This window comes from Macaca nemestrina, chromosome 10 (genome assembly GCF_043159975.1).
Source record: "Macaca nemestrina isolate mMacNem1 chromosome 10, mMacNem.hap1, whole genome shotgun sequence".
Classification (NCBI taxonomy): Eukaryota; Metazoa; Chordata; class Mammalia; order Primates; family Cercopithecidae; genus Macaca; species Macaca nemestrina.
This window is the reverse complement of record NC_092134.1, coordinates 108,155,471-108,299,649: the sequence shown is the minus strand read 5'-3', so window position 1 is coordinate 108,299,649 and position 144,179 is coordinate 108,155,471. Positions and strand designations below refer to the sequence as shown.

General features: G+C 36.5%; 1 long non-coding RNA gene and 1 pseudogene across 1 annotated transcript; both read left to right on the top strand.

Annotated features, from left to right (window-relative positions):
* Positions 1-70,373: 70,373 nt before the first annotated feature.
* LOC105496894 (uncharacterized) lies at positions 70,374-81,605 on the top strand. The gene is made up of 3 exons (XR_011608581.1): positions 70,374-70,573; positions 81,116-81,224; positions 81,491-81,605. It is a non-coding gene; the product is annotated as an uncharacterized lncRNA (long non-coding RNA).
* Positions 81,606-104,845: 23,240 nt separating this feature from the next.
* On the top strand, positions 104,846-105,868 carry LOC105496896 (ribonuclease H1 pseudogene; annotated as a pseudogene).
* The last annotated feature ends 38,311 nt before the right edge of the window (positions 105,869-144,179 follow it).

Below are 144,179 nucleotides of genomic sequence, written 5' to 3'. Positions count from 1 at the left end.
AATAAGATGAATCTTGAATGAGTCTTTTAGAACTTCTCTACAATTCTGGAAACAAGGTTTATATATAAACTCCATATATTCTAGAGATTACTTTTTATTTTATTTTACCTTATTTAGATTGAAAGAGTATATTCTAGAGATTTCAAAAGAAGAAATTGAAATTGTGAGAGATGAAATATAACTTATGTAATTTTTACTGACTATAGAGATCATACCTTAACCAATATGATGTTGGGTCTCCAGCCATAGAAATTTGTCTAACAGAGTGAGCTACTCTCATTAGGAGGAAAAGGGCCTAGACAGAGCAGTTGTAGGTACAGGGTAAGGCTGTATTTCAGATCATGCTAATATAGCCCTTGTGGGGATCCATGGGATCAGAGAATCAGAGAGCCACTGTTTACAATCAATCAGAAAGAACGAAAAAATAATTTCAACATACCAACATACATAAAAAATACTTTACTTAAACTCTCCTCTGTTTTCTGTATTAGCAATTCTCTATAACTTGAGCAGTAAAACTGAAATACTTGAGTTAGCAATGAGTATTGCTTTCTGCCATCTAGGGAGGAATACCTCTTCCATTATTAAACAAACAAACAAAAATCAGGTTGTGGAAGGTGTAGCATTACTGCCTTGAGTGATCAGTGATGGAGGGCCAATACAAATAGAAATAAACCAATGTAATAGCATGGGGAATATCTACACAGATGGGCAAGAAAGTAGTGGGCAGAAAGACAGAGGAATACATAGCATGGAGGGTATCTACACAGATAAGCGAGAAATAGTTGACAGATGCAAATAAAAAGCAAAAACAACATCTAGAATATCTGAATGGCGGAACTGGGAATGCATGTATAATCAGGAGAGAAGCCAAAATTGTCCCACTAAGATACAGAACAAAAGTTCTTTATTTTTTTTTTTTCAAATTGTTGTCTGGTAAAGTCAGAGTTGAAGAGATTTTTGGTAGTTTCGCCCATAGACAATGAAGAGAAAGTCCTATTTACCAATATTCCTATGAAGCATGTAAGTACATAATTTCCAGTCCACACCTACCTGTTACTACTTATACTATATTTAGATATTCAGCCATTGAGATTTTAGAGTTTTAAAAAGTACTTAGACAAGGCCGGGTGCAGTGGTTCACACCTGTTATCCCAGCACTTTGAAAGGCCGAGGAGGGTGGATCACAACGTCAGGAGATTGAGACCATTCTGGTCCATGGTGAAACCCCATCTCTACTAAAAATACAAAAATTAGCTTAGCATGGTGGCACGTGCCTGTAATCCCAGCTACTTGGAAGGCTGAGGCAGAAGAATCACTTGAACCAGGGATTTGAAGATTGCAGTGAGCAGAGATTGCACCACTGCACTCCAGCCTGGCGACAGCGAGACTCTGTCTCAAAAAAAAAAAAAAAAAAAAAAAGTACTTACACATTAATTGAGTCGTGTTTAAAAAAATTCGAGAAGTTTCATTTGTTTGGTTTAAGGTAAAAGAGCATGCCAGAAACTAAAAATTACAAGGAAAGCATAAAGCTTTGATATTGAGATGTTCTTGTCTAGGAGATCTCCCTCTTTTAAACAAGGCCACATCTTATTTATCCTACTAATATACTGGTCCACTTCCAAAAAAAAATTTCTCACATTACTATAATTACTAAAGTATTCATAATTGATTACTGCACTAGTAATTTAGCCTATGCTCTAGCTTTTTAAAATTTTCATTTTTACATCTAGACAACAATATTTATGGAATTGGCCACATATCTCATTTTTTAATTTTCCAGATACAGAAACCTAAACACAGGAGACACATTTATTGCTTCCTGCAATATTTCATAATGAGTATTTGAGCACAGTTTAGCAAATATTTAATAAATGTTTTTAACTGATGCACTCAGGATGAAGGTAGGAGGTAAAGATGCATACTTTCTCAGTAACTATTGTTATCAGCCAGATATTTTTTCAGGTTATAGAGGGAACTAAGGGAAAAAGAGAAAAACACAATTAAGTGGATAGGTAATGAATGAAAATCAAGCAAATTCAAATTCATAGAATATGTTATACCTAAGTGATTGAGGGCATCTGATAGCCACTCATTAGTTTAGCTATTTTTCACAAACTTGCAATTAAGAGTTAGGGATATTTGCTCACTCTTTACATTTAGACAAAGAGTAGCTAAATATTTCAAGATGATCACTCATTCAGTTAATAGATTTTATATATCTCATGTAATTTTAGGATAAAACCCAAAACTTTGGTCATTTGGATTTATGTGAACAGACCTAAGCCACCCTGCTTTTCAACAAATGTCTAGTATTTGTAAGTACAATTGGCCTCAACCATATGTTAGGTGGGGGCCATGCTGTCTTCTTTCAAGAGTTAACAAAGGGTGTGTCTATGGAAGTTAGCCTTAGAACAAACTTTGTCAAACATACAGTTATTTACCAGCAGAGAGGCACTGAATGGGGGTCATATCAGTTACTCTTATTGTTAGAAGATGTTCCCTTCTGTTCTCAGGCACTTTAACTAGAAATCTCAATGAAAGGTTTGCTCTGAGCTATCTTAACATGTTACAGCAGGAAGAAGAGCCAGTCATGAAACGAGTTTGAGTGAAAGAGCCTTCTGTAAATTGGAGGGACACATGACCAGCAAGCTCCATACCTTGTATGCTGTCCCTCAGGATTAGGCTGCCATATTTACTCAATATCCTATATCTTGCTTACACAAGGGAGGTAGAGCCTATTTAGTGTTTATACCCAATGACCTGTGTTTAATACTCATTCTACTAGTAAAAAATTTATCTCTACCATGTCTTATAATACTTAAGTACTTAAATATAGATTTATATGACTATATTAGGAAAATAAACTTCTTTCTCTGGAATACAGTACATATCAAAATGCTAGCAAACATTTCCTTAAGTTGAGATCGCAATTAACTTACACACGCATAAGTCATCCTACTCACATTGAAGCCTTTTAAAGGTAAATTAGCACAGAGGCAATAAAACTTATATCAAATAGGCCAGTCTTTGTGGCCAAAGTAATCATATACAAAACTCAGTCACTATGACTGACTCCTTAAAGCTCCAACCAACTGAAAAATCAGAGAGTGGTTTGATTCCACATTCCAGCATGCCATTCAAACAAGATCATCTATTATGTTTCCTAAGTAATGTTTGAACATCTAAGATCAATTGCACAGAATGTATTTCATCTGTAATATACTGATATTTCTAAAGTTAAATGTTTCTTTTTAAGTGTTGTCAAATGATAATACTGACAGTGACTTTAACACGTCTTTGAAAGAACCCAGGAAATTGGACCCAGTATTTTTACCTTTCTCTGCCTTCCAAAGAACTTGCATTCCTGTCAGTATTATTTCCTAAAATAAATAAGCCCACAACAAATACCTTATTAACTGTCTTTCACTTCCAATGCCTTCAGGCAGCAAAGATTTAACTGTCTCCCTCTGTATCTTTCAAGAGAGTAAATGAATGTTTCCAGAAATATCAAGGAAGAAGGAAAAAATTGTCCTAAAAATTTTAAGTGATATTATCTGTGGTGTACAAGCTAACATAATAGTATCAAATAGGTATAAAATGAAATAAGGGATTTAATTGAATAAATGTTTGTACTTTAAAAAGTAACAAAATAACTTCCAAAAGTTTTAATGTCTGCATTTGTTTCATTACATAAAAATTTGCAACAAAACTCTTACTAAACAACAAAAGTCTATGTCTGATATTCATATTTTATTAAATATGAAATTATACATAATGTATAGTAACTATATATTATATATAATACATACATATTAAATATATAATTATAATATAAAGAACCATCACCACTCAATAATAAGAAAATAAAATACCAATTAAAAATGGGCAAAGGATCTGAAGAGACACTTCACTAAAGAAAATACATGAATGACAAGCCCATGAAAAGATACTCAGTGTCATTAGTCATCATGAAACTGCGGAGACATTTAATCACAAAGTTGTCCCCAGAATGTAGAGGTGATACCCCAGCCCGACTTTCCATTTTATCCAGTACACTCAATAATGCAGAAGGAGGACATGAAGCAAAGGAAATGAAGGAACAGCTATATCTGTTTGGCTCTAGATGTGTGTGCTGGGATCTCCTCTATGGGCTTTAGCCACAGAAATGTTAAATAAATTATCCACAGCGTTGTGGATAGAGGCAGTAACTTGTCCCCACTTCCCATTTGGCCTCTGGCAGAGGAGGAGCCCACTGTGTAGGAGACATCACAATACTAGGCTGCTCAGCCCAGCTAGTGTGGTCAGAAGAAGAGAGTCAAATTGACACTCCTAAACCTTCCTCCTAAAAAGAACACTAAAATTTAGTTAACAGTCTTCCAAGAAGGTCAGAGTGGTAAGATAAAATGGAAAGAGGTGAACCCCATGCAGAGGACTATCTGGTCACAGGGCTGAGCTAAAGCCATGGCAGATACTGAAGAGTCAGATAGCAGTGAGATGTGTAGGGATGTGAGTCAGAAGGAGAAATATGACCCATGTACTCCAGCACTATTGGCTTAGCTGACAGACTGCTCCCTGATCCTGTCAACTGAGAATGATAGCATTACATGCTAGCAGAGAAGTTCTCTATGAGGCAGATAAAGAAAACACTGTCTTAGAAAATAGAAGATGCTACTTAAGGACCAGCAATGGACCAGAGGCCTCCATGACCTCAGCCAGAACTTTGAGTAGCCCTTACGTCCCTATTGTGTACTGGGATGTCATTTTAGTGTAAGAAACAGAGCAAAAAAGACAATTTCAGTGTTATTTATATTTCCTCTTGGTCAGTATGCTGAAGGTTACAAAAAAGACAAAATAGCATCATAACAAAGGAGCTGTATATTAGCATCAAATTAAATTTATCTGCATAACTAAATTGTGCTGGTACCAAAATGTATAGCTCTGCTATGCATCAAATGGGATGTACAGCACAAAAGGAGTAGTATGGATGAGATTACAATGCATGAGGCTATAAAGTGAGAAGTATAAAGACCAAAAAGGAAAGACTTTGCAATCCCAGTTTATAAAGTATAAGCATGCAAAGAAAACTGGGAGTCAGAGAGTAAAAGGGAAAATGAAGAAGAAATGGCTCTAATTCAGGTAGAATTTTCAGGAAGTAGATGAGGTCCTACAGAGTCAAATGCTGTAGAGAAATAAGCTGGCCTTCTGATTTAACAAATGGAAAGTCACAAGTAAGTTTAGCAAGATTTTCAGAAGAATTGGAGACTAATGAAAAAAGGCAGTTTTGCAGATGGCCAAATAGCAGATAGGCAATTGAGAAAAACTGTTTAGAAAAATTGATAATGAAGAAAATGGACAGTAGCTTTTGGGAGAAGGGGAAAGAAAATGCATCAGAGAATGCAAACATGATGGAATGGAAAGAATGTTGAGTCATCAAGGTTCCAATGGCACAAGAAAGACCTAGGGTCAAAATAGTTCTGGGTATGTAGAATAAAAAACAAAACAAGAGTGCATACTATCTGAGGCCATTTGAATAAAATTAAAAAGCACACAGGTAAAGTCTGTACTATTAGAAGCCAAGATAATGATTACCCTTGGCAGAGGGGTAGTAACTGGAACAGAGCAAGAGGATATCTGAAGTATTGGTAAGGTTATGCTTCTTACTCTTTGTGCTTGTTACATAGGGGTGTTTATTTTGTGAAAACCTTTTGAGCTGTACAGGTATAAGATTTCCAACCTTTTCTGTGTATATGTTACATTTCAATTAAAAGAAGACTCTGTGGATATTAAGAATTAGTACCATAATTAAATAGATTGGGCAAACATATAGAGAAAGTCAAAGGTAAATTGGATACGACCTTGAGAGAGATTTTGTTTATGGCTTTCATTTGCAGACAAGGAGCAGAGGAGGCAAGCCATCTGTTAAGCCTTAGAAGGCAGATGGAAAGATGAACACCAGAGTTGAGAAGGGGAGAACTGCTGAGTGGATGAATGAAAGTTAATGGGTTATCTGGCAGCAATGAGAGCTCAACTACATTTAATGAATTAATAAATTGATCTTACCTCTTTCCACATAAGATTTTGTACACAAAATAAATTCTGTGTATGGAAATTAGAAAACCAAGATCACAAAACGTCTTATATAATTGCAGTATTTTATTTGAGAATTTGGCTATGAGCTCCTGATGACCTAAATGAAAAGCTTTAAAATGGTCATTTCCATGTTCTTATTGTTCACGAAGAGAAAACATACAAGTTTCTCATGGGAAGCTATTCAAGCTATTCATGGTAGCTCATTCTAACAGATATTTCTCAGTTAAGAATTTATATAGGTATGCAAAAGTGAAATAATAAATATAGCCTCAAATGTATCCTTAAAACATATATTATTGTAGGATTCATAAGGTTGTTTTTAAAAGCATTTACCCATGAGAACAGAGGATATTTTGCCAAAGCTCAATAAAAATAGGGAATAAAATTTATATAACATGATCTATTTGTAAATACTCAGATTTCTATTGGTCCATCTGACTCTAGGGATAGAAATTTGAATATCTAGAACAATGTGTGGACTCATGTTCTACAGACCTCCGGAACTTTATAAATCAAGAAGCAATACATTTAAGATTTGAAGTATAGAAAGTCTTTATTTTAATTTACAATTCATCTGTGTATTTGAAGGCCAGCAAACAGATGACAATATTCTCAAATATTTTCAGAAGTGTCAAATAATCTAAAATACTCTACTTAAATAATGACTACTTTTTCCCCATCTTAGTTATAGGGCTCAGAATACTTACAGGGCAAACCAGGATTCAAAAATAAATCTGGATCTTATCTAGCCCTACCTGATTTTGAATAACAAATTTTTAATAGACCTAGTTGGAAGTATGATGCTTTATTTTCCCTAAAAAAACCCTCATCATCTGGAAAGTCTAGCTGAAAGGAAACATCCAAACTTACTTGGTGTGGAAAAAGCTGGATACGTATTAGAGTCATGAAAATGAAAGAACATGGAAGTGTCGGTATGAATGTAGCTGAAATGATCAACTATGTGGGCCAGCTTAAATAGAGATGGGTGTAAAAGCTGAAGAGACTGAGAGCCCTGAAGAGCCCTGAATAGAGAGGAAATTGATAGGCTCACTGGTGGCACATCAATGGAAGGAAGCAGACTAAGCATTCAAGCACAAACTGCGATGTGTAGATCTTTTGGTACATCTACAAAGATGCCTTGCAGTATAGATAAGAGGCCACAGCATGTTAATTTAACAATTTATTTAATGTTCATTATTTTCAAAATATGATACAGAATCAGGAAATCAAAGTGGCTTGCTTTAGACAAAGTTTAAACATCTGAATTGGAATTTTCTGTGGAGAGTTATGTGAAGGCTATTTTGACTACAAAACAGAAGCTTGGTCCCTAAGTTATAGAGCCAACCACTGCAGAGACACTGTAGAGACTGTTCCTCATCAAGAGGAACGTTTCTTCTTTTATTTTTTTATTTATAAATATGTGACCTCATGGTTTTCTACTGTATGCAGTGAGTTATAATCTATTACTATCATTACATATTTTGATGCTAAAATTAACCTTGGTTTGAGTAGAGCTAGTCCATTCAATCTCTGTCCTTCTGCTGTAGTGTCATAATTCTTTTAGCATTTTCTTGCTGTCTGACATAACAAGATATTTTTGGCTCATCTTGTACTTTCCCTGCCTTGGTCCTGGAATTGGCCATGTCTTTGAGAATTCTTGCTTCCTTTTAGTGAAGAATGCTATACAGAACCAAGCTCTAGGTGCTAGGTGTGCTCATTGATACTGGATGTTGTCACTTCCAGGCCCTTCAAGTAGATAAAGCTAGGAAATATGTGTATGTACATATATGAATATATGTATGCATACACACATTTACATCTATATTGGTTTTTATAGTCATTCATATTTGTGAAACCATGACTTTACATTGATTCTTCCAATTACAATCCACCACTACAGGGTTCATTCTGTTTCTCTCCCTTTTTGTATTTGAATTCTCTTGTCTGACAGTGAGAATCCTGGTTTATATTTATGATATCTACTAATATTGTTTTAACTATCATATTTACTAATTTTATCAGTTCCTTTGTAAGGAACAAATCTTCTATCTTCATTACCACCTATTCCTTCATATAAATGCCCTCCTCAGTCCTACACACATGTCAGAATTCCCTTGTGTAGACCCATTCCTCACTACATGTGGAGTCTGACCTTTTGTATTTGGCTACCCCGATGCAAGAATACTTACTTCATCCTATTTAGCCTTTACCACCCCACTGCATGATGCACAGATATCAAATGCACCATTTAAAGCCTCTGACACCATATGAAAACTACCTCTTCAAGGAGATGCCCTTATGAACCCACACAGACTTTAACACTTCATAGGAAACTATGTCTCTGCATGGATTTCCTTCTCACTCTAAGTTCTGACACCTCATGCTGAGCCATCCCAACCTATGAAAGCCCTCCTATTTCCCCTTGGGCTCTGCCACACCACCCAAAGCCAGCCCTGTCACAGTGACACCACTCTCATACCACTGGGGAGTCTCATTGTTTTTCCCTTTTTAATCTGCTTGTGCTCTCACACCACAAGTGAGGTCACTCCCATTTGTGAACATCTTCCTCAATACTTTGATCTCGGAAACCTCACATTGGGTAGTCCTCCTATGCAAACATTTTGTTCACCTTACTTGGGCTTTGCTTGCCTCTTTCAGCCTCTGACAGCCTCTGATAGGGAGCATTCCTAAGTAGTGTCCACCATGCTTGGGCTCAGACATTCTGCTCTGGGTCGACCTCTGTTCCTGTTTCTCTCCTCTACCCATGTAGATTTCTACCTTGCTCTATCTTCCGTGATGCCTTTAGGAATGAAATATTAGGGAAGGGAAGAGAAAATAAAAATAAAGAGAAACGAAGCAAGAAAATATAAAGAGAAAGAGGTAGAAGAAAGAGAACTCCAATGCATTTTAAAGTATTCATAAATACCTTCCCATTCTAGAATATTTTACAGTATTGTTACTATTTACCAAACCATGGGTTAAAACAATGGTGAGTTATAACTAGATTTTTAAATATATATATATAGAATAATAACTGAATGAACAGAAAATATTAAATAGCTAATTATGGTTTCATGAAAAAAAAATATAGGTAAATCTATCTATCCATCCATCCATGTGTTTATAACATGGGTCACAGGGTATTTTCAGTAGAACATGGTTCCAAAGGGCATAAAATACTGAAAAATAAAATGTATGCACTATTGCATAATATAATTTCCTGATTACTTTGTATAATGTGTTCCATATGAAGGAAACTGATAGGTATTATTAATTAAATTTTAAGGAGCTTATGAGACATATGAGAAATAAGAACACATAATCATTAGAAATCATAATGGGTTTTAGGAGCTTTGAGATATGATAAGGAGACAGAGAAATATCTGAATCCTGTCCTTGAAGAAGTATAAAAACGAGAAACATGTTTAAAAAAATAAAAAAAAGTAACACTGTTGTTAACTAGGATTGTGCCAAGTCCAAAGCAGAGAATTGTGGTAAGGTGATAGGTCAGCCATACAGGCAGACTGCTCAGATATCCCTTTCAGAAAGAACTTGATAATTAGCTGCAAGGGATGCAGTTGGTTCACAGCTTCCAGCCGCAGTGCCTCAGGGTCTGCCACACCACTGGAACCAAGGCCACTCTTCCCCTAGGAAGTGTGCAACAAACGACAAAGTACAGTTATGGTACTCTGGCATGGCCATTTTTGCCCATTTGCAAGATTCTTCTATGGACGGTCTTTGTGCCAGATCCCACCACGCTGGCTGATCCTTTCCCGGAACTGTTATATGGGCTGAGATTTTTCCAACTGATTCTCTTTTCTTCCCCTTCTCCTTTCAACATCCAAATACAAATGCTTTTCTTGTTAGTACTGTTCCTTTTCTTCTTTATCTGTTACTGAAACTACCCCCAATAAATCTTATGCACTTTTTACTTTTGTTCTCAGAGGATTCAATCAATATACCTAGTCTAGATTATGCTGCCAATTATAGACTCAAGCAGCCTCTTTCCTCCCTTCTAAATTTAGCATTTTTTCTTGGCATCATGCCATTCTCCATGGACAGAAGAGAGAGAATATTCTCTGTCTTTTATCGAGGAACAGGCCCTAAGCAGCTAGCCACTCCTACACCAAGGTGGAAGAGAAAGAGCAAGAAAGTTGCATCCTGGTTTTCTTCATGCAATAAGAGGCTCTGGCCACTTTCCTGCTCTGGCCATCTAAAAACAAGAAGCAAAAACCAGAGAGCCAGGTCCAATATATAGCCACTGAGGGCAAAATAACTTTGATCATTCTAAAGGACCTGGAATTTGACTAAACAATTTATTTATTTCTCTTTCAGGGCTCTCATGTCACAAAAAGTTTTACCTCCTCTAAGAAACTAAAAGAGGAAAACAAACGGCAGAACTTGAAGAGACTCCAGAGGCTCTTAGTTCTAAGAGTCAGATTCTTCCATGCCATCTTGATGAACAAGTAATTATATTCTGCATGTAACAGAAATAATATGATTAGGATTTACTACAATATACTTTAATAAAGGCGAGCATGTCGTCTAAACTGCCTGAACATACCTCTGTGAGAAAAGTTGAGGAAAGACAATATAAATCATTTTTCTTATCAAATTGTAAAAGTGCTTCTAAATGCACTTTAGTAACTATATTAGGGGGAATTTTATTCCTAAAATTATTAATTATCTCTCTTAAAATGAATTTGCCTTTAAAGGGTAAATATACTTGTTTTCAACACCAAACTTTAGTGCATTGAATTATATGGTTGCTTGCCTTTATAATAGACTGGAGTCCAGAAGGATGAAAAGAAATACAATTACTTTTTGAACAGTTGTAACTTTATGAATGGAAAATGACAATGACTGTCTTAAAGATACATTTAATATACATGTTTGTAAGTAATCATCATCTGCTCGTTTGTAGTTTATGCAAACCTGGATGTTAAGTTATTTGATTCAGTAAAGTAAGGTATTTGCATTGTCATGAAATGTCATAAGTTTGACTTCCTTTTGCAGATTCAATTCCAGTCATTCAAAGCAAGCCAGAGACAGACTGAAGTAAGCCATAGCATTAATCATCATGTGCCGCTGTGAACAATGCTGCTGGATAACTTCAAGTGTTTTTAAGTTCTTCAAAATTATTTCTTGGTCAAATGAGAACCTCTACTCACAGATAAATGCATAGCACCTCCTCTGTCTTACTTGAGCAAATATGACATTTGAAAATCATCTCCCAAATCATACGACTACAAGATTATGACTATATATTGATATTAATTGTTAACAATGGAGAAATGCAATAACAGATTTTTATTAAAGTCACATGCCACACATCTTCCTCTCTCTTCAAAGCAGGTCAGAAAAACGTTAATCCTGAGATTAAGTTATACTTAATCAAAGAAAGATTTTCTTCTTCCTCTGGTTGTAGTTCGTGCATTTATTGAGAGGAAGAACATTCATCTTCTGCATATATAAAGTAGGCAAGATATAAAGTAGGTGCTGAATCATAAATGAATACTTTGATTGGAGAACAAATAATTTAGGAAGTATATTCTTTGGATTGTCTTTATACTTTAATTGGAATGTTGACTATAGACTGAGGTTTTGTTATTGTCCGATGCTTTAATGTGTTTCAAATTTAATGGCTATGGTTGAGCATGTTACAATTAGGTCCAAAGATTGATCACTAGATCAATAATATGGTTGCAGGATGTACTACATTCCAGCACCAATATCACATTCAGACTCTTCAGGATAATACAGCCTGCTTTATGTAGATACATAAATGCAGTGCAGTGGAAGTAGAACAGAAGAAATTTCTCAGATGTCTCAGAGAAATGAGACAGAGAGTCATGCTACCCAGCACTAAAACCAGCTATATGAGGTGGGTCATCCTGCAATTACTCAACTAAAAATGAAAATAAAATGCACAAGGTACAACGCAATGCCCTCTCATACCTTCTTGTTTCTGTGCATCTTATTTTCTCTTCAAAAAAATAGGTAGTTTCCATCTTGACTTCATTGTTAACCCAAAAATAATTCAAGGGCAGATTATATAATTTTCATGTATTTGTATACTATTGAGGGTTGCTTTTGGAGTTGATTTCCAGTTTTGTTCCACTGTGGTCTGCGATACTTGATATAATTTTGATTTTCTTAAATTTATTGAGACTGATTTTGTGGCCTATTATATGATCTATGTTGGAGTATGTTCCATGTGTGAACATCTATTAAGTCCAGTTGTTGTAGGGTATAGTTCAAGTCCATTGTTTCTTTGTTGACTTTTTGTTTTGATGATCTGTCTAGTGCTGTCAGTGGAGTATTATTGTGGAGTACTATTATTGTGTTGCTGTCTACCTCATCTCTTAGGTGTAGTAGTAATCATTTTATAAATCTGGGAGCTCCAGTATTAGATGTATATAAATTTAGGATTGTAATATCTTCTTGTTGGACTAATCCTTTTATCATTATATAATGTCTTTCTTTGTCTTTTTTTAAACTGCTGTTGCTTTAAAGTCTGTTTTGTCCTAGAATAGTTACTTCTGCTTGCTTTTGGTTTCCATTTGCATGGAATGTAGTTACACAACTTATCAAAACCTCTGGGATACAGAAAAAGTAGTGCTAAGAGGAAAGTTCATAGCATTAAATGCCTACATCAAAAAGTATGAAAGAGCACAAATTGACAACCTAATGTCACACTTCAAGAAAATAAAAAAGGAAAAACAAACTAAACCCAAAACCCAACAGAAGAAAATAAATAACAAAGATCAGAGCAGAACTAAGTAAAATTGAAACAAAAAATACAAAAGATTAATGAAACAAAAAGCTAGTTCTTTGGAAAAGATAAACAAAATTTATAGACCATTCATGAGATTAACCAAGAAAAGAAGACAGAAGATCCAAATAAGCTCTATTAGAAACAAAACTGGAGATGTTACAACTGACACCACAGAAATACAAAAGATCATTTGAGGCTACTAGTAACACCTTTACATGAACAAACTAAAACATGTAGAGGAAATAGATATATTCCTGGAAACATACAACTCTCCTAGATTAAAACAGGAAGAAATGTAATCCCTGAACAGAGTAATAACAAACAGCAAGATTGAATCAGTAATAATAATAAAAACAAGTCAACAAAAAAATCTTAGGACCAGATGTCACAGCTGAATTCTACCAGGCATTCAAGAAGAATTGGTTCCAGTCACACTGATACTATTCCAAAATATAAAGAAAGAGAGAATCCTTCCTAAATAATTCTATGAAGCCAGTATCACCTTAATAACAAAACCAGGAAAGGACATATGATAAAGGAAAACTACAGACCAATACCCCTGATGAACATAGACGCAAAAATCCTCAACAAAATGCGAACTGAATCCAATAACACATCAAAAAGATAATACATTATGATCAAGTTGGTTTTATCCCAGGAATGCATGGATGGTTCAACATAAGCAGGTCAATAAATATCACACATCACATAAACAGAATGAAAAACAAAAGTCATATGATCATTTCAGTAGATACAGAAAAAGTATTTGATGAAATCTAGCATCTCTCAACAAAATAGGCATAGAAGGAACTTACCTCAAGATAATAAAAGCCACATATGGTGAACCCACAGCCAACCTCAGACTGAATGCAGAAAAGTTGAAAACATTCCCCCTGAGAACTGGTACAAGACAAGGATGCCCATTTTCACCCCTTCTAATCAACATAGTTTTGGAAGTCCTAGTGAGAGCAATTAGATAAGAGAAAAAAAAAGTATCCACATAAAAAGGAATGAGATCATGTCCTTTGCAGGGACATGGATGAAGCTGGAAGCCATCATCCTCAGCAAACTAACATAAGAATAGAAAGCCAAACACAGTGTGTTCTCACTCATAAGTGGGAGTTGAACAGTGAGAACACAGGGACACAGGGAGGTATACAACACACACCTGGGCCAGTCAGGGGGTGAGGGGTGAGGGAGGGAGAACATTAGGACAAACAGCTAATGCATTCAGGGCTTAAAACCTAGATGACAGGTTGACAGGTGCAGTAAAGCACTGTGGCACATGTATACCTATGTAACAAAACCACACATTCTGCACTGTATCCTGAAACTTAAAGTAAAATTTAAAAAAAAGAAGAAAGAAAGAAAGAAAGAAAGAAAGAAAGAAAGAAAGAAAGAAAGAAAGAAAGAGCAATCAAATTGGAAAAGAGGAAGTCAAACTGTCACTGTTTGCCAATGATGATTGTACACCTAGAAAACTCTAAAGACTCATCCTAAAAGCTCCTTTTTGTGATAAACTAATTCAGTAATGTTTCAGGTTATTAGATCAATGTACACAAAATGCTAGCATTGCTATACACCAACATTGACCAAACTGAGAATCAAATGGAGAACTCAATCCCTTTTCCAACAGCTGCAAAATGAAGTAAAATAAAATACCTAGGACTATATACCTAACCAATGAAGGGAAGGATCTCTACAAAGAGAACTGTAAAACATTGCTGAAAGAAACCATGGATGACACAAACAAATGGAAACACATCTCATGCTCATTAATGGGAAGAATCAGTATTGTGAAAATGAGCATATTGCCAAAAGCAATCCATAAATTCAATGCAATTCCCATCAAAATGCCACCATCATTCTTCATGGAACTAGAAAAAAAATTCTAAAATTCATGTGGAACCAAAAAAGAACCTACATAGCTAAAGCAATACTAACCCAAAATAATAAATCTGTAGGCATCACATTTCCCAACTTCAACTTATACTACAAGGCTATAATTACCAAAACAACATGGTACTGGCATAAAAATGGGCATGTAGACCAATGGAACAGAATAGAGAGCCAAATACAGCCAACAGATATTCGACAAAGCACACAAAGACATAAATTGGGAAAAGGATACCCTATTCAACAAATGGTGCTGGGAAGACAGGCAAGCCAGATGTAGAAGAATGAAACTGGATCCCTATCTCTCACCTTATACAAAAATCAACTCAATATGGATCAAAGATTTCAATAAAAGACTTGACACTATACAAATTCTAGAAGATAACATGGGAAAAACTCTTCAGGACATTGGCTTAGTCAAAGAATTCATCAATATTACCCAAAAAGTAAATGCAACAAAAACAAATGTAAACTAGTAGGACCTAATTAAACTAAAAAGCTAAAGAAATAATCAGCAGAGTAAACAGACAACCCATAAAGTGGGATAAAATATTCATAAGGTATGCATCCAATAAAGGACTAATATCCAGAATCTACAAGGAACTCAAAGAAATCCACAAGCAAGAAAGAAATAATCCCATCAAAATTAGGCAAAGGATATGAATAGACATTTCTCAAAAGAAGATATGCAAACAACCAACAAACATATGAAAAAATGCTCAACATCATGAATCATCAGGGAAATGCAAATTAAAACCATGATGAGATAACACCTTACTCCTGCAGGAATGGCCATTATTAAAAAGTCAAAAAACAATAGATGTTGGTGTGGATGTAGTGAAAAGGGAACACTTTTATACCGTTGTTGGGAATGTAAATTAACAACTACTATGGAAAACAGCATAGAGATTTTTTAAAGAGCTGAAAGTAGAACTACCACTTGATTCAGCAATCTCAATACTGGGTATCTACCCAAAGGAAAATAAATCATTATATGAAAAAGACACATGTATATGCATGTCTATAGCAGCACAGTTCACAATTGCAAAGATATGGACCAACATAAGTGCCCATCAACCAACGAGTGGCTAGAGAAAATGTGGTATATATACCCCATGGAATACTACTCAGCTATTAAAAAGGAATGAAATAATGTCTTTTGCAACAAATTGAATGGAGCCTTAGAGGCCATTATTCTAAGTGAAGTAACTCAGGAGTGAAAATGCAAATATTGTATATTCTCATTTATAAGCAGGAGTTCAGCTATGAGGATGCAAAAGCACAAGAATGATACAATGGGCTTTGGGGACTCAGGCAGGAAGGTTGGGAGTGGGGTGAGAATAAGACACTACGTATTGGATACAGTGTACACTGCTCACGTGGCAGGTGCACTAAAATCTCCTAAATCACCACTAAAGAGCTGATCCATGTAACCAAAAATGACCTGTACCCCCACAACTATTGAAATAAAAAACACTTGCATTATAAAAAATATTGCCTTATTTAAGGGATGTTGTGATGAATTAGTAAGAAAATATATGTTAAATTATTATTTAAGGAATCTGGCCATAGTAAGTATTCAATAAAAGAGAGTCCCCAGCCACTTTTCTTCCCTTCACTCTCTTTTCCATAAATTAACCATAGATAAAAGTGTCAGAATTAGACTTCAATCCTGCAATAGTGCACCTGACATGCTTTCTCACATTTCATATTTATCTTTCAGATTGCTTGTTGTACCCACATTTTCTGTTGGTACAAATTGGAGGGACTATCATGACCTTCATTTGAACAGGCAGAACACAGTGATGAATGTCTCAATTCAGGCAGGAATTCAATGTTGCCTGTAGCATAGCCTGGCTCTGCCACCTGCATTGATGATACATCATCTGTGGAAATCAACCCATCTTCAACTATTTGATGACTTCTTTTGATAGTCATCAAAATGGAAACAGGTGCTTGTTCATCGAAAATCACCGTCAAATGGGGAGGATGAAGGTCTCGCACAGTATATGGTGCATCCACATTTATAAGCATGCTAAATTTGCACTATTCTAATTCTGCCACTTGGAAAATGTTTTAAGATATTATATTGTATGAATGGGTTTGTGTATGTATTATTTGTTTATTGAATAAGAGCTGAACAGAAGCTAATAGCTTTAATTAAATATAATGATTACCAAAAAAAGCAGTGTGTGTGTGTGTGTGTATACCTGGGTGTATATATACATGCATATGCACGTATACACACACACACACACACACACACACAACTTTTATTCTTTTCATGACAACCTTAGTGTGCTAGGCAGATTCCTTTTAGTGATAAAATATGTAAACTAGAATAAATGAGGCTTGTGTGTGTTGGGGAGGGAGCTCTCATCTCTTATAACAAGTAAGATACTAAGTGACTCCAGAGACTCCATAAACTCAAATAATACCATCAGGTGTTTCTATCTCTTTCTTCTGCCTTCCATTTCTCCTTCTCTTTCTTAAATTCTTAGACATATTTCCTTCTAAGTGTTCTCTTTATGCTTTAACACAAACATATGGGCTTCCTTCATGTAGTTTTGTTGAAGACAAATGGAGGTACAGATAGCAGAAGACATGCGACAGTCAAGTTTAGCAGTCCCAGAGAACAGATAACATTTCCCTCTCAGCACCTACATAGACAATTCCACAGAAGGCTTCTGTTTGACTTGATATGATTCACAGGACTATTCCTGGTTCAGTCACTGGGAGCAGAAGAGAAGAATCTTTAATTACACAAATGATCCCCTGTCATGAAGGAGGCAAAGCCTGCAGTGAGGAAGGACAGTTTCTCCAAATAAAGGTGTAGGCTAGTACCAAAAGAAAGGAGGAAGATAAAAGCAAGCATCTATAATTACATCCCTCCCATTAGTTTTCCACTCTTCTTTCAATTCACAGAATTCCACAAATGACCTTTCCTTAGATTAGAAAAAATACACACACACACACACACACACACACACACACACACAAAATCAATCCACTCTCCTCTCCTCTATAGCCACCACAGCATACCTAGGACATCTTGGAGGTAGAGTTTTCGTTATTTAAGATCCAGATAGTCAGTATACTACGATGAATTTATCCAATTCTGATAGCTGCAGCAATTTGTGGTGAAAAAAGTACAGAATATTTTCAATAAATTGCTTGCTGTGCTATTGGACAAGCATATAAGGAAACAATTGCATTAATGCCAGTCTTCCTAGAGGTCATAGGTTTTGCCTCCTAGTAGGTTCTACCTTATCCATTGTCCTTTGTGTTTGGCACTAAAAGGAATGTTGGAGGAGATTCCTCTGCTGAGGTCTGTCCAGTCTTAGCATGCAGTGCATGTTTGAGTGAATTCTAGAGCCTAAAGATTGACCTAGAATTAAAGCGTGAAAGGCTTCTAATTGCCAGAATGGATTTATCTGACTTGCTTTGGCCAACTCAAACTAAGTGGATATGACACATGTCACTTATGAATGACAGGGCATAATTCCTCATTATTACCTCCTACTGCCTTTTGAGATGAAGTCTTCATTGCTGTGCACTATTGTTGGGAGCACAGCTTTCTGGTGTTTCATATTCTACTTGTATTGTCATCAACAAATGAGCTTTTATTTAATCAACCTCTGATATGTGGTAGATTTCTTATGACATAACATACGATAGTCTAACTGATACAAAACTGCAGCACTCAGAAAAGAAGGGGGCAGTGTTCAGATAACAAACTAAAACATAGCTATAAAAAATAATTGATAAATTGGACTTCATTGAAGATTAAAAACTTCTGCTCTTTGGTAGACATTGTTAGGAAAATTAAAAGACAAGTCACAGACAAGAAGAAAATATTTGCAATTCATGTATTTGATAAAGGGCTTGTATCCAAAATATATAGACAACACTTAAAACTCAATTATGAGAACATAATCAACAAAGGGCTAGTTATTTGAACTTATATTTGATGAAGAAAGATATATCAATAGCAAATAAGCACATAAAATGATACTCAGTATTTTATCCATTAGGAAAAATTCAAATTTCACTTATGAGTATGTATAACCAAGAGAAATAAAAGCAAATGTCCATTAAAAGACTTATACATGAATGTTCACAGCAGTTCTATAAATATTTTTTCATCAGTAAGTGAATACATTAACAAATTGTAATATGACTATGCAATGGAATATCACTCAGCAATTAGAAGGAAAGACTATTAATAACTACAATAAAATGCATGAATCTCAAAATAATTATGCTGAGTGAAAGGTACCATACAAAGAAATAGTACATACTGTGTGATTCCATTTATACAAAATTCTAAAAAGTAAGTATTATAATGACGTAAAATAGTGTGGTGGATGCTTGAGGATTGGAGTGGGGACAAGAATAGATAAGAGAATGAGATTACAAAAAGGCATGAGGAGACAGTTGAATAACATGTATGTTCATTATCTTGATTGTGGTGATGTTTTGATGGATGTACACATCCATCAAAACATCAAATTTTCTACTTTAAACATGTGCTACTTTCTGTCAATTACAATTCCATAAAGCTGTTAAAATTTTCATGCAACTCTATACATTTTTGAATGACTTTTACTGAATGTAAATTATACATCTAAAAAGTAGAACACAAACCCTTTTACAATAGCTGTAAAAAATAAAATAAAATACTTAAGAATATACCTAACCAAGGAGATGAAAGACCTCTGTAAGGAAAACAGCAAAACATTGCTGAAAGTAACCACAGATGATACAGACAAGTGGAAACATGGCCCAAGCTCACAGAGGGGTAGAGTCAATACTATGAAAATGACCCTACTGCCGAAAGCAATCTATAAACTCAATGCAATTGCCATCAAAATACTACCATTACTCCTCATAGAACTAGAAAAGCAATCCGAAAATTCATATGGAACCAAAATAGAGCCAGCATAGCCAAATCAAGACTAAGCAAATAGAACAAATATGAAGGCATCACATTACCTGACCTCAAGATAACTATAATGCCATAATCACCCAAACAGCATGGTACTGGTATAAAAATAGGCACATAGACCAATGGAGCAGAATAGAAAACCCAGAAATAAAGCCAAATACTAAGGGTCAGCTGATTTTTGCCAAAGTAAACAAAAACATAAAATTGGGAGGCGACACCCTATTCAACAAATGGTTCTGGGATAATTGTCAAGCCATGTGTAGGAGAATGAAACTGGATGCTCATCTCTCACTTTATACAAAAAACAACTGAAGATGCGTCAAAGTCTTAAGTCTAAGACCTGAATTCTAAAAGTTCTAAAATTCTGAATTCTAAAAATTCTAGAAGATAACATCGGAAAAACCCTTCTAGACATTGGCTTAGGCAAAGACTTTATGACCAGGAACCCAAAAGCAAAGGCAACAAAAACAAATAGATGGGACTTAAAATAAAAAGCTTCTGCACAGCAAAAGAAACAATCCGCAGAGTAAACAGACAATCCAGAGTGGGAGAAAATCTTCATATCTCTACCTCAGACAAAGACTAATATCTGGAATCTACAAGGAACTCAAACAAATTGATAAGAAAAAAAATCCCATCAAAAAGTGGCCTAAAGACATGAATAGACAATTCTTAAAAGAAGATATACAAATGGCCAAAAAACATATGCAAATGTGCTCAATATTGCTAATGATTGGGAATTGAAAATGAAAGTCACAATGTGATACCACCTCACTCCTACAAGAATGACCATAATCAAAAAATAATAGATGTTGGCAGGGATGTGGTGAAAAGGGAACACTGTTACACTGCTAGTGGGAATGCAAGCTACTGCAACCATTACGGAAAACAGGGTATAGATTCCTTAGAGAACTAAAAGTAGAACTACCGTTTGATCCAGCAATCCCACTACTGAGTATCAACCCAGAGGAAAAGAAGTCATTATTTGAAAGATACTTGCACATGCATGTTCATAGTGCACAATTCTTAATTGAAAAAATATGCAAACAGCTCAAATGCTCATCAATCAAGGAGTGGAAAAATATGTGTGTGTGTGTGTGTAATGGAATACTACTCAGCCATAAAAGGAAACAAAATAATGGCATCTGCAGCAACCTGGATGAAATTGTAGACCGTTGTTCTAAGTGAAGTAATGCAGGAATGGAAAACCAAACACTGTATTTCTCACTCATAAATGGAAGCTAAGCTATGAGGATACAAAGGCATAATAATGATACAATGGACTTTGGGGACTCAGGGGAAAGTACAGGATGGGGATGAGGGATAAAAGACTACAAACTGGGTACACTGTATATCTGTATATTGCTCAGGTGATTGGTGCACCAAAATCTCAGAAATCACCACTAAAGAATTTATTCATGTAACAAAACACCACCTGTTTCCCAAATACCTATGGAAATAAGAAAAAATACACATGTACCTGCCATCCACACTTAAATAAAAGTACATTATTGAAATTATAAAAAACAATTATTTATAACTAATAAAATATACTTTAAAATAGCAACAGAGAAAAAGGTGAGGTGGATGTCTTTTGCACTAATCTAAACACTATATCCGTCTTCTTTTCTTTTGCTATTTTAAACTTAATTGTTCAGTGACTACTTCCCATGACTTGACAGTTGGGCACTGAACCGATTGCTACTACTGGATTCAGTGAGCCATGTCGTTAGTCACACTAGATTTCTGCTAATAAAAATCCCTTCACCTATTCCTTAGAAACAAACATTGTCTCTTAATTCTTAAAAAAAAAAAAAAAAAAATTTTCTCTTAATTCTGCGTGCATTGAAACACACATACACACAAACATTTTTTATCCATGTTAAAGTAGATATGCAGGTATCAAAAGTGATCAGTGGTGAGAAAAATCACTTTTGTGTATGCTTCTGTTTGCATAATTTGTAGAGGAGGAAAAGGGAAAAACTGCTTTTTTTCTTCCTTCTCTAACTATTAAGATTTGAGTTTTAACTCAAAGTGAAATTTATCATTATTGTGATGATTCTACTTGCCAAGGACTGCATCTGGTTGGTGGTTTAAATGTTTATGCATCATTTGGGGTGTGTGTGTGTGTGTGTGTGTGTGTGTGTGTATATGTAAAATAGTTTTGGGATTTTTCTAACTAAAGGTAGTGAAATTGGCATGAAGAAGCATGAATGTTATAATGTGTTTGGAAATTCACCAGAGCTTTGCCCTTCAGGTCACAGTATAAGCCATAACTCTTCAATCAAATTTCCTCAGTTGCTATGGAAATAGGAATTAGACCAATTCTGAGTTTCTAATTTTTTATAGGTGTCTGTGTATTCAGGGAATAATCTAGTTTGAGCTGAATCAAAATTAATTAGATTAATGGTCAAAGAAGTTATGGATTTATTTCCTACCCAAAACAAAATGCATTATTATTAACAATAATAATCACAATGTATCCAACTCCAATATGAAGCTGTTCCAACGCGGAAAAGAGAATAAGCCATTTACCACATTAACACTACAACCATCTGATCTTTGACAAACCTGACACAAACGAAAAATGGGGAAAGGATTCCCTATTTAATAAATGGTGCTGGGAAAACTGGCTAGCCATATGTAGAAAGCTGAAACTGAATCCCGTCCATACACCTTATATAAAAATTAATTCAAGAAGGATTAAAGACTTACATGTTAGACCTAAAACCATAAAAACCCTAGAAGAAAACCTAGGCAATATCATTCAGGACATAGGCATGGGCAAGGACTTCATGACTAAAACACCAAAAGCAATGGCAACAAAAGCCAAATTGACAAATGAGATCTAATTAAACTAAAGAACTGCTGCACAGCAAAAGAAACTACCATCAGAGTGAACAGGCAACCTACAGAATGGGAGAAAAGTTTTGCAATCTACTCATCTGACAAAGGGCTAATATCCAGAATCTACAAAGAACTCAAACAAATTTATAAGAAAATAAGCAAACAACCCCATCAAAAAGTAGAGGAAGGATATGAACAGACACTTCTCAAAAGAAGACATTTATGCAGCCAATAGACACTGAAAAAATGCTTATCATCACTGGTCATCAGAGAAATGCAAATCAAAACCACAATGAGATACCATCGCACGCCAGTTAGAATGGTGATCATCAAAAAGTCAGGAAATAACAAGTGCTGGAGAGGATGTGGAGAAATAGGAACACTTTTCCACTGTTGGTGGCACTGTAAACTAGTTCAACCATTGTAGAAGACAGTGTGGCGATTCCTCAAGGATATAGAAGTAGAAATACAATTTGACCCAACCATCCCATTACTGGGTATATACCCAAAGGATTACAAATCATGCTGCTATAAAGACACATGCACACGTATGTTTATTGCGGCACTATTCACAATAGCAAAGACTTGGAACCAACCCAAATGTCCATCAATGATAGACTGGATTAAGAAAATGTGGCCCATATACACCATGGAATACTATGCAGCCATAAAAAAGAATGAGTTCATGTCCTCTGTAGGGACATGGATGCAGCTGGAAACCATCATTCTCAGCAAACTATCACAAGAACAGAAAACCAAACACCGCATGTTCTCACTCATAGGTGGGAACTGAACAATGATATCACTTGGACTCTGGAAGGGGAACATCACACACCAGGGCCTGTTATGGGGTGGAGGGAGGGGGGAGGGATAGCATTAGGAGGTATACCCAATGTAAATGACGAGTCAATGGGTGCAGCACACCAACATGGCACATGTATACATATGTAACAAATCTGCACATTGTGTACATATACCCTATAACTTAAAATAAAAAAAAGACAATAGATTATATATAAGGAAAGCTGCTGAAGCTTAGTACTAGCAAGGAGGGAGGAAAGTGGAGCCAACAAAATACCCCTTTTTCCTGGGTTGATGAAAAGATTTTGATATGGCCATGACAATTAGCTTGAAAAAATTTATATTCTAATTTTTAAATTCCTGTGAATACAGGATTATTAATTTTATGATCTTTAATAGTGTTGTTATTATGCAAATTATAATACATGTAATATAATTTTTATTTGTGGTTAGTTATACTTACTATTTTGTAAACTGCATTTCAAAAATAAGAAGCTGAATGCTCACTCACTCTGAACTATGCCTTCATCAGAATTCTTAAAAGGATTGTTTCAGAGTCAATGTAGGAAAAAACAAAATCACAGTGAGGCAGTTGGAAAGACTCCATAAAAGGACATCATATCGTGTGCTTTAACCCCAATTAATACTCTTCACTCTCTTCTACCATGTGTAATTATGAAACTATTTCCTGACTTTCCCTGACTCTACAACGGTTTCAGTCCATGGACTTCACTGAATCTCTCCTTAACTGTAAAAAGTCAATATCTGAGGTTTGTCTTAGTGTATTTTCAAAAGTGAAGATTGTGGTCAATTGAGAATATATTTTCTTTATAAATTACTCCTGTAGAGGGAGTAGGAGAAGCTTGAAAACTTGCTTCCATTATTGTTCTAACTGCGTAGTATTACAGTATGTTTTAATTTTCCTGGGGAGTGATTTTAGAATCATATTTTTTTCGAATGAGCAAACAAAAAACCCTTACACCAACAAACAACAGTCTTCATTGTTCAGTGGAGCCTCTAATCTCAGTAAACGTTATATCTAGCTAGAGCTCTATTGAACAAACCCAGGGAATTTATCTCTGAAAAATTTGGGATAAACAAACATCTCTTTTTGCATTTCTAATGACATAAGGATAGAATCCAAAGGAGACATTTTTAGTAGCAATATCAAAAAGTAGGTGAAAACTTCTGGATGCCTTCTTATATATTTTTTTTTTTTTGAGACAGAGTCTCGCTCTGTCGCCCAGGTTGGAGTGCAGTGGCGCGATCTCGGCTCACTGAAAACTCCGATTCCCAGGTTCATGCCATTCTCCTGCCTCAGCCTCCCAAGTAGCTGGGACTACAGGCACCCGCCACCACGCCCGGCTAATTTTTTGTATTTTTTTTTAAGTATAGATGGGGTTTCACTGTGTCAGCCAGGATGGTCTTGATCTCCTGACCTCGTGATCTTCCTGCCTCTGCCTCCCAAAGTGCTGGGATTATAGGCATGAGCCACCGTGCCCGGCCATGTCTTCTTGTCCTTAAGTTTCCTAAAGCTACAGCAGAACTATACCCCAGAATCTTTAGGGTGTTTATTGTATGCTGCAAATAGGCCTGACATCTGGAAAAATTCAGTGCCACAGAAGTCCTTTCACCCATTTCACATCAAAATTTATATCACATAGTTAAGGATGATGATTATTTTGTTCTTACTGAGAATACTAGGAGTCAAATAACACTCCATAAGTCTACACAGGGTTGATTTTATTTTCTCAGTACTTGTTTTATGCTGAAAAATAAAACAAACCCATGTGTTAATGCATCCTTGGGCAACATATTTGCACTTTTTCATTTTAACAGGAATCTCATCAAAATAAGTCCTAACTGAATGGCATCTTAATTGTTAACTTTTTAGAGGCAGTGTCTTATTTATACTTGCATGTAAAACACTAACTTAAATTAAGCTGTAAATGATCTTGATACTTACTGAATTTCCTTCCCCCAAAGGAAGGAATCTCTAGTCATAGAATGATCCAACTGATTCCACTAAGGTTGAGTCTCTCATTTGGTATTTGAACTTCCCAGCACATCCAAACCAACAGTAGAAAGGAAACAGAATCTGTTAAGGACCGATAAGCTTTCTCTATGGAAGTGCCTAATCACCTCACAAAAGGAACCACTTGGGCACCATTTAAATCCCACAGGCACTTTTGTCTGGGAAGAAGCCTGAGAGCAGAAGCCTCAGAAATGGAGCCTCAAGTATCCAAAGAACGATGGTTGCTGCTTCAAAGCCAAGGAATATTGGAGTTAAATACTCCAAAGTATCAAAGGAGGAGGAAAAAAAAAATCCAAGCTTTGGCTCCCTCTACTTATCTCTCTTCCATACTTAACTTATTTTTTCTCTTTTCTGCAGAAATGACTTTTGCTATGTGAGCAAGGAAAGAGTGGGTAAATTTAAAGGACAGTCAGTACTCTGTGTACTATCATAACTGGTGGCCCTCAGGACTTATTTCTCATGGCTTCTCATCAAAAGTGGTGGTTTCCCAAGAAGAGTGTATTGTATCAAGAGAGCAACAGCTCTAAGATAAGAAGTAACTTTTTCGTCATAGTCTTTTTTTTTTTTTTTTTTTTTTTTTTTTTTTTTTTTTTGAGAAGGAGTCTCGCTGTGTCGCTCAGGTTGGAGCGCAGTGGGGTGACCTTGGCTCTCTGCAAGCTCCGCCTCCCGGGTTCACGCCATTCTCCTGCCTCAGCCTCCCAAGTTGCTGGGACTACAGGTGCCTGCCACCATGCCCGGCTAATTTTTTTGTATATATATATATATTTTTTAGTAGAGACAGGGCTTTACCGTGATTAGCCAGGATGGTCTCGATCTCCTGACCTAGTGATCCACCCGCGTTGCCCTCCCAAAGTACTGAGATTACAGGAGTGAGCCACCACACCCGACCTTTGTTATATGGTCTTTTAAGACAAGTAGACCAGGTACTGAATCTAACAGACACCCCTTACACAGCTAGATGTTCCACATACATCTGCACTTTGCTCAAAGTGTAAAATTATGTCTTTTATTTTATTTCTTTTATAAAATAGTTTGCTTGCAAAAACTGCCATGCACCTTTCCCATCTCCAAACTACCACCATTTGATTTGCTAGACCGGAAGTGTAACCGAGTACCCACATTTTTCTGAGACAGTTTAATTATTTTTTCTCTCTCTTTTCTCTTTCCTCCTTTTCCCGACTTCCCACTTAGCTCTTCAGAAATGCGATTATAGCATTTTACTTCTTCAGCAGATACTCCCTACAGGGCAAGTTCATCAATGTGCTTAGAAGTTCCAGAGTGGAACTTTCACCAACATGAAAACAGTTGATTTACAACCCAAATTCCCACTATGAAGATGTCTTCCACCTGCCAAGTTTTCGGTCACCTTGACAACCTATTGCTGCTCATTAAGACACCAACTCAGCTGCCCAGTAGGTAACGCACCAAGATGGCAAGTGGACTCCCCTATGGGCTCACTTCCTTCCATGTTTTTTAGAAGTGCCCCCTTTCTGCTCCAAAAGCAAAGCAAAACCCTTAAGGCAGGAAGCCAGTATTTCTTCCCCTAAACTAGCTTTGGAATAAAAATCACTTTCTTTTTACCAGATTTCAGTCTTGTTAATTGGATTCTGCAAGCAGTGAGCAACTGAATCTGCATTTCTGTTACAGAAGTACACAAGGCTTTAGAAAGTGGGTTTTTTTTTTTTTTTTTTAAGATAACCAGAAAATCAAGACAACAGGCGTTTACTGACTTTTAACCCTAAGGATAACATGGTAAAAAAATTTTGGAAAAATGTGCAGAGTCCCATCTCTATTTAGATGACATTATCTGAGGTGCAAAGGAAAAGATTGAAAATGAGACAAGAAACTGAGGATATTGGTAGGATCTAGGAATCTCTGTGTCCCATCCCTGATAGTGGCATAATGGTAGCATCTCTAGAAATGTGTGCACATCTGCAAATACTGAGCACTTTTGTTCACCTTTTTGTCTGAAACCCTGGGGGTATGAGCCTTGCAGAAGTTCCCATGCATTTAGGGACGGCTGCATTGGGAGCAAAGGGCAGCCTCACCAATTCCTTCACATTCTTGAAGTGATATGGGAGAGCAACATAATTTTTCTATGTTGGTGAAAATGGTGAAAAAGTTTGGTGAATATATTTGTGGATTCTGAAACGATTTCAAAATGATAGAGAAAAGCTACTACAATATGGACCATATGGTCAGAGACTAGTTCGGAACACAGACATCCCAGTGGATGTCAAAAAAAAAAGAGAGAGAGAGAGAGAGAGAAAACCTTGCCAATGACCGGATGGGACTGTCAACCTCAAGGAATACCAAAATAAAATCAAGGGACTGCCATGAAAGTTACCATACCCATAGCTACCCCCTCAGGAAATTCTTAGAACTTAGATAACACCTTAGAGATAAGCGGAAGAACGGTGCAAGTCATTAATGAATTAACTTTAAAATTTTTAAATTACTAGTCTTTAACTTCTAACACTATAATAGATCATTTTCTGTGATTGGTTCTCCTGGCTTATATACAAACACACATATTTTTTTTTTTCATCGAATTGGTGGGCACATAGGAACTGAGGAAATTTCCAAGTGCCCCTCTTCACTCACTGGTATAAATTAAGAAGTTTGATATTTTGTCATGAAGAGAATATGACTCAAGAAGAATTCACGTAAAACAACTCTGTGAGAATAAGTTTTAGAAATGCTTTGGAAAACAATTGGCAATAGCAAGTAAAGTTGGACATGTGTGGATCCTATAACTTAGTACACAGTCAAGTCTACACCTTCAGAGGAACACTTACAAGAAAGTCATATGAACTTTGTTCTTTATAACCCCAAACTCATAAAAACCAAAATATTGATCATCAAAGATACTTAATTTACTATTTCCCACATAACAGAATATTATGATGGTATATTTTATTCAGTGAAAATAAAGGGTATACAACTAATATAAATTTTGATAACTTTTCAAATGAAATATAACATATTTATAGAAAAGTGCACAAAACATATACTCCAATGAATGATAAAGTGAACTACTGTGTGGTTGCCTAGGTGAAGGAATAAAATCCTTTCAGTGCCCCAGCACTCCCTTATCCATCTTCCAAGCACTGCACCCAAAATACTATTCTTTAACAGCATATAACAGTTTTGAACTGTTCTATTCAGTTAGACCATTAGCTTAGATTCACTACATGTAAATTTCTAAAAGTCCAATTGCTGGCTCAGAGGTAAATCCACAGCAGTTTTGTCACATCATGCCAAATTGCCCTCTTTAAGGGTTGTAACCAAATTGCATTCCCATCAACAGCGTATGAGAATATGCCTGTTACCACAGTCTTGTGGTACAGAGTGTATTACCTGCTGGTTTTTGAGATTCCAATAGTTGAAAAAAGGATCTCAGTGTAGTTTACTTTGCCCTGAATTAATATGAGTAAACTTCAACATCATCTCATATGTTTGATGCCATTTTTATATCATTTTATATATTTTTCACGAATTGTTTGATTTTGTTTTGCTTTTTACCCATTTCTTGATTTGGTCTCTAGTCTTCTTACCCTGAATTTTTAAGAGCTTTATCATCTTAGTTCTAGCAGCCCTGTACCCATTTTATATGTTGCAATTATTTACTCCCAGTCTGTCATTTGCTTTTTTACTTTTCTTATGGTGGTATTTTTGCTATGCAAAAGTCATTGTAAACGTAATTATATTTCACAAACTTTTCTTAATATTATGAAATCTAATTAAACAGCCTCTTTTACACTCATATTTTCTTCGCTAATTGTTATATGTTTTATATATGTATTATATATGTCATTATATGTTTTATATATGTGGTGTGAGGTATGAAGTTAAGTTTTCATTATTCAAATGGACAAATCTGAGATGCATGCATTTAAAAGTTCACTTTTACTGTAGTGAGTTCAGATGCTACTTTTACCATACACTCAGTTGCCATATTCTGAACTATCTTATTCCATTTAACTGTTCATCTATTCATGTATTAATATCAAACATTTTTAATTAAAGAGGCTTTATAGTCTTTTTTAAATTATTATTATTATACTTTAAGTTCTAGGGTACATGTGCATAACGTGCAGGTTTGTTACATATGTATACTTGTGCCATGTTGCTGTGCTGCACCCATAATTCATCAGCACCAATCAACTCGTCATTTACATCAGGTATAACTCCCAATGCAATCGCTCCCCTCTCCCCCCTCCCCATGAGAGGCCCAGTATGTGATGTTCCCCTTCCCGAGTCCAAGTGATCTCATTGTTCAGTTCCCACCTATGAGTGAGAACATGCGGTGTTTGGTTTTCTGTTCTTGTGATAGTTTGCTGAGAATGATGGTTTCCAGCTGCATCCATGTCCCTACAAAGGACACAAACTCATCCTTTTTTATGGCTGCATAGTATTCCATGGTGTATATGTGCCACATTTTCTTAATCCAGTCTGTTGCTGATGGACATTTGGGTTGATTCCAAGTCTTTGCTATTGTGAATAGTGCCGCAATAAACATACGTGTGCATGTGTCTTTAGAGCAGCATGACTTATAATCCTTTGGGTATATACCCAGTAATGGGATGGCTGGGTCATATGGTACATCTAGTTCTAGATCCTTGAGGAATCGCCATACTGTTTTCCATAATGGGTGAACTAGTTTACAATCCCACCAACAGTGTAAAAGTGTTCCTATTTCTCCACATCCTCTCCAGCACCTCTTGTTTCCTGACTTTTTAAAGATTGCCATTCTAACTGGTGTGAGATGGTATCTCATTGTGGTTTTGATTTGCATTTCTCTGATGGCCAGTGATGATGAGCATTTTTTCATGTGTCTGTTGGCTGTATGAATGTCTTCTTTTGAGAAATGTCTGTTCATATCCTTTGCCCACTTTTTGATGGAGTTGTTTGTTTTTTTCTTGTAAATTTGTTTGAGTTCTTTGTAGGTTCTGGATATTAGCCCTTTGTCAGATGAGTAGATTGCAAAAATTTTCTCCCATTCTGTAGGCTGCCTGTTCACTCTGATGGTAGTTTCTTTTGCTGTGCAGAACCTCTTTAGTTGAATTAGATCCCATTTGTCAATTTTGGCTTTTGCTGCTGTTGCTTTTGGTGTTTTAGACATGAAGTCTTTGACCATGCCTATGTCCTGAATGGTACTACCTAGGTTTTCCTCTAGGGTTTTTATGGTATTAGGTCTAACATTTAACTCTGACCCATCTTGAATTAATTTTCGTGTAAGGAGTAAGGGCGAGTTTCAGCTTTCTACTTATGGCTAGCCAATTTTCCCAGCACCATTTATTAAATAGGGAATTCTTTCCCCATTTCTAGATTTTGTCAGGTTTGTCAAAGATCAGATGGCTGTAGATGTGTGGCATTATTTCTGAGGACTCGGTTCTGTTCCATTGGTCTATATCTCTGTTTTGGTACCAGTACCATGCTGTTTTGGTTACTGTAGCCTTGTAGTATAGTTTGAAGTCAGGTAGCGTGATGCCTCCAGCTTTGTTCTTTTGACTTAGGATTGTCTTGGAGATGCGGGCTCTTTTTTGGTTCCATTTGAACTTTAAAGCAGTTTTTTCCAATTCTGCGAAGAAACTCATTGGTAGCTTGATGGGGATGGCATTGAATCTATAAATAACCGTGGGCAGTATGGCCATTTTCATGATATTGATTCTTCCTATCTATGAGCATGTTATGTTCTTCCATTTGTTTGTGTCCTCTTTGATTTCACTGAGCAGTGGTTTGTAGTTCTCCTTGAAGAGGTCCTATACATCCCTTGTAAGTTGGATTCCTAGGTATTTTATTCTCTTTGAAGCAATTGTGAACAGAAGTTCATTCATGATTTGGCTCTCTATTTGTCTGTTACTGGTGTATAAGAATGCTTGTGATTTTTGCACATTAATTTTGTATCCTGAGACTTTGCTGAACTTGCTTATCAGCTTAAGGAGATTTTGGGCTGAGACAACGGGGTTTTCTAAATATACAATCATCTCATCTGCAAAGAGGGACAATTTGACTTCTTCTTTTCCTAACTGAATACCCTTGATTTCTTTCTCTTGCCTGATTGCCCTAGCCAGAACTTCCAACACTATGTTGAATAGGAGTGGTGAGAGAGGGCATCCCTGTCTTGTGCCAGTTTTCAAAGGGAATGCTTCCAGTTTTTGCCCATTCAGTATGATATTGTCTGTGGGTCTGTCATAAATAGCTCGTATTATTTTGAGGTACGTTCCGTCAATACCGAATTTATTGAGAGTTTTTAGCCTGAAGGGCTGTTGAATTTTGTCAAAAGCCTTTTCTGCGTCTATTGAGATAATCATGTGGTTCTTGTCTTTGGTTCTGTTTATATGCTGGATTATGTTTATTGATTTGCGAATGTTGAACCAGCCTTGCATCCCAGGGATGAAGCCCACTTGATCATGGTGGATAAGCTTTTTGATGTGCTGCTGAATCCGGTTTGCCAGTATTTTATTGAGGATTTTTGCATCGATGTTCATCAGGGATATTGGTCTAAAATTCTCTTTTTTTGTTGTGTCTCTGCCAGGCTTTGGTATCAGGATGATGTTGGCCTCATAAAATGAGTTAGGGAGGATTCCCCCTTTTTCTATTGATTGGAATAGTTTCAGAAGGAATGGTACCAGCTCCTCCTTGTACCTCTGGTAGAATTCAGCTGTGAATCCATCTGGTCCTGGACTTTTTTTGGTTGGTAGGCTATTAATTATTGCCTCAATTTCAGAGCCTGCTATTGGTCTATTTAGGGATTCAACTTCTTCCTGGTTTAGTCTTGGAAGAGTGTAAGTGTCCAGGAAATTATCCATTTCTTCTAGATTTTCTAGTTTATTTGCGTAGAGGTGTTTATAGTATTCTCTGATGGTAGTTTGTATTTCTGTGGGGTTGGTGGTGATATCCCCTTTATCATTTTTGATTGCGTCAATTTGATTCTTCTCTCTTTTCTTCTTTATTAGTCTGGCTAGTGGTCTGTCAATTTTGTTGATCTTTTCAAAAAATCAACTCCTGGATTCATTGATTTTTTGGAGGGTTTTTTGTGTCTCTATCTCCTTCAGTTCTGCTCTGATCTTAGTTATTTCTTGCCTTCTGCTAGCTTTCGAATGTGTTTGCTCTTGCTTCTCTAGTTCTTTTAATTGTGATGTTAGAGTGTCAATTTTAGATCTTTCCTGCTTTCTCTTGTGGGCATTTAGTGCTATAAATTTCCCTCTACACACTGCTTTAAATGTGTCCCAGAGATTCTGGTATGTTGTATCATTGTTCTCATTGGTTTCAAAGAACATCTTTATTTCTGCCTTCATTTCGTTATGTACCCAGTAGTCATTCAGGAGCAGGTTGTTCAGTTTCCATGTAGTTGAGTGGTTTTGATTGAGTTTCTTAGTCCTGAGTTCTAGTTTGATTGCACTGTGGTCTGAGAGACAGTTTGTTATAATTTCTGTTCTTGTACATTTGCTGAGGAGTGCTTTACTTCCAATTATGTGGTCAATTTTGGAATAAGTGTGATGTGGTGCTGAGTAGAATGTATATTCTGTTGATTTGGGGTGGAGAGTTCTGTAGATGTCTATTAGGTCTGCTTGCTGCAGAGATGAGTTCAATTCCTGGATATCCTTGTTAACTTTCTGTCTCGTTGATCTGTCTAATGTTGACAATGGGGTGTTGAAGTCTCCCATTAGTATTGTATGGGAGTCTAAGTCTCTTTGTAAGTCTCTAAGGACTTGCTTTATGAATCTGGGTGCTCCTGTATTGGGTGCATATATATTTAGGATAGTTAGCTCTTCCTGTTGAATTGATCCCTTTACCATTATGTAATGACCTTCTTTGTCTCTTTTGATCTTTGATGGTATAAAGTCTGTTTTATCAGAGACTAGGATTGCAACCCCTGCTTTCTTTTGTTCTCCATTTGCTTGGTAGATCTTCCTCCATCCCTTTATTTTGAGCCTATGTATGTCTCTGCATGTGAGATGTGTCTCTTGAATACAGCAGACTGATGGGTCTTGACTCTTTATCCAGTTTGCCAATCTGTGTCTTTTAATTGGAGCATTTAGTCCATTTACATTTAAGGTTAATATTTTATGTGTGAACTTGATCCTGCCATTATGATATTAACTGGTTATTTTGCTCGTTAGTTGATGCAGTTTCTTCCTAGCCTCGATGGTCTTTACATTTTGGCATGTTTTTGCAATGGCTGGTACTGGTTGTTCCTTTCCATGCTTAGTGCTTCCTTCAGGGTCTCTTGTAAGGCAGGCCTGGTGGTGACAAAATCTCTAAGCATTTGCTTATCTGTAAAGGATTTTATTTCTTCTTCATTTATGAAACTTAGTTTGTCTGGATATGAAATTCTGGGTTGAAAATTCTTTTCTTTAAGAATGTTGAATATTGGCCCCCACTCTCTTCTGGCTTGGAGACTTTCTGCCGAGAGATCTGCTGTTAGTCTGATGGGCTTCCCTTTGTGGGTAACCCGACCTTTCTCTCTGGCTGCCCTTAAGATATTTTCCTTCATTTCTACTTTGGTGAATACGGCAATTATGTGTCTTGGAGTTGCTCTTCTCGAGGAGTTTCTTTGTGACATTCTCTGTATTTCCTAATTTGAATGTTGGCCTGCCCTTCTAGGTTGGGGAATTTCTCCTGGATGATATCCTGAAGAGTGTTTTCCAACTTGGTTCCATTTTCCCCCTCACTTTCAGGCACCCCAATCAGACGTAGGTTTGTTCTTTTTACATAATCCCATACTTCTTGCAGGCTTTGTTCATTTTTTTTTTCTGTTTTCTTTAGATTTCTCTTCTCACTTCATTTCATTTATTTGATCCTCAATTGCTGATACTCTTTCTTCCAGTTGGTCGAGTCGGTTACTGAAGCTTGTGCATTTGTCACATATTTCTCGTGTCATGGTTTTCATCTCTGTCACTTCGTTTATGGCCTTCTCTGCATTAATTATTCTAGTTATCAATTCTTCCACTCTTTTTTCAAGATTTTTAGTTTCTTTGCACTGGGTACATAATTCCTCCTTTGGCTCTGAGAAGTTTGATGGACTGGAGGCTTCTTTTCTCATCTCGTCAAAGTCATTCTCCGTCCAGCTTTGATCCGTTGCTGGCGATGAGCTGCGTTCCTTTGCAGGGGGAGATGCACTCTTATTTTTTGAATTTCCAGCTTTTCTGCCCTGCTTTTCCCCCATCTTTGTGGTTTTATCTGCCTCTGGTCTTTGATGATGGTGACGTACTGATGGGGTTTTGGTGTGGGTGTCCTTCCTGTTTGATAGTTTTCCTTCTAACAGTCAGGACCCTCAGCTGTAGGTCTGTTGGAGATTGCTTGAGGTCCACTCCAGACCCTGTTTGCCTGGGTGTCAGCCGCAGAGGTTGCAGAAGACAGAATATTGCTGAACAGCGAGTGTACCTGTCTGATTCTTGCTTTGGAAGCTTCCTCTCAGGGGTGTACTCCACTGTGTGAAGTGTGGGGTGTAGGTCTGCCCCTAGTGGGGGATGTCTCCCAGTTAGGCTACCCACTTGAGCAGGCAGTCTGTCCGTTCTCAGATCTCAACCTCCGTGTTGGGAGACCCACTGCTCTCTTCAAAGCTGTCAGACAGAGTCGTTTGCGTCTGCAGAGGTTTCAGCTGCTTTTCTGTTGTTCCATACGGAGTCTTTTCACTGCCCTAAAATACCTCCGTGGTCCATCTATTCATCCCCCTCTTCCCAAAATTCCTGGAAAGCACTGATTTTTTTTTAGTGTTTCTCCAGGTTTGCCTCTTCCAGGACATCATATAGTTAGAATCATACAGTATGTAGCCTTTTCAGATTGGCTAATTTCATTAGCAATATATACTTAATGTTCCTCCACATCTTTTCATGAGTCATTTCTTTTTAGTTTTGAATAATAACCCATTATACGGAAGTACCACAGTTTATCCATTCACCTACTGAAGGACATCTGGGTTGCTTCCAAGTTTTGGCAATTATGAATAAAGCTTCCAAGCTTGGCAATTATTAATAAATTATAAATAACTATGTGCAGGTTTTTGTGTGGACATAAGTTTTCAAGTTCATTGAGTAAATACCCAGCAGCATGATTGCTGGATCATACGGTAAGAGTATGTTTAGTTTGGTAAGAAACCACTAAACCGTATTTCAAAGAGGTTGGTACATTTTGCATTCCCAGCAGTAATAAATGAGAAGTCGTTGCTTCACATTCTTACCACCATTTGATATTACCAGTGTTTCAGATTTTGGCCATTTTAATTGATGTGTATTAATATCTCATTGTTATTTTAATTTGGATTTCCCTGTTGAAATACGATGTGGAGTATCTTTTCATATGCTTATTTGCCCTCTTTAGGTCTTTGGTGAGGTGTCTATAGCTCATATATGTTAAAGATTGTTTAATTGTTAGCTTTATAACCTACGTATGTGTTGTGCATATTCTTTGGTCTATAGATTACATATTACATAATAAACAGTTATTATCTAATATTACACATATTACAAATGTACAAATATTTTATAATAGTTAAGAATAAGGATGTATTAATAAAAAATATTTATCTCATCTTAAGTTACTGAAAATTCCTTAAAAAAAAAAAACACTAAAATTGATAGTGGGAGGAAGCAGGCAAACACCTAGGCAGATAGGGCCAGGCACCCAGTGAAACCTTACCTCTAAGCTGAAGACAGTTTAAAGCCTGAAAGCCAAGCTACAAGTTAAATCCATAGACCTGAATGAGAACTTGTCTTCTTGTTTGGCATGCTTTCCTCTGATTGATTCTCACCCTTCACATATTTTACATATACCTATCCATTCCTAATTGGTTTTCTACACTGTCATGCCCACCTTTGAGTGATGTCTTTGCTTTAACTTCCTCTGCATACTCACGAGTCAATAGCACATAGTCCCCATCCTGTGCCTGTAAAGACTCCAGATGCAGTCAGTAGAGGAGGAGATGATCTGACTTCAAGAAAGAGACAACCTGACTTCAGGGAAGATGACCTGCCCTTCTTATCCCCTCTCCAGCTACCCTTTCTGCTGAGAACTCGCATGTTCCCTCCCACAAGGGGTTGAGTGTGACTGGCCAAGTAGAGAGGGACCCCCTGCTATGAGTCTGGCAAAAGGGCCAGAAAAAATCCTCCATCAGAATTATTGATTTTTTTTTTTCAAAAATTGTTGATGTTAAGGATTCTGGTCAAATGAAATAAAACCTCCAGGTGAATTTTCTGTTCAGAAAATAAAGCACATTACATTTTTATACCATAGAGTTGTCTGTGATTTTCATATCTCTTACAATTGTATAATAGGTGTTTAGTAAATATTTGTTTAATCAATAAAGTAGTTAAGTCCTGATGTGCAGCACATTAGGTGAAAACCATGGGCTTAAATAGTGGTTCCAACCTCTGACCTGCATTAAAAGGTGTTTTAATTAACAAAAGAGAAATGTGAATACTTTTGCTAGAGGAACAGAAATTCATTTTATACAAGTCTATGAAAGCTTTGAAATGCCCTTGCAATAAGCAAAGTAAGGTCTTCCAAATATCCAGGGAGAGGAACTCATCTGACAGAGAAAATTAGAATAATTCTAGCAAAGCATCTCTTCTAGTGACTTATTAAGCATTTTTCTCTTGATTTAAAAGATCAGCCAAATGCTAAAGTGCCTAATGGAACTTGGCCCAGCTTCCTAAAATTGGAAATGATGGATAGCCACCAGCAAAATAACAATATAGATACAACAGCATTAAAATGAAGGCTGAAATATGGTATCTTCCCTAAAAGAGTTGAGATAAATGGCAAATATTTTCAGAGATATTATTCACATAATTATCTCTGAAGTTAAATGAAAAATTGTTTTATTAACTTATTGTGAAGGTAAAGTAATGGTATAAATAAGCAAAATATGCAAGATCTTGGGTAACTCACCAGGAGATCAACTGTGGAAACAAACAGCTAATGGCATGTGTGAACCAAAGAATATATTCTTGTGGTGCTGGTCTTCACAGATATGGGTCCTTAGGAAAAAGTTACAAGTAATTAAGATGAACAACTTTTATGGTTTCATCCCTCCATTTTGGAAATCAAAGAACATAAGTTACGGAACGAGAGCTTTTAGTAAGTCTAGGCTGGGTGTGGTGGCCATGTCTACTAGCAACTCCTCTACTTACTACAGTGAGTGTCTTTGAGAAAATCTAATTACTTATTTGACTGCAATTTATAATTATCTGTAGAATAGCAGTGCAATTCTGGTCTTCTGAGAGTTGCAATGATCAAATGGAACACACACATACACACACACACACAAAATCTAGACAATTATAAAGATCAGATAGAATATATCATATAATTCATATTATAAATATTATACAAGTAAACTACAATATAATTTTACATATATAGTTATATCACTACTACTCTATAATAATACTGTAGAGAAGATAGTATTATTAATACTATAATAATCATGTGGAAGGGCCATATATTACATATTAAATAGAATATCAAGAATGATTATTCATTAAATTTTCTGATAAGCTGTTACTGAGTCATGTTTGTCTATGGAATATCAAGAATGATTACTCATTAAAATTTCTGATAAGCTGTTATTGAGTCATGTTTGCCTAGTATCGTACTTTGCCTTAGGAGAACATAAAATATTGTGGGCAAATAATATAGTGTAGTTTAGGAATACTCAACTTTGATAGGCACATCTTCAGACAGAGACTTTAGACAGTTAATGTAAGTGCAAGCATTGTATTCCTTTGACTCCTTTTGCTTTTTTCTTGCTAACTTCTGGAAAGTAGAATCATGAAAAGGATCCAACTATTCTTATCAAGTAGAAGCTGGTTATTATTTATTACTTTAATTTGTATACTAATGCTCTTTTATAAAATATATAGAACAAGTCCATATATTAGTTTTATAGTCCACATACTATAGAGAATTTTTCTGTTCAGAAACATTATCTAGACAGTGTAGCAGAACTAATTAGCTACCTATATGATTTTGACAACATGAGGCCCATCAGTCAAACCTTTGAGTTCTATTTATCTCAAACCTAGTGAAGATTTGGTTAAGGAGGGCAATACTGGCCCATGTTTCTACCTTGGCCCATAGAAATTGAAGCACTGTGTGAGGTGTACATACTCTTTCACTTTTTTTTCATTTGTGGTAAGATGAAAGTGAGATTCGTCCATTAGAGGCAAACAAGTCACTCTCAACCATGTGGCTGACTGGGTAAGTCGATTCAGGACAAAGTTTATAGACTTGACCACACTACATTTATGTATAAAACAGAAAGTCTCATTTAGGCTTTAAAACTAAGTTTTATACCTTAGAACAGTCTTTATCTAAGCTCTTCATTAGGATTATAGGATGCTTTACTAGCTACTATGTACTTAGTAAATTGTTTTCCTTTTACTCTTGGGGTATATGCATGTGTTTGTATGTGTGATGTTGTGTGTGTGTCTGTGTTTCTTAGCTGAGAAGCTCAAAGAGAAAAACAGGTGTTTGACAGGACATAGACTTCAAAGCTAAAAACCCGAAATCCTATCAAATTTAAATTTTTTATATAAAATCAACACAGTTCCAAAGAACGAGCATTTTTATTCGGGAGTCAATTATCCAAGGTCTTTTTTTCAAAATACCATGTTCCCATATTTCTACATGTAGTTTTTGATGTAATATTCTGTTTAGCTTAAAAGATAAAATTGTATGTTTTTTGTTTGTTTTTTGGGTTTTTTTTTTTTTTTTTTTGAGACGGAGTCTCACTCTGTTGCCCAGGCTGGAGTGTGATAGCACAATCTCAGCTCACTGCAACATCTGCCTCCCAAGTTCAAGTGATTCTCCTGCCTCAGTCTCCCGGGTAACTGGGACTACAGTTAGGTGCCACCATGCCCAACTAATTTTTTGTATTTTTAGTAGAAATGGGGCTTCACCGTGTTAGCCAGGATGGTCTCAATCTTCTGACCTCATGATCCATCCGCCTCGGCTTCCCAAAGTGCTGGGATTACAAGCATGACCCATTGCGCCGGCCAAAGGTTATATATTAAAGGACCATGTTTATATATTCAAGTTTATATATTCAAGGACCATGTTTTGACTGTTATATATCTTGATAATTGAGTAAGACATAATCTTTGAGAGAGTCATCATATCAATGTAATACTGAGGTAATATTCGGCATCTGGTCTTGACTCTGGTGCCCAGTTTAGTTACTTATTCACGTTCTTCTTTATTGAAAAAAAAAAGATGTCCACTTTATTTGATTAAAGATATTTGATAAGACTTTAGGGTTAAACAGGTTAAGTTTAAATTATTTCTTTGCCACGCACATATCTGGGTTAGCTACTCAATCTAATAACTTTGGTCTCAATTTTCTTTCTATAAAAGGGAGAGTCTTCACACAACACAATCCCCTTGAAATTTTAATATTAAATTTTCTGTAGAATAGAAGCATTTTGTAATATGGTTATTAGAAAATGAACTTATGTGAATGTATTTGTTGATAAAATCGAACCTCAACTGATATGAGACTATTTATAATTTTTACCTGTGCCACTTGGTGTTAATATGTAGACATTTCACTGCAGAATTAGTAATGTATTTTGTTAGGTGGTTGTGCTCCACATCCTGTTCATACATAGCAGGAGATTACATAGTATACATAGCATTACACAGTATGTGACATAGGCTCTTGCATTACTTTTCTAAGATCCCTCAAACTCTCAATCCCAAGATACAGCTGGCCCCAAATTTTAGATATCGTGTATCTACAGTGCATTCCCTATCACTATTAATATAAGAATTATACATTAACAGAGTTAAATGTTTAGCAAACTGTCAGGATATTCTGAAACAGGCTATCATTGAGGCCGTAGGGAGAAAGGGTTCAGAACTCCAGGTTCCTGGTTGCTGGCAGAGCACACCAGAAATCCTGGCTGCTTACCTTCCACCTACATGTTCTACTCACATCTACTCCCAGTTTTGTTTTTTTTTTTTAATGAATTCTCCACACTGCAGGTAAAATTATCCTTTGAAAGACAAGTTTAATATTCCCTCTCCTGTTTACAATCCTTCAAAGGCTTCCCACTGATATTATAGTAAACATTAAAACCCTTATCACGAGTTATAATGACTATGCAAGGCCATTCTCTCCAGTACTGGGTGCAATCCTTCTTCTCCCTGCTCATGAAATACTTGCCCTTCAGCCTCTCAGAAATACCTTGATCCCTTCAATCACAAACTCTGGTTCCTCGGGTTTGAAAGGCTGTTACCATTCTCCTTAGCTGAGTTAATCTCTACTCATTGTTCCAAGTCAACACAAATGTCACTATCTAAGGCAAGCCATCCCAAGTCTCTTCTATTATCAAACTCAGCCAAAGCCTCCATCAAAACTCTCATAACATGATAATTCTATTCTTTATAGCTCTTCTCAAAGTTGCAATTTTACATTTGTTTAAAGAGTTTATTAATTCCTATGTCATCTGGTAGACTGTGATGCCCTTGAAGTTAGATAGTGTCTTTTCTTATTGTCATTTTTTAAATATGTGCCTTTATTCTCTTTCATACATGTATTGAATAAATGAGATTCTTTGTTTCATGAAATATATTTAGCTCTATTTTTTCTTATTTATTTTTATTTATACTTGACACATAATTTCACACATTTATGGGGTACAGTGTGACGTTTCAATGCATGTATACATTGTATAATGATCAAATCAGAGTAATTACCATACCTATCACTTTAAAGATTTATCATTTTTTTGTAGTGATAACGTTCAAAATCTCTTTTAGCTACTTGAAATATGCACATTGCTATAATCATCCTACTGTGTAAAAGAACATCAGAACTTACTCTTTTTGTCTAAATGTAACTTTGTACCCATTAACCAGCCTCTCCCAGTACTCCCTTCCTCCCTACTCTATTCAGCTTCTGATAACCACTATTCTACTCTCTACTTCTATGAAATCAACTTTTTAAGATTCCACATATGAGTGTCAATTTGTGCCTGGCTTATTTCAGTTAACATAATGTTTTCCAAGTTCATCCATGTTACTACAATGACAGGTTTTCATTCTGTTTTATAGCCATATAGTATTTCATTGTGTATTTATTCCACATTTTCTTTAACCATTTATCTGTGGATAGGCACTTAGGTTTATTATATATCTTGGCTACTGTGAACAGTACTGCAATAAACATGGGAGTGCAGATATCTCTCTGAAATACTAATCTCATGTCCTTTGGATATATACCCATTACATGGATTAGATGGATCAATACCATATTAAGCAATGTGGTAGCCCTACTTCTAATTTTTTGTTACCTCCGTACTGTTTTCCATAATAGCTCTACTAATTTACATTCCTACCAATGGTGCATTAAGCATTCTCTTTTCTCCACATCCTAGCCAGCATTTATTTTGTATCTTTTATAGCCATTTTGCCTGTGGTGAGGTAATATCTCAGTGTGGCATTGGTTTGCATTTCCCTGATGATTTGGGATATGGAACATTTTTTCACATACTTGTTTGCCATTGGTAGGTCTTCTGAGAAATGTCTATTTAGGTTTTTGCCTATTTTTAATTGTGTTATTTGGTTTTTACTATTGAGTTGTTTGACTTCCATATATATTATGAATGTTAACCCCTTGTCAGATGCATAGATTGCACATATTAACACTTTCACCCATTTTTTTTTAGTTCTCTCTTCATTCAGATTGTTTCCTTTGCTATGCTAAAGCTTTTTAGTTTGATCTCATTTGCCTATTTCTGCTTTTGTTGCTTGCGCTTTTGAGGTCTTCTTAAAAAAAAACTTGCCCAGTTCAATTTCATGAAGCATTTCCCTAGTGTTTAGTATTTTGTTGTTTTGTTTTTGAGATGAAGTCTTACTCTTGTTGCCCAGGCTGGAGTGCAATGGCATGATCTCAGCTCACTGCAACCTCTGCCTCCTGGGTTCAAGTGATTCTCCTGTCTCAGCCTCCCGAGTAGAGCTGGCATTACAGGCACACACTACCACGCCCAGCTATTTTTTGTATTTTTAGTGGAGATGAGGTTTTGCCATGTTGGCCAGGCTGGTCTCAAAGTCCTGACCTCAGGTGATCCGTCCGCCTCTGCCTCCCAAAGTGCTGGGATTACAGGTATGAGCCACCATGCCCGGCCTAGTATTTTGTTTTTATCCTACTTATTACCTTGTATTTTGTATACAATAGGCTTCATTCTCTCCTCTATGAAGGAAGAGTGTGACCTTTTATAACCTCCATGGCTGGCACTGACATTTTATAGCCTTCAGTACTTGTGTTACCTTGAAGCTGTGAATCCCCTAACTGATCTCTTACCAGAGTCAGAGGAAAGGAAAATATTGTGTTGCTTACCAGGTACAATTTGCCTCAGAGTCCCAAATCAAACAAATATTATTTGCTCAGTTACATTTCTCAAGGATCTCTCTAATTGTTTTTTGAGAAATGTACAACATGTTCCAAAGCATGTGAGGATAACTCAGGTACTTTAATATGAAGTTTGACTTTGCTTTCAGTTCATATATTTAATTTCTGTAACTTAAAAGCAATATTCAAACAAGTATAATGTTTAGACAAGAGAAACTTCAGTGGTTTATACAATCCCCAAATTCTTTCAGATTTGTTCTAAAGAGGGGCTCAGCCAAGAAACAGGGACTTGGAGTTTCTCAAAACCCACACCAAAAAATGAATCAAGAAGCATTTTGGGGACTGTACTGTATAGTCAGCACTGTGCTCATAAGGCTGGGGTGATTTACAAGCTGCAAAATAAATTTCATATGCACCTCTGATTTCTTATAACCTAGTTGAAGATATAATAGCACAAAAATAGTTATTAAATGGTAAATGTAAATATTATCTTGGGTATAAAGAATGAGTGAACACAGTGGAAATAATTGTCTTTTATAAGTGGAAGTGAGAAATATCAAATTAGTTAGATATGACCAGCAAACCCCTTTCCTTGTTGGCTCTATAGTTGATGCAGTGTACGCCTCTAGTGGAGAAAACTCTTTAACATTGCAGAGCATGTCAGGCCATGCCAAACTGCCAGTGGACCTAATCCTGAAGCTTTAGCTATCAAGCTACTAAGAAGACTCAGGAGTATTTTAGAAAACCTTTGCCCTCTAAAGTGAAGCACCTGAGCCTGATTCCCTCTGTAAGCATTTTGCTGTAGATGTCCAACTTAATGCTTACGTGACTAACTTACTGGTCCTTTTCCTTGGTTCTTGGCTTAAATGTTAGTAACCTGATGTCATTAAGAGCCTTGAATTCTAGGTTAAGTTCTCCTTCCACCCCTGCTCCACTTTCTTCCTGGCTTTGAATAGCTCACCCTAAACTAAATGAGCTCCTACTTATTGGGGATGAACTCCATTGGTCCTTCACATTTCTGCAGGGTCAGTGGCTTGGTAGCAAGGCACTGGTAGTGTGTTAGTCTGTTCTCACATTACTAATAAAGACATACCTGAGACTGAGTAATTTATAAAGGAAGGAGGTTTAATTGACTCACAGGTTCACATGGTTGGGGAGGTCTCACAATCATGGCTGAAGGTGAAAGAAGAGAAAAATCACATCTTATATAGTAGCAGGCAAGAGAGCTTGTGTAGGGGAACTCCCCTATATAAAACCATGATATCTCATGATACTTATTCACTATTACAAAAACAGCATGGAGGACCCACCCCCATGATTCAATTACCTCCCACTGGGTCCCTCCCACAACATGTAGGAATTATGGGAGCTACAATTCAATATGAGACTTGGGTGGAACACAGCCAAATTATACCATTTTGTCTCTGGCCTGCCCAAATCTTATGTCCTCACATTTCAACACTAATCATGCCTTCCCAACAGCCCCCCAAAGTCTTAACTCATTTCAGCATTAACTCAAAGTCCACAGTCCAAAGTTTCATCTGAGATAAGCCAAGTCTCTTCCACCTATGAGCCTATAAAATCAAAAGCAAGCTAGTTACTTCCTAGATACAATGGGGGTATAGGCATTGGGTAAATACACCCATTCCAAATGGGAGAAATTGTCCAAAACAAAGCAACTACATGCCTCATTCAAGCCCAAAATCCAATGGAGCTGTCAAATCTTAAAGCTCTGAAATGATCTCCTTTGACTCCATGTCTCACATCCAAGTCATGCTGATGCAAGAGGTGGGCACTCTCAGCCTTGGGCAGCACTGTCCCTGTAGCTTTGCAGAGTAGAGCCCCGAAACTGGCTGCTTTCATGGGCTGGCATTGAGTGTCTGTGGCTTTTCCAGATGCACAGTGCAAGCTGGCAGTGGATCTACCATTCTTGGGTCTGGAGGATGGTGGCCCTCTTCCCATAGCTCCACTAAGCAGTGCCCCAGTGGGGACTCTCTGTGGGGGCTCCTACCTCACATTTCCCTTCTCCATTTCCCTAGTAGAAATTTTCCATGAGGTCTCCACCCCTGTAGCAGACTTCTGCCTAGACATCCAGGCATTTCCATACATCCTCTGAAATCTAGGTGGAGGTTCCCAACCTTAATTCTTGACTTCTGTGCACCTGCAGGCTCAAGGCTTGCACCCTCTGAAGCCATGGCCCAAGGTGTACCTTGGCTCCTTTTAGCCATGGCTGGAGGAGCTGGGATGCAGGGCACCAAGTCCCAAGGCTGCACACAGCAGGTGGGCCCTGAGCCAAGCCCAGGAAGCCATTTTTTCCTCCTAGCCCTACAGGCCCATGATGGGAGGGGCTGCCCTGAAGCCCTCCGACATGACAAAGAGACATTTTCACCATTGTCTTGATGATTAGCATTTGGCTCGCCATTACTTTTGCAAATTTCTGCAGCCAGCTGGAATTTCTCCCCAGAAAATAGGGAGACATTTTCTACAAATTTTTTAAACTTTTATACTCTGCTCCCTCTCGAACACTTTCCTGTTTTGAAATTTCTTCCACCAGATGGCCTAAATTATCTCTCTCAAGTTTAAAGTTCCACAAATCTCTAGGGCAGGGGAAAAATGCTGCCAGTCTCTTTGCTAAAACATAAGAATAGTCACCTCTGCTCCAGTTCCCAACAAGTTTTCCTCATCTCCATCTGAGACCACCTTAACTTGGACTTCATTTTTTATATCACTATCAGAGTTTTGGTCAAAGCCATTCAACACATCTCTAGGAAGTTCCACACTTTCCCACATCTTCCTATCTTCTGAACCTTCAAAGTATTTAGGAAGTTCCAAACTTTTCCATATTTTCCTATCTTTTTCTGATTCTTCCAGATTGTCCAATCTCCACCTCTAACCTGGTTCCAAAGTCTCTTCCACATATTTGAGTATCTTTACAGCAGAACCCCAATCTACTGGTATCAATTTACTATATTAATCTGTCCTCATGCTGCTAATAAAAACATGCCCGAGACTGGGTAACTTATAAAGGAAAGAGGTTTAATTGCCTCACAGATCCACATGGCTTGGAGGCTTCAAATAATGGCTGAAAGTGAATGAGGAGCAAAGTCACATCTTACATGGCAGCATAAAACAGAGTTCTTGTAGGGGATTTCCCCTTTATAAAACCATCAGATGTCATGAAAATTATTCACTATCATGAGAACAGCACAGAAAAGATCCACCCCAATGATTCAATTACCTCCCTCCAGGTCCGTCCCACAGCACATGGGAATTATGGGAACTAGAATTCAAGATGAGATTTGGGTGGGGACACAGCCAAACCATATCAGGTAGCCTTTGTTCTGGACTATTTTTCATTTTGTATACTTGTGTAGTTAACAAATTTGGAAGACAGAGATAGTGTCTCCCTCAGGAGCAGTGGTCAGGTCTGTTTATTGTCCAGTATAAGAAATATAATGTCTCCCTCTGAGACAAAGGTAGGGCAGGTTTACTGACAGCCCATTATAACAGATCCAGGTTCTCTAAGCTGGAGATTCCCCAGCTGTGATGAACTCACAGTGTGTACCATGTCTGCCTGGACTGCTCTGTATAACCCCTATGGGACTTGGGAACAAGGAGAATGGATGCAAACATGAAGGTCAAGCTTCCTGTAGCACTGTGAGTAATAAAGATCTATGTTTCTGACCCAGGAGTCTTGTATTTTTCTGCTAGGACCTATGAAACTGACAGGCTAACATGTCACCTTGCAAACAGGGTAAAAACATAGATTGTTCACAGTATCTGACACTATTCTACTCTGCAGTTCTCCTAGGAGTAACTATCTCTTTTTTCTAAAGGCCTTTCTTCTACTACCTGCCTGCATCTTATAATTAACAGTCTTACAGGTCAAGGTATCTTGTATCAAACCACTATGCCTATGCCTCAAGAAATTTGCGATTTGACCAAAGCCCATCCCTGAAGCAGTTCATCTTGCTGGTTCATTTAGCTACCTTACTTCTACCTTTGCATTTTCAGATGCAATCACATTGATCATTTTCTCTCTGCTGGTTGGCAATTTAAATTAAAATGATGTTACATTATGCATAGCCCCACCTAGCTTATATAATGGCCAACATCGTGTGTTTTAGTGCTAAAATGTCCTCAAACACACATGAAATGTGAACTCTATTCTAGATGGGAAGAGAGAAAAATACCTATTTTTTCCGGTTAGTTGCATTCTTATTATAAGGCTGGCACAGTAAATGTTAAAATAAAATTCCAATAAATAAATAAGAATGAATAAAGTTTTAATCATTAATAACTTCTTTTTTTATTTTGTTAAAACATAACATGAAATCTGTCTTATATCTTTAAGTATACATTACAGTATTAACTATATGTGCTTTTATGTACAGCAGACCTCTAGGGATTGTTCATTTTGTATGACTGAAACTTTATACCCACTGAACAGCAACTCCCTGTTTCCCCTCCCCTAATCTCCTTGCAGTCATCGTTTTACTTTCTGCTTCTATGAATTTGACCACTTTAGATACTTCGTAAATGAAGAATCATGCAGTATTTGTCCTTCTGTGACTGGTTTATTGCATTACATTCTCAAAGTTCAACCATATTGTACCATATGACAGGATTTCCTTCTTGAAGAACTGAATAGTATTTCATCATGTGTGTATATCACATTTTCTTTATCCAGTCATCTGTTCATGAACATTTAGGTTGCTTTGATCTCTTGGCTATTGTGAATAATGCTGCAATAAACATGGGTGTACAAATATCCCTTTGAGATACTGTTTTCAAATATTTTGGATATACACCCAGAAGTGAGATGGGTCAATCATATGGTAATTCTAATGAGTAAATTTTAAGTCAGCAATAAATATTTTTTCAATTTAACTAATTAAATTCACAGGAGTTTGCAGGATCAAGAACTTGATAAGAAGTTCTTGAACCTGCAAACTCCGATGAATTCTTGGTATAATTAAGTGAGGCATGCCTAGGTCTTTTTCTGAGAGATCCATTTCCTCCTTGCAGAGAGAACCACATGCCAGTTATGCAGCTCCAATAAGGAGACAGTCCTTTACACTTTCTCCTCTGTGTCATATTCTTCCAGTTGCAAAGTGCTCAGCTAGTTTGAGACTTCTTTACCTCCTGAGACTCTTTCACCTAGCCTTTCACCTGAACTATTTCTTCCATGCTAACTCACTCTCTGATATAGTAAAATAGAAACCCATATCTAAAACCCCTTTATCTTTCCCTGAAATTAGACTACAAATTTGCGGAGTCAATGGAACAGACAATCACCTTTGGCAGAATCCTAGCATCCATAACAATCGAATTGACTTAGAGGATCAATATCATTGGTGCACATAATTTTTTATTCTAAAATTAATCTCTGGTCTTTTCCTCTATAAATCTCCATGTTAGCTATGTGTTTTACTATGCCTATGAGTCTTAGAAAATTTGCTTCTTAAACTTTGCCCATATTTACATGATAGGTATTTCACTGATTATTTGAATAGAAATGATCAAGTCAAACTCCCCTTAGTGAAGGCAATGGCAAATCTACCTGCCTCTCCCTCATCCTGTTGGATGATACCATTTCTAAATCTTTCTTTTGCTTATCATCTCATTTTTACACCTAATTTCCAGGAGTTTATAGTGGCACTTAAACTTTTTTCATGTGGTTTCAAATATTCATGCTTGAAAGTTCTATTTTAAAAGCCAGCAGTTTTTGACAATGAGAATGCTCGCATTATGTTGTGCAGGAGAGTTTCTTAAAGTACTTAAAGAGGCCAAGATCATCACACAAAAGACAATTCACTTGCAGTCTTTTAGGCAATTAAGGGAATCTGGATACGTATATTTCCGGATGGCAGAATGATGGTTTCACCAGCACTATCAGTAGGGTGGATAAGGTCACTGATAATTATATACTTTATTCATGGTTCATTTTTAGTGGGACTCATAAGCATATCTGGTAACTGTTATGCCCCATCAGTCATCTTTATTCTTTTTAGTCTTCCTAGAGTTACCACATCTGTCACAAATATTAATATGCCTGAAGTATAACTGGCAATGAGTGCCATGATGCATTTGATGTTTGAGAAATAATGAAATGCCACTTCCATTATAGAACAATGTGGCATTTCATGGAGCTATGCAGAGTTATTTGCATTATTATTCCACTGTAATAATGTTGCTTGCAGTCACAGCTGACAAAAATATCACTGAATATTAATTCAGATGAACTTTAAAGGTAGCCACATGGGGACTGACCTAAAATAAAAGCTTCTGGTCTTTGCCTTGAAAAAAGCTTGCCCTTAATGGTATCATTAGAGGTTTGTCCTAACCTCTTGGGTTCAAAGTTGGAAGGTATGTAAGAAAAGTAGACAGAGAAAGAGCATGGGGCACATACATGAATGCCTACAGAGTTAATGGTTTGCTTCAAACTGAAGATATGACCATGACCTTCGTAGTCAGTGCAAGTCTAAGCAACCAGAGAACCAATTGAGATGTTAATTATACTAAAATATAGAATGTACTCACAGAGCCTAGGGTTTGTTTGCAATTCCTTCCCCCCCCCACCTAACCAAATACATGTGCCAGCAGATAACTTTTATATTTAATATAAAAGCAGCAAGGTTGGGAGTGACGCCAGCAAGATGGCAGAGTAGGGTATGTGGTCTTTGGCCTTCCATAAAAACAATTACACAGCTTTCCAGTAATACAAACAGCTCCGGGATAGCTTGGGAGTATAGTTAAGAAGCTGCAGCAACAGAAGAGAGCAAAAAATGCAGGCACAGTTCAGCGCTGAGGTGAAGCTTTCTGAACCATGAATTCCCCTTGAAGGGAAAAGGAGGGCAAGGTGAGTGATCAGCTTCCTCAGACTTTTGGGGCACTGCCTGAAACACTGGCTTCAGTTTCACCCCATCCAGATTGCTGTGGAGATCAGTGTAGTCAAGATGCCTGGACATGGTTAAGAACAGTATCAGCCATGCAGCAGGTGCAAGATGCAACTGTGTCTCCTGGGCTGGGCTACCACTCCCACTCCCCCAATCTCTGCAACCACATACATGCTTGAGCCTTGACACCACAAATGCTCAGAAACTGGGGCATACCAGTGCCTCAGATATCAGTTACCACTGCAGTGGTTATGCGTACTTCTTAAACCCCAGAGCCATGATTGCTCCGTGTGTGCCTGTGCTCCAGAACCCAACACTGTGGCCACTCTGTGAGTGACTGACCAGGCCTTGCATACCAACACAACAGACACATGGGGTCCCTGACATTGGCACCACTGGCCCTCACCACACACAATGGAATATTATTCATCCTTAAAAATAGAAGGAAATCTTGCTATTTATGACAACATGGATGAACTAAGTTCATAAGCTAGATGTAAAAAGAAAAATGCTGTATGATTACATTTATATGTTGATATGGTTTGGCTCTGTATACCCACCCAAATCTCCCCTCAAATTGTAGTTCCCATAATCCCCATGTGTTATGGGAGGGACCTAGAGATAATTTAATCATGGGGGCTTTTACCCACATGCAGTTCTCATGATAGTGAGTGAGTTCTCATAAGATGTGATGGATTTATAAGGGGGCTTTCCCCTCTTTTTCTCTGTACTTCTCTTTGTTGCCACCATGTGAAAAAGGATGTGTTTTCTTCCCCATCCACCATGACTGTAAGTTTCCTGAGACCTCCCCAGCCTGTGGAACTGTGAGTGAATTAAACCTCTTTCCTTTCTAAATTACCCAGGACTAGATATGTCTTTATTAGCAGCAAGAGAATGGACTAATACAGTAAATTGGTACCGGTAGTACGGTGCTGCTGTAAAGACACCCAAAAATGTGGAAGCAACTTTGGAACTGGGTAACAGGCAGAGGTTGGAATGGTTTAGGGGGCTCAGAGAAGACAGGAAAATGTGGAAAAGTTTGGAGCTTCCTAGAGACTTGTTGAATGGCTTTGACCAAAATGCTGATAGTGATATGGACAATAGAGTCAGGGCTGAGGTGGTCTCAGATGGAGATGAGGAACTTGTTGGGAACTGGAGCAAAGATGTTCCAGTTTATGCTTTAGCAAAGAGACTGGTGGCATTTTGTCACCACCCTAGAGCTTTGTGGAACTTGAAACTTGAGATGGATGATTTAGGTTATCTGGCAGAAGACATTTCTTTTTCTTTCTTTCTTTTTTTTTTTTTATTATACTTTAAGTTCTGGGATACGTGTGCAGAACTTTCAGGTTTGCTACATAGGTATACATGTGCCATGGGGGTTTCCTACACTCCCCATCAATCCATCACGTACATTAGCTATTTCCCCTAATGCTATCCCTCCCCTTGCCCCCACACTCCAACAGGTCCGAGTATGTGATGTTTCCCTTCTTGTGCCCATATGTTCTCATTGTTCAACTCCCAATTATGAGTGAGAAAATGTGGTATTTGGTTTTCTGTTCCTGTGTTAGTGTGCTGAGAATGATGGTTTCCAGCTTCATCCATGTTTCTGCAAAGGACATGAACTCATTGTCTTTTATGGCTGCGTAGTATTCCATGGTGTACATGTAGCACATTTTTTATCCAGTCTAAGATTAATGGGCATTTAGTTTGGTTCCAAGTCTTTGCTACTGTAGTGCTACAATAAACATACACGTGCATGAGTCTTTATAGTACAGTGATTTATAATCCTTTGGATATATACCAAGTAATGGGGTTGCTGGGTCGAATGGTATTTCTGGTTCTAGATCCTTGAGGAATTGCCACACTGTCTTCTACAATGGTTGAATTAATTTACACTCCCACCAACAGTGTAAAAGTGTTCTTATTTCTCCACATCCTCTCCAGCATCTGTTGTTTTCTGACTTTTTAATGATTGTCATTCTAATTGGCCTAAGATGGTAACTCATTGTGATTTTGATTTGCATTTCTCTAATGACCAGTAATGATGATGAGCTTTTTTCATCTGTTTTTTTTTTTTTTTTTTTTTTGCCACATAAATGTCTTCTTTTAAAAAGGGTCTGTTCACATTCTTCACCAACTTTTATGGGATTTTTTCTTGTAAATTTAAGTTACTTGTAGATTCTAGATATTGGCCTTTTGTCAGATGGATAGATTGCAAAAAATTTCTCCCATTCTGTTGGTTGCCTGTTCACTCTGATGATAGTTTCTTTTGCTGTGCAGAAACTGTTTAGTTTAATGAAATCCTATTTGTCAATTTTGTTTTTGGTTGCCATTACTTTTGGTGTTTTAGTCATGAAGTCTTTGCCAATGCCTATGTCCTGAATGATATTGCCAAGGTTTTTTGTTTTTGTTTTTTTTTTTAAGGGATTTTACGGTTTTAGGTCTTGTGTTTAAATTTTTAATCCATCTTGAGTTAATTTTTGTATAAGGTGTAAGGAAGGGGTCCAATTTCAGTTTTCTGCATATGGCTAGCTAGTTTTCCCAGCTTCATTTATTAAATAGGTAATCCTTTCCCCATTGCTTGTTTTTGTCAGGTTTGTCAAAGAACAGGTGGTTGTAGATGTGTGGTGTCATTTCTGAGGCCTCTGTTCTATTCCAGTGGTCTATATATATATATTTTCTGGCACCAGTACCATGCTGTTTTGGTTACTGGAGCCTTGTAATTTAGTTTGAAGTCAGGTAGTGTGATGCCTCCGGCTTTGTTCTTTTTGCTTAGGATTGTCTTGGCTATGCGGGCTCTTTTTTGGTTCCATATGAAATTTAAAGCAGTTTTTTTCTAATTCTGTGAAGAAAGTCAATGGTAGTTTGATGTGGATAGCATTCAATCTATAAATTACTTGGGGCACTATGGCCATTTTCACGATATTGATTCTTCCTATCAATAAGCATGAAATGTTTTTCTATGTGTTTGTGTCCTCTCTGATTTTCTTGGGCAGTGGTTTGTAGTTCTCTTTGAAGAGGTCCTTCACATCCCTTGTAAGTTGTATTCCTAGGTATTTTATTCTCTTTGTAGCAATTGTGAACGGGAGTTTGCTCATGATTTGGCTCTCTGTTTGTCTATTATTGGTGTATACGAATGTTTGCGATTTTTGCACATTGATTTTGTATCCTGAGATTTTGCTGAAGTTGCTTATCAGCTTAAGGATTTGGGGGCTGAGATGATGGGGTTTTCTAAATATAAAATTATGTCATCTGCAAACAGAGACAATTTGACTTCCTCTTTTCCTAACTGAATACACTTTATTTCTTTCTCTTGATTAATTGTCCTGGCCAGAACTTCCAATACTACATTGAATGGGAATGGTGAGAGAGGGCATCCTTGTCTTGTACTGGTTTTCAAAAGAAATGCTTCCAACTTTTGCCCATTCAGTATGAGATTGGCTGTGGGTTTGTCATAAATAGCTCTTATTATTTTGAGATATGTTTCATCAATACCTAGTTTATTGAGTGTTTTTAACATGATGGGGTGTTGAATTTTATTGAAGGACTTTTCTTCATCTATTGAGATAATCATGTGGTTTTTGTCATTGGTTCTGTTTATGTGATGGATTATGTTTATTGATTTGTGTATGTTGAACCAGCCTTGCATGCCAAGAATGAAGCCAACTTGATCATGGTGGACAAGCTTTTTGATGTGCTGCTGGATTTGGTTTGCCAGTATCTTATTGAGGATTTTTGTATCAATGTTCATCAGGGCTACTGGCCTGAAATTTTCTTTTTTTGGTTGTGTATCTGCCAGGTTTTGATACCAGGATGATGCTGGCCTCATAAAATAAGTTAGTGAGGAATCCCTCTTTTTCTATTGTTTGAAGTAGTTTCAGAGGGAATGATACCAGTTCCTCTTTGTAGCTCTGGTAGAATTTGGCTGTGAATCCATCTGGTCCTTGGCTTTTTTTTTTTTTTTTTTGGCAGGCTATTAATTACTGTCTAAATTTCAGAACTTGTTATTGGTCTATTCAGAGATTCGGCTTCTTCCTGATTTAGTCTTGGGAGGGTGTATGTGTCCAGGAATTTATCCATTTCTTCTAGATTTTTCTAGTTTATTTATGTAGAGGTGCTTATAATATTCTCTGTTAGTAGTTTGTATTTCTGTGGGATCAGTGGTCAGCTCCCCTTTATCACTTTTCATTGTGTCTGTTTGATTCTTCTTTATTTTCTTCTATATTAGCCTGGCTAGTGGTCTATTTTGTTAATCTTTTCTAAAAAAAACTAGCTCCTGGATTCATTAATTTTTGGAAGGGTGTTTTGTATCCCTATCTCTTTCAGTTCTGCTCTGATTTTAGTTATTTCTTCTGCTAGCTTTTGAATTTGTTTGCTCTTGCTTCTCTAGTTCTTTTAATCATGATGTTAGGAGGTTGATTTTAGATCTTTTCTCGTTTTTCCTGTGGGCCTTTAGTGCTATAAATTTCCCTTTAAACACTGCTTTAGCTGTGTCCCAGAGATTCTGATATGTTGTGTCTTTGTTCTCATTGGTTTCAAGGAACTTATTTATTTCTGCCTTAATTTTGTTATTTGCCCACTAGTCATTCAGGAGCAGGTTGTTCAGTTTCCATGTAGTGGTGTGTTTTTGAATGACATTCTTAATCCTGAGTTCTAATTTGATTGCACTGTGGTCTGAGAGACTGTTACAATTTCCTTTCTTTTGCATTTGCTGAGGCGTATTTGACTTCCAATTCTGTGGCCAATTTTAGAATAAGTGCTATGTGGTGCTGAGAAGAATGTATATCCTGTTGATTTGGGGTGGATAGTTCTGTAGATGTCTGTTAGATTCACTTGGTCCAGAGCTGAGTTCAAGTCCAGAATATCCTTGCAAATTTTCTGTTTCATTGATCTAATATTGACAGTGGGGTTTTAAAGTCTCCCACTATTATTTTGTGGGAGTCTCAGTCTCTTTGTAGGTCTCTAAGAACTTGCTTTATGAATCTGGATGCTCCTGTATTGAGTGCATACATATTTAGGATATTAGCTCTTCTTGTTGCATTGATCCCTTTACCATTATGCAATGCCCTTCTTTGTCTTTTTTGATCTTTGTTGGTTTACAATCTATTTTATCAGAGATTAGGATTTCACCCCTTGCTTTTTTGTTTGCTTTCCATTTGCTTGGTAAATATTCCTCCATTCCTTTATTTTGAGCCCTTATGTGACTTTGCACCTGAGATGGGTCTCCTGAATACAGCACACCGATGGGTCTTGATTCTTTATCCAATTTGCCAGTCCATACCTTTTAATTGGGGCATTGAGGTTAATATTGTTATGTGTGAATTTGATCCTGTCATTATGATACTAGCTGGTTATTTGGCCCATTAGTTGATCGGGTTTCTTCATAGCGTCGATGATCTTTATATTTTGGTTTGATTTTTCAGTGACTGGTATTAGTTTTTCCTTTCCATATTTAATGCTTCCTTTGGGAACTCTTGCAAGGCAGGCCTGCTGATGACAAAATCCCTCAGCATTTTTTTGGAAAGGATTTTATTTCTCCTTCACTTAAGAAGCTTAGTTTGGCTAGATATGAAATTCTGGGTTGAAAATTCTTTTCTTTAAGAATGTTGAATATTGGGCCCCATTCTTTTCTGGCTTGCAGGGTTTCTGCAGAGAGATCCACTGTTAGTCTGATGGGCTTCCCTTTGTGGGTAACACAACCTTTGTCTCTGGCTGCCCTTACCACTTTTTCCTCATTTCAACCCTGATGTATCTGACAATTATGTGTCTTGGGGTTGTTCTTCTCAAGGAGTATCTTTGTGGAGTTCTCTGTGTTTCCTGAATTTGAATATTGGCCTGTCTTGCTAGGTTGGGGAAGTTCTCCTCGATAATATCCTGAAGTGTGTTTTCCAACTGTGTTCCATTCTCCCTGTCACTTTCAGGTACACCAATAAAACATAGGTTTGGTCTTTTCACATAGTCCTATATTTCTTGGAGGCTTTGTTCATTCCTTTTCATTCTTTTCTCTAATCCTGTCTTCACACTTTATTTCATTGAGTTGACCTTCAATCTCTGATACACTTTCTTCCACTTGATCATTTCAGCTATAGATAATTGTATATGCTTCATGAAGTTCTCATGCTATGTTTTTCAGCTCCATCAGGTCATTTATGTTCTTCTCTAAACTGGCTATTCTAGTTAGCAATTCTTTTAACCTTTTATCAAGGTCCTTAACTTCCTTGCATTGGGTTAGAACATACTTCGTTAGCTCGGAGAAGCTAAAGAAGTTAGCTGTTCCCTTGCTGGTGAGGAGTTGTGATCCTTTGAAGGAGAAGCAGCATTCTGGTTTTTGGAATTTTCAGCCTTTTTGCACTGGGTTTTCCTCATCTTCTTGGATTTATCGATTTTTGGTCTTTGCTTTTGGTGACCTTTGGATGGAGTTTTTGTGTAGTCATCCTTTTTTTGATGTTGATGCTATTGTTTTCTGTTTGTTAGTTTTCCTTCTAACAGGCCCCTCCTTGGCAGGTCTGCTGGAGTTTGCTGGGGGTCCACTCCAGACCAGCAGAGACTGCAGAACAGCAAAAGTTGCTGCTTGCTCCTTCCTCTGGAAGCTTTCTCCCAGAGGGGCACTGGCCAGATGCCAGCCAGAGCTCTCCTGTATGAGGTGTCTGTCATCCCCTACTGGGAGGTGTCTCCCTTTCAGGAGGCATGGGGATCAGGGACTCACTTGAGGAGGCAGTCTGTTCTTTAGCAGAGCTTGAGCACTGTGCTGGGAGATCCGCTGCTCTCTTCAGAGGCAGCAGCAGGAACGTTTAGGTCTACTGAAGCTGCACTAACAGCCACCCCTTCCCCCAGGTGCTCTGTCCCAGGGAGATGGGAGTTTTATCTTTAAGTCCCTGACTGGGGCTGCTGCATTTCCTTCAGAGATGCTCTGCCCAGAGAGGAGCAATGTAGAGAGGAAGCCTGGCCACAGCAGCTTTGCAGCGCTGCAGTGGGCTCCCCCAAGTTCAAACTTCTTGTCGGCTTTGTTTACACTGTAAGGGGAAAACCGCCTACTCAAGCCTCAGTAATGTTGGATGCCCCTCCCCCCACCAAGCTTGAGCATTCCAGGTTGACTTCAGACTGCTGTGTTGGCAGCGAGAATTTCAAGCCAGTGGATCTTAGCTTGCTGGACTCCGTGGGGGTGGGATCCGCTGAGCTAGACCACTTTGCTTCCTGGCTTCAGTCCCCTTTCCAGGGGAGTGAATGATTCTGTCTTACTGGCAATCCAGGCACCACTTGGGTATGAAAAGAAACTGCAGCTAGCTGGGTTTCTGCCCAAATGACACCCCCGCCCCCAGTTTTGTGCTTGAAACACAGGGCCCTTGTGTAGGCATCAGAGAGAATCTCGTGGTTTACAGGGTGCAAAGATCATGGAAAAAGTGTCGTATCTGGGCCAGATAGCATCGTCCCTCATGGCACTGTCCCTCAGGGCTCCCCTTGGCTAGGGGAGGGAGTTTCCCAACCCCTTGTGCTTCCTGGGTGAGGCAATGCCCTGCCCTGATTCACACTTACCTTCCTTGGGCTGCACCCACTGTCTAACCAGTCCCAATGAGATGAACCGGGTACCTCAGTTGGAAATGCAGAAATCACCCACCTTCTGCATTGGTCTCACCAGGAGCTCCAGACCAGCACTGTTCCTATTCAGCCATCTTGCCTGGGAACCATAAGTGAAATTTTAAAGATAAAACTAGTTTATTAAAAAGTCAGGAAACAACAGGTGCTGGAGAGGATGTGGAGAAATAGGAACACTTTTACACTGTTGGTGGGATTGTAAACTAGTTCAACCATTATGGAAAACAGTATGGCGATTCCTCAAGGATCTAGAACTAGATGTACCATATGACCCAGCCATCCCATTACTGGGGATATACCCAAAAGATTATAAATCATGCTGCTATAAAGACACATGCACACGTATGTTCATTGTGGCACTATTCACAAGAGCAAAGACTTGGAATCAACCCAAATGTCCATCAGCAACAGACTGGATTAAGAAAATGTGGCCCATATACACCATGGAATACTATGCAGCCATAAAAAAGGATGAGTTTGTGTCCTTTGTAGGGACATGGATGCAGCTGGAAACCATCATTCTTAGCAAACTATCACAAGAACAGAAAACCAAACACCGCATGTTCTCACTCATAGGTGGGAACTGAACAATGAGATCACTTGGACTCGGGAAGGGGGACATCATACACCGGGGCCTATCATGGGAAGGGGGGAGGGGGGAGGGATTGCATTGGGAGTTATACCTGATGTAAATGACTAGTTGATGGGTGCTGACGAGTTGATGGGTGCAGCACACCAACATGGCACAAGTATACATACGTAACAAACCTGCATGTTATGCACATGTACCCTAGAACTTAAAGTATAATAATAATAATAAATAAAAAAAGAGAAAAAAATAGAAAATAGATTCTAACATTTCTATATACTTTCAAAAATCAGACAATTTTTTTTTTTTTTTTTTTTTTTTAGTGAAAAGTATAGCTTTTTGATTTTTTTTTTTTAAATTTTTAAGTTCAGGGATACATGTGCAGCTTTGTTATATAGGTAAACCCATGTCATGGGCATTTGTTGATTATTTCATCACCCAAGTATTAGGCCCAGTACTCATTAGTTATTTCTCCTAATCCTGTCCCTACTCCCACCCTCCACTTTCTGGTAGACCCCAGTGTCTGTTATTCTCCCCTATGTGTTCATGTGTTCTCATCATTCAGCTACCACTTTTAAGTGAGAACACATGGTATTTAGTTTTCTGCTCCTGCATTAGTTTGCTAAGGACAACGGCCTCCAGCTCCATCCATGTTTCTGCAAAGGACATGATCTCATTCTTTTTTAATGACTGCATAGTATTCTGTAGTGTATATGTACCACATTTTCTTTATTCAGTCTGCCAATGATGGACATTTAGGTTGATTCCATATCTTTGCTATTGTGACTAGTGCTGCAATGAGCATAAGCCTACATGTTTTTCATAACAGAATGATTTATATTCCTTTGGGTATATACTCATTAATAGGATTGCTGGATCTAATGGTAGGTAGTTTTGTGTTTACCCCTGTGATAAATTGCCACATGGCTTTCCACTGTGGTTTAACTAATTTACACTCCTACCTACAGTGTATAAGCATTCCTTTTTCTCCACAACCTTGCCAGCATCTGTTATTTTTTGACTTTGTAGTAATAGACATTCTGACTGGTATCAGATAGTATTTCATTGTGGGTTTGATTTCCATTTCTCCAATGAACAGTGATGTTGAACATTTTTTCATGTGCTTCTTGGCCACATGTATGTTTTCTTTTGAAAAGTATCTGTTTATTTACTTTGCCTGCTTTTTAATGAACTGGACTTTTTTAGTAAATTTGCTTTAATTCCTTATAAATGCTAGATATTAGACCTTTGTCAGATGCATAGTTTGCAAATATTTTTTCCCATTTTGTAGGGTATCTGTTTATTGATAGTTTCTGTTTTCTGGGCAGAAGTTCTTTAGTTTAATTAGGTCCCATTTGTCAATTTTTGCCTTTGGCCTCTGGGTCACCAAATCTTTGCCAGTTCCTCTGTCCAGAATGGTATTGCTCAGGTTATCTTACAGAGTTTGTATGGTTTGGGGTTTTACATTAAAGTATTTAATCCATCTTGAGTTAATTTTTGTATACGGTGTAAGGAAGAAGTCCAGTTTCAATCCTCTGCATATGACTAGCCAGTTATCTCAGCACTATTTATTGAATAGGGAGCTCTTTCTTCATTGCTTGTTTTTGTCAGCTTGTTGAAGATCATATGGTTGTAGGTGTGTGGCCTTATTTCCTAGGCTCTCTATTCTGTTCCATTGTTTTATGTGTCTGTTTTTATATCGGCACCATACTATTGTGGTTACTGTAGCCCTGTAGGATAGTTTGAAGTTAGGTAGCATGATTCCTCCAGGTTTGTTCTTTTCACCTAGGATTGTCTGGGTTATTTGAGCTCTTATTTGGTTCCATACAAATTTTAAGGTAGTTTTTCCTAGTTCTATGAAGAATACCATTGGTAGTTTGATAGGAATAGCATTGAATCTATAAATTGCTTTGGGCAGTATGGCCATTTGCCAATATTGATTCTTCCTATCCATGAGCATGGAATGTTTTTGGATTTGTGTGTGTCATCGCCGCTTTCTTTGAGCAGTGTTTTGTAATTCTCATTGTAGAGTTCTTTAACCTTCCTGATTTGCTATATTCCTAGGTATTTTATCCTTTTTATGGCAGTTGCAACAAAATTGCATTCTTGATTTGGCTCTCAGCTTGATGGTTGTTAGTGTATAGGAATGCTAGTGATTTTTGTACATCGATTTTGTATCTTGAGACTTCACTGAGGTTGTTTATCACCTTAAGGAGCTTTTGAGCCAGGACCATGGAGTGTTCTAGTTATAGAATCACGTTGTCTGCAAACAGGGATAATTTGACTTCCTCTCTTCCTATTTGAATGTCCTTTATTTCTTTTTCTTGTGTGATTGCTCTGTTTAGGACTTCCAATACTATGTTAAATAGGAGTGGTGAGAGATTGCATCCTTGTCTTTTAACAATTTTCAAGGGGAATACTTCTAGCTGATGCTTGGTCAGTATGATGTTGGCTGTGAGTTTGTCACAGATGGCTCTCATTATTTTGAGTTATGTTCCTTCAATACTTAGTTTATTGAGAATTTTATCACGAGGGGTATTAAAACTTATCAAAGGTCTTTTCTGCATCTATTGATATAATCATGTGGTTTTTGTCTTTACTTCTGTTTATGTCATGAATCACATTTATTGATTTGTGTTTGTTGAACCAACCTTGCATCCCTGGGATAAAGCCTACTTGATCTTGGTGGATTAGTGTTTTGATGTGCCGCAAGATTTGGTGTGCCAATATTTTGTTAAGGATTTTTTTTATCAGTGTTCATCAAGGATATTGGCCTGAAGTTTTCTTTTCTTTTTTCTTTTTTTTCTTTTTTTTAAATCACTGCCAAGTGTTGGTATCAGCATAATTGGTGGCCTCATAGAATGAGTTAGGGAGGAGTTTCTCCTCCTCAATTTTTCAGAGCTCTTTATTGTAGACCAAAGTTGTGTTTTGTTTTTAAGAAGCATTTCCATTTGTTCTTTATAAGAATGTAAAATTTCTTTTCATAAAGCTGTGCAGTCAACATCATACTAGGAAAAAAGTAATTCTGAATATATTATATTCCAACAGAAGTTCAGGAAGGACATCAGAGAATTTTTCAAGAGCAATAAAATTTTGAAGTACTCTTCCAATCCAGGTTACCTGTAATGGCAAACTAAAACTTTAATGATTATTAAACCAATAAGCAAATATTCACCTAGTTTTCTGTGCTTTGCTGTTTGCAAGATATCACATACATGGACTATATGGCTCTAATGTATTGGTTTTATCCAATAACTACCAACTTCATTTCTTTTTAAAATAGTTCTGATTGGCCCACCCAATCAGTAAATGTGTGTTCAGCTTCCCAAACTTTTATCAACTTTCCCACCCTAATCCCTGGCTTCACTCACATCTCACAATGTAACACCAATATAGAGCTGTTCTCCAGGCCTCTAGCAATATAGAACTGTTTTATCAGTATGTAAATTTGTTCATCAGATATTTTATTAGAAAATTCATAAGCCAAACTTTCAGATAGTTCATGATTAGTAAAATATTTACTATCACAGATTCTCAAATATTTTCCACTATGATGCCTTCTAAAGTTCTATGGCATGACTTTCAAATATTTATACTCTTCTAAAATGTTCAGTTCTATAAGGTACATTTTAGCTTGTTTCACGACTAACAAATTACCATGAGGCATATGCTCACTAATTCTTTGTTAAATTTATTCTTTCAATACATGGTAAGATTTTCATTTTGGGCTACTGAAATATTTATTTTTTTAAAAATTTCTATTAGTTCTGGTTAATTACTGTCATTTAAACCTTTTTAAAAAGCAGAACAACACAAACTGCTTCTGAGACAAGGTAGCTGTATCGTAGTCTTTGAATTATAAACTCCATAAAGAGAGGACCATGTCTCTCATATTCAGCATTATATTCCTATTCACAAATAAAACAAATATAAAGAATGACAAAGAAAAAGCATGTATAAGAATGAGACATGAAGAGGCACCCAGGATAAACTTATCTACTTGAGAACATTTTTCTATTATTCAAGATTAAACTCCTAGCCCTGAAATTTCTTTGTGTAGGCTTTTTAATCATAGCACTTATCCAAGCATATTTTATGGTAGTATTCATTTCAATGTTGGTATTTTCCTAGAAAAGAAACTCACGGCAGGAAATGTGTCAGATATTTCCTAGAAAGTCTAATTTGTTGGCTGAGCAAAAGAAATAATAAACAATTCCATTGAATAATAAAAACCTGGACATTATGAATTATCTTCTTTAATTCACATATGGTTGATGTACTTTCCATATTAGCCAGGGTCCTCTAGAGGGACAGAACTAATGGAATAGATATATGTAAAGGGGAGTTTATTAAGTATTAACTCAAATGACCACAAGGTCCCACAATAGGCCATCTGCAGGTTGAGCAGTGAGGAGAGACAGTCAGAGCTCCAAAACTGAATAGCTCAGAATCCAACATTTGAGGGCAGGAAGCATCCAGCATAGGCTGGGAGGTGAGGCCAGTCTCTCTTTTCACATTTTCCTTCCTGCTGATATTCTAGCCATGCTGGCAGCTGATTAGATTGCACGTATCCAAAATTAAGGGTGGATTTGCCTTTCCCAGTCCACTGACCAAATGTTAAGCCTTCAGTCCAATCAAGTTGACACTCAGTATTAACCATCACACTTTCCATACCAAATTTTTTGTAAGATGCTACAAATACAACATCATGAAGATTCTGCAGCCACTACAATTTTTATGCTATATATAACAATTATTTCTCTATCTTCTACTTACTCTTACCCATAAGAGTATTTAACTTCCAAAATGTCTTTACAGATGAATTATAGTGAATTATCACAAAATTACACCATGGAATACTATGCAGCCATAAAAAAGGATGAGTTTGTGTCCTTTGTAGGGACGTGGATGCAGCTGGAAACCATCATTCTTAGCAAACTATCACAAGAACAGAAAACCAAACACCGCATATTCTCACTCATAGGTGGGAACTGAACAATGAGATCACTTGGACTCTGGAAGGGGGACATCATACACCGGGGCCTATCATGGGGAGGGGGGAGGGGGGAGGGATTGCATTGGGAGTTATACCTGATGTAAATGACGAGTTGATGGGTGCTGACGAGTTGATGGGTGCAGCACAGCAACATGGCACAAGTATACATATGTAACAAACCTGCATGTTATGCACATGTACCCCAGAACTTAAAGTATAATAATAATAAAAAAGAAAAAAAAGAAAAAAACAACAACAAAATGTACACAAACAGCAAAAGTCTATGTGTTGCTAGAAGAGATGAGACATACTGATGGCTGAAACTTATTCAGGTCAGTGTTGTTTAAATGAGTCTTGATGCCAAACCTTTGAGAAAACTTTCAGTTTTCAGAGCCTTTGTTATTTTCTAATAATAGGCAATGATTGTGTATATGTATATCAGTTTAAAAATGTATATATCCCTAACAAAACAGTACCAAAATATATAGAGAAAACTTGATAGAAATATAGACATAGTCACCGTCTTACTGAAAAATTTTGATATATTGATCTTAATTTTAATAAATTCAATAAACAAAACTTCAATAAATATATAAAAGATTTGAGTTATTCTATTCAAAGCTTAATGTACTATATTACATAAAAACATGTATCTAACAATATGATCTTGAAATCAGCCATAAAGCAAGTCTCAGAAATTTCTACAAACATCACATTTTATCGCTCATTAGTGGAATCTAAAAATCAAAATGGAGATAAGGGTAGAAATATGGTTATCGCAGGCTGGGAAGGGTAATGGAGAGATAAGGGAGAGGTATGGATGATTAATCGGCACAAAAAATAGTGAGAAAGAATGAATAAGATGTAGTATTTGAAAGTGCAACAGGGTGACTATAGTCAGTAATAATTTAATACTACACTTTGAAATAACTAAATGAGTATGATTGGATTGTCTGTAACACAAAGGATAAATGCTTGAGGGGATGGAGACTCCATTTACATGATGTGGTCATTACACATTGCATGCCTGTATCAAAACATCTCATGTACCTTATAAATATATATATCTACTGGGTATCCACAAAAATTAAAATAAGAAATTTTTAAAAAGAAACAAAAAGCAAAACAGCTTACAATGTTTGAAGAGAGCAGAGCAGAACACAAAACAGAATATAAAATGGTTCCATTGTGTTTGTGTGCATATGTAGCTTTTTGTTGTCTTCCCATATTTCCCCAAATCATACAATAAATGAATATTGCTTTTCTAATATTTTAAAATAAATTTATAAAAATGACATCACTCAAACCATGAAATTTGAACATAATCAAACTAAGTTGAAAGTTAATATCCAAAGTATATATATTTCTAAATAAAATGGGTAAAGTGACTATTTTTAAATTAGTTATAATAGACTTCAAATAAAAGAGCATTAATAGAGGTAAGAGGAATATTCTGTAATTTAAAAAGATAATTTTTCAAGAAAATGTAAGAATTATAAATGACATACACAAAATAATATATCCTTAATATACATAAAGTAGCAGTTGACAAAATTGATGGGGAAAATGGACATTTGTAAAATTACCTTTGGAGATTTTGGCACCTACCTCTCTCACCAATTGATTTAAACAACTAGACAAAATAGGAAAAATAACAGTAAATACAGATGTGAACCACACCTTCAATCACCTTGGTCTAACTGAGCACCAGAGCATGCTACATCCAACAACTGCAGAATAAATGTGTTTTTCAAGTGCATATGGTATATTTAACAAGATATAACATATTCTAGGACACAAAATACATCTCAATAAATCTAAAATAATTGAAGTCATACAGAGTAGTATATTCTCTAACTACAAAATAATTTTTAAAATTAGAAATCAGTAATAAAATATATTTTAAATAACTCAAATACTGAAAAATCAGACACCTAACATACAACCCAACCATTCCAAGCCTACAGAAAGGTCCGTACACAAACGTTCATGACTGCTTTCTTTACAGTAGCCAAAAACTTACACAAATAGCAGATCTATTTGCTTGGAGTTCTGATATTCTACACAGCTCTTTGCAGACAAAATAGAGACTGGATTTTGTTCTATGTACCTTTAATGATTTGTTAAATTAGGCATAAGAAGGAAATCTCCAGAAACTATGTTATCACCAATTGCCTGTCTCTAGACATCGCTGATTTCCTAGCATTTCCAAAGGCATTCTCAAATATATATATGAATATATATATGAATACACACACACACACATATATGCACTTTAAGTTCTGAGATACATGCACGGAACATGCAGGTTTGTTATATAGGTCATACACGTGCCTTGGTGGTTTGCTGCACCCATCAACCTGCCATCTACATTAGGTATTTCTCCTAATTCTATCCCTTCCCCAGCCCCCCACCTCTGACAGGCCCAGGTATGTGATGTTCCCCTCCCTGTGTCCATGTGGACACAGAAGACATTTTTTACTACCTGTTTCACACCCATTCCTGTCTATGCTTATTAAAATCACAATTGTACTTGTGATGTCTGTCAAACTCTGTGCAATGGTCATTCAACATATGCTGTTGGAGGCTAGTTTCAGCAAATAGTCCACTTTTTCTAGTTTCCTTTCAGATTTATTATAGCATCATTGCAATGTCTGTTGGCTTATTAGTGCTGAAGTAACAGAGTACCTTCTCTATGAGGCCACTTAAATGTAAAGTGTAATAGGAGTAGTCTCATTGGAGAGTAGGCTTTCTTTTAGCTCATGTAATGTTGCAGATGTATGGGTAGTTCAAATTCCAAACTTGATCATTAGAACAGCTCTACTTGCTAGAGGGTTTCATAGAACTGATAAACCAGGGAAAGAAAGGACAAAGAGGAATAGGCAAAAAATAGCAGAAGCTAGATGGTAAACGTAGAAGAGACCTCTCCATCTGAGAAAGAGAAAGGAATAGGGAAATCAGATCACATACATGCACCATAGAGAACTTCTAGATAAGTCTCTGACTGTATTGTTTTCTATGAATGTTCTGGAAATAGTTTAGTAAGGTGTTTAAATCATACCTCAACTTCTTGTTTTTTCTAATTTGTTCATTTTTTTAAAGTTTAAGTACAGAGAATTGAGTTCATCGTACTAGTTCTTGGCACATATTTGTCTTTAGATTGGGAAAATGCCCTCTCTTGCCTAATTTTCTTCCATCTCCATTCTTCATGCTTATCCTTGTTGCTACTATAGACAATGATTCTAATTTTAATAATATCTATCTTTGTATTTGGTCATGTTCTTGCAAAATGACTATTGCTACTTTGTGTTTGGAAACAATTGTTTGATGAATTCAATTCACCAGATGTCTCACTAAACCATTGAGACCTTTGAAATATGTCTTTGCCCAATAAAAAGATACGTCTGCTTTTATTTAGTTTTCTTAAATAAGTTTCTTTTTCTTGCCACAAAACTAGATACCAAACAAACAAAAGGAGTATGATTAATTTTATCTTTTAATTCTGATTACATATGAACTGCGGTTATTAACATGAAAGATGAAAATTGGCTCACTCTTTGGACAGTGAATATATAAGAAATAAAGAATAGGAGACAAACTAACACAATAACACATTGTTTACTGCAAGATTCCTGGTCTGGTAGATCATTGTGTTACTCTGAGAAACAGATGTTCCTCTGGAGTGAGGAGAGAAATGAAGCTTTAATATATCAAAGGACTAAACAGGTTAGTCTTCTCTGGGAAAATCTCAGATGAGGGAAAAAAATAACTCTCCATCTACATTCATAAAGTGCTTCTTTATAGAAATGCATATTTACTAGCATGAAGGACCTCTGATGAAGCACTGCACGCTCAAATATCCTCCTTTCCAACTGTCTATGAATACATACACACTTCTCATTCCCAGTGAGGATAATCTGCTGAGATCATACAAGGTTGAATTCCTTTTGGCTTTACAGCCTGGGATATTGTGAAACTGAGACAGAGTCATGGAGAGAGAATATTTCAGAGGCAAAATCAGTAGTTCCAGACTGGTAAAGGCTGTGTGAACACCCAGATCTTCCTTCACAGAAAAACTTTCTGGTCCGGCTGCCTGGACATAGCTTTTGGATAGCCGCCCTGGAGGGATCACCTTGTTTTATCCACCATGATCAAGTGGGCTTCATCCCTGGCATGCAAGGCTGGTTCAACACAAGCAAATCAATAAATGTAATCCAGCATATAAACATAACCAAAAACGAAAGCCACATAATTATCTCAATAGATGCAGAAAAGGCCTTTGACAAAATTCAACAGCCCTTCATGCGAAAAACGCTCAATAAATTGGGTATTGATGGAACGTATCTCAAAATAATAAGAGCTATTTATAACAAATGCACAGCCCATATCATACTGAATGGGCAAAAACTGGAAGCATTCCCTTTGAAAACTGGCACAAGACAGGGATGCCCTCTCTCACCACTCCTATTCAACATAGTGTTGGAAGTTCTGGCTAGGGCAATCAGGCAAGAGAAAGAAATCAAGGGTATTCAGTTAGGAAAAGAAGAAGTCAAATTGTCCCTCTTTGCAGATGGTATGATTGTATATTTAGAAAACCCCATCATCGCAGCCCAAAATCTCCTTAAGCTGATAAGAAACTTCAGCAAAGTCTCAGGATACAAAATCAATGTGCAAAAATCACAAGCATTCTTACACATCAGTAACAGACAAACAGAGAGTCAAATCATGAATGAACTCCATTCACAATAGCTTCAAAGAGAATAAAATACCTAGGAATCCAACTTACAAGGGATGTAAAGGACCTCTTCAAGGAGAACTACAAACCACTGCTCAGTGAAATCAAAGAGGACACAAACAAATGGAAGAACATACTATGCTCATGGATAGGAAGAATCAATATTGTGAAAATGGCCATACTGCCCAAGGTAATTTATAGATTCAATGCCATCCCCATTAAGCTACCAATGACTTTCTTCACAGAATTGGAAAATACTACTTTAAAGTTCATATGGAACCAAAAACGAGCCCGCATTGCCAAGACAATCCTAAGCCAAAAGAACAAAGCTGGAGGCATCACGCTACCTGACTTCAAACTATACTACAAGGCTACAGTAACCAAAACAGCATGGTACTGGTACCAAAACAGAGATATAGACCAATGGAACAGAACAGAGCCCTCAGAAATAATACCACATATCTACAGCCATCTGATCTTTGACAAACCTGACAAAAACAAGAAATGGGGAAAGGATTTCCTATTTAATAAATGCTGCTGGGAAAATTGGCTAGCCATAAGTAGAAAGCTGAAACTGGATTCTTTCCTTACTCCTTATATGAAAATTAATTCAAGATGGATTAGAGACTTAAATGTTAGACCTAAAACCATAAAAATCCTAGAAGAAAACCTAGGTAGTACCATTCAGGACATAGGCATGGGCAAGAACTTCATGTCTAAAACACCAAAAGCAACGGCAGCAAAAGCCAAATTGAAAAATGGGATCTAATTCAACTAAAGAGCTTCTGCACAGCAAAAGAAACTACCATCAGAGTGAACAGGCAACCTACAGAATGGGAGAAAATTTTTGCAATCTACTCATCTGACAAAGGGCTAATACCCAGAACCTACAAAGAACTCAAACAAATTTACAAGAAAAAAACAAACAACTCCATCAAAAAGTGGGCAAGGATATGAACAGCCACTTCTCAAAAGAAGACAGTCATACAGCCAACAGACACATGAAAAAATGCTCATCATCACTCACCATCAGAGAAATGCAAATCAAAACCACGATGAGATACCGTCTCACACCAGTTAGAATGGCAATCATTAAAAAATCAGGAAACAACAGGTGCTAGAGAGGATGTGGAGAAATTGGAAAACTTTTACACTGTTGGTGGGACTGTAAACTAGTTCAACCATTACGGAAAACAGTATGGCGATTCCTCAAGGATCTAGAACTAGAAATACCATTTGACCCAGCCATCCCATTACTGGGTATATACCCAAAGGATTATAAGTCATGCTGCTATAAAGACACATGCACACGTATGTTTATTGTGGCACTATACACAATAGCAAAGACTTGGAATCAACTCAAATGTCCCTCAGTGACAGACTGGATTAAGAAAATGTGGCACATATACACCACAGAATACTATACAGCCATAAAAAAGGATGAGTTCGTGTCCTTTGTAGGGACATGGATGTAGCTGGAAACCACCGTTCTCAGCAAACTATCGCAAGAACAGAAAACCAAACACCACATGTTCTCACTCATAGATTGGAATTGAACAATGAGATCACTTGGACACAGGAAGGGGAACATCACACACCGAGGCCTATTGTGAGGACAGGTTGGGGGGAGGGATAGCATTAGGAGATATACCTAATGTAAATGACGAGTTAATGGGTGCAGCACACCATCATGACACATGTATACATATGTAACAAACCTGCATGGTTTGCCCATGTACCCTAGAACTTAAAGTATAATAATAAAAAGTAAAAAAAAAAGTAAATATACATTTCCTGCATTTTAAAAATTTTTATGTTTGTTTTAAATTCCAGGGTACCTGCTCAGGATGTGCAGGTTTGTTTCATAGGTAAACATGTGCCCTGGTGGTTGGCTCCACCTATCAGGAGGATCTAGAGGGGAAACACAGAAAGGTAGAAATGTTGTATAAGAAGTAAGTGCTACAGTAGAGTGGAGCTGAAGGAAATTTAATCTAGACTGGGATAAAAGTAGGGGGTCAGAGGTAGGACATGGTACTCAGATATCTTCAACCACTCAGTGAAAGTAAAAATATTGGCCAAGTTTGGAATAAAAAGAGTTAGTGAGAAGGAAGAAGGAAGGAACACCCTTCCAGACACACGTGGACAAATGCACAAAAGCCTAGAGTTAGAATACACTTTAGCAAAAATTCAAGAACATCAGTAACAATGGAGGTGGGTGAACAATCCACTGTATTTGAACAGGGAGGTAGAGACTAGGTAGCAGCCATCTCTTGAAGAGTTTTAAATGTAAAAGCACGTTGTTTAGATTGTATCCTGAAACAAAGAGGAGGTCTTCAAGGAAAGTCATATAGTCAAATTTATGTTTTAGAAAGATTATCTTTAAAGCCAAGGGAAGTGAGAGAAAAGGTATTAGAACCAGTAAGTGCCCTGTGAATTTGGTTCTTACAAAATATTATTTTAAAATACTTTTTTTAGAAATAATGTTATGAGCAAAGTGCCCTAATTTTAAGAGATAAAAGTTGACTCTGGCTATTTAAACAATGAGAAATTAAGTGATTCTGGGGAGTCCATAAAAATGTTGAGAGGTTGGGAACCAGACTTTTAGACAAACTTCTAGAAATAGGAACACTACTGAAAACTGCCCTAGTGAGGAAACTGCTGCACACCACAAGCTCGATCTGCCTCAACTAGAAAGCCATGGCCACAGTCACTAACACCTCCAAAGGAAGCTGAATTCCTCTATGACATCATGGCCATGAAACCACAGCTCCACTTAGATTTAGATTCAAGTTACAGGAGGTCAAAAGTGAATGGAAGATATAAAACAGGTGATAGACCAGAATCATCTTTCAAGAAGCTTAGTGGCAGTGGAAGAATCATGATTTATCAAAATGTAAAGAAGATTTTAAGGATATATTTGCAACTATAGGATAATAACTATGTATTTATTTTGGATACATTGGGGAAGCAATATACTGGGATTAGGGAATTGCAGAGAATGGTAAGTATTTGAAACATTTTTCCAAGCAATGGCAGAAGCAACTTCTTGGGACATATAAATACATTGCCAAGCAATACTAAGGACAAAGCTAAGCTAAAATGGGAAATAATGTATTTGCAATATTTCCAGTCTTGATGGATGTTGAATTTTTCTTCAGTGACATTTGAAAGCTTGGACAGACACTTAGGTTGGGATTTAGGTAGAACCAAGAGCCTTCAGCGTATTATCACTAGACTGGTTGGGGTGATGGGCTGTGTGGTTCACGTTAGATAGAATAAAGGGCAGAAATCTAAAGTGTTGAGAGGTGACAGAAGAGTTAAGATCACAGGTCATGTTGGGTTCAAAACTAGAGTAGGGAAGCACTATGACTGTAAGAAGTTAGTTCATCGCTTTAAAAAATAAAATAGTTGCTGGTAGTGGCAAGGTGCACAGTGTGGCTATGAACATAATTTGCTATGATAGAAGGGAGGTGAATGCTTTAGGAATCATGGAATTATAAGCCTAGAGTATAGATGAATAAATAACTGCCAAACTGTTGGTGGAATTGAGGACAGAAATGAACATTGTGGGCCAGGCGCAGTGTCTCACACCTGTAATCCCAGCACTTTGGGAGGCTGAGGCAGGTGGATCATGAGGTCAGGAGATCAAGACCATCCTGGCTAACACGATGAAACCTCATCTCTACTAAAAACACAAAAATTAATTGTGCATGGTGGCATGCACCTGTAGTTCCAGCTACTTGGGAGGCTGAGGCAGGAGAATTGCTTGAACCGAGGAGGCAGAGATTGCAGGGAGCTGCAATCGTGCCACTGCTCTCCAGCTTGGGTGTTGGGTGACAGAGCGAGTTTCCGTCTCAAAAAAAAAAAAAAAAAAAAAAAAAAAGAAAAGAAAAGAAAAAAGAAAAAGAAGACAAAATAAATGAACATTGTGAACCAAGGTTTCAAACCCAGAGACTCCAACCAGTCTCGTGCTAATATCCTGAAGGCCCTTGCTCTTAGCTAAATCCCAGCCTCAAGATCTTCTTCTACCCTCCTGTTCCCGGGCTTGCAAATCATCCTGGTATATACAAACATGCACATGGTTTTGGAGTGGGTCTCTAAATGATAGCAATTTTGAAGGATATAGGAGAGCATAACTAAGTAACTTAATCTTAACTTGAATAGGATGATTTATACAAGAGTGCAGGAATAATGACTTCATGTGAGATTAGGAATTACAAATGGAGCTCCATCTATACCACCCCTTCTGCATGCCTTTGGGTAAACTTTTTGGTCATGCCATTGCATCTTATGCAAAAGGCTAGATAGATTAGTTCTCTGAGTACTTTGATGTGGTCAGCTTCTCTTTCTATAATCTTTGTATCATGTTAATAACTACTTGCCTGTTCCCTACATTTTAGATTACACCACTAGGACTCTAATTTGGAGTTGCTCACCAGCTTTGACTAACAACAGGCTTCAAACTAAACTCATGCTTGACTAAAACTTTCAACAGTCTCCCTTGCCTTGTCAGGCTGCCCTAAAATATCAGCTACTCCTAGCTTCACTGTACATTAAGATGAAGAAATAAAAAGGAATATGATAGTACTTATATCCCCAAAGCCTTACAGTGATGAGTTCTCACTGATTTATATGCATTTGTATGGTACCAACTGGCTTTCTCTGTCTCTAAGTAAAAATAAGAAGCAACAACAAAAGCTTTGTTTTGAGGTAGTTCAGAGATTTTGCAATTTTGTTTTAAAAATGAAAATCACTGAGAAAGTAAATATTTTCTTTCAAGGTGTGGTAGCTGCCAGCTTGCATAAAAGAGAAGCTTGTTATTTTAGATGTGGGCACTGACATGATTTCTAGTCTCTCTATCTCTCTACACACACAGACACATACACACACACTACTAATACATCCAAAACTTTGATGTTCACAAATAATGTATGTACATAATAGAGACCAGCGATCCCAAACCCTGATTTTAAGGTACAAGATAGTAACATACTTCATGGAAGAGCCAAACTGGGTCTAGGGAAGAAATAAGCAAATAGCAGATCAGGAGAATATGACCCTATCTAAAGTTGTTCAGTTTTAAATCTTTTAAGCACTGAAGATAAAATGTCTGCTCTATAAGCTGAAGATCTCACCACAAAAATTATAGCCATGTGAACCAATGTATTTGGTAATTAGTTAGATTTAACTATTTCACAATGCATATACACTGCAAAACATTATGTTGTACATGATAAAACCAAACAATGTTATTTGTCAATTTTTAAAAAGTCAAAAATTTGCCTTGTATATTTGGTTGCCAAATGGTGTCAGGTGGCAGTTTGCAGTCCTAGTAAATAAGAAAAAATATAAATAAATTGCCTACTTTGTCCTTTATTAGATGTGTTTGCTGCATGTTTTTAAATTTCATAATTGCCACAAACATTTGTTAACCATACATTATCTAAGAATAAATAAAGTAAATTGATTGTACGATGGAATTCACAAACACAAAACCTAACTTAAACCCTAGACCAGTGTTTTGTAAAGTGTAGTCCTCAGATCATTGCTAGTTCCTGGACATAATTAAGTGTTTGGCATACAGTGGCAATTTCAAAGCAAAGAGATATTCAGAACCTGAACTCAGCTCTGAATCAAGTGGACCTAGTAGATATCTACAGAACTCTCCACAGAAAAAACAGAATATACATTTTTCTCATTACCACATGGCACTTACTCTAAAATTGATCACACAATTGGAAGTAAAACTGTCCTCAGCAAATGAAAAAGACTGAAATTATAACAGTCTCTCAGATCACAGTGCAATCATATTAGAACTCAAGACTAAGAAACACCCCCCAAACCACACAATTACATGGTATTGAACAACCTCCTCCTGAATGACTCCTGGGTAAATCATGAAATTAAGGCAGAAATCAAGAAGCTCTTTGAAACTAGTGAGAACAAAGAGACAATATACCAGAATCTCTAGGATGCAGCTAAAGCAGTGTTAAGAGGGAAATTGATACACTAAATTCCCACATCAAAAAGCTAGAAAGATCTCAAACTGACATCCTAACACCACAACTAAAAGAACTAGAGAACCAAGAGCAAACAAACCCCAAAACTAGCAGAAATAACCAAGATCAGAGTGGAACTAAAAGAGATAGAGATGCAAAAAACCCTTCAAAAAAAATCAATGAATCCAGGAGCTGCTGTTTTTTAAAAAAATTAATAAAATAGACTGCTAGCTAAACTAATAAAGAAGAAAAGAGAGAAGAATCAAATAGACACCATCAAAAGTGATATGGGGGTTATAACCACTGAACCCACAGAAATACAAACAACTTTCCTCCTTTGTGTCCATTTCTTCTCATCATTTAGTTCCCACTTATAAGTGAGAACATGTGTTATTTCATTATCTATTTCTGCATTAGCTTCCTTAGGATATTGGTTTCCAGCTCCATCCATGTTGCTGCAAATGACATGATTTCATTTTTATTAATGGCTCTGTAGTACTCGATGGTGTACATATACCTCATTTTCTTCATCCAGTCCATCACTGATGGGCATTTACATTGATTCCATGTGTTTGCTATTGTGAATAGTGTGGTGATGAACATACACATTCATGTATATGGCATAAAGAAGAGGTCCAATTTCAATCTTCTGCATGTGGATAGTCAGGTATTCCAGGACCAGTTATTGAATAGGGAGTCCTTTCCGAGTTGCTTGTTTTGCTTGACTTTGTCAAAGATCAGATGGTTGTAGGTGTATGGCATTATTTCTGGGCTCTCTATTCTGTTCCATTTGTCTATGTGTTTTTGTACCAGTACCATGCTGTTTTGGTTATTGTATAAACCTGCTGCACTAAAGGGTTGAAGCATTCCTGGTCTGCTGGCCATAATACTTTGATGGGTGGAGCCAGCCAAAGTGCTTCACTGGGGCAATGGCACTGGGATCCGTACTTGGTCACATGTGCCAGCAGCTGCAGCAGTGTGGTGGGGTACGTGTGTGTCAGTTGGAGAGGGGTACTGGTGGGATTTGGGCTGTTGCATTCCTGTGTACACTTGCACTCAGGTGGTGGCATGGTGCTGGGGGGGGTGCTGGCAAGGGTAGGGTTGACAGTGTCTGTATTTGGACTCTCAATGGCATCAGTGGCAACAGAGGTGAGCATTATCGGGTACAGAGCCTCAGACCTCTGTGCCTACATTAATGCCAGCAATGGTGGCATGGCCAGGTCTCTGCATGTCAGTAGTGGATACAGGATTGTGGGGTTGTAGAGGTGGGCAGGTGGGTGGCAGGGTGGTCTCACCCTGTCAGCAGTGGGTGGCGAGGTGTGCATGCACACATGGGACAGCTGGGATGGGGAGGCAAGGTCCACCAGCATGTGCATGCCATCAAATCAGTAGTGGGGGTGGCTTCTGGGCTAGTGTATGCTGCAAAGCTGCATGAGAGAGGTCATAGTTGGGGAGGGTGTAGTGGGCTGTTGCAAGCAATGCTCACGGAGCTCTCTGACACAGTCTGAGAGCACCTGGGAAGCACCCTGGTTGAGTATCTGAGGCTGCCCTGTAGCCAGACTAGGACCCCAGGAGAGGCCAGCAGACAGAGGAATGCTCAGATCAGACTGGCCTCAACTTATAGTCAAGGGCACTCCCTTGCTCTGTCTACATCCAACAGTCACCCAATTCTTCAGTCTTCAAGAGGAGCATGGTGAATGTATTAGTCTGTTATCATTCTGCTAATAAAGACACACCCAAGGCTGGGTAATGTTGGGGTGATCAGACCCAACACCATGTCCTGGGGGTGATGAAGTCCAGCGGAATCAAAGGAAAGAGAAAAGGTAGCATGAGAGAGAAAGTCGGTCCAGGGGGCCAATGCAAGAATGGAGTTCTGGAAGGCTCCGAGTTCTGGAAGCCCAGACTATTTATTGGTGATCAAACAAAGAAACAGGTGGTGAGAATGTGGGGGTGAAAGGGCAAGCACATGATCTACAGCTGTGACGGTTTAGCATTTCCTTTGAGGCATATGGAACATGTTCTGCTACTTGAGATAATGGGGAGCATGTTCTTCTAGTTTAAGCTAGAAGCAAGGAGCCAGCAAGTCTAGACTCATTCCAGAGGCCAGGAGGTGTTTTATGCCCTGAGCTCTGGACATTATGTCAGACAAGCAAGCCCTGCCTCGGCTTTTTTTTCCCCCAACACTCAGCTTTTTCCCAACAGGGTAATTTATAAAGGAAAGATGTTTAAGTGACTCACAGTTCCACATGGCTGGGAAGGCCTCACAATCATGTCAGAAGGCAAATGAGGAGCAAAGTCATGATTTACATGTTGGCAGGCAAGAAACCTTGTGCAGGGGAACTTCCATTTATAAAACCATCAGATCTTGTGAGACTTATTCACTACAATGAGAATAGTATGAGGGAAACTGCCCTCATAATTCAATTATCTACATCTGGCCCCGCTGCCCTTGACACATGGGGATTATTACTATTCAAGGTGAGATTTGGGTGGAGACACAGTGAAACCATATCAGTGCATCCTGGGAGATAGGCACTCCTGGCTGTGCTCCACTGCAAACATTCCCACACCAAATCCTCTGGACTCCACACAGGCTGGAGTCCTGCCCCTATCACCTCTCTAAGCAAGTCTCTTTGCCAGCTCAAGTGTTCATGGGGGGTTGTGGAGTCTCCAGACTCCTGGATTCCAGACGTATGTGGACAGATGTATCTTTGCTTGTTTAACTCACCTCTTCCCCAAGAATCACTGGGGGCCAGGAATGAGTCCTGGTGCTTGGTATCCCCATGCAGAGTCCCCAGCTTCCTCCAGCTTCAGCACAATGCCTGTGCCCTTCCTGTTTTTTCTCTCAATACCTTCCCCCTGAAGATCTGCTTGGAGTGTGCTGTTTTGCTCCATGTCCTGGTCTCTCAGTGGCAGGTGTTCCTCCTGGCTGCAACTTGTCAGCCCTCTTGGCTGAAACACCTAGTTCTTTGAATGTTTAGTAGAATTCAGCCATGAAACCATCCAGTTCCAGGCTTTCCTTTGAGGAGAGACCTTTCATTACTGATTTCATCTTCCTACTCATTATCGTTTTTTTCAGATTTTCTATTTTTTCACGAATCAGTCTTGGCAGATTGTATGTGTTTAGAAATTTATCCCATCTCTTCTAGGTTATCCATTTTGTTTGTGTATGGGTTCAGGGAAGTCTCCTATAATTCTTTCTATTTCTGTGGTATCAATTGTAAGGTCTTCTCTTTCATTTCTGATACTTACGTGAGACTTCTCTCTTTTTTCTCAGTCTAGCTAAAAGTTTGTCTATTTTTTTTTCAAAAAAACACCCTCTGTTTTTATATTTTCTATTGTTTTTTAAGTCTCTTTTATTTATTTATCATCTGATATTTCTTATTTCCTTCCTTCTACTAACTTTACACTTACTTTGCTATTATTTTTCTAGTTATTTGAGGTACAATGTTAGGTTGTTTAATTAGGGTATATATATATATTTTCAGTGTAGGTATTTATTGCTATAAAATTCCCTTAGAACTGCTTTTGCTGCATCCCATACATTTTGGCATGTTGTGTTTCTATTTCCCTTTGTCTCAAGACATTTTTGAAGTTCCCTTTTAATTTCTTCTTTGGTCCATTAGTTGTTTATGTGCATGTTGTATAAATTTCACATTTAAAAAAAATGCCAACATTTCTCCTGTTATTGATTTCTAGTTTCATACCATTGTGGTCTTAAACAATGCTCGATATAATTTAAATCTTTTCATATATTTTAAGATTTGTTTTGTTGCCTAACATATAATATACTGGAGAATGTTCCATGTGTACTTGATAAGAATGTATATTCTGCTTGTTGGATGGAATGTTCTGAATATGTCTGTTAAGGCCAACTGGTCTAAGGTATAGTCCAAGTTGAATGTTTCTGTATTGATTTCTTTTTCTGGATGATCTGTCCATTATTGGAAGTGAGGCACTGAAGTCCCCTACTATTCCTATATTGCAATCCATCTCTCTCTTTAGATGTATTAATGTTAATATTTTCTTTGTATATTTAGGTTCTCTGATGTTGGATATATTTATGTATATTATATATATATTATATGTGTGTGTGTACATATATATATATATATAAAATTACTATATCCTCTTGATGAATTGACCCCTTAACCAATATATAATGACCTTCTATGTCTCATTTCATGGTGTCTTACTTAAAGTATTGTCTAAGTCTGTTTTGTACTGCCATAACAAAATAACACAGGTTGGATAATTTATAATAAACAGAAATATTTGACTTACAGTTCTGGAAGCTGGGAAGTTTTAGATCTAGGGGCCACATATGGTAAGGGCCTTTTTGCTGTGGCATCCCATGTCAGAAGAGCAAAGGGAGAGTGAGAGAGAGGAAGAGGGACCATGACATCAAACCCACAGCCTCAAACTCTTTTATAATCAGCATTAATCCATTTGTGAGCATGTAACCCTCATGACCTAAACACCTCCCATTAGGCCCCACCTCCCACAACTGTTGCATTAGGATTTATTTTCCAACTAATGCTTTGTGGGGGACATGCTCAAACCATAGCATTTCATCCCTAGCCCCCCAAATGTATGTCATTCTCACATGCAAAATACATTCATTCCATGCCAATAGTCCCAAAGTCAACTAATTCCTGCATGAACTCAAATAGTCTAAAGTCCAAAGTTTCATCTAACTCAGACATGGGTGAGCCATATTTCATTCTGAGGCAAATTCCCCTCTAGGTGTGAAACTGTGAAATTAAACAAATTGTATGCTTCCAAAATAATGAGACAGGCATAGAATAGACATTCTCATTCCAAAAGAGAGAAATAGGCAAGGAGAAAGGGGTAACAGATCCCAATTAAGTCCAAAACCCAACTGGGTAAACAACATCAAATTTCAAGGCTGGAGAATATTCTTCTTTGAATCAATCTCTCAACTTCTGGCACACTGGGGTGGGGGTTGCCCCCCTCCAAGACCTCCATCAGCCTCACCCCTATGGTTTTGCTGAACTTATCCCATCCAACTGGTCTCAGGCATTGGGGGTCTTATGCCTGCAATTCTCCCAGACTGGAGTTGCATGCTGGTAGTTTGACCATTCTGAGTTCTCTGCAAGTGACCCTAACCCCACAGTTCTTTTGGGCATTGCTTTAGTGGGGACTCTGTGCAGCAACTCTGCCTCTCTGACAAGTCTCTGCCTGGGCCTCAAGTTTGTTTATGACATCCTTTGAAATTTAAGTGAAAGAAATCATGCCTCTACAACTCTTATACGCTCTGAGCCTGCAGAATTAGCACCACATGAACTTTGTCAAAGTTTACTGATTGTGCTGCCCTCCTGAATGGTAGCCTGAACTGCTCCTGGGCTGGCTTGAGCCTTGGGCTTGGATGGTCCAGGATTGCTGCACTGGAATGCAAGGACAGACACTTAAGGCCACACTGGGCAGCAAATGCTGAGATCCCATAGACACGTCTCTGGAAACTTTGCCCTCAAGGTTTTAGCTTGCCTCAAAGATCTCTAATATGCCTTTTGGGTCATTTTTTCCATTATTTTGGTAAATGGAATCTGGCTCCCATCTATCCAACATTAACCTCTTTAGCAAAGAGTCACTTGATCACAACCTTCGTATTATTTCCTGACCATGCTTTTTTGCTTTTTATATGGCAGCCTGAGAGTTTGTAAATCTTTCCACCCTGCTTCCCTTTTAATTATAAATTCTGTATTTAAATCTCTCCCCTCAAATTTTACTATATGCAATTACAAAAAGCCACTGAGCACCCTGAATGCTTTGCTGCTTCCATATTTGTACCAACAGATATCTTAGTTTATTACTCTTAAGTTACGTCTTTTATAAAGCCCTTGGGCATGGACACAGATCAGCCTAGTTCCTTGCCACTTTACAACAAGGATGGCCTTTTCCCCAGTTTCCAGTGCTTTATTCTTCATTTCTTTCTGACACTATCAGAGTAGTCTTCACTGTCCATATATCCACCAGCATTCTGGTCATGACCAATTCAATAATCTCCAAGAAGTTTCAGACTTTCCCTACAGTTCTCTTCTTCTGAGGCCTCACCAGAATCACCCTTAATGCTCCATTTATGGCAATACAAGCATGTTTTTAACACTCACTTCAAAACTGTCCCTCTTACCACAAAAATGACAAATATAAGAGATGACTGATATGTTAATTAGCTTGATTCATTTCATAATATGCAAATATATCAAAATATTACAACGTACATTTTAAACATACATAATTTTGTTAATTATATCTTAAAGCTGGAGAAAATATTTTTTAATTGTTAGAACTACATAAGAATATAACAAATATCTTTTTAAAAAGAGAAAAGATTGCAGCTCAAAGAACCAGATAAAAAGAGTAAATGCTCTAAGAAAAGGGAAGGAGGGACCTCTGTGGTTAGGACATCTGGATTTCATAAGGGCTGGGGTGAGAGGGTGGTCAGGGATCTAGAGACAGAAAGAAACCTGTCTAGAGTTTAGTCAAGCTGAGGGAAATATTTAGCCTCTCTTGGTCAGTAATTTTAATTTTAATGGCTATCACCATTATCACCAGATTATTTTAACCAAAGATCTATAATAATTCACATTTCACCATTTTCCATCTTCTCAACACTGGAAATACTTCATCTTATTTTAATTTTTTACAGTGTAATAGGAAAACAGTGATACTTCATTACTGTTTAAATTTGTATTTTCGCAACTATTAAAAAGTCTGAACATCTTCTGCCCATTTGATTATATATTTTTGTGAATTTCATATCTATCTACTTTGTCTTCTTTTTGGTTAGCATGGATTTTTTTATGTGTCATTAATTTCTTAATGTATTCATTGTTTATGAACTTTTAAGATGTTTGACATACAATTATTTATCAGTTTAATATTTTGGTTAAAATATGTTCCTAATGATTGCCAGGGGGAAGGGTGAGAGGAGAGAGGATTAGTTGCAAAGGAGCAAGAGAAAATCTTTTGGGACGGTGGAAATATTCTATATCTTAATTATTTTAAAGGTTACATGAACATATGTATTCATCAAAAGCCATCAATCTATACACTTAAACTGGGTGGATTTCATTATATAAATTCTACCCCCATAAATCTGGGGTGGGGGAACTAACAGAAAAAAAAACTCTTAGCAAATGGTATAATTAAGGCTAATTTTATGTATCAAATTTTATATGAAAAGAAAAACCCAGTGAATAGTGAACTCTAGTTAACAATTTGTGTACTGAATATTTATGAGATGTATTGATTTCTTCAGTCGACTTTGAAATGCATGGAAAATAAAATAAACTGATGGATGGATAAAGAGATGGGTGGACAGATAGATATTGATAAAACAAATAAACTGTTGATCATAGATCTAAGTGGTGGTTATATAAATATTTGCTGCAAACTTTTCCAACCTTGCCATAGGTTTGAAAATTTTGAGAATAAATTTTATAATTAGAATATCTCTCAATACTTAGGCTGCTATATAGTATACTATAATTTCTTCTAAAATTTACTGCTTTATATAATAGGAAGAATTATAAGATGTTCTCAAGATTCCTGACCCCTGGCATACAATCATCATCTACTCAGTTATCAAATCAAACAGGAATCTAGTCGCTGCGTGATGGAATTTTGAAGGTATGGTTAGTGTTCCAAATCAGTTAATTTTTCATCTAGGGAGATGATCTTCAGTGGGCCTCAGGTGAGTCCTTTTAAGGCTCTTCATGGCTCCAGTGCTGGCTCAGCTGTTCAGCAATGTCATGAGGACCTATCTTCCTACTATACCATCTTTGGTGTAATGGTTTAATCTTACAAAAGAATTAAGACAGATAACAGAGTGATCAAATTTCCTTCATTTCTTTTCCCTTTTCCCATACCGTTTTCCCCCTTCCTCTCTCCTGAAGCTTTGTTAACAGACAAACCTCAAGGTTTAGAAAAACAGCTCTCAAAACACGCTTCTGGCATTTTGCTGATGATGAGCAAGAGGTGTGAACAACAGAAACAAAAACACAACCAGAATAATCTCCAACAAATCCAACGAAAAATGCAACCTGATCCAAACCACAGGACTCCATACTTTCCCCTTATTCTCAGCCAGTACACCTACGATCCTACTTTGATCTGGGGAGTCACCCATTCTTGAGATAGTCACTGATTCTTTCAGATGAATAAAATCTTGTAACTCTATATGTCACTTAGACTCTTTTTTTCATTGTCAATTATCACTTTATAGTTGCAAGATGGTTTCCACATTCCCTGACAGGGTACGCAGTGACAATGTTGGGGCAGAGGAAGTGTATCTCCTGTGTTTGTTTTTACAGGGGAAAAAATTCTTTCCCAGAGACTGAGTCAGATTTAAATCCCTGTGGCCAGGACTGAGTCACATTCTGATGTCCTGGTGCAATGAAAGCCAGAAAGGTGATTATACTGTATTTTTAGCTTCTTTAATGGGAGTTAAGCCAGCAAGGAAGAAATCCTGGGGATAGGAAGAATGGCTGCAGAGTGTACGGCCAACAGTGTATAGCATATTTTTCCAGAATATTATTGAACATGTCATATCATCTAAAGTAGTCAGGATGTTCAATTTTATAGGTTTATGAACAATCACAATTTTTAAAGCAGCTCCTCTTGAATATTTTGATAGTAATAAAAGGATATTTCTAGTAGAGCCAAAATGTTTTAACATATATAACAGAATATTTTCCTTTCTAAAAGGCAGTTTGAGGAAAGGCACAGAGAGATTCTTCTTATGAAATTATGCTGGCTTGCAGTGCTGGAGCAAAACGATCAGTATCAAAACACACAAAGCATGTTACCAAAAACGAAACCAGATGATTAATTTGTATCTTCATAGCACCAACAGTAAGGGCCACGTGCTAGTGCTGGACCCAAACTAGGAACCCCACAACGAAGACTCTTCTTCTATTTGTGTTTTTCAAGGATGTGTTTCTGTTCAGGTCAATATCCATCACACTAATACTTCACTAGCAAAATAAGCATTGTTGCTAAGCGACAGGAAAAAAATGATGTTTGAGAAAATCATCTCTTTGAAACAATAGCTGACAAGAGAGCTGTTGCTAAGTGTCATTTAGCATGCATATCAAACTGAACCTTATGATCATCTGCAGTTCAGTGTGTCATGCTACTCTGCACTGATAAGGTTTTTGAAATTGAAAGAAAGGAGATAAAACATGGACCTTTCCTCATGCTACAGATCCATTTTCCCCAGATGGCCTAAAGAGAATGATAGCTGATGGTTCTCACATACTTACGTATTCTGAGGCATAAGTGCTAATCGATTATCATTATTACAGTTTTTCATCAGGAAGGCTTTTCCTGCCTACAGAGAAATTATAAATACAAGGAGAGGAGGATAAATAAGGGGAAACAGTAATATGTAAATATAGGATATTGAAAACTTACTGTCACAGTAATGGTATATAAGAAGCCACCTCAAAACTCAGTGATTTATTAAAAAAAATAACCTTGACTTTACCTCACATCATATATAAAAATTAACTTGAAATGGGTCTTTGACCTAAAAGTATGATCTATACTTATAAATCATCTCAAAGAAATCATGGAATATCTTTGTGACCTTAGAGTAGGAAATTGTTTCATAGATGGGACACAAAATTATAGACCATAAAAGAAAATAATTAATAAACTGAATTGTATCAATTTTTTTAAATCTGCTGTTTATAAGATACTGATGAGAAAATCAAAAGACAAGTCATAGGTTAGGAGGAAATATTTGTAAAACATATATCTGATAAAAGGCTGGAATTTAGAATATATAAAAACCTAACAAAAGTCAATAATAAGGAAACAAACAATTCAATTAAAAATAGGCAACAGATTTTAACAAATACTTCATCAACGAAGATTTAAAACTTTAAATATGGATGGCAAATAAGTTTATGAAAGAAGTTCTACATTGTTACTTTTTAGAGAAATCTAAATGAAAAACCTAATGAGATGCCACTTTACACCTATAGCAATTACTTAATAAACCAAAACAAGGACAGCCCCAACCCCCTAAATCTGACATTACCAAGAGCTACTGAAGGTGTGGAGTAATTTGAACACTCATACATTGTTGGTAGAATGTAATATGGTTCAGTCTCTCCATAAAACAGCTTGGCAGTTTCTTACAAAGTCAAACATCCACTTGACAACTCAGCAATCCTACTACTCAGTTTTTACCTAAAAGAAATAAAATGGTACGCCCACACCAGAACACACATGTGAATATTGCTAAGTAGCTTTAGTCTTAATATCCCCCAAATGTGAACAACTCCAATGTCTATCACCTGGCGAATGGTAAAAAATAAAAACAACAACAACAACAACGACAAAAATAAAACCACAACTGTGTTAAATACATATAATAAAGTGCTACTCAGAAATCAAAAGAACATACATGCAAAGACGTAGATACATCTCAAATGCTAACGTTATGCTAAATGAAAGAAGCCAAATTAAAAAAAAAAAAACCTTCATACCATATGAGTCCATTAATTTGACTGTTTGGAAAATTGAAAACTACCAGGGACAGAAAACCAACCAGTAGTTGCCAGGAACTAAGAGTGAGGGGGAGGCGATTGTCTGTAATGGGGCACAAGGGAATGTTGAATGTTGATAGAAATGTTCTAAATCTTTATTGTGATGGTGATCATGTAACTGTACATATTTCTCAAAATGCATAAAACTCTGTACCTAAAAAGGGTGAATTTATTTACTACAACACTGTATCTCAGTAACCCTTAAAGCAACAAAAACAAAACGTATTTATTTATAATCATTTATTCTCACAGATCTGCTGGTCATATGGAGAAATTTTCCTTCAGATTGAATTACCGAGAAGTCCCTGCTTTCTATTGCTCATTTACTTGTAACCACCTTGGGCATCTGTCCTATTTTGGGGCAGGCATTATTAAAGCTCTTGCTTTCATAAGGTCTCCCGCCATCTCACTAGCTAAAGCAAACCCTTCAAGAGCCGAAAGTGAATGATAGGAGATAAAATTCATGAAAATGCAAAATTACACACCAAAGACCTAGATACAGGGAAGGGTGAAGAAGTACTGCCAGCAATTCAGTACCTAAGCCAAATTCGTCATGCGCAATTCTAAGGAGCCAATGGTGAATTCTATGTTTTGGACGTGGTTTGTCACAACTCATGTTGAAATTTGACTCCCAATGTGGCAATGTTGGAAGGTGGGGCCTGGTAGGAAGGGTTTGAGTCATTGGAACAGATCCCTCTTGAATAGATTAATGCCATCTTGTGGAGTTCTCATTCCAGTGGATTAGTTACCATGAGAGTGTGCTGTTCCTCCTTATGTTTGATCTCTTTGCACATGCCTGCTTGCCTTTCTACTTGTCTACCACAACTTGAAGCAGCACATGGCCCTCACCAGAAGCCAAATAGTTGCCTGTACCATGCTCTTGAATTTCCAGCCACCAAAACTGTGAGTTAACTAAACCTCTTTTCTTTGTAAATTACCCAGTGTTAGATATTATGTTATGGCAACACAAAACAAACTAAGACAGTAAATAAGGGTTGTCACCAATAATTAAATAATAGTCGACATAAGCTAATTTCCCACAACCACACTAAGAGGTTTTAATGAAAACAAATATCAGACTAAATTTTACCATACATACTGATAGTTAGTGAGTAAATATTCTTTAGAAGAAGAAAGAAAAGTTTATGTAACTTCTCCTTTCAGTGTGATGAATTCTCATTTCCTTATCTCATTTTTTTTTGGTACTGATCTGATGTTGCATGAGCAGTTTACTTGAGACAGATATGGTAATATTCTAGATATAGGAGTCTATACCCTTAGAGATTACATATAATTATCATCGGCCAATCAAAAATCCTTCATGCCAATAGATGGACAAACGATTGTTTAAAAATCAAGGCCAAAGCACTTCTCTCAAGTTTGCAAGTTACAGAACTTGCTAGATGCATACAGTCTGTTCAATTAATGGTGCAGTGGTGAATTTAGACAATTATAATACGCTTAAAATATTTTAGCGAATCTACTTATTTTTATTATTGCTGGTTTCGCCAAAGAGACTTCACTTCCATATTCATTATGTTAATTAACAAGGCACTAATTTCACCAGTGAATCCCTGTATCTAAAATTGAATTGTAAAATATGTGACCAGAAATAATGATTAATAAAATAATGAAATACATGTATTTCTTCTGAAATGAGGCTTTTCTGAATAAAGAGCAAGTGACAATCCCTAAGATGTGAATCCCTGATTATAGCAATTGGCAACACCTAAGGTGTCCTAGCCTAACATTAACAATACGTATAAAAATCACAATGTCTATGCCGTAGTACTTCAAAGCAAATGATTCAGAAGATGTTTTTTGAGACCCCCCAGCTAAATTGGTGTTTCATTACCAGAGAAGCTAGTAACCTTACCCTAACGGGAAATGAAGTGAGGCTGAATGTGTGTGTCTGCAGTGTGCCTTTCTCAGGATACTTCCTTTATCTGACTGACAGCCTAATGCCTGGTTGTCTGACCCATGCCTAGTTTATGTCTGTCAGACCATCACTCTGCATCTGGGAGACTGACCTTGTGTTCTCCCCACATCGTCAAGAAAACCAGGCCTGGGGAAGCCCCTAATTCTTCAGCTGGAAGGCACAAATTAAATAGACCAACCCAGTAAAAATAAGTTTAAAGATTTACTTACAGATCCTGAGCAAGGAGGGTGCCATAAGTTGGGAAGGCAGCCCTCCCTCCCTGGGGTCTGTGAGGCAGTACTGAAGAGTCAAGCAAAGAGAGAGAGAGAGAGAGAGAGAAAGAAAGAGAGAGAGAGAACCAGAGGTATACATAAGGGAATAGGGTGTGGATCACTTTAAGTTCTCAGCAAATGCCTGAATGTCCCCTTTAAATGGCAGGAAAGTGGGGAGCCCAACATGCAAGGCAGGAGAGATGCCTCTAAGTTCTTGATCTTTGGCTACCAGTTTGATCCCATTTGTTTAAGGTTAGAACTGGAATGGTGACCAAGTTCTGTCTCTGGTATGAGAAAGTGAAGTTTTCATTCAAAACGGATGCCCAGGCAACATAAAATTACAAGAATTAGTTACAAAATGTTTATATCAGTATTATTAAAAAATAACTTTAAATATCCAACAATAGGAGAATAAATTAAGTCATATTCCCATAATACAGTATATAATATTTTGAATATTACAAAACAATGAATACACAGATATGTTGATTAAAAGAAGCCAGTTGGTTCCATTAATATAAAGTTCAAAAATTGGTAGAAATAATTTGTGGTGATAGATCTTTGCAGTGGGTTGAGAGTGGTATCGACTGCAAAGTGAGAATGAGAAAACCTTCTGGGTGATGGGAATATTCTTTATCTAAGCACAGGTAACTATTTCAAATGTATATCCATATGTAAAACATCATCAAGTAGTTCACTTATAGCTAAAATATTTTAAGTAAATTATATAACACTAATATAAAACTATTTACCTGTAATATCAAGCTCAATTCTGTTTTCAGTGGCCACATATCTGTATAATAAAATATATGAATATAAAGTAGACAGAGAAGCAGCTATGCCTTCAGAACCATATTCTGGAATCCACAGGAATATTGGAAAGCTGTTCTCACCATCCACCTATCTACATCTCCCTCCCTCTGCCTCATTCTTGAGTGCAGTTCTATTTAATGAACTCATCATCCTGTAAGTAACAATACAAATATGGACTTCTTTGCAGTTATATCTGACTATTCTCAAATCTCTCACCCATCAGAATTGATTGTCTCAAACTCTGTGTTCTTATAGTGATTTTTTAACAAAATTTTGTCAGGTTAATTATTTAATAAGAGATTTTTTTTTCATATGCGCTTACTCCCTCAAAAGATTATGAAGGTCTAGAATTGTATCTGACATAGAATTTTCATCCTCCCAAACAGAGACTGTGCCTGCATATGATTCTACTTGTATTCAAAAAAAAAATTATTTCTCTCTTCAACTTTCAGAAACTCACAGAAATGGTTACTCCTGTGAGTTGATGAGTCTACTCTCTGTGTTCTATGGTGACAGAAAACTGAACTTTTGTTTTTCAATGGCATTTACTTTGGTTATCAATATCTTCATTGCACTATGGTAGGCATCATTTAGAAGGCTATTTGTCTTCACTGGAATCCTTCCAGTTCTTTTACTGTTACTGCCTTATATCAAAAAATCCTCATCAATTGCCTAAACAGTAGCAATGGCCTCCTAATTGATCAATCTGTATCCAATCTACCCTCAACTGCCCTACCCTTAATGAGCTCTACAAACCATTCTTAACACTACAGACTAAAGATCTTTCTAAAGTGCTTACTAAACTAAGTGACCTTCCTACTTATTCCCATAGTAGCACTCATAACAATATATCCTACCTTTTCGTTGCATGTCTACATTCAGCAACATATAATAATTCAGATGAGGGACTGTGTTTTCTTTAATAGTCTATACTTATGATAATCCCCAGTGTCTATTGTTGCCATCTTTATGTCCATGAGTATCCAATGTTTAACTCCCATTTGTAAGTGAGAACATGCAGTATTTGGTTTTCTGTTCTACCAGAAGAGGGAGAGAGGGCAGGGAACAAGGACTGAACAACTAAGTGTTGGATACTATGTTCACTACCTGTGCAGCATTCATACTTCAAATCTCGGCATCACCCAATATACTCATGTAACAAATCTGCACATGTACCCTCTGAATCTAAAATGAAAGTTGAAATTATAAAAATATATATATATTCTATACCTAGCCTATAGTACAAGGCTGAAACAGAGTAGATGCCCATGAGTTGAATACATGAATAAATAAAAACGCTTTTGATTTTCCACATGCAATCAGTCCCACCCATCATCTAAATCTGTACAGAGAAGTCTTCCTGAATCTATTTCATATATATAACTTTATATATAAAGAATTAACTTAAAATATAACTTATTCCATATATTTATTTCTATATGTTAATGCATATGTGAAATTGTGCACTTTGATCTTAACTTTTCATTTGTTACTATGCCATTTAATCAATTATTCCTATGTCACTTCATATTAAAAGGTTTTTACAAATGTATCAGAGCTTTTCTTTTGGTGAACAATCTATCAGTTGTACCTTTTATACATATGTACATAATAATATACTCAGTAAAATACTATAATCACATATTATTGAAATGGTGGTTTAGTAATTACTATAACTAATAAAAGTTTACCAAGTTTTAAAATTTAGTCATTTGCTATTTAAGTAGAGTTTGATTTTCAAAATTAAATTGAAAATTCCACAGAACAGGAGAAGTTTACACCTGCTATATAGCCCCTTCTCATCTCTCAGGTGCCCCCCACAATAAATATCTTTTCCCACAGGATCTTATAATTTAAAGAATAAAACAACTAACCATAAAGTTACAACATTGAGGAATGGAAATACGAGTGATCCTTTTCCACTTACATATCACTGGATTATTTGATGGCTGATTTAGCACAGAGGTTGAAACTCCATTGGGAATGTGGATAGCTCATTTCTTAATTAAAACAATGAAAATGAAATATGATGTGATTGATTGATAGGAGGAAACAGTTGTTCCTATAACTTAAAATGTTTTATGGCACACCATTTATAATTCAATACCAAAACCCTGAGAAGAGTAATGAAAAGATTGTAAGGCACACTGAGTTCCTTGAAAATAAGGATTGCATAATCAAAGACATATTAAAGAAGACAGCAACAGCTGAAAAGATGTTCCAAAATGTTATTTCAGGAAAGATATTGTTCTTTCATTATCTTAACAAAATGTGAGTAGCCCCTGCTGATTTGAGCACCAAGTCATATTCTTTCCAAAAATGAAATGCTGCTTTGACTTTATTATTCAAAATTATGATTTGGAAGAGGGCATGCTAGTCAGAAGCTTATAATGGCTACAGAAGAAGAAAGAGGAGAAGCCATAGAATATTGTGACTCTGAAATAAATGGATGATAATCAATCTTCTTAAACATTTTCTGCTTGCAAAGAAACCATCTCACAGTGTCTATCAAACAACAGATAAAAGTTTGGAAACACACATAACACTCGCTTCCTCAAAAATAGCGATAAATTCTTTGTCAAATTCTACAGCAGTCATTCCATAGAATTTCTTTGATTATACTTCATTCAGTATTGCACATTTGCCATCATTTATTTGTATTTTCACATACAAAAGCATACACATTTTAAGAAGAGATACATTTGCTCTGAATAATGCCTTTCTTTCCATATTTTCACTTTGATATTTTTTATGCCTTCTAAAGCAGAAAACGTTTGGTCAGCTTTGCCAAGAGCTAAAGTAAATAGTTAAAGTAAAAGAACAACTGGCTACTTTTCGGTAACTGGTGGTAAGCAAAGCTGGTTAGCAAGCATGCTGTTAATCTCCCTGGGCTGGCGGTACATGTTTGCCAGTAGCTCCAATGAGTCTCTTACATTAAGCATCTTTAACTACTGTGGTACAACCAAAGCAGTTGATGGGTTATTCTTTCTCAAAGGCAAAAACATAAACTCCAAATGCAAACCTAAAACGTTAATCATTTCTGAATATTATGACTCCCTGGTTTCCTACAAATAGAAATGCAAAACCTTATTTAAACCCGTCTTTAAGTCATAAAAAAATTGTCTTCAAGAATGTGAAAGTGAGCCTAAGGAGAAAGAACATGAAGGCAAAATAGACTCCTCTAATATGCATAGCAACTGTACATAATGTCAAAAATGCAAAAACAGGATCAGTGTCTTGGGTGAGAGTTCTCACACAGCTGGGTGAACCCACGCAGAATTCTTCTGAGCCTTATTTTCCTTTTCTGCACAACCATTATTAATAGCCTTGGAGAGTTTACCTCTCCTTCTGTCTGTTCTGGGACTCAGAAACACGAGTCTACACCCGCAGGAAGAGAGTGGGTTAGAGTAAACAGTTTATGTTTCATTATTAGCTCCACCACTTATTTCCTGTGCAAACGTGAGCAAAGTACTTATTTGTACTTTGTTTCATCATTGGCAGAAAAAGGATAAAAAATGCACACATATAAGTACAATGCAGTCTTTAAGGGTACAGGTTCTGGCATTAAACTATTTGGATTTAAATCCTGGCTCTGGTATTTGTTAGCTGTGTTACCCTGAACAAGTTACTTTATCTTTCTGTGCCTCAGAGTTTTTTCTTATGTGTAAAATGGATGATCTTTATAAAATAGGGATTTACGGATATTTTATTAAATTTTGTGACCTTTTAAAGTGAGGTTTGCCGTGTAAGAACTATTCAATACATATTAGCTACTCTTATTGTTATTCTTACTATCATTAGTATTGAAATTTCTGAATGGGCTTCCAATGAACAAAATTCTTTATCCACAGATTGTTAAAAAGGTAAATGAAACAAAGACTAAATATGGAGTACACGATATTGTTTTGATTATTAACTTTTGACCTGAGGGCTTAGTAACTCAACCTGAACGCTAGTTAAGCTGACTGACAATCCTCTACTCCCACCTCAAAACAGCTTCCACATGAGGCAGCGCCTATAGAAACTTATATTATAAAGGAGGATTAAGGTATCTCTGCCTTCCGCAGCTAGAACTCCTTTCAAGAATAAGAGACGGTAGCTAAAGAAATAGATCTTCCTAAATTTGCCTTTAGGAAAAGTCATTCAACCTCCCCAAAGGCAGAATGAGTAAAGAGTGCAGGGGAACCCTAGGTCATAACAACGGAGCATTATTCACAGGAAGCAAACAAGAAGCAGAAGAAATCTTCCCAGACGACATTGTTGTCGTCATCGTCATTATTATCCACACCATCACCAAAGGTGCCTCTACAAAGAGGCGCCTAGAACAGAGCATTTCCTTTTTCCTCAATAACTTTTTAAAAATTATTTTGTCTTCCTTATATTCATGTATGTATTACACTAGAAACTAGAGAACTTAAATGTCGCTGGTCCCTTAGTCATGTAACAAGCTCCCTTTTAGTAAGTATGCTTGCCAATATAAATTGGATTGGGAGTTATTTATCATCATTCAAAAAGATTAGTTAATATGCAGTTACTATGGCTGTTTTGCCAGCCCAACCAATTTGCCTTCAGCTGTACTGAAATAGGGGTGTGTTCATAATCATTTGTTCAGATTGTCGGGAAAGGAGCTTTCCACATACTCTTGTCAAATGTCATGGAAATAGTTCACCTTATTTCGTGGGAAAAGGAGGTAACAAAACCAATATGAAGCATCTGAAAAATAACGATGTACATCAAAATAAAAGGCCATTCACTAACAACAAACAACTCAAAAATAAATTAGAATAACATATGAAAATTAAGACATTCAGAATAGTCAAAAATATCCCGAGAAAGAGCAAAGTGGAATGACTCAGTTCTGAATTTTAAAGTTTGCTACAAAACTACAATAATCAAGAGGGTATGGTCATGACATAAGGATATATATAGAGATCAGTGGAATAGAAGGAAGATCCCAGAAATAGTCCCTCACATTTATGGTCAATTAATTTTCAACAAAGGTTCCAAGAAAATTCAACACCCAAGGGATTATAAATTATGCTGCTATAAAGACACTTGCACACGTATGTTTATTGCAGCACTATTCACAATAGCAAAGACTTGGAATCAACCCAAATGTCCATCAGTGACAGACTGGATTAAGAAAATGTGGCACATAAACACCATGGAATACTATGCAGCCATAAAAAAGGATGAGTTTGTGTCCTTTGTAGGGACATGGATGCAGCTGGAAACCATCATTCTTAGCAAACTATCACAAGAACAGAAAACCAAACACCGCATGTTCTCACTCATAGGTGGGAACTGAACAATGAGATCACTTGGATTCAGGAAGGGGAACATCACACACCGGGGCCTATCATGGGGAGAGGGGAGTGGGGAGGGATTGCATTGGGAGTTATACCTGATGTAAATGACGAGTTGATGGGTGCAGCACAGCAACATGGCACAAGTATACATATGTAACAAATCTGCATGTTATGCACATGTACCCTACAACTTAAAGTATAATAATAATAAATAAATTTAAAAAAAAAATCAGTGCTGGGACAATTGGCTATCAATGTGCAAAATGATGGATTTGGACAAGGTAAATAGCCCAATTAAAAAATGGTCAAAGGATTTAAATACATATCTCTCCAAAGACAACATAAAATGACTACTAAGGATATGAAAAGATGTTCAACATCATTATTTATCCAGGAAATTTAAATCAATCTCATATTAGGAAACTATTTTTCACCCACTCTGATGTCTAAAATCAAAAAAACAAAAAATGACAAATGTTGGCAAGCATATGGGAAAATTGAAACTCTCATACCTTGCAAATGTGAATGTAAAATGGTAATCCACTTTGAAAAGTAGTTTTTTGACAGTTTCTTAAAATGTTTAATTGTTGTTACTGTTTGACCCAGTAATTCTACTCCTAAGTATCAAATAAATACATGGGAATAGTCACAACAGCATCATTCAAAAATTGCTAAAAATTTGAAACAATCTAATTTCACTAATTGGTAAATGGATAAGCAATATTTGACATACCTATACAGTGGAATACTATTTAGCAATAAGCAGAAACAAATACAGATGCATACTGTAACATGAATGAACCTCAAAAATATTACGCTTAGTAAAAGAAGCAAGAGACAAACGAACATACATTGAATGATTCCATTCATATGAAATGTCCACAAAATGCCAAATCTATATATTGAGATGGTGGATTAGTAATTGTCTAGGATTGGGAGGTAGAATGGGGAGTGACTTTAAACAAACATGAGATTTCATTCTTGGGTGATACAAAAGTTGTAAAATTATCGTAGTGTTTGTAAAACTTATAAAATGTATTACAACTCATTAAATTGTACATTTATAATGCATACATTTTATAGTATATGAATTGTATCTTAATAAAGCTTTTCCAAGAAGAGAAAGGAACATTTTCCTAAAGTGTGAGAATTAAGCATACCTTTGAAAATTATTTCCTTCAAGTTACCTATTTGCTTAGTGATTATAAAGTGGTTTCATATCTATTATTTCACTTTTTGTTTACAATAATTCCTTCTAATAAAAAATATTTCTGTTTTACAGAGGAAATTTACTCTAAGAAGTCAATTTATCTGCCACAGTCTTGAACTAGGTAGGTTGCACTAAAACCAAATTTAATTTTGTTTTAATCCAAAATCATCTAACATTTTGTTACTGAATGTTGTTCTGTGGCTCAAATGAAATATGTTTGTTTGTCCCCCATGCAAGAATTCAAAGCACATGCTCTTGGTCAGGAATTCAGAGACCAGACTCTTTGCATCTTGTGATTTCACTATTCCCTTCCACCTCATTATCGTCTCATTTGCTAGTAAAGGCAAGAGAGCACTGAGGTGTTTTACAGCCTTTGCCTGGGGAAGACACATTTTGTCTCCTAACATGTCATTGGCTAGAATTCAGTCACATGACCACACCTAACTGCAAGGGCAGCTGGGAAGTACCAACTAGAGGTGGGCTGTAAAATAAGAGGATAATGAATTTTGGTAAAATGCACAGAAATGTTACTTTTGTTTTTTAAGAAAATTTTACTGCACTTGTGCTCTGAAATGGAAAATTTAAAGTCAAATCTATCTAATGCATTCACATATTCTTATAAAATTAACTGAAGATAAAATTTAGCTATAAAGAAGTAATCAGAAACCTAAACATTCACTCTGCATTTCTAACTGTGCATATTACAAACATGATGCAAATCAAGTTCCTTTTTGAATTCCTTGAGGAACCAGGAATTATAAGCTAACAGTGCTCAAGCTAACAGTGCTCAAGCACTGACTCCATCACCATTTGTCATTTCACAGTTCAGTTCTGCCACTTATATGCTGTGTAATTTGGACGTATTATTTAATGCCTGTAAGTTTCAGATTCTCCAACTGAAGAAAAGGAATAATACACCTAAGTCTTCAAGAGTTATCAGGAAGATTAAATATATGTAGAACATTAACTGATATAGTAGAAATTTATTAAATGCTACTCTTCATCTTCCCTTTCGTGTAAGGTCCTATAAGACTCTATTACCATGATTTGGTGATGAAAGTTCTAAAACAATTTACTTCCCTTATTCCTGCAGTATATATTTTTTTCAGCTACAACTTATTTTATTAATATGCATGACAATAACACATATTTTCTTCTTTTTTTTCCTTCTGAGTAATTAACTCAGTACCTGTCTTATTCTATGCACTTTAAAATGACGGTTTCAATCATATGAAGGCACACAAGTCTAGCTGAAAAGATTGGCACATCATCATTTGAACACAACTCTTCTATCTTTAAGATAGATCTCTGGCTGGTAGGTGTATGACTACTCATTTTGAGTTTCTCATTGTTTGCAGACAGGTGCTCTTCTTCATTTCACTGATGCAAGAAGAGTATATTAGTTTTCTGTGCTGTGACTTTCACCTGCTTCACCTTCTCTCCCAAGAGAAACGTCAGAAAGAAATCTTTGCTTTCCATTGAATAAGCTGACAGGAACAGGGTAGTGAAATGCAACTTCTTAGATTAAAAAGAAAGATAATAATAATAGATGTTTCTGGAAAAGTTTTATTTCATTTTATTTTTGAATTTTGGCTTTCCAAAATTCCTTAACAGGCAAACAAAATAATACATAATTACATATGAATAACAGAAAATCAATCTGGAGCCAAATCAGGGTCACATTCAATGGTCTCTAAACAATGAACAGCTTATCAAATACGGAATGTCCACTCACCATCCTATACCTGCTGAATCAGAAATTTTAAGCATTAGACGCAAGTTTGAGAACCCAAAGTTGGCATTTTTTGTACACTTCATAATTTGAACCATATCAAATTGTTAAAACTTGACAATATTTTATGGACAAAGTGTCAACTTCGTAATAGTGTGACCTAATATTTAGCTCAGTCACATGAGTTTAGTTTTCAGATTTCTCTGGGTGACTCTCTGAAAAACATATATTCCCAGGTCTGGCCTAAAATCTACCAAATTAGAATTCTAGAGCAGGAGATTCTGCTGCTCCAGAACCCTCAAGAAACTATCATTTGAAAGTATAAGTCCTTTTTCAGGTATAAGGTTGTAGAGGTTTGGAAAAGGAACATCATGGTGATGCCTCTGTTTGTGAATAAAGAGAAGTAAATTTTTATATGTATACATATATATATTTACATTTAGAATTAGAAAACAACAACTTCTTAAAAATCAAGTCCTAGTATAAATACCTGACAGTCTGGAAAATTAAGCACTAAGGTGAAATTTAAAGATGTACTTAATATTTTATATAATGAACCAGAGTAATATGTACTTTATAAACATCCTGATCATATCTTGCATGAATTTATGACCACAAATCTGAAGGTGAAAATTTTCCATATTAATTCTTAAGACTGTTCCTGCTTTGGAATTAGATGCACGATTATGTGTCTGTTGCATGGGGAGAAGACTGAGGAGAGTTTGGCTGGACAGGAATTCAGGTTATGTGGCTGACCCAATGACCCCCTGAATGGCTCAGTATTTATTTGTCTCGCTCATGCTTGTTTTGACCCTTTGTTCTCTGCTCACTGACTGCAGTCGGTTACGCCACACCCACTGCATTTTTACACACACACACACAGACAGCCCAGTCTGACATGATCTGTGTACCTAGCTCTCTCTCATTTGTATGTTTCCTTTGGATTATGTTTGTCCAGATGCCTTTGGAATATCTGTACTTGAATATCATAGGACTAGGAATTTGCTTAAGAATGAAATTATTTGTGTAATGAGCAGACAATATTGCAGTGTACTTATCTGGAATATTTTCTACATATTCGCTAACCAATAGTTTTTTTTTTTTTTTTTTTTTTTTTTTTTTAATTTAAGCCCCTGTCTCTGATAGTGTTATTGGTAGGGTGTTGGTGGACTTAACATGACTGGTGGATTTGGAGTAAGCCTGAAAATGAATGAATACAGTTCTATCCAGAAATATGTTAGTTTCCTCTGGAATAAAGCAGTTTGGTTTAGGGTAAAGGTTCCATTCCACTCATGATTCAGCTCAGAGTCTAGGTCAAAGCCCTGTTATCCAAACTCAGGCAGAGTTTTGTGAAGGGCCTTCAGTGACCTGTGGCCTAGAAGTGTGGGTGGGGGAAAGTTACCTTTCATCCTCTGTTTTCCAGATCTCTTGAGCTGCCCCTACTCTTAGCAACCATCTGGGGACAGGAGATGTAGAAGATAATCAATATGATGTCAGAATTTCAATGTGGAACATTTGTGGGACTCCAAGTTTTTGCTGCCCAAAAAACAAAAGCAAAAAAGCAAACAAACAAAACACCTTTAATTGTTATTAACCCTCTCTGCTACTGGGGACCAGATGCTGGCTCTGTTGGGAGAGACATTTGTTGTTCTCAGGGCACTGCATGGGTGAGGTGAAATGAGGGGCACAACCTCCTGCACAGGCATGTCCCTGCCCTACACTTATCCATAGTGTATTATCTGGCTCTCCACCCACAGACTTCTCCTCCTAAGCCTCAAACTCTAATGTGCAGCTTTGTAGGGATGCCTTCAAGATGGTGTAACCCGAGCCACGTAAACTGGCATGTTCTTCATCCACCAGAAACACCAGTGTCTTTGCGAACCTCAGTGGTGGAAATTAAGGTTACCTGAGACACTACTTCTCTTAATTTAGCTACTATCTCTCTTATTGTCCCCACACCTGAGCAGCATCAAGAGGGTCCATCAGCCCTGTGACTACAGTTTTCTTATTGGAGTTAAATCTGAGTTTCTCCTTATTCAGCACAAATGAGAGAGACCCAGTTGCAACATTTTTTGATTCTGCATATCAATGAGACCATGTAGCATTTGTTTTTCTATGCATGTCTTGTTTCACTTAGCAAATGATTCTCCAGGTTCATCCATGTTGTGGCAAATGGAAGGACCCCTTCTTTTGAAAGGCTAAATAATATTCCTGTGTGTGTGTGTGTGTGTGTGTGTGTGTGTATGTATACATAACTTTTTATTCATTCATCCATACATGCACAGATATTTGGGTTGTTTGCATATCTTGGCTATATTAATAATGGTGTGATGAACATGGAAGAACAGCTATCTTTCTAAGGTAGTGATTTCATTGACTTCATGTATACGCCCAGAAGTGGGAGTGCTTAGTCATCTGTAGTTCTATTTTTAGTCTTTGAGGAAACTTGATACTGTTTTCTATAATGGCAGTACCAACTTACTTTCCCACCAACAGCATGCAAAGAGGCCCTTTTCTCCACACCGTAACCAACACGTGGAATCATTTGCTTTTTGTTAGTAGCCATCCTAACAGGTGTCGACTGACATCCCGTGGTTTTCATTTGCATTTCCCATGATAATCTTTGACAAACCTTACAAAAACAAGCAATGGGGAAAGGATTCCCTATTCAATAAATGCTGCTGCGATAACTGGCTAGCCATATGCAAAAGACTGAAACTGGACCCCTTCCTTATGCCATATAAAAAAATTAACATAAGATGGACAAAAGACTTAAATGTAAAATCTGAAACTATAAAAACCCTGGAAGACAACTTAAGCAAGGCATTGTGGACCTAGGAATGGGCAAAAGTTTCATGATGAAGATGCCAAAAGCAACTGAAACAAAAGCAAAACTTGACAGATGAGATCTAATTAAACTAAAGAGTTTCTGCACAGTAAAGGAAACTATCAACAGAGTGAACAGACAATCTACAGAATAGAAGAATTTTGGCAAACTATGCATCTGACAAGGGTCTAATATCCAGCATCAATGAGGAACTTAAATTTACAAGAAAAAAACAACCTATTAAAAAGTGGGCAAAGGATATGAATAGACACTTCTCAAAAGAATGCTTACATACATTCAACAATCATATGAAAAAACGCTCAACATCACTGATCACTAGAGAAATGCAAATCAAAACCACAATGAGATAACATCTCACTCCAGTCAGAAAGGCTATTAAGGAGTCAAAAAATAACAGATACTCGTGAGGTTGTGGAGAGAAAGGAACTCTTATATGCCATTGATGGGAATGTAAATTAGTTTAACCATTGTGGAAGACAGTGTTGTGATTCCTCAAAATCCTAGAAACAGAAATACCATTCAACCCAGCAATTCTATTACTGGGTGTATGCCCCAAAGAATATAAATCATTCTATCATAAAGACACACACACACATACACACACACACACACACACACACACATTGATTGCAGCACTATTCACAATAGCAAAGACACAGAATTTGCTAGACTGGATAAAGAAAATGTGGTACATATATACTGCATTAGTCTGTTTCCATGCTGCTGATAAAGACATATCCGAGACTGAGCAATTTACAAAAGAAAGAGGTTTAATGGATTTACAGTTTCACATGGTTGGGGAGACCTCAAAATCATGGTGGATGGGAAGAAGGAGCAAGTCACATCTTACACGGATGACAGCAGGTGAAAAGAGAGAGCTTGTGCAGGGGAACTCCTCTTTATGAAACCATCAGATCTCATGAGACTTATTCACTTTCATGAAAACAGCATGGGAAAGACCCACCCCCATGATTCAATTAGCTCCCACAGGGTCCTTCTCACAACACGTGAGAATTATGGGAGTAAAATTCAAGATGAGATTTGGGTGAGTCCACAGCCAAACCATATCTATACCATGGAAAACTAGGTAGCCATAAAAAGGAATGAGATCACATCCTTTGCAGGATGCAGCTGGAGGACATTATTCTTAGCAAACTAACATGGGAACAGAAAACTAAATACCATATGTTCTCACTTATAACTGAGAACTAAATGATGAGAACACATGGACACAGAGAGGGGAATAGTACACACTGGGGCCTCCTTGATGGTAGTGGTGGGAGGATGGAGAGGATCAGGAAAAATAACTAATAGGTACCAGGCTAGTACCTGGGCAAAGAAATAATCTGTATGACAAACCCTCATGACACAAGTTGACCTATATAAGAAACCTGCCATGTATCCCTGAACTTAAAATAAAAGTTAAATTTTAAAAAGTAAATAAAAAGTAAAAAAAGGAAATAAAATGCAGAACAAAAAAATCCTCAACTGATTTATGCATGTCCATTTTTGTATACAGCAAGTTTACTGAATTTGTTTATTAGCTCTATGCTTTCTGGTGACATCTTTAGGGTTTTCTAAATGTAGAATCACATCATCTGCAAACAGAAATTATTTTACTTTTTCTTATTTTACTTGCATGTCTTTTTTCTTGTCTGATTGTTCTGGTCATTTCTATTTTAAAAACAAATGGCAAGAGTAGATTTTTTATGCACTGGATCTTAGGGAAAGAGTTTTTTTCTCATTGATTATGATGTGAACAATGGGCTTTTTATAAATGTCCTTTATTATATTGAGGATAGTTTCTTCTAGACCAGTTTTTGAGGATTTTTCTTATGAATGTAGATTGAACTTTGTCAAATGCTTTATTTTACATCTCTTGAAATGACCATGTAGTTTTCTTTTAATCTTTTATTGTTAACATGGTGTATCACAGTGATTGACTTGCATATTTTATTTATTTATTTTTTATTTTAAACATTTTTGTGGGTACATAGTAGGTGTATATACTTACGGGGTACATGAGATGTTTTAGTACAGGTATAAATGCAAAATAAGCACGTCATGGAGAATGGGATATCCATGCCCTCAAGCATTTATCCTTTGAGTTACAAGCAATGCAGTTATACTCTAAGTTTTTTAAAATATACAATTATTATTGACTATAGTTACCCTGTTGTGCTATCAAATACTAGATCCTTTTCCTTATTGTAATTATTTTGTACCTGTTAATCATGATGGAAAATAAAAAGCTTAGAGAAAAGGGATAAAGCTAATGGCAATCCCATAAATAGTAGGTTTTAGAATATTCATTTTTAAATACAATACACTAAGTTGGTGATGAATCTGGAGATATAATACAATTCTTATTATTTCTAAACTTCTACATTTCTCCGTGTATAATATAGTTAGGCTAAGTTTATCTTATCTAAAGAACAAATAAAAGCTAAAAATTATTATGAAGCAGGTCTCCAGCATAGCTTAGGTTGAAGGCTAGACACAAGACAGGACAGAGAATAACATTCAACTCCAAGGATTTCCATTTGCCAATGAATTTACACTGATACATCTATATAGAGTAATCCAACTCAAATATAACTATTTCTAAGGCAAGAAAAATAGGTTTACATTACTTTGAAAAACCTTGACCTTTAGAATTGCTGACAGGTAGATCACCTGAGGTCAGGAGTTCGAGACCAGCCTGACAAACATAGAGAAACCCCGTCTCACCTAAAATTACAAAATTAGCCAGGTGTGGTGGCACATGCCTGTAATCCCAGCTACTCGGGAGGCTGAGGCAGGAGAATTGCTTGAACCTGGGAGGCAGAGGTTGCAGTGAGCTGAGATCATGCCATTCGTTGTACTCCAGCCTGGGCAATAAGAGCGAAACTCCATCTCAGAAAAAAAAAATGTAATAAATAAAAATCATAGCTTTACCAAGGAATTTGGTATTTAAAAACACGATAATTTACAGAAAAGAATGTAGTGAAATTTTATCTTGATTAGACATGCAAAATGACCTCTAAGAAGAAAAAGGATGGATGATTCTTTTTCTGTATTCTTCCAAAGCCTGAAGCCTAAAACATAGGTCCAATGGCTAAATACGTAAACAAACAAAAAGCCCCACAATATTTCTTAACTTATACCAGAGGTCATCAAACTACTGCCCCTACTGGCCAAATCCAATCTGCTGCCAATTTTTGCATACAAAGATAAATGGAATACAGCAATGCTCATTCCTTAACATATTGTATAGAGTTCCTTTTGTCCTGTAACAGCAGAGTTTAGTGCCTATGACGGAGACAGTATAGCCCATAAAGCTTAAAATATTTTATATCTGCTCCTTCATCAAAAAAAATTGCTGACACCTGATCCAGATAATCGGTAGTCATGAATGAACCTAGAGTAATCATTTATTGAGCATCTATTATGTGTTAGACATTATGCTAATGTTTCTAGCTACAAATATATTTCTTCATTTAATTCTCATAACCATAATGTGAAATAAGTATTATTATCTTAAACCTATAGATAAATAAACTGATATTTAAAAAAGCTAAGTAACTGACCTAAGATTACACTGCTAGTAACCAATAGATTCAATATTTAAATGTTTTTCTATTATTCTTTGTTATTATTTGTTTTGATGTTCAATTCCAATGATTTTTGTCCTAAGCTACACAATTTCCTGGAATTCATAGTTACTGAAAACCTCCTTCACAGTCTGAGCAATATAGGTGAAGAGAAGAAAATGTAGATTCCTGTAAATAAAAAAGGGAATTTCAGAAAAAGCTGGTTTAATGTAAACACAAACTATGCGAGGGCAAGAGAAAAATAGTGGTCATCTCTAATTTGGCAATGAATGCTCAGCAATCAATCTTCAGCTCACTCCATTTATCACCGGGCCAATGACCAGTAAAACCCTTACTTTAATCTTTATTGGGATAATTTAAATTACCTTCAGAGCAATCTGTTGCTTCCAGAGTTTATTCATTAACCAGTAATGCACATCATGGACATTAAGATGAATCCTGATTATCATTTCACTATATATATTGGAAAGAGTCTTGAACTTTGTCTGTATCTACAAACCACTCCCATTTCTTATGATACTTTTCCTCTGTTACTTTAATTTTTTTATTCAGTGCTTCTTTTGCTTCTTCTAGTAACTTAATGCTAGAATTTTTAAACTCCCAATGTTTACATTTATTCTAAAACCACAAATATGCAATAAAAATCACCAAGGGGCTTCATTCACATATTTATGTCATATTTTCTCTTTTGAAATCAATCTTAATAATGCAAGTAATATCTTCTTATACATGAACATCTATAAACTCACCAAGTACCACAGCATTTGCCTAAGAATTTGTTCATCAATGGGAACTAGAAGGTGATAAAAGATTAGATTCATCAAGAAGAATTATAACTATCAAGAAAAGCACAGAGCCTATGTTGGGGTTTTAAATGATTTAAAGTAGATCATAAAATCTCTTTTATGAATGAGTGTTTTAATATTATAGTGTTAGATTAGTTGATACAGTTTAAGATATATTAAAAGGAAACTAGGTAAATACACATATTGGAAAAATATTCTGTATTTAAAAATTATTCATATATATTATACACATATAATTTGTGTGTATATAATTTGAAAATTTTATAGATATATACTATATATATAACAGAAAGATTGCCTCTGATAGCTAGTATTATGGGTAGTTTCCTTATCAAATACATTTTTTGCTTTTCTAATTTATCTGTAATGAACATGTAATACTTGTATAATAAAGGAAAAACTAGTAATTGAAAAGTGTTTACTATAATTCCACTCTGGCCAAGACACATGTATATTTTAATATACATATATGCATATAATTTATACAAATATATATGTATGTATTATGTATATATTGCTTATATATGCATATACATATATCACTTTGTGTGTGTGTGAATATATTTATATGAGCTACATACAGAAATTTTTTTAGATGTTGAATATCAGGTAGTTCAGGACAGTGCTAGGGGAAAAAAAAAAGGAAAAGTAAAGGAAAGGTCCTAGGGATCTGTGAGCTGAAATCTGAAGTTCTCACCGTGCTGGAATACATAGGATGTTCTAAATAGCTAAATGAGAGATACTTTGCTGAAAAATACAGTTACTTCAGTTGATATTGAAAGACACTTAGGGAAGGACTTTTCGACCACTACAGTAATGGTTACTCTCAGAAAATTCTAACAAAATTTAAGCACAAAATTCAAAAGGATAAGATTAATTGACCAATTTTGTATATTTAGAAGACCCCATTGTCTCAGCCCAAAATCTCCTTAAGCTGATAAGAAACTTCAGCAAAGTCTCAGGATACAAAATTAATGTGCAAAATTCACAAGCATTCTTATACATCAGTAACAGACAAACAGAGAGACAAATCATGAATGAACTTTCATTCACAATTGCTTCAAAGAGAATAAAATACCTAGGAATCCAACTTACAAGGGATGTAAAGGACTTCTTCAAGGAGAACTACAAACCACTGCTCAGTGAAATCAAAGAGGACACAAACAAATGGAAGAACATACCATGCTCATGGATAGGAAGAACCAATATCGTGAAAATGGCCATACTGCCCAAGGTAATTTATAGATTCAATACCATCCCCATTAGGCTACCAATGAGTTTCTTCACAGAATTGGAAAAAAACTGCTTTAAAGTTCATATGGAACCAAAAAAGAGCCCGCATCTCCAAGACAATCCTAAGTCAAAAGAAGAAAAGCTGGAGGCATCACGCTACCTGACTTCAAACTATACTACAAGGCTACAGTAACCAAAACAGCATGGTACTGGTACCAAAACAGAGATATAGACCAATGGAACAGAACAGAGCCCTCAGAAATAATACCACACATCTACAGCCATCTGATCTTTGACAAACCTGAGAGAAACAAGAAATGGGGAAAGGATTCCCTATTTAATAAATGGTGCTGGGAAAATTGGCTAGCCATAAGTAGAAAGCTGAAAGTGGATCCTTTCCTTTCTCCTTATATGAAAATTAATTCAAGATGGATTAGAGCCTTAAATGTTAGACCTAATACCATAAAATCCCTAGAAGAAAACCTAGGTAATACCATTCAGGACATAGGCATGGGCAAGGACTTCATTTCTAAAACACCAAAAGCAATGGCAATAAAAGCCAAAATTGACAAATGGGATCTAATTCAACTAAAGAGCTTCTGCACAGCAAAAGAAACTACCATCAGAGTGAACAGGCAACCTACAGAATGGGAGAAAAATTTTGCTATCTGCTCATCTGACAAAGGGCTAATATCCAGAACCTATAAAGAACTCAATGAAATTTACAAGAAAAAAACAAACAACCCCATCAAAAAGTGGGCAAAGGATATGAACAGCCACTTCTCAAAAGAAGACATTCATACAGCCAACAGACACATGAAAAAATGCTCATCATCCCTGGCTATCAGAGAAATGCAAATCAAAACCACAATGAGATACCATCTTACACCAGTTAGAATGGCAATCATTTAAAAAATCAGGGAACAGAGTCTAAATGCTTCCTGGTGCCAGGAGTGAGCGATGAGCTGGTTTGTGTTCCTGCCCCACAGAGTCGCCTTGGTTGCCGTGTCCTGCCCTCGCAGTTCTCCCGGGTTCGGGATGTTCTATGCCGTGAGGAGGGGCTGTAAGACCGGGGTCTTTCTGACCTGGAATGAGTGCAAAGCACAGGTGGACCAGTTTCCTGCTGCCAGATTTAAGAAGTTTGCCACAGAGGATGAGGCCTGGACCTTTGTCAGGAAATCTGCAAGTCTGGAAGTTTCAGAAGGGCAGGAAAATCAACATGGACAAGAATCGCAGATGAAAGCCAGCAAGCCACTCTGTGAGTCACTGGATGGAGATGGAGATGAAAGCACAGAGCCTATGCAAAGTACATGAAGCAGAGCATGGAGCCGGTGCCTCCAGTTAGCAGAGACACGGTTTCCTACATGGGAGACTTTGTTGTCATCTACACTGATGGCTGCTGCTACAGTAATGGGCATAGAAGGCAAGGAGCAGGAATCTGTGTTTACTGGGGGCCAGGCCATCCTTTAAATGTAGGCATTAGACTTCCTGGGCGACAGACAAACCAAAGAGCAGAAATCCATGCAGCCTGCAAAACCATTGAACAAGCAAAGGCTCAAGACATCAGTAAACTGGTTCTGTATACAGACAGTATGTTTACTATAAATGGTATAACTAACTGTGTTCAAAGTTGGAAGGAAAATGGGTGGAAGACAAGTGCAGGGAAAGAGGTGATCAACAAAGAGGACTTCGTGGCACTGGAGAGGCTCAGTCAGGGGATGGACATTCAGTGGATGCACGTTCCTGGTCATTCGGGATTTATAGGCAATGAAGAAGCTGGTAGATTAGCCAGAGAAGGAGCTAAACAATCGGAAGACTGAGCCATGTGACTTTAGTCCTTGGGAGAACTTGAGCCAGTGGCTGTCTTGCTACTTGTACTTACTGGTGTGGAAAACAGCCTGCAGGTGAGACCATCGCGGTGATGGGCAGATGCATCTTTCACACGGAGTCAGGCACAGTGGCCTTCTGTGACACATTTTTATAAAAAATGGTTAAGTATATAATAAATTGAATTTTTGAGGTTGGAGAATTATGTGAGATTTCCTCATTATGTTTACTGGGTTTGATACTGTTCTTGCTTGTTTTATTGCAGGCAAGCAAGGCAAATGGCCTAAAATGCTGTGGCTTATATTTTGATAAGAAATCAAAAACCCATTGGTTAAAAGATGCAACTCAGAAGTCTGGAAGTGTTCTAGAAGCTTCCATTTACCATCCAGTCGACGGGACTGAGTCTCCTGCTTGTATAGGTGACTTGTGTCCGTGGGTACATTAGAGAAACATGCTGCCCAGGGCCTGGGCATGCAGCTCAGTGGGCAGGGTGTAGGCTGGGTCTCAGCCCCACGTGCCAACTTGCTGGGCAATTAGTATAGGGCAAAGCCAGCCTGCAGGCGACCCTGGCTGCTAGGCCATTCTCTAGGAACAGCTACGACTTGCAAAGACTAAAATGCATAAATAAATCTTTCAAAAAAAAAAAAATCAGGAAACAACAGGTGCTGGAGAGGATGTGGAGAAATAGGAACACTTTTACACTGTTGGTGGGATTGTAAACTAGTTCAACCATTGTGGAAAACAGTGTGGTGATCGATTCCTCAAGGACTAGAACTAGAAATACCATTTGACCCAACCATCCCATTACTGGGGATATACCCAAAGAATTATAAGTCATGCTGCTATAAAGACACATGCACACATATGTTTATTGTGGCACTATTCACAATAGCAAAGACTTGGAATCAACCCAAATGTCCATCAGTGACAGACTGGATTAAGAAAATGTGGCACATATACACCATGGAATACTATGCAGCCATCAAAAAGGATGAGTTTGTGTCCTTTGTAGGGACATGGATGCAGCTGGAAACCATCATTCTTAGCAAACTATCACAAGAACAGAAAACCAAATACCACATGTTCTCACTCATAGGTGGGAATTGAACAATGAGATCACTTGGACACAGGAAGGGGAACATCACATACCGGGTCCTATTGTGGGGAGATGAGAGGGGGGAAGGATAGCATTAGGAGATATACCTAATGTAAATGACGAGTTAATGAGTGCAGTGCACCAACATGGCACATGTATACATATGTAACAAATCTGCACGTTGTGCCCATGTACCCTAGAACTTAAAGTATAATTTTAAAAAGAGAAAAAAAGATTAATTGACCAAGAAATTAACCATTTGTGAAATATTTTTAAAAAGACAAGACAAAAACCCAACTCTACTCTCTCTAGAAGAAGACACTAACTCCAGATTCTCAGTCATCAGTATCCATAATTTCTGGCAGACGATACAAAAAATTTACACATGAAATGAAGCAGATAAATATAAGTAACTGAAGGAAGAGGTCAGTCAGCGGAAAAAACTCTGAGAGATGATCCAACTGCTGGAATTAGCAAAGATTTTAAATAATCTTAATCAAAAGTGTTCAAGGACTTTAAAACTGACCATAATAAATGAGCAGATGAACAGATGAGGGAATATTAACAGAGAAAGAGAGCCTATAGAAAGAATCAAATTGAAATTCTAAAAGTAATAAATAAAATATGTAATATAAAAAAAAAATCCCTTTAATGCTATAAATTTTCCTCTTAACACTGCTTTAGCTGCATCCCAGAGATTCTGATATGTTGTCTTTGTTCTCATTGGTTTCAAAGAACTTGCTGATTTTTGCCTTAATTTCATTATTTACCCAGAGCCATTCAGGAGCAGGCTGTTCAAAGTTCATGTAGTTGAGTGGTTTTGAGTGGGCTTTTTAATCTTGACTTCTAATTTGATTATGCTGTGGTCTGATGGACTGTTATGATTTCAGTTATTTTGCATATGCTGAGGAGTGTTTTACTTCCAATTATGTGATCGAATTTAGAGTAAGTGCCATGTGGCACTGAAAAAAAATGTATACTCTGTTGTCTTTGGTGGAGAGTTCTGTAGATGTCTATCAGGTCCACTTAGTCTAGAGCTGAGTTCAAGTCCTGAATATCTTTATTAATTTTCTGTCTTGATGATTTTTCTAATACTGACAGCGGGGTATTAAAGGCTTCCACTATTATTGTATGGGGGTCTAAGTCCCTTTATAGGTCCCTCTAATAATTTGTTTTATGAATCTGGGTGCTGCTGTATTGGGTGCATACATATTTAGGATAGTTAGCTCTTCTTGTTTAATTGAACCCTTTAACATTATGTAATGCCCTTCTTTGTCTTTTTTGACTTTTGTTGACTTAATATCTATTTTGTCAGAAACCAGGATTGCAACCCCTGCTTTTTTTCAGCTTTCCATTTGCATGGTAAGTTTTCCATCATCTCTATGTTGAGTCTATGTGCATCTTTGCACACGAGATGCGTCTCTCGAACACAGCACAACAACAGGTCTTGTCTTTGTATCCTGCTTGCCATTCAGTGTCTTTTAATTGGGGCGTTGAGCCCATTTACATTTAAGGTTAATATTGTTATGTGTGAATTTGATCCTGTCATCATGATGCTGGTTGGTTAATTTGGCAGATTTGTTAATGTAGTTGCTTCATAGTGTCATTGGTCTGTGTGCTTCAGTGTGTTTTTGTAGTGGCTGGTAATGGTTTTTCCTATCTATGTTTAGTGCTTCCTTTAGGAGCTCTCACAAGGCAGGTGGGGTGGTGACAAAATTCCTCAGCATTTGCTTGTCTGAAAAAGATTTTATTTCTCTTTCGCTTATGAATCTTAGTTTGGCTGGATGTGAAATTGTGGGTTGGAATTTCTTTTTTTTGCTTTTTTTTTTAAAGAATGTTGAATATTCGCCCTCAATCTCTTCTGGCTTGCAGGGTTTTTTTCTGAGAGGTCCTCTGTTAGTTTGGTGGGCTTCCCTTTGTAGGTGACCTGGCCTTTCTCTGTTACTGTTCTTAACAGTTTTTCCTTCATTTTGACCTTGGAGAACCTGATGATTACGTGTCTTGGGGTAGATCTTTTCCTGGAGTATCTTATTGGAGTTCTCTGGATTTCCTGAATGTGAATATTGGTCTGTCTTGAAAGATCTCAAATTAGCAACCTAACATCACAACTAAAACCTAACAACACAAAAGCAAACCAACCCCAAAACTAGCAAAAGACAAGAAATAACCAAGATCAGAGCAGAACTCAAGGAGATAGGGACACAAATAAAAACTTTCAAAAAAAATCAATGGATCCAGGAGTTGGTTATTTGAAAAAATTAATAAAAAAGATGGACGACTAATGAGACTAATAAAGAAGAAGAGAGAAGATTCAAATAAACATGATCAGAAATGAAATGCAGGATACCACTACTGACCCCACAGAAATACAAACAAGCATCAGAGAATACTATAAATACCTCTATGCAAATAAACTGGAAAATCTAGAAGAAATAGATACATTCCTAGACACATAAACCTTCTCAAGACTAAACCAAGAAAAAGTTGAATCCCTGAATAGATAAGTTCTGAAATTGAGGCAGTAATAAATAGCCTACCAACCAAAGAAAAAGCCCAGGTCCAGATTGATGTGCAGCCGAATTGTGCCAGAGGTAAAAAGAGGAACTGGTACAATTTCTTCTGAAACAATTCCAAATAATTGAAAAGGAGTTACTTCTCCCTAAGTCATTTTATGAGGCCAGCATCATCCTAATACCAAAACCTGGCAGAGACAACAAGAAAAAAGAAAACTTCAGGCCAATATCCCTGATGAACACTGATGCAAAAATCCTCAATAAAATACTTGTAAACCAAATTCAGCAGCACATCAAAAATCTTAACAGCCATGATTAAGTTGGCTTCATCCCTGAAATGCAAGGCTGGTTCAACATACACAAATCAATAAATGTAATTCATCATATAAACAGAACTAAAAACAAAAACCACATGATTATCTCAATAGACACAGAAAAGGTCTTTGATAAAATTTAACACCCCTTCATGTTAAAAAAAAAGAACCTCTCAATAAACTAGGTATTGAAGGAACATACCTCAAAATAATAAAAGCCATTTATGACAAATCTGCAGCCAATATCATACTGAATGGGCAAAATCTGGACTCATTCCTCTTGAAAACTGGTACAAGAAAAGAATGCCCTCTCTCTCCACTCTTATTCAACATAGTGTTGGAAGTTCTGGCCAGGGCAATCAGGCAAGAGAAAGAAATAAAGGGTATTCAAATGGGAAAGGATGAAGTCAAATTATCTTTGTTTGCAGATGACATGATCCTATATTTAGAATACCCCATTGTCTCAACCCAAAAACTTCTTTTTTTCTTTTTTTGACTATCTTTTTTTTTCTTTCTGTTTCTTTTTATTATTATTATTATTATACTTTAAGTTCTAGGGTACATGTGCGTAACGTGCAGGTTTGTTACATATGTATACTTGTGCCATGTTGGCGTGCTGCACCCATCAACTCGTCAGCACCCATCAACTCGTCATTTACATCAGATATAACTCCCAATGCAATCCCTCCCTCCTACCCCCTCCCCATGATAGGCTCCGGTGTATGATGTTCCCCTTCCCGAGTCCAAGTGATCTCATTGTTCAGTTCCCACCTATGAGTGAGAACATGTGGTGTTTGGTTTTCTGTTCTTGCGATAGTTTGCTGAGAATGATGGTTTCCAGCTGCATCTATGTCCCTACAAAGGACACAAACTCATCCTTTTTGATGGCTGCATAGTATTCCATGGTGTATATGTGCCACATTTTCTTAATCCAGTCTGTCACTGATGGACATTTGGGTTGATTCCAAGTCTTTGCTATTGTGAATAGTGCCGTAATAAACATACGTGTGTATGTGTCTTTATAGCAGCATGATTTGTAATCCTTGGGTATATCCCCAGTAATGGGATGGCTGGGTCATATGGTACTTCTAGTTCTAGATCCTTGAGGAATCGCCATACTGTTTTCCATAATGGGTGAACTAGTTTACAATCCCACCAACAGTGTAAAAGTGTTCCTATTTCTCCACATCCTCTCCAGCATCTGTTGTTTCCTGACTTTTTAATGATTGCCAATCTAACTGGTGTGAGATGGTATCTCATTGTGGTTCTGATTTGCATTTCTCTGATGGCCAGTGATGACAAGCATTTTTTCATGTGTCTGTTGGCTTTATGAATGTCTTCTTTTGAGAACTGTTTGTTCATATCCTTTGCCCACTTTTTGATGGGTTTGTTTGTTTTTTTCTTGTAAATTTGTTTGAGTTCTTTGTAGGTTCTGGATATTAGCCCTTTGTCAGATGAGTAGATTGCAAAAATTTTCTCTCATTTTGTAGGTTGCCTGTTCACTCTGATGGTAGTTTCTTTTGCTGTGCAGAAGCTCTTTAGTTGAATTAGATCCCATTTGTCAATTTTGGCATTTGTTGCCGTTGCTTTTGGTGTTTTAGAAATGAAGTCCTTGCCCATGCCTATGTCCTGAATGGTATTACCTAGGTTTTCTTCTAGGGTTTTTATGGTATTAGGTCTAACGTTTAAGTCTCTAATCCATAGATGTAGAAAAGGCCTTTGACAAAATTCAACAGCCCTTCATGCTAAAAACACTCAATAAATTCGGTATTGATGGAACGTATCTCAAAATAATAAAAGCTATTTATGACAAACCCACAGCCAATATCATACTGAATGGGGAAACACTGGAAAAATTCCCTTTGAAAACTGGCACAAGACAGGGGTGCCCTCTCTCACCACTCCTATTCAACATAGTGTTGGAAGTTCTGGCTAGGGCAATCAGGCAAGAGAAAGAAATCAAGGGTATTCAGTTAGGAAAAGAAGAAGTCAAATTGTCCCTCTTTGCAGATGGCATGATTGTATATTTAGAAAACCCCATTGTCTCAGCCCAAAATCTCCTTAAGCTGATAAGAAACTTCAGCAAAGTCTCAGGATACAAAATTAATGTGCAAAAATCACAAGCATTCTTATACATCAGTAACAGACAAACAGAGAGACAAATCATGAATGAACTTTCATTCACAATTGCTTCAAAGAGAATAAAATACCTAGGAATCCAACTTACAAGGGATGTAAAGGACTTCTTCAAGGAGAACTACTAACCACTGCTCAGTGAAATCAAAGAGGACACAAACAAATGGAAGAACATACCATGCTCATGGCTAGGAAGAATCAATATCGTGAAAATGGCCATACTGCCCAAGGTAATCTATAGATTCAATGCCATCCCCATTAAGCTACCAATGAGTTTCTTCAAAGAATTGGAAAAAAACTGCTTTAAAGTTCATATGGAACCAAAAAAGAGCTCGCATTGCCAAGACAATCCTAAGTTAAAAGAACAAAGCTGGAGGCATCACGCTACCTGACTTCAAACTATACTACAAGGCTACAGTAACCAAAACAGCATGGTACTGGTACCAAAACAGAGATATAGACCAATGGAACAGAACAGAGTCCTCAGAAATAATACCACACATCTATAGCCATCTGATCTTTGACAAACCTGAGAAAAACAAGAAATGGGGAAAGGATTCCCTAGTTAATAAATGGTGCTGGGAAAATTGGCTAGCCATAGTAGAAAGCTGAAACTAGATCCTTTCCAAAAACTTCTTAAGCAGAAAAGAAACTTTAGCAAAACCTCAGGATACAAAATCAATGTGCAGAAATCACAAGCATTCCTATCCAACAACAGAAAAGCAGAAACCCAAATCACAAAAGAACTTTTTTTTTTTTTTTTTTTTTTTTTTTTTTTTTTTTTTGAGACGGAGTCTCACGCTGTTGCCCAGGCTGGAGTGCAGTGGCGCGATCTCGGCTCACTGCAAGCTCCGCCTCCCGGGTTCCCACCATTCTCCTGACTCAGCCTCCTGAGTAGCTGGGACTACAGGCGCCCGCCACCGCGCCCGGCTAATTTTTTTGTATTTTTAGTAGAGACGGGGTTTCACTGTGGTCTCGATCTCCTGACCTTGTGATCCACCCGCCTCGGCCTCCCAAAGTGCTGGGATTACAGGCTTGAGCCACCGCGCCCGGCCCTGTACAAAAGAACTTTCATTCACAACTGCCACAAAGAATAAAATACCTAAGAATACAGCTAACAAGGGAAGTGAAGTACCTCTTTAAGGAGAACTACAAAACACTTCTTAAGAAAATCAGAGAGGACACAAGCAGATGCAAAAACGTTCCATGCTCATGGATAGAAAGAATCAATATCGTGACAAAAACCATACTACTCAAAGAAATTTATAGATTCAATACTATTCCCTTTAAACTACTATTGACATTCTTCACAGAATTAGAAAAAAAACTATTTTAAAATTCATATGCTACCAAAAAATAGCTAGAATAGCCACATTAATCTTAAGCAAAAACAACAAAAATGAAGGCTTCATGCTACCTGACATCAAATGATGCTATGAGGCCACAATAACTAAAACAGCATGGTACTGGTACAAAAACAGGCACATAGACCCATGGAACAGAATAGAGGGCTTAAGAATAAAAAAACACACATCTACAACCATCTGATCTTTGACAAACCATACTAAAACAAGGAATGGGGAAAGGATTCCCTATCTATTAAATGGTGCTGGGAGAACTGGCTAGCCATATGCAGAAAATTGAAACTGGATGCCTTCCTTACACCTTATACAAAAATTAACTCAAGATGGATTAAGTATTTAAATATAAAACCCAAAACTATAAAAAACCCTAGAAGAAAATCTAGGCAATACCATTTAGGACATAGGCATAAACAAAGATGAAATCACCAAAAGCAATTGCAACAAAAGCAAATATTGACAAATGGGATCTAATTAAACTAAGGCACTACTGCACAGCAAATGAAACTATCATTAGAGCAGACAGACAACCCACAAAATGGGGGAACATTTTTACAATCTATCCATCTGACAAATGTTTGCTATCCAGAATCTACAAGGAAGTTAAGCAAATTTATAAGAAGAAAACACAAAACCCCATTAAAAAGTGGACAAAGAAAAAGAACAGACACTTCTCAAAAAAGACATACATGCGACCAACACATGAAAAATAGTCCAAGATCACAGATCATTAGAGAAATGTAAATCAAAACCACAATGAGATAACTTCTCATGCCAGTAAGAATGGCGATTATTAAAAAGTCAGGAAATAACAGATGCTGGCGAGATTGCAGATAAATAGGAATGCCTTTACACTGTCGGTGGGAATGTAAATTAGTTTAACCATTGTGGAAGACAGTGTGGCAATTCCTCAAAGATTTAGAACTGGAAATACCATTTGGCCCTGCAATCTCATTACTGGGTATATACCCAGAGGAATAGAAATCATTTTATTATACAGATATATGCACATGTATTTTCACTGCAGCACTACTCACAATAGCAAAGACAAGGGATCAACCCAAATGCCCATCAATAATAGACTGGATAAAGAAAATGTAGTACATATACACTGTGGAATACTATGCAGTCACAGAAAGGAACAAGATCATGTCGTTTGCAGGGGCATGGATGAAGCTGGAAGCCAGTATCCTCAGCAAACTAACTCAGGAACAAAAAACCAAACACCACATGTTCTCACTTGTAAGTGGGAACTGGACAATAAGAACACATAGACATGGCGGGGGAACAACATTTACTAGGGTCTGTTGATGGAGGGAGGAGTGGGAAGAGCATTAGGGAAAAGAGCTGATGCATGCTAGGCTTTATACCTAAATAATGGGTTGACTAGTGCAGCAAACCACAATAGCACATGTTTATCTTTGCAACAAAACCTGCACACCCTGCATATGTACCCTGGAACTTAAAACTAATAAATAAATAATAATTAATAATTAAATAAAATAAAATGAAAAATCCACTGGATAGCCTTAAATAAGATTGGATACAGAAGAATAAAGAGTTGATATATTTAAAGATTTATTAATAGTTCTTATCTATTCTGAAGAACAGAAAAAATAAAGAAAATAAAGCATCAGTAATATATAGAAATTTATTATGAAGTATATCATGTGTGTTATGGATTCTGAGAGGAAGAAGAAGTAGAAGAAAATTTCATATATACCTAAAGAAATAATGGTCAAAAATCATCCAAACTTACTAAGAAAAATACCAATTCGTAAATATAGGAAGCATCTTGAACCTCAAAGTATAAATATAAAGAAAAATACCCTTAGGTACAACATAGTCAAATTGGCAAAATCCAAAGGTAAGGGGAAAATTTTGAAAACATCTAGCAAGAAAAGATATATATTGCATGCAGGAGAAAAACCATGCAAACTACAATATACATTAATAAGAAATAGTGTCGATCAGAACATAATGGAATACTTTTATTTAAGTACAGAGGATAGAGGTAATGAATTGGAATTGCGTGTTCAGTGCAAATATCCTTAAACCATGAGGGAAAATTTAAGACAGTTTTCAGATAAGAAAATTCAAATTTTTAAATTAACAGACACACAGTACAAGAAATATTAAAATGTATTGTTTCCAGTGATGAACATTCACATGTCATGAAAACCTATATGTAGAGGGTGGAATAAAAACCAGAAATAGCAAATATATGAGTAAGTATAAAAACTACATTTTAATTCTTAGTTTTTTTAGAGGTCTAATGACTTTTTAAAACAAAGATTTTAATAATCATTGCAGGGTTTAATATATATATGTGTGTGTGAGTGTGTATATATATATCAATTTATTTGAAATATCACAAGTATTGGGGGTTAAAGCAAATGATACAATTGCCAGATTTTTACATTTCCTGTGAATTGGCATACTTATCAACTCTTAAGTGGACTAAAAATTAAGGAGGCATATTCTAATCCTTAGAGCAACCAATAAAATAAGAAAACAAAAGGGTAGAGCTTACAATCTCCTAAAAAATTACAATAGAATTTGAATAAACATTTGTTTTATTAGCTGGCAAAATGAAATGAACAGAACAACAAACAGATTTCGGGTTGAATGAACAGATGGAATAAATAAAAAGTAAACACCAAAATGGTCATTCTAAATTCAGACATATCGATAATTACATTAAATGTAAGTGAATTTAAAACTCCACTTATAAGGCAGAGACTGTCATTTTGGATTAAAAAAGAAAACAACAGAGCTATGATGTATCAAAATCACTGCCTTGTTTTTTAGGACTGGTATAACCAAAATACCAAAACCTGATAAAGATGTTACAAGAAAAGAATATTTTTAAAAAATGTCATTTGCATAAATGTTAAAATTCTCAGAAAAATATTAGGAAATCAAGCACAGTTTATATAAAATAAATAGTACATTATTATCAACTGGGATTTTATACAGAAAATTCAAAGTTGCTTTACATTTCAAAAGATGTAATTAAGGAAACTGTATTACCAGGATAAAGAAGAAAGGTAAATATGATATTCTCAATAGATGAAGAAAAAAACATTTGGTAAATAAAAACTCCACTTTTGATAAAAAAAAAAATTCTCAGCAAATTAGAAATAAAAGGAAAAATTTTCAGACTAATTAAGAATATCTATGACAAACCTGCAGTTAATATCATACTTAATAATGAAATCATTCATGTTTTCCTCAGAACAGGGCCAAAGCAAGGATGGCCATTTTTACTACTTGTATTCAACATTATACTGGCTGTCATAGACAGTGAATACAATAAGGCAAAAGAATAAAAAATAAAATAAATAGAAGGCATAATGGAAAGACAGAAGAAAAACTTTCCTGTGAAATTATAATTAAATATGTAGATAATCTTTGCATGGATTGGCAAACACTTTCCAAGTGTATATGTATGTGTGTGTGTGTGTGTATATATACATATAGAACCAGAAATACCATTTGACCCTGCAATCCCGTTACTGGGTATATACCTAAAGTAATATAAATCATTTTATTATACAGACATATATATGTGTGTATACACACACACACGTACATATATATGTCTGTATAATAAAATGATTTATATTACTTTGTTATATATTATATTAATATATTAGTATATTATATAGACATATATAGACATATATATATGGTCTCTCTCTCTCTCTCTCTCTCTCTCTCTATATATATATATATATATATGGTCTGTATTGCAACTACTCAACTCTGTTGTAGTGCTAAAGCAGCCATAGCAAGTAAGTAAGTGAATGGGCATGTCTGTGTTTCATAAAACTATTTAAAAAAAAAAAAGTGGGCTTAGATTTGTCCTGCATGCCAGATTCTCAACTCTGATCTAAGTAGATTTAAAAGAACTATTAAATCTACTATGTAAATTTATGAAGATTACGGGATACAAGAACTAAATTAAAATCCATGTATTTCAGTATCATAGCAGAAAAATTTGAAAATGGAATTGTAATAATTTCTCTTGATTACATCGCTAAAACTCCTAGTTACATAGGAATGCATTAAATAAATTGAAAGGCCTCTACCTTGGAAAGTTTAAAAATACTGCAGAAAAATTTAAAAAGACAAATAAATGGAGTTATAACATTTTCACAGGTTAAATTACTGAATATTTGTAAGTTATCAATTCTCTTCAAATTGATTTGTAAGTTTACCGCAACACCAAACATAAATCCAGAGATATTAAAAAAACAGAAATGGACAAGCTATTTCTAACTTTTAAAAATCAAAAACCAATGGACCTAGACTAGCCAATACAATCCCTAAAAAGAACATGTTGAGGAATTTACATTTTATAGCAGTTTTCAAGAATTACTATAAAACTTCACTGATCAGGTCAGTATAAAAATGATAGTATAATAGCATAAGATCATGAAGGAATAGAATCTAGAAATAAATCTACACATACACAATTAATTTTTGACCAAGACACCAATACAACTACAATGGAGGATTAAAGTATTTCAACAAATGGTGCTAGAAGAACTGGATATCTATATGGAATAAAAAGACTCTCAACCCTTACCTCATAGTATACACAAACATTAATTCTAGAGAGTAATATATGTTTAAATATAGAAGCTGTATATAATGCTTCTAGAATAAAACGTAGGCGATCATGACTTTGGATAGGCAAAGGCGTTTTGGACAGCACACAAAAAGCAATAGCCATAGGCCAGGCACAGTGGCTTACGCCTGTAATCCCAACAATTTGGGAGGCCAAGGCGGGTGGATCACCTGAGGTCAGGAGCTCGAGACCAGCCTGGCCAACATGGACAACCCTTGTCTCTACTGAAAATACAAAATTAGCTGGGCATGGTGGCACATGCCTGTAATCCCAGCTACTTGGGTGGCTGAGGTAAGATAATTGCCTGAACCCGGGAGGCGGAGGTTGTGGTGAGCTGAGATTGTGCCATTGCACTCTGGCCTGGGCAACAAGAGCGAAACTCTGTCTCAAACAAAAAAGAAGGAAGGAAGGAAGGAAGGAAGGAAGGAAGGAAGGGAGGGAGGGAGGGAGGGAGGGAGGGAGGGAGGGAAACCAAAAATGAAAACAACTTATAAGCTAAACTGTCAAAAATTCAAACATCTGCTTATCAAATTATACACTAAGAAAATAAAAAAGGCAAGCAATGGATTGTGAGAAAATATTTGTACTATGTATGTCTGACAAAGGACTTTATTTAGAATGCATACATGGTAGAAAGTTGTTTTTAAAAAGAACTAAAGAAGTGAATACCTAATTCACAAAGAAAGATATATGAATGGTTAGTTCGTATATAAAAAATACTCAACATCATCAATCACCAGGAAAATAGGAATTAAAACCACAATGAAATTCCATAACATATATCAGAAATGGCTAAAATAAAAAATATTAACAATATCAAGTGTTGATAGGATTGTAGAACAACTGGAACTCTCATACATTGCTGGTAGAAATACAAAATGATAAAACAATGTTGTAAAATAGCTTAGCAGTTTTTAATAAAGTTAAATATATTCTATCCTATGATGTAGCAATTCCACTCGTAATTATACACTCAAGGAAAATGAAAACAGTAGGGTTTATAGCAACTGTATAAAAACCTACCCAAATAATAGAGAATGGATTTTTAAAACATGGCATACTTATGCAATAGAATATAGTAGCCATAAAAGAATGAACTAATACACTGATATTACACAGAACACATACATAAATTTCAGAGACATGTTGAGCAAAAAGAAGCCATACACATAGAGGGCAAACTATAATTTTATCTACATGAAGTTTCAGAACAGCTAAAATTAATATATGGTGAAAAAAATTAGAAAGGGAAGTGAAGAACATTTTAGGACAAAGAAAATACTCTATGTCTTAATAAGATATGGATTACATAGGTGAACTCATTTGTCAAACTCCATCAAATTGAACACATAAAATTTGTACATTGTATATAAATATTACCAAAAATAACTGACAATAAATATTGAACTCTGAAGTTTTGTTGTTCACAGTGGCATTTTATATAAATACAGAAATGACAAATACTAAAATATACTTGATGGTTTTGGACTGGAATTGTATCAGTATGCACCCATGATATTTAACATATTGAATATAGGAATGTATAATTTATAGAAATATATATGTCTATATTTATCTTTTTCTTAGCTCTTTTAGAAGCAATGACATACCACTTGCAACGAGTCTGTTGAAATACCACTCTGCATTAAAAGGAAACCAGTTTACTATGTGCAGGACTGAGGCAGGTAAAATATAAATTAAGCCTGGAGCATCTTGCTGGAGCAAAAAAAAATTTAAAGTACACAAAAATGATAAGGACATAATAAAAAGATCCAAGAGTTAGTTGGAAGGAATTCCTAGAGGCCAGATCTTGAATAATTTAAACACGGAGATAAATAGCAATAATAAATGTTATAACCCATTTCACAAAGTAAGAATGAATTAGGCCATATGTATAAAAATAGGGTGAACAGATAAAATATCTAGGGGGAAAGGAAAAATGCTTCTCTACAATAGCATGAATGCTAATAAATATATAGCATTGAGGCTACAAAGAACCAGTAGATGATAAAACAAGTAGGTGAAAACTTGATTACAAACAGGAAACTTGCATCATCTCAAAATGTCTTCCCACATATTATGCATTAATAAATTGGACAAAATAGAAAATTTACAATAGAAAAGCCTAGCAGTTATCACTTTCACCAATTAATCAAAGCTACTTGGGAGAAACTGATATAATAGGCCTCTTTATATAACACATTAAGAAAAACAGCCTTACATCAGTGATTTTCCGACCAAAAATGCACGATCTCATTCTAAGGAAACATCAGACAACAATCAGGGACATTCTACAAAATAAGTGCCTATACACCACAAAAATGTCAAGTTCAAGAAAGCCAAAGAAAGGCTAAGGAATTGTTCCACATTAAAGGAGACAAGAGATTTGACAACTAAATGCAATATAGAATCCTGAAAGAAATTATGTTCTGGAGGAAAAAAAAAGTGTCATAAAGAATGTTATTGAGAAAAATTTAAAATTTGTATATAAACTCTAGATTAAATAATAGTATTATATTAATGTTAAAATTCCTGATTATGATAACTATTCTTTGGTTCTGTTAAAAATGTCATTTTTCTTAAGAAAAACACACTAAATAGTAAAAAATGTATATAGTATCCCTAACTGACTTTTAAGGTTCAGAAATAAATAATTCAGAAAGATACACATTTAGAGAGAAAAACGATAAAGCAACTGGGACAATACATAAACCATTGATAAGCCTGGGAGTTTATTGTATTATTTTTGCTTTTTTTCTATAAGTAACAAATTATATGAACACACAAAGTGACCAAACAAGTGTTTTATTTACTTATGGGTAGTAGAGGTATATATTAGACACTCTCAAGGGGTCTGGAGAGCTCAAACTTTTGCTTTTCCTTTGGGTCCTGCCCCCAGGTCCAATGAAGGTCGTTTCTGGCAGTGAAATTTGTCCTGTATAGTACATCTGCCTCAGGCCCTCACTGATTGAAACTGAAAACAACTGACTCAAACTAAGTAACCATGATTTTTTTTTTTAACCAGGTTTTTAAAAATAGGATTATCTTGCTCCGCATCACTGGCCATCAGAGAAATGCAAATCAAAACCACAATGAGATACCATCTCACACCAGTTAGAATGGCAATCATTAAAAAGACAGGAAACAACAGGTGCTGGAGAGGATGTGGAAAAATAGGAACACTTTTACACTGTTGGTGGGATTGTAAACTAGTTAACCCATTATGGAAAACAGTATGGCGATTCCTCAAGGATCTAGAACTAGAAGTACCATATGACCCAGCCATCCCATTACTGGGGATATACCCAAAGGATTATAAATCATGCTGCTATAAAGACACATGCACACATATGTTTATTGCAGCACTATTCACAATAGCAAAGACTTGGAATCAACCCAAATGTCCATCAGTGACAGACTGGATTAAGAAAATGTGGCCCATATACACCATGGAATACTATGCAGCCATCAAAAAGGATGAGTTTGTGTCCTTTGTAGGGACATGGATGCAGCTGGAAACCATCATTCTTAGCAAACTATCACAAGAACAGAAAACCAAACACCACATGTTCTCACTCATAGGTGGGAACTGAACAATGAGATCACTTGGACTCAGGAAGGGGAACATCACACACCGGGGCCTATCATGGGGAGGGGGAAGTGGGGAGGGATTGCATTGGGAGTTATACCTGATGTAAATGACGAGTTGATGGGTGCTGACGAGTTGATGGGTGCAGCACAGCAACATGGCACAAGTATACATATGTAACAAATCTGCACGTTATGCACATGTACCCTAGAACTTAAAGTATAATAATAATAATAAATTAATTAAAAAAATAAATAAAATAAAAATAGGAGATAGCTTTGAGAAGAAATGCATGCCCTTTTGTTCTTACAGGTAGCTTTTTCCAGAATAACAGTTTCAGTCCCTCTTTTCACCCATTACTTAAAATCATTTAGCTGCATGGTTAGATAGTGACACTGACCTTCATTGTCCCTTAGTTTTCTATGGAGCAGAGATAAAACCTTGTAGCTCCCCTCCCTAGAATCTCCTTGCCTTGTCTTTTTCTTTATGTAAGTTTCCTGGAAAGACTCTGTCCCTGCAGGGATGAGAGCTGTATCTCTGAGAGGGTTTAGTTTAGGAAATAAAATTGTAGAAAGTTCATTTGGCCTTAAATCCAACCCGTATTCTCTAATCCAGTCTTATCAGGAATAAATATTTTTATCTTTATCTGTATGATGCCAACATCTCTAAAATTGGTTTCCCATAGGGAGAAAGGGGTGTGATTAATTATCACCCTCAAGCTGCCAGGCAGTCACCACAGAGTGACTGGAAAAGTGGAGAAAAACAGCTTTAGGAAGAGACACGGATTTGAAAAGACAAACATTGATGAAACATTTAGTTCTCATGGATTTTTAATTTATTAACTAATTCCTTCTTCAATTACAGCTACATTTATCTCCCCCTTAGGATTCCAAAAGACACACACACATGTGTTTAAAATAAATCCTAGGACTTAGACTTGGATTCAAAGAGACTGAACTAATTCCAGGCATTACTCTTCTGGCTAGTATGATAAATTTTAAAAATTATATTTCCACAAATTCCACCATGATGAATTTACTTCTATTATCTTATTTATTGGTTACTGGAAAACCTAGTCAAAGAGCCATTTAGACTCCAAGACCATGGAGAAAGACACCATTTAGGGCAGGCTGATTATAGATGTGTATTACAACATGAATGTCTTCAGTATAAGCCTTTGAAGTAAGAAAGAGAAGACAGGGAATATCAAGAAAGGGATGGTACAGACAGGACTAACTAACACTGGTGAAATCAAGACCCACCCTTTGACTTAATCCCCAGTGTCCTGAGTTCTAAAAGTCAAAGTGGAAAAAAAAAGTACTCCAGATCTATTGAAAACAACACTCACTGGATGATGGTACATGGTGTAATTTCAGCAGGGACACAAACGATTTAAAATAAATTAAGAATGTTACATAGGTTTTTTGCATCGATGTTCATCAGGGATATTGGTCTAAAATTCTCTTTTTTTGTTGTGTCTCTGCCAGGCTTTGGTATCAGGATGATGTTGGCCTCATAAAATGAGTTAGGGAGGATTCCCTCTTTTTCTATTGATTGGAAGAGTTTCAGAAGGAATGGTACGAGCTCCTCCTTGTACCTCTGGTAGAATTCAGCTGTGAATCCATCTGGTCCTGGACTTTTTTTTGGTTGGTAGGCTATTAATTATTGCCTCAATTTCAGAGCCTGCTATTGGTCTATTCAGGGACTCAACTTCTTCCTGGTTTAGTCTTGGAAGAGTGTATGTGTCCAGGAAATTATCCATTTCTTCTAGATTTTCTAGTTTATTTGCATAGCGGTGTTTATAGTATTCTCTGATGGTAGTTTGTATTTCTGCGGGGTCAGTGGTGATATCCCCTTTATCATTTTTTATTGCATCTATTTGATTCTTCTCTCTTTTCTTCTTTATTAGTCTTGCTAGCGGTCTATCAAATTTGTTGATCTTTTCAAAAAACCAACTCCTGGATTCGTTGATTTTTTGGAGGGATTTTTGTGTCTCTATCTCCTTCAGTTCTGCTCTGATCTTAGTTATTTCTTGCCTTCTGCTAGCTTTTGAATGTGTTTGCTCTTGCTTCTCTAGTTCTTTTAATTGTGATGTTAGAGTGTCAATTTTAGATCTTTCCAGCTTTCTCTTGTGGGCATTTAGTGCTATAAATTTCCCTCTACACACTGCTTTAAATGTGTCCCAGAGATTCTGGTATGTTGTATCTTTGTTCTCATTGGTTTCAAAGAACATCTTTATTTCTGCCTTCATTTCGTTATGTACCCAGTAGTCATTCAGGAGCAGGTTATTCAGTTTCCAGTAGTAGAGTGGTTTTGATTGAGTTTCTTAGTCCTGAGTTCTAGTTTGATTGCACTGTGGTCTGAGAGACAGTTTGTTGTAATTTCTGTTCTTTCACATTTGCTGAGGAGTGCTTTACTTCCAATTATGTGGTCAATTTTGGAGTAAGTGTGATGTGGTGCTGAGAAGAATGTATATTCTGTTGATTTGGGGTGGAGAGTTCTGTAGATGTCTATTAGGTCTGCTTGCTGCAGAGATGAGTTCAATTCCTGGATATCCTTGTTAACTTTCTGTCTCGTTGATCTGTCTAATGTTGACAGTGGGGTATTGAAGTCTCCCATTATTATTGTATGGGAGTCTAAGTCTCTTTGTAAGTCTCTAAGGACTTGCTTTATGAATCTGGGTGCTCCTGTATTGCGTGCATATATATTTAGGATAGTTAGCTCTTCCTGTTTAATTGATCCCTTTACCATTATGTAATGGCCTTCTTTGTCTCTTTTGATCTTTGATGGTTTAAAGTCTGTTTTATCAGAGACTAGTATTGCAACCCCTGCTTTTTTTTATTCTCGATAGGCCTGGTAGATCTTCCTCCATTCCTTTATGTTGAGCCTATGTATGTCTCTGCATGTGAGATGGCTCTCCTGAATACAGCAAACTGATTGGTCTTGACTCTTTATCCAGTTTGCCAGTCTGTGTCTTTTAATTGGAGCATTTAGTCCATTTACATTTAAGGTTAATATTGTTATGTGTGAACTTGATCCTTCCATTATGATGTTAACTGGTTATTTTGCTCATTAGTTGATGCAGTTTCTTCCTAGCCTCGATGTTGTTTACATTTTGGCATGTTTTTGCAATGGCTGGTACCGGTTGTTCCTTTCCACGTTTAGTGCTTCCTTCAGGGTCTCTTGTAAGGCAGGCCTAGTGGTGAGAAAATCTCTAAGCATTTGCTTATCTGTAAAGGATTTTATTTCCCCTTCACTTATGAAACAGTTTGGCTGGATATGAAATTCTGGGTTGAAAATTCTTTTCTTTAAGAATGTTGAATATTGGCCCCCACTCTCTTCTGCAAAAATCTTCAATAAAATACTGGCAAACGAATCCAGCAGCACATCAAAAAGCTTATCTATCATAATCAAGTGGGCTTCATCCCTGGGATGCAAGGCTGGTTCAACATTCGCAAATCAATAAATGTAATCCAGCATATAAACAGAACCAAAGACAAAAACCACATGATTTTCTCAATAGATGTAGAAAAGCCCTTTGACAAAATTCAACAGTACTTCATGCTAAAAACGCTCAATAAATTCAGTATTGATGGAACATATCTCAAAATAATAAAAGCTATTTATGACAAATCCACAGCCAACATCATACTGAATGGGCAAACACTGGAAAAATTCCCTTTGAAAACTGGCACAAGACAGGGATGCCCTCTCTCACCACTCCTATTGAACATAATGTTGGAAGTTCTGGCTAGGGTAATCAGGCAAGAGAAAGAAATCAAGGGTATTCAGTTAGGAAGAGAAGAAGTCAAATTGTTCCTGTTTGCAGATGACATGATTGTATATTTAGAAAACCCCATTGTCTCAGCCCAAAATCTCCTTAAGCTGATAAGAAACTTCAGCAAAGTCTCAGGATACAAAATTAATGTGCAAAAATCACAAGCATTCTTATACATCAGTAACAAACAGAGAGACAAATCATGAATGAACTTCCATTCACAATTGCTTCAAAGAGAATCCAACTTACAAGGGATGTAAAGGACTTCTTCAAGGAGAACTACAAACCACTGCTCAGTGAAATCAAAGAGGACACAAACAAATGGAAGAACATACCATGCTCATGCATAGGAAGAATCAATATCGTGAAAATGGCCATACTGCCCAAGGTAATTTATAGATTCAATGCCATCCCCATTAAGCTATCAATGAGTTTCTTCACAGAATTGGAAAAAAACTGCTTTAAAGTTCATATGGAACCAATAAAGAGCCCACGTTGCCAACACAATCCTAAGTCAAAAGAACAAAGCTGGAGGCATCACGCTACCTGACTTCAAACTATACTACAAGGCTACAGTAACCAAAACAGCATGGTACTGGTACCAAAACAGAGATACAGACCAATGGAACAGAACAGAGTCCTCAGAAATAGTACCACACATCTACAGCCATCTGATCTTTGACAAACCTGAGAAAAACAAGAAATGGGGAAAGGATTCCCTATTTAATAAATGGTGCTAGAAAAATTGGCTAGCCATAAGTAGAAAGCTGAAACTGGATCCTTTCCTTACTCCTTATATGAAAATTAATTCAAGATGGATTAGAGCCTTAAATGTTAGACCTAATACCATAAAATCCCTAGAAGAAAACCTAGGTAATACCATTCAGGACATAGGCTTGGGCAAGGGCTTCATGTCTAAAACACCAAAAGCAACACCAACAGAAACCAAAATTGACAAATGGGATCTAATTCAGCTAAAGAGCTTCTGCACAGCAAAAGAAACTACCATCAGAGTGAACAGGCAACCTACAGAATGGGAGAAAAATTTTGCAATCTACTCATCTGACAAAGGGCTAATATCCAGAACCTACAAAGAACTCAAACAAATTTACAAGAAAAAAACAAACAACCCCATCAAAAAGTGGGCAAAGGATATGAACAGACATTTCTCAAAAGAAGACATGCATACAGCCAACAGACACATGAAAAAATGCTCATCATCACTGGCCATCAGAGAAATGCAAATCAAAACTGCAATGAGATACCATCTCACACCAGTTAGAATGGCAATCATTAAAAAGTCAGGAAACAACAGGTGCTGGAGAGGAGGTGGAGAAATAGGAACACTTTTACACCTTTGGTGGGATTGTAAACTACTTCAACCATTATGGAAAACAGTATGGCGATTCCTCAAGGATCTAGAAGTACCATATGACCCAGTCATCCCATTACTGGGTATATACCCAAAGGATTATAAATCATGCTGCTATAAAGACACATGCACACGTATGTTTATTGCGGCACTATTCACAATAGCAAAGACTTGGAATCAACCCAAATGTCCACCATTGACAGACTGGATTAAGAAAATATGGCACATATACACCATGGAATACTATGCAGCCATAAAAAAGGATGAGTTTGTGTCCTTTGTAGGACATGGATGTAGCTGGAAACCATCATTCTCAGCAAACTATCACAAGAACAGAAAGCCAAACACCGCATGTTCTCACTCATAGGTGGGAACTGAACAATGAGATCACTTGAACTCGGGAAGGGGAACATCCCACACTGTGGCCTATCATGGGGAGTGGGTAGGGTGGAGGGATTGCATTGGGAGTTATACCTGATGTAAATGTTGAGTTGATGGGTGCAGCACACCAACATGGCACAAGTATACATATACAACAAATCTGCATGTTGTGCACATGTATCCTAGAACTTAAAGTATAATAATAATAAAAAATAAAAATAAAAAAAAGAATGTTACATAAGGAACTTGCTGACATTTAGCTATATTTATATCTTCTTGAGTCACTTCTGAGATCCCCTGGGACAAGTTAAAGGGTATAAAAACACTAGATTAGTCTTCCCAGAATTTTAAATGGACAGTTAATGTTCAGATCTTCTTTTTAATTATGAAATGTATTTTACTCGCTTAAAATTATATGTCAGAATCATGTACCATGGGTTTACCAAATAATGATGGTGTCCATTGTCAAAGTTGTTTACAACAAGAAAGGAAAAAAAAATTCAATTGACACAATTCTTTTCATGGAAACAAATTAGAGAGGGACGGGAGTGAAAATCCTGTCTTTCCACCCCAAAATGGAAGTTGAATTTCTCTATCATCTCTTCCAAAAGATAGAGGCAAGGTAATACTACCTACTCATTCTACCAGGTCTGCATTATTTTAATACCCAAACCAGGCAAGGACATTACAAGAAATGAAAACTATAGAGTAATATATCTCATAAACATAGATGCAAAATCTTCTACAAAATATTAGAAAATTAAGTCCAACACTGTATAAAAAGAATGATAAATGCTATCAAATGGCATTTATCCTAAGTATGCATGAGAGCTTCAACATCTACAAATCAATTAATGTACTGCATCATATCAACAAACTAAAAAAGAAAAATCACACGAACCTATCCATACATGTGAAAAAAGTATTTGACAGCCCCAACACCTAGTTATGACAAAAACTATCAGTCAACTAGGAATACAGGGGAATTTCCTCAACTTCATTAAGAATATCTACCAAAAAAAAAAAAACTCTACAGCTAATATCATAGTTAATGGTGAGAAACTCAGAGCTTTCTAAGATCAAGAACAAGGCAGGGATGTCCTCTCTCACCACGGCTTTTCAATATTGTACTGAGAGTCCTAGCTAACTTGATTAGAGAAGAAAAGGAAATAAAAGATTGAGAAGGAAGAAATAAAGCTGTGTTTGTCTACATATCACAAGATCAACTTCATAGAAAATTTGAAGGAATTGACAAAAAAAATTTCTTAGAACTAATAAGCAATTAAAGCAAGATTGCAGGATGCAAGGTTAGTATATAAGAATCAATCACTTTCCTTTATAACAAAAATAAATGAGTATAATTTGAAATTAAGACCCCTTTACCACTTATGTTAGCACTCCTACCAAAATAAAATGCTTAGATATGAATCTTACAAACATGTATAAGATCTATATGAGGAAAACTACAAAACTCTGGCGAAAGATTTCAAAGAACTAAATATATGGAGAATTATTCCATGATCATAAATGGGAAGACTCAATATTGTCAAGATTTCAGTATTTTACACCTTGATCTTACACCTTGATCTGCAGATTCAAATCAATTAAAAATCCCAGCAAGTTATTTTGTGGGTCTTTACAAGGTAATCCCAAATTTCATATGGGAAGGTAAAAGACTCAGAGTAGCCAACTGAATATTCAAGAGAACATGGTTGCCTCCAAGTGACACTACATGACTGCAAGATTTCCTGTAAAGCTATAGTAATAGTAACAGCATGGTATTGGTTGAAACGGACAAAATAGATAAATGGAGCAGAACTAAAAGCCCAGAAATAAATCTACATAAATAAAGATAACCAATCTTTGACAAAGAAACAAAGGCAATAAAATGAAGTTAAAGATAGACTTTTAACAAATGATTCTGGAACAACTGGACATCTGTATGCCAAAAAAAAAAAAAAAATCCACATACAGTTCTTACATTTTTCACAAAACATTGCTCAAAATGGACAATGGACCTAAATGCAAAGTACAATACTATAAAATTCTTACAAGGTAACACAGAAGAAAATTAAGATGGCCTTTGGTTTGGTGATGACTTTTTGAATATGACATGGAAGACGTGAGCTAATTGGTAAGCTGGACTTTATTAAAAGCAAAATTTAATACTCTGTATAAGACAATTTCAAGAAAATAAGAAGACAAGTCAAAGACTGGGAGAATATATTAGCAAAGCACACATCTGATTAAAAAAACTTGTTATCTAAAATATGCAAAGCTCTCTTAAAACTCAACAATGAGAAACAAACAAACAGATTAAAATATAGGCAAAAGATCTGAACAGATATGCCAGCAAGAAGATATAGAGATGACAAGGACGCATATGAAAAGATGTTCAATATCATATGTCATTAGGGAATTACAAATTAAAACATCATTGAAATGCACACCTATTAGAGAGAGCAATCTCTGAAACACTGAAAATACTAAACAAACACCAATGAACGCTCATTCATTAAAGGTGGGAATGCAAAATGATACAGACATTTTGGAATTCAGTTTGGTAGTTTCTTACAGAATTATGTGTACTCATAAACTGAAGGTAAAGTGGTGGAAAAAGATCTTCCATGCAAATGGACACCAAAGGCAAGCAGGAGTAGCTTTTAAAGTCAGACAAAACAAGGTTTAAAACAGCAATAGTTTAAAAAGACAAAAGAGGATATTATATAATGGTAAAAGGACTAGTCCAACAGGAAAATATTACAGTCCTAAATATATATGCACCTAACACTGGAGCCCCCAAATGTATAAACAGTTACTTCTAGACCTGGGAAATGAGACAGACAGCAATACAATAATAGGGGGGGACTTCAATACTCCATGGACAGCACTAGACAAGTCATTGAGACAGAAAGTCAACAACAACAACAACAAAACAATGGATTTAAAGTATACCCTAGAACAAATGGACTTATCAGATATTTAAAGAACATTATGTTCAACAACTGCAGAATATACATTGTATTCATCAGTACATGAAACATACTCCAAGACAGACCATATGATAGGCCACAAAACAAGTGTCAACAAATTGAAGAAAACTGGGCCAAGCGCAGTGGCTCATGCCTGTAATCCCTGCACTTTGAGAGGCCGAGGCGGGTGGATCATGAGGTCAGGAGATCAAGACCATCCTGGTGAACATGGTGAAACCCCATCTCCACTAAAAATACAAAAGAAAGAATAGCTGGGCATGGTGGCAGGGGCCTGTAGTCCGAGCTACTCAGGAGGCTGAGGCAGGAGAATGGCATGAACCTGGAAGGCAGAACTGCACTGCACTCCAACCTGGGCAACAGAGCGAGACTCTGTCTCAAAAAAAAAAAAAAAAAGGAAAGAAAGAAAAGAAAAAGAAAAGAAAACTGCGATTATGGCAAGTACTCTCTCAGACCACTGTGGAGTAAAATTGGAAATCAACTCTGTGGTTTGAGGAACCCTCAAAACCATGCATATATACACTTACAAATTAAATAACCTGCTCCTGAATGATCATTGTGTCAACAACGAAATCAAAGAAGGAAATTCAAACACTCCTTGAACTGAACAATAATAGTGACACAATCTATCAAAACTTCTGGGATAAAGCAAAAGCAGTGCTAAAAGGGATGTTCATAGCATTAAACGTCTGCATCAAAAAGTCTGAAAGAGTACAAATAGACAATCTAAGGTCACACCTTGAGGAACTAGAGAAAAAAAAACCCAGCAGAAGAAAAGAAATAACAAAGATCAGAGCAGAACTAAATGAAATAGAAACAAAAAAATAAAAAAGGTAAATGAAACAAAAAGCTGGTTATATGAAAAGATACACAAAATTGATAAACCATTAGGAAGATTAACCAAGAAGAGAGAATATCCAAATAAGCTCAATTAGAAATGAAACAGGAGATATTACAACCAATACCACAGAAATACAAAAGGTCATTCAAGGCTACTATAAACACATTCATGCGCACAAACTACAAAACCTGGTTACATTCCTGGAAATATACAACTCCCCTAGATAAAACCAGAAAGAAACAGAAACTCTGAACACACCAATAACAAGCTGTGATATTGAAATAATAAAAAAATGCCAACAGTACAAAGTCCAGGGCCAGATGGATTCACAGCTGAATTGTATCAGACATTCAAAGAATAATTGATACCAATTCTATTGAAACTATTCCAAAAGATAAAGAAAGAGGAAATCTTCTCTGAATCATTTTATGAAGCCACTATTACCCTAATACCAAGACCAGGAAAAGAAAGGACATAACAAAAAAGGAAAACTGCAGGCCAATGTCTGTGATGAACATAGATGCAAAAATCCTCAACAAAATACTAGATAACTGGATCCAACAGTATATCAAAAAGATAATCTACAATGATCAAGTGGGTTCCATACTAGAGATGAAAGGATGGTTTAATATATGGAAGTCAATAAATGTGCTACACGACACAAAAAGAATTAAACACAAAAATCACATGATCATCTAAATAGATGCAGAAAAAACATTTGATAAAATCCAGCATCACTTTCCTCACCTAAATCGGCATACAAGGGACATTGCTTAAGGTCATAAAAGCTATCTATTACAAACCCACAGTCAATATTATACTGAGCGGGAAAAAGTTGAAAGCATTCCCCTAGAGAGCTGGAACAAGACAGGGATGTCCACTTCCACCACTTTTATTCAACATAGTACTGGAAATCCCAGCCAGAGCAATCAGACAAAAGAAATAAATCAAGAGCATCCAAATTGGTGAAGAGGAAGTAAAATTGTTGCTGTTTGTTGATGATATGATCATATATGTAGAAACCCTAAAGACTCATCCAAAAAGCTCCTAGATTTGATAAACTAAAGCAGTAAAGTTTCAGGTCACAAAATCAACGTATACAAATTGGTAGCACTGCTATCCACTAATAACAACATAGCTGAGAATCAAATCAAGAACTCAACACCTTTTACAATAGCTGCAAAAAAAATTCTTAGGAATATACATAACCAAAGAGGTAACAGACCTCTACAAAAGGAACTACAAATCACTGCTGAAATAAATCATAGATGACACAAATGGAAACACATCCCATGATCATATGTGGGTAGAATCAATATTGTGAAAGTGACCATACTGCCAAAAACAATCTACAAATTCCATATAATTCCCATCAAAATACCACCATCATTCTTCACAGAACTAGAAAAAACAATCCTAAAATTCTTATGGAACCAAACAAGAGCCTGCATAGCCAAAGCAAGATGAAGCAAAAAGAACAGATCTGGGGAAATTATATTACTTGACCTCACACTGTACTGTAAGACTATAGTCACCAAAATAGCATGGTAACAGTGTAAAAATATATACTTTGACCAATGGAACAGGATAGAGAACTCAGAAATAAAGCCAAATACTTATAGCCAAGAGATCTTCAACAAAGCCAACGAAAACATAAAGTGGGGAAAGGACACCCTATTTAATAAATGGTGCTGGGATAACTGGCAAGCCACATGTAGAAGAATAAAGCTGGATCTTTGTCTCTTACCTTATACAAAAATCAACTCAAGATAGATCTAAGACTTAAATCTAGGACCTGAAACCATAAAAATCCTAGAGGATAAGATCAGAAAAACTCTTCTAGGCATTGACTTAGGCAAAGACTTAATGATCAAGAACCCAAAAGCAAATGCAACAAAAACAAAGATAAACAGATGGGACTTAATTAAACTTAAAAGCTTCTGCACAGCAAAGAATTAATTGGCAGAAGAAACAGACAACCCACAGAATGGGAGAAAATATTTGCAAACTATGCATCCGACAAAGGACTAATAACCAGAATCTAGAAGGAACTCAAACAAACAAATCAAAAAGAAAAAAACAAACAATCCCATCAAAAAGTGGGTTAAGGACATGAATACAGAATTCTCAAAAGAATATATACAAATGGCCAACAAAGATATGGAAAAAATACTCAACATCACTAGTTATCAGAAAAATGCAAATTGAAATCACCATGAGATACCATGTTATTCCTGCAAGAATTGCCATTATTTAAAAGTGAAAATAAATAAATAAATGTTGCAGTGGATATGGGAAAAAGGGAACACTGATACACTGCTGATGGGAATGTAAATTGTATAACCTTGATGGAAAACAGTATGGAGATTCCTTAAAGACCTGAAAGTACATCTACCATTTGATCCAGCAATCCCACTACTACGTATCTACCCAAAGGAAAATAAGTCATTATATAAAATAGACACTTACACACGTGTGTTTATAACAGCAAAACTCACAATTGCCAAGATGTGAAACCAACCTAAGTACCCACTGACTAATGAGTAGATAAAGAAAATATCTACTAATGAGTAGATAAAGAAGATAAACATACCATGGAATACTACTCAGCCATTAAAAGGATTGAAATGATGTCTTTTGCAGGAACTTGGGTGAAACTGGAGGCCATCACTCTAAGTAAAGTAACACAGAAGTGAAAAATAAACTATATGTTGGAAGCTAAGTTATGAGTACACAAAGGCATACAGAATGATATAATGGGCTTTAGAGACTCAGAAGGAGAAAGATGGAAGTGGGGACTAGGGATAGAAATCTACATATTAGTTCAATGTACACCACTTAGGTGATAGGTAGACTAAAATTTCAGAATTCACCATGAAAATAATTATATATATGTATATAACTGTATATAATTATTCAGTTATAATTATATATATGCATATATACATATGATTTTTAAAAATCTTTTTTAATATAGAGGCAACAAGTTTATTAGGTATACCAAGAGACGTAGTATAGGCACTAAGCCTCCATTATTAAAAACAAAGGAATCATACTTCAAAAAACAATGTGTTTTCTTCAGGTTTCTGTAGGGAAAAAATAGAATTGGATAAATGTTTCAAAAATCATGTAGATTAGCACTTTGGAGGCCAAGGCCAGTGGATCACCTCAGGTAAGGAGTTTGAGACCGGCCTGGCCACATGACAAAACCCTGTCTCTACTAAAAATAACAAAAATTAGCTGGGCGTGGTGGTGTGTGCCTATACTCCCAGTGACTCGGGAGGCTGAGGCAGGAGAATTGTTTGAATCCAGGAGGCAGAGGTTGCAGTGAGCCGAGATGGTGCCATTGCACTACAGCCCAGGTAACAAGAGCAAAACTCCATCTCAAAAAAAAAAAAAAAAATCATGTAGATTAATTAGATTCCATTTGTCAATTTTGGCTTTTGTTGCCTTTGGTTTTGGTGTTATAGTCATGAAATCTTTGACCATACCTATGTGCTGAATGGGATTGCCTAGGTTTTCTTCTAGGGTTTTTATGGTTTTAGGTCTTTAATCCATCTTGAGTTATTTTTTGTACAAGGTGTAAGGAAGGGATCCAGTTTCAGTTTTCTGCATATGGCTAGCCAGTTTTCCCAACACCATTTATTAAATAGGGAATCCTTTCCCCGTTGCTTGTTGTTGTCAGGTTTGTCAAAAATCAGATGAGTGTAGATGTGTGGTGTTATTTCTGAGGCCTCTGTTCTGTTCCCAACAGGTAACTTACAGAATGGGAGAAATTTTTGCAATCTCTCCATCTAACAAAAGGCTAATATTCAGAATCTACAATGAATTTAAACAAATTTACAAGAAAAAAACAAACAACCCCATCAAAAAGTGGGCAAAGGATATGAACAGACCATTCTCAAAAGAAAACATTTATGTGGCCAAAAACTATATGAAAAAAAGCTCATCATCACTCACCATCAGAGAAATGCAAATTAAAACCACAATGAGATGCCATCTCACACCAGTTAGAAAGGCGATCATTAAAAAGTCAGGAAACAACAGGTGCTGGAGAGGAGGTGGAGAAATAGGAATGCTTTTACACTGTTGGTGGGAGTGTAAATTAGTTCAACCATTGTGGAAGACAGTGTGGCGATTCCTCAAGGATCTAGAACCAGAAATACCATTTGACCCAGTAATCCCATTACTGGATATCTACCCAAAGAATTATAAATCATGCTACTATAAAGACACATGCACACATATGTTTATTGCAGCACTATTCACAATAGCAAAGACTTTGAACCAACCCAAATGCCCATTAATGATAGACTGGATAAAGAAAATGTGGCGCATATGCACCATGGAATACTATGCAGCCATTAAAAAGGATGAGTTTGTGTCCTTTGCAGGGACATGGATGAAGCTGGAAACCATCATTCTCAGCAAACTAACACAGGAACAGAAAACTAAACACCCATGTTCCCACTCATAAGTGGGAGCTGAACAATGAGAACACATGGACACAGGGAGGGGAACATCACACACTAGGGCCTGTCGGGTGTTGGGGGGCTAGTGGAGGTATAGCATTAGGAGAAATACCTAATGTAGGTGACGGGTTGATGGGTGCAGCAAACCACCATCGTACATGTATACCTATGTAACAAACCTGAACATTCTGCACATGTATCCCAGAACTTAAAGTGTAATAAAAAATAAAGTCATGTAGAAAATGACTGCTAAGAAAGAAACAATATAACTTATAATTCAATGGTAATGTGATAGTAAATACATGGAAACAGAATTATAGAATTATAGCAGATTCTATATTCAGATACAGTTACTCTTTTTACTTGCAAAAATGGTGTAACCAAAGGAAATATTTTCATACTATTTTTCTTAGTTTTTCATTTCCAAAGTCCCATTCCTAAATTACTATACTTACTGTACTAAAAATTCAAAACAAAAAATGGCTATGTACCCAGAATATGAAAATTATCTGTAGATAAAATAGGTAGTTCATTAAGTAGTTATTCCAATCATTTCAACCAGTAATGAATGAAAATGCAATTAAAATTTAATTTGTTTTAATACCACCTTGCACTTCTTGGGCTGGAAAACACCGTAAGGGAAGAAATTATATGCATCCTTTCTCCAGAATCTATAATATTATGCTATTGAAATACTCAATAAATATTTATTTAACAAAGGATATATTACAAGCATTACAGATTTTAACTATTATGCTATTGAAATACTCAATAAATATTTATTTAACAAAGGATATATTACAAGTATTATAGATTTTAACTACTTTCTCATTATGACACTTGTCTTATTTTTTCATTATTTAGATATCCACACAAATAATTCTTCCAGCATCCTGGTTTCTTGGTAACTTAACCTCCTTCCTTTTCTCCAAATATCTTGATCTCCATTATACCTTAGTTACCCACACCCATAGTCACACTCTTGAATGTGTCACTACCGATTACTGCACCCATTCCATAATCTGTGTTCTAAGCATATTGTTCTTTGACCTTTATCTCCTGTCTTTCTCTTAGCTCATTACTCACTAACACCTCGCTCCTACTATTTTTCAACTCTCCATCCAGTACACACAACTTATTGATTCTACCATCAATTCACTGTCCCTTTTCACCCTCATGTCCTCACTTGCCAAGTGACACAGCTTAAAATTCATAGTCTATCACTATAATAACTCCCTTTGATATATAATTTTAACCCCCTCACTTTGATTTATTCTGGTAAAATTTAACTCTCTACTCGCTCTTACAAAATGCAGCTGAACATGGCTGGAGTCAAATATACAGCATGCTTCATGTTCTCACTCTATAGAATCATAATCACTAGTCACAAAAGGATTTTCAGTATCGCCCCACAGCAATTGCATTACATATACTAATCTGTTCACTCTCCCACTTTGCCAAGCGATTCTTTTATGCATTCTCCTCTCTCTTCATACAACACTGTCTCTCCTTTCTTTGCTCTCAGCTGATGACCTTGATTCCTATTTTCTTGAAAAAGTAGGGGAATAAGAAGAGAACTTTCACAGCCTCACATTTAACTTTCACTTGCGTCTATGTTCTTTGACTATTCTTTGGGTCTTATTCAATTCACTACTGTACTATACTAGATTCCATTCCCTTCTTATCTATGCAAGAACATTGCTTAAGTTATATTCTCATTCCTCTCCTTCTCCCTTCTCCTCCTATATCATAATATTTTTCTCCTTGTTTTGGATGATTTTATTAAAATATATACATTAATATGTTTAATCTTCCTATATTAGGAAAAAATGTTCTCGCAATCTCATATTCCTCCTCTACCTACTAGCTTCTTTCTCTGCTTCCAGCAGAAATCTTTGAAAAAGTAGTTGACATTCACTAATGTGTGTGTGCATATATATATTTCTCATTCTTCTTTGAACTTACTCCAATTAGTTCTTTACTCCCAGCGTGGTGAAGAAATGACCAGTGACCTCTGCACTAATTAATCCAATGACCGATTCTCAGCTTTCATTCTACTAGACCTATCACCAGTTTATTGCTTTATTCTTCCTGATATAGTTTTCATTTTACCTCTAAGTCAGTATATTTAAATTTGTTCATTTTTGGTTTCCTTTATTAGATTCTCCTTATCTTCCCAGTCTCCATAAGAGCTTCCCAGTAGAATATTCTGCATTATGAAAATGTTCAATAGTTCAATTCTCATATATGGTAGTTATTAGCCAGATGTGGCTATCAAGACTTGAAAAGTAGCAATTGCACCAGAGGAACTGAAATTTAAACCTTATTTTAATTAATTTAAATGTTAACTTTTAGTAGCCACATCTGACTAATGCCTGTCACAGCTCTGTACTATTCCAGTCATTAGGCCTTGGAGCTTCCTTACCTATACTTAGTCCCTTACAAATTGCATTAATTTTCACACCTTTTAAACATAGTCTATATGCTGATAACCCCCAATTTACATTTCCAGCTTGGACCTCTCCCCTGACCTCCAAAACCCTGCCTGTTAGCTTTTCCACTTGCATATCTAATAGGTATTATATACTTAACAAACATATCCAAAACTGATTTCGTGGTTCTGTAATCCTCTTCCCACTGTCTTCTCTATCTCTCAGTAAACTGCAACCATACCCCTCAAGATGCTTGGGCCAAGAACCCTAGAATTATCCTTGACATCTTTATTTTCTCATACCTTAATTACAATCCATCAGGACATCCTTTTGTTCTAGTAAAAATTAATAAGTATTCCCACACTTTTCACCACTCCCATCATCTCTTGCCTAGATTATTGCAATAATCTAATAACTGGTATTTGCTTAAGCCCTTGACCCTTCCCCACCATATATTCTTAACATAACAGCCAGAGTAATCCTTAAACACAAATCGAATCCTATTACTCCTCTGATCAAAATCTCTCAATAGCTTTCATAACACTTACAATAAAAGCCAATTTCTTTTAAATAGCTTTCAATGCTCCACACAATCTAACCTTCCTGATACTTCTCTCTTATGCTTTACTACTCTCCTATTTACTCATATTATAGTCCATCCATTCTGGCCTCCTTATTACTTTTCGAAAACATTAGGCAAAGCCTTTCCATGGGGCCTTTGCACTTGTCATTTGCTCTGTCTAGAGTAATTTTTACACAGTCACCCTTATGACTCATCTTCAGGCCTTAGAGATGTCAATAAGACTTGATTGTCCAATCTATTTAAATTTTCATCACTTTCTCCTTTCAAAGAATTATCTCCTTAATTTTCTTCCTATAACATTTACCATCACTGATATATTTGTTTGCTTATTGTCCATCTTGCCTCTGGTATAATATAAGGTATAAATAGCATATATTACTTATATCATTTATATTACCTAATGGAGAGCTTGGCAGAAGGTAAGTATAACTCTGATACTTGATGTATAAACAATTAGAATAATTAATCAATTGCTAATCAATGAAAAAATACCTAACCAAAAGAATGCCATACAAAATTATTAGGGGAATGGTTTTTGTCTAATTAATAATGTACATTTGAGCTGACTCTTTTTCTTGGGCTAGAGTCATAGGAAATTAATTACCTATGTCCTGCCTTCTCTAGCAGTTGCTTGATCTACTGGACAGCTCTTTTTATGTTGGGAGCTGGTTAGCTAAAACTATTTTATTCATGATAGCCAATGCACAGGGCCTTGGATCTGAAGTACATCTGTAGAGGATGAACATTTAAACATATCACAGGGAAGAAAATGTGGTTAATGAGATACCATAGATTTTACTGGAAAGATAAAGATTTCAACAAAATATTTTCCTCGTTTCTTATTGGTGACTTGGTTTATAACAAGAAACATATGGCTTCAAATCCACCACATGCTGCTAACTAGTTATATCTGAATGGATTATTTAATCTTCTGAGTCTGTTAGCCCTGGAAAACTGGATAATGACATCTAACTTCTGAGGTTGCTGTGGAATTAATGGCATCCTATTTATCATATAGGAGACATTCATAAATGATGCCTATCATTGTTTTAGTAGTAATGATATAATAGCTCTAAAATAATCATTTCTTTCAAGAAGCAGTGCAGGGCTTGGAGTTACCAAGTTTATTTAATTCAGATAACAACTACTAAGTCCAAGTTCTGAAGTCAATTTCCAAACATGCCCATCATTTTTGCTTGATTTCCCGACCAACAATCAACATAACCCTGAGTGGCCAACCTGAAAATGTAAGCTAAGTAAGAGCCATGATCAGAGTCAGATGGAGCAGAGGAATGTATCAAACCCAAGGCAATAGCAGCTCAGAGGTAAGCTAGCAGCAATATCATAAAGCTGATTAGACTAGTTGCTTGGAGGAGGCTGGGAAGATTGCCCAGTTTTCTAGATACAAGACTAATGTCCACAGGCAAAAGAGAATAACAGATTAAAGGTAGACCTCCGTAAGTGCAGCAGTGCCTAGGAAGCCCTAGTTACCGTGAGTGCTGAATCTGGTAGTAGAGTTGCCACAACCGGTGCCCGCATTGGGCGTTTCATTCAAACAGGGATCTCTGGTGAACGATTCAGAAGCTCTTGTTCTATAAATGAGAAGAACTCCAGAGGCTTATTTAGTTCCTCACTGTCAGTGACTCTTTTGACCTGATATACTTGCTGAGCATTTACTATGTATTAATGGATGTAACCCTCACCACGATGCCATGAGGTAGGTACCATGAATATTTACACTTTACAAATGATTAAACTAAAGCAGAGAGTCAGTGGCTGGCTCAAGATAACACAACTTATTATGGCAGAATTGGTATTGGAACTCAGGCAGTCAGGTTCCTGGGTGAAGTACATCTGACTCTTTCAGATTTTTAGAACAGACAGAAAAATAAGATGATTTGCCACTATGTTCAAGTAAAGAAAACTGAAATACAATGAGCATCAAAATTTTTTCAAAGTCATATCGTGTGTCTGAATTTGAAAACTGATTCCAATGTTAATGGAGAATATTTTGCCCAGAGAGTAAAACACCTTTAGAATTTCCGTCCCCATAAGGTCTTAGTGCTCTGCCTTACCTCGTCATTGAAGGAGAGAGGTGGCACTGAGGGATCTAGGTGGCACATTTCTGCACACAGCAGTGCCTTCATGCACAGGGCCAGGCTGTCATATTTTTGGCTGCTGGCTGTAACTTAGGAGTCACTGAAAGTGAAAGAATAAAATCATATTTAGATGTATCCTGGGAATGAGAAATAACCACTCCTGCTTCTGTTACTCCATGACCATCTCCAGAATTTTTAGGTTTTGGGAGGTGTTTTTAAAAATGTCCCTCAGTTACTTTCCATTACAGAAAAAAAGTAACTTCTTGGGCAATCATACCAAATTCCATATGATTTGTCTGAACATTTTTAGTCTACTCAAGTGTATGTTCTAGGTATTCTCTTATTCTTCTCCTACTTGAAATGTTATTTTGAGGATCACTGAGCCAGAAAACATTTCCTGATTAAGCTCAATTGTTAACATCTTCACTAATGTACCTTAAAAATTCTATGATAATAAGTATCATCACTATACTAAAGCTCAAACTCAATCTGTTATCAACTTCTACCCTACAAAAGTACAGGACATATTTTCATAAAGAGGGTGAGTTGATATGGTCGTTTCCAGATTCTGTGATACTCTAAATTCTCTTTAGTCATTCCATTTTTATATACTGAACACCTGTTGTGGATCAGATACTCAGATGGAGACTAGTGATACAGGAATAAATCAAAGTACAGAGATAGAAGCATGCCAGGAAGTAGATAATCACATTATGATAAAAATCACTGACTTGAAGAGCACACAGGAGAGCCTCCCTACTCCGATCTTGTGGAGCAAGTCAAGAAACATTTCCTGGAAGAGCTACTCTTTAACTTTTTATGGAAGTTTAAGCTGTGTGTGGCTGTATAAGCTGACTTCGTATTGATTTTGTAGATACAAAACTTATAACAGGCAAAGGGACTTACAGTTTTCATGCCTGCCAAGGGACCAGTGATACTGAGCATATCATAAAATAATTTTTTGCCATGTAAGTAATAAAGACCAAAGCTATTCACCTAATTTTTCTATCTTCTATGAAATAGAATCTACTTATACATTTATATCATGCAAAACCAGTTATTGAGTGCTTATGGAGTTTAAGTAACTAACGAATGAGGCAGCTATAAATATTCATAATATGTAGTTTCCATACTGAAGAAGTTTTCAGTTTAGTGGAAAGAGGTTTTAGAACCGAATAGATAGGAAAAAATAAGCCCCTAGCATATTTCAGATGTTAACAGAATAGAAGGACCTGAAATGGGAAAACAAAGAGAAGAGAACAATGGGGAAAAACGAGTAGAAAGAAGACTTTCATGGTAGCAATTTCACTTATATACAAAGATCAGCATGATCTAATGAAGTTGAGTTATGGATGGAGGGTTCACATTATCATATTAAGAAGCCACAATTATCTAAGCACTGTAAAAATTAAAGGCAAGCAACCCTAGCATGCTGCAGAATCTACCAAGAAAATATTTCTATTAATAAGACAAGCAGTGGAGCACTGAGATGAAATAGCAGTGGCAATAAGTGATGGATGGTATGAAATAGAGCATCTCTCAATGTAATGTGTATGGCTCATTGATTTTAACCAAGAGCAGTTTGAAACAGAAACCACATAAAGTGTATTAAGTAGTTTGGAAAACATTTATCATTTGAAAACAACTTCGCCATTACCATATATAGGAAAATGCAATTCCAGAATTAAAAAAAAAAAAAAGTGGGATTTTTCAGGGGATCCAGAAGTGAAATTATTAGGATTCATTGGGCTAATTAGAAGAATAAAAGCCATATTCCCATCAACTTCTATGTTTGTGTTTTTCCTGCACTCAAGAGCCTTTATTGTGGGTCTAAACCACATTAGAAAGTTGTTTTCTGGAAACTAGTCTGTAATTCTGGAAATATAGTGTAACAGACAATATTTTTTATTTGTACAATACATTAAAGCTTCCCTGATGCTCACAATAGCCATGACTGATATTATTTTTTAAAAGCCAAAGTATTATCAATTTTATCAGCCAGGTATAATACACTAAGTCCTCCTCTCAATATGATTTGGGTAGTTATATAAATTAATATTTAAAATATTTGTTCATTTTTATAAGTCAGCTTTAAAGAATCATTCCCTAGTTTTAGACTTACTATTCAGGACTTAACTATTGCAAGAGTCAGAAGACTGGTTGGGACTGACAATTTTTAAAACAGTATAGTCAGTTCTTGGTGAAATTAATTGCAATTGATGCAAACAAGATTCTGCTTTCCTCATTTCAGTATGTTTGTTTCTCTCTTGCTCTGAGAGATACCAGCCCTAGATTAGAAAAGCTACTAATGTTAATAGAGCACAAAATATGGTCTTCACGTAACAGGATTCCAGTGGTAACCCTAATTATAGAGTGGCTATGACATTTTACAAAAAAAAAAAAAAAAAAAAAAAAAGAAAAAAGAAAAGGTGCTGACTTATTCAGGTGTCAAAGTATCAAAGTATCCAGTTCTTAATTAAACAGGACTAAATTATTTTCTGAGAGCCTATTGAATTGCATATGACTCACCATAGGTAATTTACTGGAAGGAATAAGGATGTAGAAGGAGCCAGAATAAGTAATCCTCACTTTATTCAAAACCCAAGTTAATTTCTACCCTCTAAAGGACATATTGTGTCACACACCTCAACTGAAAAAAAATGTTAACATAGTAAGCATTGGGAACCTAAGAAATATTAGATGTTGCTGAAACACTTATACCGTTCTCTTTTTTTCTGGTTATTAAATTATTCTTTTGATTATAAACATTTGTAGTGTACATTGCTTTAAATTGCATACATTCACATACACATTCAAGCCAAGAATGCAAGAACATTAGATCTTGTGCATGACAGTACAAAAGGCAAGTGTTTTTAAAAGATTTTTAATTATCACTTATGATCTAGCTATCATTATGCCTTTCTTTTGCACATTCCTTTGTGCCACCTGAACAGAAATCTTCCCAGCTTTTCTTTGTGTGCCACCCTTTCCTACTTGTTGGTTGCTTTGTGGTCTCAGTCTGACATTCCCTCTTCCGTCTTTGACCTATACAAATTCTCTCTGCTCTTTACCACCCAGAACGATTCCATTTTACCTGTGGAGCTTTTGTCATAGCCTCTACCACAGTGAAAATATTTTTTAGAGAAAATGAGAATGATATACATAACAACTAGAAAATAGTACATGACAACCTTTATTGCCACCTCTCCTGCAACATTTTCTGTTCCTCAATTAAAAAAAAAAAAAAAAAAGAGTCTGGGTGCTCCTGTATTGGGTACATACATATTTAGGATAGTTAGCTCTTCTTGTTGAACTGGTCCCTTCAGCAGTATGTAATGCCCTTCTTCGTCTGTTTTGATCTTTGCAGGCTTAAAGTCTGTTATGTCGAGACTAGGATGGCAACCCCTGCTTTTCTTTGTTTTCCATTTGCTTGCTACAAAGGAATGTGTACAAGAAACCAAGATGTGTGTGTGGAAAGGTAGGTTAAAGTAAGGTTGTGGAAGGTCTTGATTTCTATATTAAGAAGCATAAACTTAGGGGCATGAAATAAAGTTTTAGAGGAAGAAATGGTAAAATGCTTTAGTGAGGGACGAACAATAGCTTTGTGTTTAACTTCCTTGTTCCGAGAAGCTTAGCAAAAAACAAATTCAGATGTTTTTTCCGCTGGAAATTCTATGAAGGTTCTATTTTATATTCGCTATAGTAAGCCAAGTGTTCTAGAAGTTGTCTTCAAATAAATGTGTTAAAGTCCTTTAATTCTTACATAGCTAGTACCCCGTAAACAATCTGGTCATAAAAATTGCCCCTCAATCTGAAAATATATCATTTAATTCAACAGTGCCATCTCTATTTATTTTATCCAATCTAGTGTTTC